Source organism: Gasterosteus aculeatus, chromosome 20 (genome assembly GCF_964276395.1).
Source record: "Gasterosteus aculeatus chromosome 20, fGasAcu3.hap1.1, whole genome shotgun sequence".
Lineage (NCBI taxonomy): Eukaryota > Metazoa > Chordata > Actinopteri > Perciformes > Gasterosteidae > Gasterosteus > Gasterosteus aculeatus.
Genome location: NC_135707.1, coordinates 2,613,549 through 2,716,722, shown reverse-complemented (window position 1 = coordinate 2,716,722; position 103,174 = coordinate 2,613,549). Strand labels below are relative to the sequence as shown.

Here is a 103,174-nt window from a genome sequence, read left to right as displayed (position 1 = left end):
GGGGATGATGCTCACAGGTGTGAAGTGGCAACAATAAACACAGCCTGAAGTCCGAACCGCCGGCTGTTACGCCAGTTTTAATTGGTATTGGAGCATAAATACAGCTGGCGCGTCGTCAAAAATGAGAAAAAGAATCCGTTTCCTGGCCTGTTGGTAAATGGAATACGGTGTTTAAATGTGTGCGGCAGTGGAGAAGAGGTAGATTTATTCTAACCCCCCTCACCCTCATTAATCTCTGCGGGCCCGGGTCGCCGGGTCTCGATGCCGGACTCTCCAGGTGTTTGGAATAAAGGCCTCGTAACGCGCTGCTGAGGAGGCGGCTGCTGCCTGTGTGTGTGGAGATGATGGAGGGAGCCTAATAAATAACAGCAAGCTTATTTTACTGTACTGGGGATCATTTACAACAAGAACACTGCAGCAACAAAAATGTCCTGTGGGCTTCGGAGCGAAGCGCTTGCACACAAGGAGGAGACGTTGCTGCTGCGGTCAAAGTGGGGGTCCAGGTTTCACTGGAGGAGGCCTGAGGTGGACGGACCTCAGACGGCTCACTTTCATGTTTCTGAGTCTTTGCCAATATTTGGAGAGGAGCGCAAATTGCTTTGCAGAAGACGTGAAAATAAATGATGGCAGGTATAAAGAAAAGACATAAAAAGAAAGATGGGTATGATTTTTGATGATGAAGAAGTGGAATATGTGGAATTCATTTAAGAGAGTTTGAGGCACACGTGTTGACTGTGGGGACGGAAAGTAAACGTGTCCAAGTTCATAATGTAGTGAGGAGGTTCTCTGCAATGGAACTCAGCTGCATGGTGCACGTTAATTAAATAACACAGAATCACTCATATCCAAAGCAATAATTAGACGATTCATTTTCCACTGATTCATAATAATAATGAATATTACATATTTGTACATATTACTATAATTTTTCTTTATATATAATAATTGATTTAATATGTTGTTTTTGTTTGACTGATGCAACAAGAAAATGTTTTAAACGTTGCTTGTCGACCGCTGTGCAGAAGCTCCAGACGTGCTGCTGTGTGCGTCCTCTCAACCCGAGAATCCATCTTCAAAACAAGACACAATCACCTGTAGTTGTCCTCATCAAATGAATATTTACAACTTAAAAGCGTCTGCTTCCAAATGAAACACGCTGCATAGTTCCCAGTGTTGGTTTCTAAATTCAATTGCCACAGGAAGAGATGTTATCTGTGTAATATTCAGGCTCGGCGAACTGCTCCTTTGTCCATGTTGTTTCAGTGTGCTTCACGCACGCAACGCTGTGCGTCACTTCCGGGAAATGACACCGCTTCGCTGCCACACTTTTCTCAGCGTAAATGATGAACGTCTCTCCTCCGTCTCTCCTTCAGCCGCGGCTGCCTTTAAAAAGGCATGAAAAGCCTAAACGGGACCCCCGAGCACACGCCCTGCCCTGCGCTGTAATTCAGGCTGTCATCTGCTCCTGTCGGCAACGCTAAAGGATTTCCAAGCAACGCGTGCTCCTCATGCAGCGCGGCTCAATAAGGCTCGCGGGGCAAGTGTAAACACAACTGTGATGCTCGCAAAGTTTGACGGGGAATAGTCGATGTCGTTCCAGATAAACACACCGACACCCAAAGACCCGTGAGGGACGGAGTCCAGACTGATCCCCCAACGAGCCGAAACCTCCAGAACACGACAAAAGAAAAAGCCGCCGGGTCTCCTCCAAACACAATGTGTGCCGACATCAGACACCGGGAGGCTTCACTCCTGCTTCCTTCAGCCAACCCCCACGCAGAAAACCCCGGCCTGGCCTGGACCGAGCCCAAACCGAACCAAACCAAAGCCCGGAGGGATTCACATCTGGGTCAGAGTGACGGCCCAGGCTTGTTTCTTCATGGCGCCACTTGTGGAATCCCGGGTTTGGTTTCAGGGAGCGCCACTCCGCCCCCCCATCGAGGTTGAAGACACAACCGCAAGAATTACACCCTGTGGCAATGTTTGTCACCCGGTGGCTGCTCTGAGAACCGCCGTGGCCCCGCTTCACCCGCTTCACCCGCGGCGAGCGACAATAGAGCTCTATTTGTCTTTCTGTGGCCGGAGGGAGAGAAACAGGAGCACTACAGAGAACAGAGAGATGCTGGTGTCGGTGGGTTTTTGGCTCTAAAACATTGGCCACGTTCACCACAACGGAGACGCGTTTGGGCTGGTGCAACGATGTGGCTCACCGACCGCGTTCAGTTAATAGAGCAGCGTGGCTCAAACAAATATGCAGTAATTAGTTACACTTCCTTGTCTATCATGAGCCTTGTTGACGGAATGACGTCATAAAATACTGTTATCTCCGTTCTTTACCTGATGAGATTAAGAATACGTATTGGCCACATGTGTTAACTCCTCTCCACAGTACGAACAGGGTGCCGCACTTTGTATTTCACAAGCTCACGAATCTACCTTTGCATTTGTGCAAGCTGCCATTTGGGTTTTTTTCTTACGGCAGTGACATTGTCACTTCACGGTCGCCATGTCAACAACGACGACGACGAGAAGGTTCACGAAACATGTCCCCATCCAGATGTGAGAACCCACGCGGCGCCAAAACAAAATCCGGAACTGCTTCTTACTTCAAACGCTCCCCAGAGCAGAAGAGTCGTGCACTTTGATGTGCACCGCTGAGATTAGAGATTCGTTTGACTCTTTGATTGGAGGAGATATTTACAGCACACACACACACACACACACAGTGAGAGGGAGACGTGTCTCATCCGCCCACAACAAAGCTCGCTTCTGAAGGGGCGGTGAGAGGAAACACAAGGGCTGTTTAGATACCGGATGAAGGACCGAAAGGCTCTCGAGAGGAAGAGGAGGAGGGTGACAGTCGGAATGCATTCAGCATGCTGGTAATGACGGTGAGATGAAGCCATGCGCTATTTTCCACCACATTCTCAAATGTCATTTAAAGCCACTTGATTTGTGAAACGCCCCCACGTGACGCTGCTCTGACTCGTCGCCTCGACAGATGAGCAAAAGCTGTTTTTGTGAAGCGGCCGAAAACCCAAGATTTCTGGAGTTTCTGGAGTATCGCAGGAAAGGCCTTTGGAGATGTCTGGAGGAGGTCCTGACATTTATCATCTCATATCCAAATCCATTCCGTGCAGAAGCAAAAGTAGAAGTTAAAAGGATTAATGGCATTAAAATATGGACACAGCTAAGAGTTCACTGTGCATAAGCAGGCGTTAAACTAAATACTGTTTGCAATGTTCCCCTTCTTGATTCAACATGTTAGCATATTTGCTAATTAGCATTTAACACACAGTACAGTCGAGGCCGATTGGGAAGCTTAACTTATTTTTGCAAGCGGTTGGTCCATGAACCCAAATATGGGTAATTGTCGATGGGTAAAGCACATTTCTAGTGTAATCAAAGCGTCCTGCGCTCCTGCAGGCGCTCACCCACTGACCTTCATGCACCGACGGCACCGAGCTGCACATCGGGGCTCTCTCAGTCAGCTGCACACCAGCTGACTGAGAGAGTACAGTATCTGACTGAACACGTCTCTCCTGCTTATGTCTCAGAGTGGGAATGCGGACCGAGGATCATTAGAGACCGACTGGCGGTCTTCTGTCCGCTGACCGCGTCGAGTGGGGACAGCTGCAATGACGTGATCGCCCTCGATTTCCCGAGCCGACCCTCCCTCAGACCCCCGGCTTTGGGGACCGGCCTGGATGTGAGTGTGGTTTTCGATGGTTCACGTTGACTTTCTGTTTTTCAGTCGGTAAAAGCAACAATCCCGTCAGACGTTTCGAGGGTTGGAATTTGGATGAAGCCAAAGAGCCTCTTCGTTCAGCTCCAACTTGATTCACATCGATTGAGTCTGACAAAGAACACGTGATGTCATTAGCCTGGTTTGGATGAGTGTCCCGTTTCATAGAACGATGTCCCAAAGCAAGTGTGACTGTCAATATTGTCTCTGCCAGAGGACAGGAAATCGATGGTTGAAGGTTGAAATCATTTAAGCAGGAAGAAACTGCTAAAGGAAATCTTAGTTTAAAATAAACCAGAGCTGCACTGAACACACAACGAATGGCGGTGGTCGTACTACTTCCTGTCGGATATTAAGTTCTGAATTTGTATTTAACAAGTTCCATCAAACGAAACACGTGTTGCATGTTACATGATGCAGAGCAGCTGCTGTAGTTTAGTTTGACGTGGAGGAGCTTTCAAAGAAAACAACCCTCTTCTTCATGAAGGGAAACACGAAGGTCGTGAGGCAGTTCTTCAGACTTCAGCTCACCAGCTCGCAACCACATGATACAGAAATACATGGTGGCAAATATCACAAGGGCCTTCGAACTGGAAGACAAATATTCTTCAATAATGTAAGAAATCTGTGAAAGAGGGTTTTGGTGGAAATGTGCTATTTTAAAAAGAACACAGGCTTCAAATCACCGTAAGCAGGAACCCGGTGACTGAAAGCAACAAGCTGTGGAGCGTGTTTTATAATTCTCACTCCAGCTTAGTATCAGAATCCTCCAAGTACCCCAATTCAGACGGAGAAGTACAGATGGCAGAAGATATCTGGGAGCGGCCGATGGAGAAGGTCTGAGACGGAGTGACGTGTGGAATGACAGCAGCCACCAGTCGTCTATGTCCCGCCCCTGTCCCGTCCTGCGTCCGTGTGCTGGACATTAAACATGCTTTGTCTTCTCAGTTTGGAGTCCGGGCGATAAAACAGGAGGAGGTTTTTACTGCGAGGCGGATATTCTCCAGGGTGCAAACATTCAGCCTCTTATTTCACGGGCGGATTGAAAGAAAAAACAACAACCTCCAAATTACAGTAACTCCATCCGCACACTTGTGAGTCGCGGCCTGTTCGCCGTCATTCCAGTGTGAACCGCGGTGGTCACGCATGTGGAAGCACACACAGGCCTCCTTGTTCACCTTGCGGCGGGGCTGTTCTCGTGTGTGTTGACGGGAGGGGGGGGGGTCGGAGGGGGGACAAGGGCTCCCATTGACAGGGTCACCCTCCTCCCTCTCGGGCCAGATGTTAGAGAGTTAGAGGACAGTTCGAGAAAAAAAGGCACATGGCTCCTTCTTGTGACCTTGCGACTCGAGGAGGTGATGAAAGACGGAGGGAGACGTTCGGTGGCATCGGAGGGAAGAGGAGACGGGGGACTCACAACCCTTCTGTAGCACCTCAAATGCAAACGGGCCGGGGACAGAATGCACGGACGTCCCAGGACGTCTCCCTGAAAGAGACACGAAACAGAGAGAGCAGCTGTGAACCTTCTTCTGCTGTGCTGCAGATAAACATGAGGAAGAGGGGTCATGCCCCGGGTCGACATGAGGCTCTACTAATAGAACCTTCTGGGGAGAACCCTTCCCACGGTACACGTATCAGATATGTTGGTGAAAAGAAGAAAAGCACGCTTAGTCTACGCTCGGGGGAAAGAAGGATACGGTACAAATATGCCTGGTTGTTTCCCTTTGCAGGGGTCAGAAGGGGAGATTAATGTCACTCTGAGGGTTTTTAAATAGTTTATTCTAACGATGGTGATGGACAGTGTTCTCCACGCTGGAACATTTCATTCTTTAGTAGGTCGTGAAGATTCGAAACCAACACATTCGAGCAACATTTTTATACTCCTTAAATCATAATTATAGGGACCCAGGGCAGGTTTTTTTTTTAGTTCTGACAAGCTGTTGGCAGCATATATCAAAAATATAAGCCAGAAAAATACACTTTTAGATAAAACCACAAATTAAAACCATTGAAATCAATTCAGGTAGTTTTGTAATTTGCTCACATGTCTAAAAGTTTGAGTTCAATTGACAATACTCTCTTCTCTCAAAGACGCGGCTGGCATGCCGGTAACTTTTAGAAAGGAGGGGAAACTTCTAACATATTTTCCAAAATGTTGTCAGCAGTGTAATTAAACCAAAACTAATTATTAATGAAGTGTATAAAAAGTTCTCTGGCTCATTTGGCCCGACGTCTCGAGTGCTGAGAGGAACCATCGTTATCTGTTGTTACACTACACGGAGCAGCAACAACAGAGGCTTTGCTTCTTGCCGGCACCAGAACCACATCTGAAGGCTGAAGCTTAAAAAGAACATGGCAGCATGTGAATGTCATCTACTGAACTGTAAAGTGAAGCAAGGATAAAAGCACTTCAAAAGACAAATACGTTTGTGGTCTCCACTAACTGGACGATGACGCTTTAATTGCATTTTTCACGACCTTCTGTTTCGTCATCTGTTTCTAACAAAACTCAAATATGAGAAACTGGACTGAAAAAGCGAGCGTCTTTAAAGGAGTGAAGGAAGACCTTTAGCAGATGTTTTTCCTCCTTGTTGCACATCTGGGGACCGCGCTCTGTTTTGAGACCTGTGGCCATGACAGCCTGCCAACAAAAAGGAACTTAGTTTAGCATTCCAGTAAGTGGAAATCATAACGCCGCTAATCTCATCTTCTCTCTTCATTTTGGACTTGGAACATATGAAGAGGCTTCGGTGTCTTACGTAAGGAATTACGTTGCAGTATAAACTTACAGAAAATGGAGAACATGGAACCGTTTCGGCTGGTTTCGCGTGGCCTCGCAGGCAGCCGACACTCAATGTTGCGAAAACTCATGCATTTCTGGTTTTGCTCAAATTCTACATAAGTTGGACTTTGTGCGTTTTGGGGCCACGAGGCCTCGGCCTGCTGCACACAGGGGACACACACACACTCCGATCGGCATGAACACGCGCCGATAACTAACCGAGTCGCTCCAGCTGTGCACAGACAACTATTCATAGTACGTTCTACACACACTACCAGTAAGGAACACGCACACATCTGGATCCCTGTCCACGCTTTGTCATCCACTTCCAGCTGGATGGAGCCGGCTCTTCTCCGGTGGAACTAGATACGTAATGTTCTCTGGAGGGAGTTGGTTTCATTAACCATCCTTTGCTTGAGACACATGACTCCAGGATGGACCTCCTGAGGACCAGCTGCTTGGAATGTATGGGGGAAAAAAAAGAATCTGTCCAACTTTGACCCTTAAAGACTTTTGTTGCCCTGCTGGACGTGATGGGACGGGGGTGTAAAGCTCTGGAGGAGAATCTGTGACGATGTCAGACGGGTGGAGACGGTTACGCACAACTCTGTTCATGTGCAGAGTGAACACATCATCACCACCTTTTATTGATGGAAAAATGTGTATCGAAGGTCTGATGATTTGTCTTTGGACGCCATAATATTTTAACACTTTCACCCTCCAAAAACTTGTGCATGAGTCAGATTGAATCCTGGTTCATCACAAAACATTTGCACTTTATGAGACACTTGATCCGATACGTCGATGAGACGTGTTCTTTAGCTTGCACGACGGACTTCTAATTGAATTAATATACTGACGAGGGTTTGTTTGTGTATTCAAAGGGCCGAGGGGAGGCAGTGACCTCAGAGTCAGGCTGGTTCAGCGGTTTCAGCGCCTCCTCCTCGGTTTGGTTTCAAAAACCGACTTGCCCCAAAAACTGAGGTGGTTACATACGCAGAGACTCAAATTATTCCTCAGACGAGTCTCCTCAGCCTGAGACAAGACCGTTAATAAGTACAGATGACTGGCACTAGCCAACAGAACGCTTCTGTAGACGGCAGTGAAACATGTGGAAGCCAAAGAAGAACATTCAGTATATATTTGCACATAATTTAGTATTAATTATACCAGTGAAACTGCTGCTCTCCGGTTCATCTGTGAAGGAAGGGCTCCATCTGCTGGAAGCGAGAGGAAGTGTCAGAGCATGAAGACGAAGAGGAATGTTTCCATATCAAAGTTTATTGCTGACATGCATGTAAAGATCTGATGAAGTAAAAAAATAGGTTTTTTTTTTTTATACAAACGTGTTTTTCATCTGTACAATTACGCAGTTCTCCGTATCTAGATGTCCGACCAAGCAGCTTACAACAGATATCCCATTGGGCTTAAACCACGAGTCTCAGCTTACAACTAATATCTAGTTTCCAGTTGAAACAGTCAGCAATATATTAGTTGTGTACTTCGGATGTAGGACTCGACAAGCAGAGTGACAATCACTAAACTTAAATCTGGAAAAAGTTTTACTAATAATTAAATTCTGGGGTAAATCTAGGTTTCAAATTTCCTAAAAGACATCAAAAAAGTAGATGATCTGCACGCCTTGCAAGTTTAAAATCATGCAACAGTTTTCTCTTTTAGACAGCGAGTTGAACGTCACACTACATCAGTGCTTCTCAGTCGACCAATACAACTCTGTATGACCCAACATTGAAAACAGAAGAAGGTGAAACACTTGATTTGTGTGTGTGTGTGTGTGTGTGTGTGTGTGTGTGTGGAGATAACATCTAATATGTAGTTGGGCACCATGGAGGTTGTGTAAGATCATCATTCAGCAACAGCTGCAGTGTTCAGGAAACGCGTCTTCTGATGAACGACGACGCTGCTGCAGAGCCGCGGGATTCACATTGAGGGGGTGGAGGATGGGAGGGTGGGGTGGGGAGTGAACCGCTCCCATCACATCCACTTTAGCTTCTGGATGTGGTGCTCGGCAGCAAACGTTGCCATAATGCACGGCCGTCTCACTGCGTGGACCGACTTACGATGCGAGCGCGGCCTCGTGTGGACAATTTGGGGGTAAATGAACAAACTTAACACCCTCCTAGAAATCATGATCATGTGCGGGTGGCAGTTTTCCTAAAAAAAAAAAAAAACTAACTATGCAAAGTCAGTCTCGTTATTAGTGTAGCTTAAGTTGACCACAGATTTTAAAAAATGGCAAGAAAAAGACTGAGGAATTAAAAAGGGAAACAAAGTCGATGCTACTCTTCCATGAACGCGGCTGCTAATCACAAGAAAACCACTGCTCGAGTTTACAGCCCTTCTTTGAAGAAGGTTTGGGCCCCTTTACGCTGACGTAAGTAGCACCTGTCATGGGGGGCGGAGGGGGGTTCTACACAAGAGAATAAATAAATCAACATGAAATTACAAAAAAAAGGAAAAAGTAGACATTTGGAAAAACAAAAAATACACATTTCAGAGCCTATGTTCATGCAAACAGTTATAAATAGGAAGAAGTCTAGCAGGCCTAAAGTAGGTACCGATACGCAACGTACAGATGCCCAACAGTCACTGGTTGTAGCTTCGCCGTGGTCCAAAGACCAGAAGGCATCATTAGCCAAGAAGCCCCAGCTAATAAACTTAAGCTATGGACTTTTCATTTCTCCATGAAATATTACAGCATCAACCAGCGGCTCCGCGGGGCGAGGATACAAGCATGTGCAGGTTGAGCTGGAGAGAAGGCTTGAGAATGCGAAGAGAGAGCATTCGTGGCAATCGGTAAAACATTCAGTCAGGTCCCGTCTCGGCGGAGCGCGCTCTGGTTTTCACAGTGGCCAGAGAACAGAACGCGATGATCGGAGGTCGGCTTCAAGGGTCTGTGGCTGTCGGAGGTGAACAGCTCCACGGACTCAAAAAGCACAGAATGACAGCTCACATTCATACTGAAAGAGAAGAACAGGATCCCATCGTCCTTCTTGACGAAGGGAAACGGGGGAAGTTGGAATACCTGGAAGCCATTTGATTGTGAACGAGGCCGTGGGTTTCCTTGGCTAAGAGGTACTTTAAGACATGACTTTTGGCGAGAGAAACAGGACAGCGCTCAGATCTCCACTATGAGGAAGCATTACCATTGTTACCTCGGCATGGAGGATCCAACAGTGTTTCCCCCATTCAGGTGTTGTGACTTCCAGGTACCTCACACCAGCTGCCTAGGAGCCAAATTAGAGATTTGCACAGGGAGCAAAAGCAGAAGACAACGTGTTCTGCAGACACCAAAGGATGCAGGTACACATTCTTTGCTATTCATTATCTTCAAACCAAAAAGGGAGGGATGAGATGCTACTTATTAAGGTGAATATGATAAAAAGCTTATTCGGATTTTTCTGAAACCACAAAAAAAAAAAAAAAAAAAAAAGTTTCAAAGCACGATCACTCGGACAGAAAACATTAATGCTTCGTGTCACTGGTGGCATCAAGACTCCATCGTTACAATCCCTTGTCTCAGAACAGTGAGCATGGTTTACCAACAGACGAGAGAGACGGAGGTAGATTGATTTGAAGTCAGAGTTTCAGACGGGAACAGTCTCCATCATTTCAGTACAACAACACAGAGGAGCAGGAACAAGAGGGGGGGGTGAAATGGAGGTATTGAGAAGTGACATCTGCGATCAGGGGATCCACTAGGAAGGGGGGGGGGGGGTTGCTACATGGTCCTGAGTTGATCAGGGGATCCAGAGTTGACGGGGAAGTGTTACAGTATGGAGGAGGAGGAGGAGGAACATGGGGTTGAACGTCTCTTCAATGCTGCAGGCAGAGCCTCGCGTTGCCCCGTCAGGTTGCTGCACAGTGACGTCTGACTGTGGGGGACCTGAGGGAAGGGAACCTTTGGTTCAGGTCTTCCTCCTGGACACTCCGCGTTTCTCTGGAGGAGTGAAGGTTCAAATCGGCAGTTTGTCCCGGTGGGCGCCCCCCTTCCCGCCTGCGCTGCCCAGTCCACTAACGAATGGGGCCGTCTGTTCCCTGGCTCAGGACGGGCCGTCCTGTATGCAGGCTCAGTCCTGGTGGGGGAGGGTGGGGGTCTCACCCTCCTCGCAGGTCTCCTGCACTCCCTTTGGAAGGGCTGGCGCGGCCGGTGGGGGGGGGGACTACTTCCGGAGGAACCGTTGTGCCAGGATGGCGGCGTCCAGCGGGCTGACGGGCTGTGCGTCGTGGCCCAGGCGCCTCACGGGCGGGATGCTGCCAAACTGCCGCTTGGTGATAAAGCTCTTGGCCTCGTGGATAGTGTTCTTCTCTTCTGCCAGCAGCAGCTGCTGGCGCATGTAGTTCTCAAACTCGTACTGCGAAGACTCTTCGATCACCTTGGCCTGAGGGGAGGAAAACGTCACCTGATCAATGTGCCGCAACAATCGGGAGCTGAATGACGTGAACCTTCGATGCACACGAGTAGCTGTAGTTTAGCCGATTGTGGCTTTATCCACTTTCAAATCAGTCATGTTTTTCCAATATTTACCTCTTGCAGAAGCTCTACGTGGTTGAGCTGATCGTCGATATCCGGCACCACCTGCAGAGGGCCACTCAACGACGAGACCGTCTGCCTGTTGTTGCGGAAACACAAAGACGATTACCACCAGTGATCTCGTCAGTCTGAAGAGAACTTCAGCAGAACAGCGTCCCTAATAAATCAGATCAAGAAGCAGCAGATGTTCTACAAAGTGCTGCGTGTTATTTCCTTAATAAATCATGACAATCAACACATTTGACAAACAACCAGCAGGGGGCGCAGTTACCACGAGGCGATGACGCCGCTGAGGGCCTCCAGCACCTCTCCTGCAGTAAGCCGCTGCTGAGGGTCCAACACCAGCAGCTTCCGGATCAGGCACACCGTGTTCTCCGACACGCGGCCGTCCCTGGGAGGAGGGAGAGGACGGAAAGACACAGCTTTCGCTTTAATAAAATATTGGGAGGATTATAGTGTCATTTCTTCAGGTCCAAGCTGGACGTGAGAACGTGGCAAACCACCACACGCGGCTCTTCATGCCGTTAAAGCCGGCACACGGACGGGACAAACACTCACTCTGGGATGGAGTACTCCGCCGCCTTGATCTTGCGGAAGAGCTCTTGAGGTATGCTGTCGTAAAAGGGGAACTGGCCGTACAGCATTGTGAACAGGACCACGCCGAGAGCCCACATGTCACTGGGTTTACCGCGGTACGGCCGCCCTGCAGACAGGAGGGACGGGGGTCCGGGTCAGAGTGCGATGACAACAAAAATGGAGACTGTACTCCGACAACAGATAAATCAACATTTTTGTCCCGTGCGCCTCAGGAGTTGAACCGAACGGGTTGATTCCTCCTCCCCCCCGCCATGTCACGGTGTCTAATGATTAACGAGATGGGTAAACAAGGGGAAGCTACAGGCACTTTTTATTTTTTTAAACCAACCCTGAACATCTAAAATCAGACGCTACGGATCGGCGATGAATGTGCTGTAGCTGTTGGAGGTGGAGCAACATGGCTGTGCATGACCATAGGCCGTGTTGTTACAGCCTGAACACACACACACACACACACACACACGCACACGGGAGGGGGTAGATGGGAGTAGTTTCCCTCCAGTGAGTCATCGGAGCGTGAGTCACTGGAGCGCGTTTCATTGCGCGCCTGTCACGTTATGCTGATGTAAAGGCGCCGTTCAGGAGTTTCTCGGAGGATTTCTGTCTGAAATGATTCCCCCCCTCATCTTGTCCGCTGTCCAAGACCACGTTGTGGATTTGGCGTCGGCTTTTCACCGTGGAAGTGCCCGAGCGTGAAGCTGACTGGTCCTTGACAAGTGAGCATTGTGAAGCTCGACAACAGAATGGAGTTCTGCTTTTTTTCACCCCCCCACAAACAAAGAAAAACGTTTCACGCAAAAGAGGAAAGTAGCTTCGTCGGCAGACACACACACACACCATGACAGAACACAACATCACCACGATTACACAAACGACAGGGGGAAAAAAGAAAAGCAGTTTCTAACTGGATCAGAGATTGCAACATAAACCCCTTTTGTGTTGCCTAATAACAAGAAAAATCCAACACAAGGCTGTCTGCTTAACGTTACACAACGCTGCTTAAATGGCTCCCGGGGCCACAGGGGCCGTCTGCTGACCAGAACCGGGTCGGACATTGTGTTTACGTGTACGTACATCGGCCCGTGTGGAAGGTTGACACCTGTGCACACATGACCGGCGGCCACCAAACAGGTTGTGACTGCTGGTTGTCAGTTTCGGAGTGACGCGCATCGAGTTACAGAAAGGACTATATAAAAACACGCATGCGACATCACTCACCACTCAACACGTCGGGGCTGATGTAGGCCGGACTTCCTCTCTGGTCCTTCAGCAGGTCGTCCTCGCTCACCAGGTGCTTCCCCAGGCAGAAGTTGGTGATGGTGATTCGGTGAGTCCTGGAAGCACAAACAAAACCCCTGATTAAAACACTTTCATACAGTGAAGTGAATGTTCCTACTGCGGACGAACACACCCAAAGTACTCCTCTTTAATTTGACTAAACTACGGCAAAACAGTCTTACTCATCAGGAGGAATGAGAGTTGAGAATGTGGGGAAACTGCACTCGCAGCCCGAAGCGCCGAGTGAACACGGGCTGACAGAAGAACTCGCGAGCGTGGCCCCTTCTCACGGTTCACTGGGCCTTTAAAATAGTCAGTATCTCGTGACTACCGAGCAGAGGGGGTGGGGGTGCAGAGTCTGCAAGACTCAAGTCACACATCTTATAGGTTCCTTTTGCAGTGAAGAAGCAGTTTAGATTCTTCATCACACACCAACCGAGGGTCCCCAGCAGACACACAATTTCCTCAGGAACTTATTTGCACTTTTCCTCTGTAGCTCTTAGAGTCAATTTCTCAGCATGCATGTTTATCTGCAGAAAGAACTTCAGGTGGTTAAAAGGTGTTAAGAGTTGCCGTCAATACGGGGACTCGTGGTCACAAACCTGCAGGCTTCATATCTACCACAAGAATGCTCATGAAAAAAGCTCGTTCTCATCCCTGTACCTTTCCCTTAAACCCCCAATGGTCTGCATTCAATTCAAGATCAACATCAGCTCTGTCTGCATCGGGCCTGAGACATAAAAACCAAGCCAGACACACTGGCACCCCAGAGTGCGAGGGAAGACCCAGGGAGGAGATTAAGTCTCGGAGTCTTTAAGGTCAACGTTGCAGTGAACGCAACAGCGTTGAAGACGGTTCCATGTCACCGTGTTCCTTCAGCACAGAAAGAGAAAATGAAAAGCTGCACTTTGACAAACACATGAGTCAACTTGTGGCTTGACATAATTGTTCCGATGACTAAGCCTGCATGGTGATGGGTTGCCAAACGAGTATATAAAGCGCACAAAAAGATTTAAGATGTCTACAAATACGGGAAACTTGATGTGCAGCTACACGATCCTTCCCGTGGGGGACACACTGAGACACCGGCAAGCAGCCGCGGTCCAGATCCCGCTCCTCAGACATCCGCTTTCTAAAAAGCCTGAGGTCAACAGCTTCCCTTATTTGCTTCTACTTTCACAATCACACACACACACACACACGATGCTCCGATCTCAAATCCTCTTCCAGCTACTTGTACGATTAAACCCTTGAAGAGCTTTTGTGGTCAAAATCTAGGACACCATACAGTGGCCTTGTGATTTGCACAGGGAGGGGCCCCGAAACAAGAGCGCCATGCTTCAAGGACCCTCGACATAAAAGCTTCCTTCATAGAGGAGTCTGTTCTTTTGTCTGTCCGCGTCACGACCGGAGATTGGGTGAATGAAATTGCATGTTTGCCTCGTGAGGAGAGGGTCCCCGAGGACTGGAGAGAGACGGCCCAGTCGATGCTTCCTGTTCATGCGAGCCCGGGTGAGTCAGGAAACCAGAAACCTAAATAGCCCCCATGATTTACCCTCCCCGGCCACAACATTTTGCTGACGAGAACGGGGGTTAAGCGCAGGTCAACTTCTGCAGATCATTTTCTCAGAACGGGGATTGCGAGGGTTGTAGGCGTACCTTTGACCTCTACAGAAGCAATTCAAAGCCGTAATAATTGCTGCTGCTCGTCTTATGGGATTGCATGTTCCAAAAAGAGTATTGCAATACAAAAAAAACATGCCCAAGAGAGCACAAAAAAATTGCCCGAACGTCAAGTCCTGGGACCATAACAGTGAATACGGAGATTCCAATTTACACAAACGGTCTGGGAGAGAGACGAACACACTTCAGTGGCGTCTCTTCGTCTATAGCCGCGCGTTTCAGTCTGACACAAACCCTGCAGACTCATTTATGACATCCGGCTTTCATAACAGCTGGCTCCACAGGAGGAAATCACATCATTCATGCATCAACTGCTGAGCTTGTTGATGGCATCGGTGCAATGCCCCGAGTGAGGAGCAGCAGGGGAGGGTTTCAGGAGCGGTCTGCATCTAAAATTGGCCACCTCCTTCCCACACGGGCCCGTGCATTCATCCTGGGCGGAGTGACGAGAGGAAACGGGGAAGCAAGCAAAGCAGAACACTCGTTTCATCACCACTCTGCTGGAGGAGGACGCAACAGGCTCTGACCGGTGTGCTCGTGACCCGTCAGTGCACGTGCACATCCTGACAGACAATGTACGAGACGTGACCAAGTACAGCGGGGGAGAACTCCATGACGACGCCTACTGCTGCGTGATGTAAGCGTGCTCTGTGTGGATGAGACTGTATGTGCAGCCAGCGTAGGCGCAGGGAGAGACCGTGTGTGTGTGTGTGTGTGTGTCATTCCAAAAAGGAAAAGGTCAGCTTTGTGGGATTGTTGTCAGTCTTCAAGCACGTGCGTGCAGATCTCTGCTGTTTAGCGGCATCGACCCACAGGTTCAATGCAAGAATGCAGTCATGTAAAACTTTGCAGTTGTTTCACTACGAGAGTGGCTTTAGCGGCCAAGGAGCGCTCGGCGGGCAGGTTTATGTGAATAGTTCTTTCTTCCACTGGGAAAAAGCCGTGGCACCAGAATCTGGTTCCCCCTTCCAACAACCCAACAAAAACATGAGCATGGTTTTGGGTTTCTACGACCAATGTGAGCCTGTCTGAGAATGTGAGTCCTGCTTGGGCTTTAAAGCCAAATGCACACTGGATACCGGCTGCTGGGCCCACACGCACACACACACACATAAGGACGACTTACTGGCAGGCCAATATAACCGGCCGAGTAGAATGGCATCAGAATGAGGGGGAGGAGTTTCACCTTACCGTTTGTTCAGCACCATGTTTCCCAGCTTGAGGTCTCTGTGCACAATGTTCTTCTGCATGAGGAGGGGAAGAGTAGAGGGGAAAATGTTTGCTCAGATGGCGCTCAGTGGCAAAAACAAAACAATCAGAAGGTGAGATGTGAACATTTCTTCGACACCTGGGATCCTTCTCCTACAGTAGGATCTCAGATGTTTCTAATGATATGATGGATGACGCGGTTTCTGAGGTCAAGGCTCAACGACGACGCTTCATTTGTACTCGCACAATTCTAAACGCATTATTCTCACAAACTAAATGAACTGGAGAATCACAAGAGATAAAGTGTTTCCCTGAAGAAGAAAAAAAGGCAATGAACATTGTAATCGTCTGTGAACCAATATCTCATTCTCATGATCTCTGGTGAGTCGCGCGTGAGCAAATGTGTTAATGAATAAAACAATGTTTATGGGGGGGGGGAAGTCAAGAGACATCCGACCAGAGAAGTGGAATAAATAACCAAAACCTTTAACAAATTCCATCCTAGACTTACCTTATGAAGGGCTTCCACCACACGCACCACATCGTAGAAAATGATGATGGCCTCGCGCTCGCTTAGTCTTTTCTCCTTTATGACGTAATGCTGGAGGTTTATTAGATCCGCCGTCTTGTCGCTGAAGTCGTGAGCACACAGGCAGTCGAGCACCAGACAGATCCGCTTCTTCATCTTGCGCACTTTGTTGGCCTCCATGTCCTCCACTATCTCGTATGCGCGGTCCTGGGAGACAATCACAAAAAGGGAGTGTGAGCGCCGACGTTCAGGAAGTGAACAACAGTTAATGCATTTTAGAGGAACTTTAACGGTCAGATCGATATCGGCGAGGCGGCCATGAATGCATCGACCTGAATGGAATCCCGAACTATGCCGTTGACCTTCAAATCAGAAGTACGAAATGAACTGGAAATCATGTAGCCAATGAATGAGATGCGCCCACACATCGGTTGGTGGAGGTCATTCCTCCAATTCCAGCTTCGACCTTTTTATTAATAGCTGTATCAGGTTTGAAGAGGTTTTAGATGCTCTATTAATTATTAGCGGGTTGCCTCACCGCGTAGAGGACCGATCTCAACAATGAAGGCCTAAACGAATCAGAGGGTTAGCGCATGACTCAATGCTGCTATTCTGAGAACACATGTGGCCGAGTGAAACAGGTAGATGTGGAAGAGAGACGAGGATGAAAAACTGAGCGAGAGAGGACATTGAAGAGGAAGATGGAACAATAACAAGGCCAAGGAAGGAGACGGACAGGAAGACAGGTGTGTGTGTGTGTGTGTGTTGGGGGAGGAGGCTGTGAATAGAGAATGGCTTCAAATAAACATGGCTTTTAAATGGTACTCCCACGTCTCCCATGACAATACAAGCCGCTGGCAGGACGTATGACGAGCTGCCGGCTGCCTCACGAGAGCCTGCCGTGGCACCGTCGTGCCATATTCTGAACGGAATAAAAAGCCACGTCTCCATGGCAATGTTGGTGTAGTTAGCATTTACAATTATACAGGAAACTCACCCACAGTTCTGAGTAACACACCATAAACTAAAAGACCCCCCCGCAATAACAGTTATGTGAAAAATATTCTTTTCACCCGTGGACAGGAACAAAAATGAATAGCCAAACGTGTGCAGAGGCCAGTCTACCTGAAAGAGGCCGTGGTGGTGGACCACCCCGTCCTGGTTGTGCAGCAGAGAGAGGAGGGAGTACTCCGTGTGCAGAAGCATCTTCCCCTGCCTCTCCTCCTGAGTCTCCCCTGCAGAGTCCACTCGCTCCTCCAGCGTAAGAATCTGCAGTAGCACACACGGAAAGCGTTAAGAGGTCACGAGGCAAAGAGGCAATGCGGGATCAGACCGCAGAAAGTGCGCTTTAAATCAAGCACAAAGTCATGACTGAACAGCCATTGCATAAGTGAAGGCGTTACAATCTGCTTAGCGTCCAACAGGAAGTTGCAATCTGTAGAGTGGAGGCGGTGAGCGCTTTAAAAACAGCGGCTCGCCACCGAAGCAAACAAGCGGCGCGGCAGACACCGAGGCGCTGTAGTCTTCGGGCGCGAGAGCAGTGACTCACTACGCGGCCAGTCGGCATTCCAGGTGGGACCTCGACCCCCCCCCCCTGTGTGTAATAGACAGTGGATAGCCCCAATAAACAGATTTCCCAGCGGAGGTTCTGTTGTTTGCAGCAAACCGAAACAGTGGGGCCATAAAATGAACACCAACAAAAGGAAGGTCAAAGGTTCGGATGTCTACTGGCAGGGTTCATACACATTTTGACCAGTGGATTTCTATGACCAAATAAGTGAAACCTCAGTGTACACATGAAAAAGTGAGAAAATGTATTTAAACTAAAAATAAGAATACCAAAGCATACAGTGTTTCCCCCACCATTCAATTTGGTGTTATAATAAGATGTTATAATTATACAATTATCCACTATGGACGAGTATCGTTTGGGGTTTTCCTGATACCAGTGCTAAAACACTTTTTTTCCATTATTTTACTTCAAATTATGGACAATACATGAACTGTTAACAATTTACAGTAGGCATACAGTCTCTGTAAGAGCTGGTGTAAGTGTATGTATTACTTCATTGGAATATTAATCATTTAATTTACGGTCATTGTGCAGGAACTAAAGATATGCAACTTGTATTGAACGCATTTATGTTGGATTGACGCTCCTTGTGTGTCTCCATGTATTGACGTTGTGTTTGCAGTAGGTGCAACACAGAAGAGCTGCATGAGGCACAAGAGCATATCGTTTATCTGCCGTGTGACAGAATGTACTGATTGTATATTATGTTGATGCATTGCAGAATAAAATAAACACAAAACGAAAAGAATCAAATGATCTGTCATTCGAGGAGGAAAATTAAGTCACGTGTCTGCAGCTTAATACGGCTGAATGAGAAAGAACACCGAAGCAACGCCGGCACGCCCTCTGTTTACAACTTGGAACTGCTGCTAGCAGACGGGCAGCGCACGTACAGCGCCGGTGGCCCGAAGAGAGACGTGCTGCTCGGCGTGGTGGCTTCGCTAGCAGTCGCCCTCTGAGGGGGTTTCTGTAGTAGCTTCGCTAGCAGCGGCGCAGTGATGTCTGCTTCCTTTAGCACGGCTCGTTAACGGCGCTCTCCCATGTTTAAAATATATAATGTTCCGTGAAGGCGCGTTTACGACGCAGCGGTGAGAATTATTTGCGCTGCGAGTATCAGAGAGTCTCTTTAAAACCATATGAATGATTTCAAACGTAATCTTAAATGAACCACATGACCATGGAAATATAACAAATTGCCATGACCTTTCCAGGATTTTATTTCTTTCCACGAAATGACCATTTTGAAATTCCATGACTTTTCCCAGGTTTTCCATGACCGCACCGACCCTGACTGAGAGATCTTTGTGTTGTGCAGCTCACTGCGTTTGGGTGAAGGAACCCCCAAAAATGTGCCACTCATGAAGAACCTACTTTGAGCTGATAGAAGTCGTCGGTGCCGTCCTTTCTAGCCAGACATTGCACTATGCTGGGCACGGGTGAGTTGCCCAGACGAGGCCCTGCGAGGATGAGAAAGGAACAGCTGCATGAGCAAAAGGAGGGCCACATGCCGGAGTGTGTGCTCCCACGGCGACTCATTAAAAGGCTGCATATGCACAAACCCATTAACACCCCCGGTGTAATGTTTTCTTTGGCACTTTGCATTGCAAATAGTGCAGGAGTGGAGTAGTAGAAAACAACAAGACATTCGAGGGAGAGATCCCCCCCTTTTTACAGGGGGAGGAAATTCAAATAACCCTGCACCAACACAGACTGGGACCTTTCTGGTCCATGTCAGGGGATCAGATAAATTCTTTGCATTCTTGCCTTAGGCGTGCGCCCACACAGGGACACCCCGCAACTCTCACACACAGTTCACCGATTTCCTGCACACACACACACACACACACACACACACACACACACACACACACACACACACACACACACACACACACACACACACACACACACACACACACACACACACACACACACACACACACACACACACACACACACACACACACACACACACACACACACACACACACACACACACACACACACACACAGGGTGCAATCTCAGCCATTCAGACAACTTTGCGTTCCGTGTCCGTGCTTTTGGGGGTTTTGTGCAGAGGAATTCCTTACCGAGGATGAAGGGCCCGGCCCGCTTGGCGTTATTGCCAGATATCCCAGGACATTGCAGCTTGCTGGCCCTGCCTGAGGTCTCTCCAGCCCCCCTCTCCGACGAGCGCCGCTTGGACATACTGGAGCTATTGAGGGAAACGCACGTGATTAGTACACAGCAACAAGGACGGTCAAGTTAAACGTTGCATACACGTCACCGCATGGACAAAACTGGCAGCAGTCACAAAGCAATGGATTAAAAAAAACGATGGCTATACCCAAAAGATCCAGCCGCGGTACTACAGAATTTACCGAATAGACGAGAGTGGAGGTAAACTGCAGGGCAGCTCCTCCCAGCACACTTTAAATATCCCTCCCACACATTTACCAACACCTATGTGTGAATGTGAGGCCATTACGGCTCCATTCAGAATGATGGCTGCTGGCGTCAAGAGTGACGCCGCAGATTCAATCTCCCCAACAGGCTGCGTGAATGTGCCAGAATTTGCAATTGGAATAGCAAAGCCTGTCATGTAAAACTAGCACTCAGTCCTTTTTTAAGGAAACTCATATTTAATTTGACGCCGAGCGCTGAAACGGCCGCGGTGGACGCGGCTTTAGAAAAACCCGTCCGCTCCTAATCTGCGCGTTTTATCTCAAAATCTGTTCAGCCGGCTTATCTGGCGTTACCTTCATCTGGAGGGACATGCGTGCTCGAACAAGGGCGAGAGAGAAAAAAAAAGAAAAGAAAAAAAAGCCAAGCCCTTACAGTATGATAAGGAAACAGATTCACATGCCAGAGGGACCATTGACAGTGTGACACATCATCATTACACAAACTACATTAACTGCCACGGCAGATCTCCCTCCCAGTCAGAGAGCGAGAGGTATGCTTCGTTTACTGACCGAGTTCCTATGTGATGAAACCATCAGTTTCCCGTAACAGGGAAGTAGTGCCTTCAACCGAGAGGAGTGATTCACCCGGCTGTCGCCGTCACTTTCCATTGGACAGAAAATGACCAGGTGATGACGGCGATATTTGTTAGACAGACGCACCAGCAAGCCTCTGACATGCGCCGTGTCCTCGTAGCTGAAGGAAGAATGTCACTAATTGGTGAGCATATTTTAGCAAAATTCACGCGAGGTGATTAAGACCAACAACTTCCAGAATACCTCAGAAACCGCAGAGCAGACATTGACGGGAGCGTAGACAAAGCCCAAGGGCGACTTCAGGGTACGGGACCAGTCTCGCGAATGGAACGAACAACGGAAAATAGAATATTCTTAATGAATTAGGACATCTTCCAGTTTAAAAAAAAAAAAAAAACGGCTCGCGCACCACCCGCCAGTTGGCGTTTTTGGGCAGCGAGGAGGCGGGACAGTTGGCAGTCAGCTGCGGGCCGGTATGAATTCTCACGTCCATGAGGCTTTCTATGATCCCAGACAGCAGACAGTGTCATCATCGTGTCTCTCGCCCATCTGTCTCCATCTCCACCAGTCGTCACCCGCTGAGTCTGATGAGCTGAGGTTTTCTGACAGCATTCATGGCACGAGGCAGGGTGACAACATCACCCTGCCAATAGTAAGAGAGCATCTTCCCAGAGAAGCGACTGATAGTCAACTACTGCCATTCATGAAGCTCCTGGGAAAGGAAAGTGTGGGTGTATATACAGCTCCAAATGCGTTTAGATGCATTTTAAATAGTTGGCTGAGAGCTATAAAAGGCAAATATATACAGTAATAAAGCAGATAGGTGGGGAAACTAACAGACAACGTTAGCTGTGAAAAAACAAATGTAATCCACGCACCCGATGAAACTCTAATCTGACCCAACTGATACGCAGCGGGTTGTCCCATGGCCATTTGTCTGCCTACTGGACACCAGCTATGTTGCTGGGGAGTCAACCCCTGACACAGCGAAAGCAACGGAAAAAGGTCAACGCAACCAACGGATGCACACGCTGACCTAAATGACATCAGCGCAATGACGGCGCGCGGCGACCCCTTTCTGACGCCGCTGTGCCTCGCCGCACAGCCAGTGATCTGGCAAGCAAGACCTGCCTCTGCCTCTGACTGTACCGGGGGGGGGGAGGACAAGAACAGATACAGCCTCTGAATCATCTCACACAACAACAAAAAAAAAGAAAAAAGGGAGGAGAGACACGCTGCCGGTGCCCACGAGAAATGTGGGCTCCTTAAAAATAGCATCTGGGAGAAAACAAGCGCGTAGGTGCCTCAGGATGCACCCACCCAGACGCCACTCGTCTGGCTCCGGCCAGGGCAGCGTGATCGGGACAGCGGTCCGGGTGGACAGAAGACAGCATAAGGACACTAGAGCAGGTGGTAAATATAGACGTCAGGGGAGGCGATGTGGTAGGAATCAACGAATCACCAAAGTGGGGACAGAGAGGTGAGGGCCGGCCGAAGGTCACACAGGCGTCAATACCTGCTGCTTGAAGGAGACGTCAATCATGTGTCAGCAACAACGTCCCTGACCACGTACGCGGGTGGCGTACACACTGGAAATGACATGGCGAGAAAACACACACACACACACACACACACACACACACACACACACACACACACACACACACACACACACACACACACACACACACACACACACTGGTGCCATTTTGCGAGCCCCGCGGTCCGGAGTGGACACACCGCGCGGCTCCAGCAGCCTGAACGAGTCGCACGTCGACCCTCACGCCGCACGCGCTAACCCGAGTTAGCGGGTGCTGTAATGCGTTCGCTCTACAAGCACTAGCGAGACCGTTTGACCCCCCCGTCCCCCCGCCTCGGAGACGTTCCGGACCACGCGCAGTAAAGCGCGTAACACGGTGCGCGTTCGTGACACTCGCCGCCCCGGTTATGGGCCCGCGGCCGAAGTGGCTCGTTTAAAGCGAGCCAACGTTCTGCAACGTTAACGTCTGTGCGTAGAGCAACACAAAAATAACGAGGGGGGCTTTTTGTCGGGCTGCTGCCACCCCCCCCCCCCACCCCCGGCTGAAGCCCCCCACCCGCTGCAGGCACACCGGCCACACAAAGGGACACACACATGCAACACAACACGGGAGTTGGGCTTTCGCTGCAAACTAAACGACACGTCGGGCAGCCGTTAGCTGCCGTTAGCCGCCCCGCCTCCCGTCCCGAATCACGTTAACGCTGTTATTGTGTACCACCGGTGTTACGACCGCCGCTGCTGGCGAGCGACGCTAGCTAAAAGCGGCGCCGGAGGCCATTTAAACACAGTAGGTAACGTCGGTACTACAGCTGGCTAGCTTCGCCGGAGAGCTAACGGAGGGGGGGGGTAGCAATGCACTCGCTTACCTCGAGAGCCAAAAACCGCCGGGTTAAAGTCTGCGCGTCGTCTGCTTACAACATGGGTGTTTCTCGGCGAGACGCCGCGGCGGACACGCGGAGCTTCTACGCCCAGACAGCGTAGGGGACCACGGAGGGTTTGGTTTCGGGTCGTTCAGCCTCCGTTGCTGAAATGAGCAATTAAGGAAAAGCCTCCGCTCCTCGCTGATCGCATCTTTCCACAGCGACAGCACCACCTGACAACGGAAATGACGCACATACTTATTTGATTGACAGCTGCGATCGACCAATGCAAACACCAGCCTGTTTTTTTTCTTCTTTCCTGGTAAATGGACGCTCGCCGGTGTTTAAACCCTTTGCATAATACTAGTTGCTAAACTAAATACATTACATCATAGTTGTTTTTACGGGAAATGTTTGGTACATTCAAATAGAGTCTGTTGCACCATAAAATAACACCACTTGCACACATCGCCGTGGTTATTTATTGTGTCATGCGAATGAACTCAACTTCTTACGTTTACCGTTTGGCCACTTTGCAAGCAAAGCATTTAGATGATCTAAAAATAATATCAAGAGCATAAGAAAAAACACATTTTTAAGTATTAAAAAAATCGAATGACATGGAATTATGAAAATCATATGAAACAATCAAACAACACTTTCTCTTCAGGGAAACTATTCAAGTTGCCTGTTTATTTAACCAAAGGTAATGCACTTAGTATAGAGGTGTATTTGAGTATTGGGTTGACTGCCTGCTGAAAAATATTGCGCATTTACCATTTGACATAGTGGACGTTTAATGACTAAGTTACTCATACTCCTCCTTGTGTTGAAGTTGCATTTTGGCAAGATGACATCTCACTAAAGGTGCATTTCCTTTTCATTTACTCACCCTCGCATGACACTGACATTCAGCAAAGCCCACCCATGTTTCCTATTTCCTATTTCGCATCCCCCTGAAATTCCACCCACGGCTACCACTTTCAAACCAGTAGGCAGGTGTGACAGAGAGGGCAACCTAAATGCTAAGGCCCTGTTTGAGTCGCACCCGTCTTCCTGCATTGACTCAGAGGAGCATGGGCCCCCGGCCACATGAAACACCCGTCAGCCTGTGGCTTTACAGTGGCCTGCCCACAATCTTTAAAGAGGAAACTCAATCATAACTCGAATGCAACGTTTGCGACAGAAACATATTTAAGCGTGTCTTTTGGAATGTTTGTATGAATGCATTTTCTGTACATTAAGGACTTTAAATTATATATAATAAATTCATATTTGCCCCCTATTAGATAAGCAATTCTTTCCCTTTTTTGCACTATTTGCACTTTGTACGTCATTTTAAAATCACTGACTATTACTAGATACCTTAGAAATCCCATTTAGCTTTTTTTGGGAGTATGCCAATACAATATTATTATCCTCATTACAGGCTTTATGGTAATGCGTTGTTTTCTATTGAGCCTAACATCAGTGAACACCCTTGCAGGAATGACTGACATGAGCTCTGGTTTCTGTTTGTTTGCAGGTATTTAGTATCCTCAGGGCACGCGCGATTTCTTTGTTTTTGCGTCGCCAAGATTATTAAGACCTCACCAGAATCCTCTCCACCCCCAGATCAGATCTGAGAAATGTCTCAGCATGTCTCGCCTGGCTGGTATGCACCATGTTCCAGTGTGGTTTACTGGAGAAGTGCAGACTGTCCCACTTTGACCAACCTGCGGGAAGAAGACGTCACACAAATATCTATCTACAGATAGCTGCTGCTGCTGTAGTAATTTTCATTGTAGGTTTGTGCTTGTGGCCGGGAGTCTAATTGGGGATTACATTCAAGCACATTGCTTTTAATGTAGTGGTTTGTTGGTAGACACATATAAATCAAGCAGATTTGTACAGACCACAGTACAGGGTGCAGTTTGAATGCAGGCCGGACAGCTCCCCCTAGTGTTAGAGCCTTATAACTGCAACGAGCTTGGTGCCATCCTTTTATTAAAAATCCTATACAGCACATTTAACCAACTGTAGCAATATGCATACAAGGAAATACTACATTTAAATAAATACAGTATGCAATTAACATATTTACATATTAGACAAACACTATATTGCATTACTCCATCATAATAACATACTCTTCAATGAGCACATCTGGGCTATACATCAAGACTATAGACACAACAAGATAGTGAAAAATGTCCGTCATGTTGCCTCTCGTGCTGTTTTAAGGAAGTAGAGTATGAAGCAAGAGGAACATATTTTTTTTAATAAAAATATAGATTTGAACGAATTCAAATCCCATCAGAAAGAGCACTTGGGTTTTCTCCAGTTCCCCCTCAGTATCATTCATTAGGTTTAAAATGGAATTACGGACCTCACGTAATCAATTAAACTAAAACTGAGATGTAAATCTTGAGTACAGGAGCAGTCCAACTCCATTAACACGCAAATGTTTAATACAACCACATCAGCCCACTGTATACGTTAACTAAAACAGCATCATATTACAGCGTCCTCGTGACGTTATTTGCAACCCAAAAGGTGCAAACTCGTCATTCGACAATCAATGGAAACACCGACTCGCATCCGCGTTTTAAAAAGCACCCAAAGAAGGCGGATTTCTAACTGCATGCCATGTTTCTGCAGGTGCGGACGGCAGGCTGGTCTTCTGTGGAACATACTGCTGACGATGCATTGAGCCCCCCTCCCCCCGAGGGGCCGTGTCACAGCCCGTCCATCATGGCCAGAAGGTCGTCTCCTTTGCTGCTGGAACTGGGAGATTGCTCTCCAGACTCCGCGAACTGCCCCATGATCTTGGCCAGCTCCGCATTGGCCTGCTGGTCCTGAAAGACAACGGCCCTCCGTTCAGACCATGACATGCGCCATAGGTGACCCAATCGCAGTGGTCATCACAAGGACTGCCATCTCATGCAAGTAAATCCTGCTGGACTGGAAAAACCTCAAATCTCTGAATACGGAGTGCATGAGCCTCGTTGAGATAAGTAACAAATGGCCCAATCAAGGGTAAAAGACTACAACATGGCTCCTACATCACTTCATCGTAGCCAAAACAAAGATGCACTAGTTGGGACACATTGAAGACTAGAGTGAGATGGAAGGAGAGGCGTATCTCTAAAATCTATATGATATGAGGACCTTGAGAGACTGGATCTCAGGTGAGCGCCTTGTTGTTCGCTTCCCACAATGTAACAAGAGAGTAAACCATTACAATCAATCCAGCTCGTCAGAGGTCACTTGGTGCTTACATGACAACAGGAGTCTTGTGGTCTGCACTTGCCCACAGATGACAGAAGGCGGACAGTGAGCTCAGACTCGTCCGATCATTTCACGCTGAGGGGAACAGGTTGTGAGGACGGATAACGAAGCTTTACCTTTGTCGCTTGGATGTTTATGACTCCATATAAAAGGTCATCCGGTCTTGATATTAATGCTTCTCTGCGATTTGAGAAAGAAAAGTCACAATGTTAGCTTTGATTGATCAAAAACAACTATTCGGTTTTAGTAGCAGTTCCATATGATCTAGTGCCATACAGCACAGGGATTGGAGCGCACACAGAAAAGGAGACTCACTCTTCCTCCTCATCGGTGGAGAAGAGGTTGACTCGGAAACCGTTGTCTGCATTTCCTGGCTTCTGGACTTCCAACCCTCCCATCAACTTGGCCAACATGTTCAGCTCCTCTTTTGCGAGAGGATTGGGAGCGACGTTGACCTGTTGGTACACAGGCTTGTCAACGTCAGTGTCTCGGGGCTGAACCTATTGATCCTGCTACTTATAAATGTGCCGCAGTGTGTATTTGTGGACCAGGGCCACTTGACCTCCTGCTCAAGTCCGAAAAGGTGTCAAAGATTGAAAGTGTTATTGTGGTGGTGGTGAAGTGGTTTCACCTTAGTGTGCTGAGCAGAGTTCTTAGACGTTCCCGTCATGTGGGTTTCCACTGGGCGGCTTACACTGTACCTGGATTAAAAAAGGTACAAAACAGAGAATCAAAACCTCAATGCAACAAAATGCCAGCGATCATCGGTCTACTGATCAAGTCTCAGGCCTTTCCAGCTCTTCAAGGTGTTCACGGGTGTCATTTAATGACATCATGTGACACCAAAGCACATATATTTAAATATCTAGGACTCATGACTACACCATTAAGTTCAGTGGCCTTTGACTAAGTGCTACCAAATATCTCACAACCTGGATGACAGAAAATCATCTTCTACTCACTGTATTCATTTAGTATCATGCAGTCAAGGTTCATGCACATCGTCTCCGTACTTTGCATCTTACATGTTCGTGCCTAATTTGGTGACCCTGTCTCCAAATATCTCGAAGGATCCCTCCCGGAGAGCCGCTGTGTAGTTTCCTCCGTTACTGAACTGCCGCCTCATCACCTCTTCCCCACTGCAGCTGAACATCCTGGAGACCCGAGATACAAGAACACTAAATGCTACGGACTAACATGCACAACATTTTCTATGAACAGCATTTTTGTAATGTTTTTTTTTCCTCTGATGGAAGTAGTTCGTTTGTGAGGAACCCTTCAGGGCTTCTGTTGCGTTGAATACTTTAACACACTGACGGCATGTGAGCTTGTTTCCTGTTATCAAATGTTGCTAAAAGATACTCAGTAATTTAGTAATGATATTTTCATGTCTTTTGCTGTTACAAGAATGCTATGGGGAAACATTTCTAAAAAAATAACTTGGGGCATTTCAAGGATCCACAGGAACTGTGTTAAAAATACGGGAGGAGGAGCTTATAACCGCATGGCTCATTTTAAGCGTGTGAACAAGTTCTATTAGAAACCCCAAATAAACAAATGAGCATTGACGTCGGTCTCGTTTAAACCATTTCATCAGAGCTGAACATACCACGCAAAAAATAGAATGTAATTTCTTGTTCAACAGGTGCATTTTCCTATTCAATCCACTTTGATGCCGGTCCTCTCCATCGTTGTTTAGAATAAATGAGTGTTTGGGTCGGAGGGAAAACAGCCATACCAAGTGGTACCTTATCAAGCAGGGAACTAGCGTTCCATGAGGCACAGGGCCACTGGTGGGAAGCACAAAGCGCCCATTCGAGTTCTGCACTTTGTCCTTGAGGAAAATAGACACCTGGCATAGAAGAAAACAAAAGACAACATAAGTGTACGTTTTTACTCTCTATTTACTCTCAAACCTGAGATCAAGTTGGACTTACTCTTATATGCATGTCTTGGAAGAAGATGAGGAGAGTTTGTCTGATCAGCTGGAATTCTCCACTCGACAAGGCTGTATACATCTATAGATTAAAAATTGATTTAACAACACAAACATGAAAAGAATTAGAACATGGGAACATCACCCTGTGTCTCAATGTAATCGTTTGAAATTTAGACAACACAGAATATCACCCAAAAATATTAAATCAAGAAATTAGATCAAATAAGTCAGTCATGATACCAGTAATACTAATCCTAACTAACAATAATACCAGTCATGTTCATGAGAGCATTAAACATTTAACAATCAGAGAACTCAGCAAGTCATGCGTAATGTTGCTACGCTTTGTTGTCCTTATCAAATGTGAGGCGAGTGTCACACGTGGAATACCTCTATGAGCTGTCGGTACGTCTCGTCAACCTGGCCGAGAATGCTGGGCGTGTCTTTCACAAAGTCTTTGATGGCATCCATGTGGTTGAAGGACACAAGAAGGATGTCCTTGGGCCGAGGACAGAGAAGCACCTGGTACTTGAAAGCCATGGTCATCAAGTCGTAGAGCTGTGCGGAGGGACACACGTGCATGACTTCACTGACATGGCCATGAAAATAAAAAGAAATGCTGCTGCCGTGTCGTTGGCAGCAGAGGGAGCCACATACGGCAACGTACAGTCAAATATTGATGGCTCTGTGCTTCAGAATTACTCTTGTACTCAATGCAAAACATGATCATACTTGATTGATAAGTAGATTTGTCTTATGTAGATCTGTAGTATGCTGGACTCTAAAATGAAGTGTGCTTTCTAGACGACAACACTGGCATGCTGTGAGAAAGTGATCAACACGTTGAGAAGTACCGAAGTGAAACCAGGCACGCTTTAAAATGTGCATGGTGCAACGGGGGGGGGGGCCCATGAACACTTACCTTGTCCATGCTGGCTTGATTGAGTCTCATAATTGAGGCATGGGCGAGCCTGTCGAACACAGTGCGCAGGGCTTTTTTGGAGTAAAGCTCCTGCGGCTTGAAAAGCTCTTCCAGGAACTTTTTGTTGAACATGGTGGTGATGATGTCATTCATAACTATTCAGGCAAACCAAAGCAAAAAAAAAAGTCCACAAAGAGTTAACCGAGGTTAGGCTAATGGACTTTTCCACACTGCAGGCTCAGAAGCAAGGCAGCATACTAGATGTCGGCCAAAAACACTCCATCCTCAGCCTATCCCAACAACCCCAAAGAAGCAGCAGCTTGGCAAGCGTTTACTCTACCTGGTACAGTTGGAGGGCGATAGCCAGGTAGGTAAAAGGTCTGTGTTCGAACTCTCCTCAGACACCTTTCATTTGCTGTGGTTAAGCGTGTTGCTTCAGTCTAAGCCAAAGCAGAGCAAAGAGCTACGAATACATCGGTGCATGGTTGTTCTAAAGCTGAAGCTGAAGCAATACCTCTCCTTCGGTCATCGTCTATCCAGCCGGCTATTGTGAAAACGTTGTGGTTTAAAAAGAGATAAATAAATGACGTCATGAAACCACATCGCTCAATGACAAATGACTCAAAACCGTAACGATGCTCGGAGATGAATGAGTGCTAAAATTCTAAACATTGCAACAGCTTTTTTGTAACATTCATGTAGATTGGGAGTCAGCAATAAATGTAAATTCTCTCAGGGCTCATAAGGGCGGCCCATGCAACAGCAACCGGTGTCTAATGAGAGTTATGATACAAGTTATGCACCAACCGCCAAGTCAAATTCCTTGTAAGTCCGGATCCCTGATAATAATCATTAAATATGTGCATATACAAGACAAGCAGCTGACTCATTTTTGTTAACTCTTGGCCTGGCATTATATCTACCGTTCACGTTGACTTTCTATGAATCCTGATTCCATAATTCACCAACCAGCAGAAGGACACACGGAGTGAAATTAACAACACTAACGTTTTACTGCACCTGTGACATTCGTGTTGTTATCAGGGTAAGCTAGCTGCTAAACTAAGCTAACCTTTCTTAGCTTTGTCCGGAGGGATGTTCTGAGCTCGAAGCCGTTGGTCCAGGATGTACAGCATTTCTCCACCGAGGTTTATGAACAGCAGGGGCAGCGTTCGGGAGGACATGATGGAGACCGGACGGTTGAAACTCTCCAGAAAACTTAATTAGGCGGCTAGCGGTCGTCGCTAGCTTGAATTCTAGAGCTAGCTCCCACTGTTTGGTTAAGCCTCTTCTGGTTGCTAGGCCACGAAGCCAGCAGCCAATCAGCGCGTCGTGATTCAAGACGTCAATCAAAATGCAGCTAAAGCCGTAAAAAGAGAGAGTCGCGTCAAACTGACTGTCACGTGACTCTACTGGGCCTCAAATGATTCCAGGAAGTTCGTAGTATTCTTAAGTCAAAATACGAAAATATTATTCGAAACCGGTACAAAAATACAAGATGAATCAATTAATTAATTAATTTACAATATCCATAAGGAGCAAAAACATATACAGTTAATCACATAAAGTAATGTAAAATTTGCTAACATGAGGATTAGTAAGTGTAATGGCTGGAGCTGCCTTGTGAACATGCTTCATGCAAAAGTTCCTTTGTTTTAAGGCACCAAAAGAAAAGCATTTATTGCGTGATTTCACTGTTGTTGTGATGTTCCAGAAATCTTTTACCTGTAAGTTTCTGGCTTTGGAAAATTTTGGAAACGACAGGTTTAAGAAATGGTTTACATTCACCAAAATAAATCAGAAAACATTTTTTTATTGACAATGTTGCACACACTGGCTCAAATGCAGTTACGTTGTGAGTGATGCAGTTTATTTACAGTAATGCAGATCAGTACTAGCCCTTTTTCATTCATTTAGACGGATACATGTAAGGCTGTACGTGAAATTTTACAATCGATAAACTTGAATTCATTGTTCATCAGCCCTCCCCACATTTGCAGTGCGCATGAACGCTAAGCCCGCTACAAGAAAGAATAAAGAAATTATAGCTGAACATCCTCACCAAACTGAAAATACTTCCCAGAATGCTTTATGTCTTCTCGTGATTACATTTCTCCATTCCTGATGTGGATTTCTCGCGCCATCCTGCACACCTCGCACAGTCCGCAGCAAAAGGTCATCAAGGCATCGTTGGTTATAGTTCCCTGCGGTTCAAAAATTGCAACATCATCAAAACAAGGAAGGACGAAATGCACTTTCTTAATTGCAGTGCACACCCAACCCATTTCCTCTGTTCTTCAAATCTCTGTCTTTCACAAGGTATTGCAAACAAGAGACTCGGTGCACCACCCAAAAGGTCCTGGAGAGTTGTGATAATTGTATGAGCAACTTACTTGGATGCCGTAGGTCAGTCTCATATGAGTCCTCAAGGCCGCTGTGCCTCCTGGCAAACAAGCCAAGCAGCAGTTTTCTCCATACTTATTAGCCGTGTAGCAGGTCAGTGCAAATGGACAGATGCATCCGAGGGCGCCTGCACAAAAGAGGAGTTATGGAAATAGCAAAAGCAATGAAAGGGTGCCTGAGTTTGTCTTGAAAATGAACACGAATGTCCGATGTCCGCCTTTTGAATGGTACTCACAGACAAACAGGTCACTGAAGCAGGAGCACAGGCCCGTGCTCCACTCTCCTGTTTGGACGTTTGTCCCATAGCTGCTTGCACCTGGTTGATGGGTGACCGCTGGGTTTGACATTTTTGGATTACTGGATCTGCTCCTTGATTTTAAAGTCTGTAGGAACATATTAAGTTGAGTTGAGCACATGAACAGGGCAAAAAGCAGCTGAAGAAACGACATAAATCAATCTTTCCATGTGCCACGTTAGCTTGTCCTCACACGCTATATTTATCTCCAGAGCAGAGAGGTAATATCACGTTTTGAGTTTGCATTGAAAAAAGTAGGTACAAGTGCATGTTATTTTAGTCTTTCCAGTATAAGAAGACACAGACCGCGTGTTATTCATACGCTACAGTGCAACCATCGGTCATCAATTAGCCTGCAAAGCATGAAATACTTGTTTGATGGACTTATCCCTTCAAACAGAGTGAGACGTCACCGTTTGGGGTTTCTGAGAGCTATTGTGATTTAATAATTCATTCCCTAATTGATTGATAAATATTTCCATAGGTTCCAAATCAAAAATCAACTCTTAACCCAGTCAGTGTGTAACAGCTCATCGCCTCTTGTTGCTTACAACATATTTTGCTTTCGCATTTGAGTTTCTGGAAATACTTACTAATCTTGAAATTAAAATGTATTTATGTAAAAAGAGCTGCTCCTGTCTTATTTAATAATAACATGTAACAGCGGCGGGTATTGGTGCTTAAAGAATAAGTACATTAGTGACACAGAACTTTTGAGGTACTAAATAAAATAAATATGGTTCATTTGCAACTGTTAAACTAAATCCAAAGTGAATTGTTCAGTGAGTCGACTGCGAGAGGAGTAAAAGGTGTCACTTACCAGAAGAGTCTGTCGGTGTGCAGTCCTCTTTCTCAAGCCGACAAGCTGCACACCGCACAGGAAGCCGTGACGAACCCAAGCTGTGAAATACTCGGCTGACAAACTGCTGTTTCCACGGATGACAAAGATCTACGTTCATTCCCTGACAGACTCAGAACCGCTGCTGTGCCTCGAGGCTCTTTCTGGGTTTAATCACAGGCAGCTACAGATGACAGGAACATGCGTCTGTTAGGAGGTCAAATCAGCAGTGAGGTCTCTGTCGTCAGAATCACGCCACCCAATCACACAGAAACCACGAACGCATCATCGCCTGATGTTATATATACGTATACATGCACACACACACACATATATATATTATATATAGCCATGTGTGTGGAGTCAAAGTGATAATGCTGATATCTAAGAAACTCAGTTGTGTTGCAGCCTGCAATATATAATAATAACTTTGTAGTTACTTAATGGGGGAATGGATTGATTATATTGTGCGGGTACATTGTTTCTAACTCCCGTGTGAACGGCTACAAAAGGTGAATCATTTCGCATTGTTAGCAGATGCTTTTCAAGATAAAGTGTCGCGATGGATTCACAGAAAAAAGACAAACCGAAACAGGGACAAGTATCACTCTATTCATTTCAAATGTGAGATGGCTATATGTCTTAGGGATTTATACGTTTGATAAATGACAACACAGTAGTTCAGCCGTTGTGTAACATGAGTGGAAAATAAAATCAAACCCCTTTTCACTAATGATCGCTTATTTGAGTTCCCTACTTCCCTTAATACTTTGTATTGTGAAGACGAATCTAATTGAAACCACCTGGAACTGATTTGAACATTTATTAAATTCATCACAAAAAACATTGACAAAGTAAAAACTTGTTTGAATATTTTATTTCCAACATCAATGTGAAAGCACACGAAAAAAGCAGAAGAAATAACATAACACATAGAAAGGGGATCTATCCGTCCCCGGGCCACATATCTGGAGGTGCTAAATTCAAAGATGTTAACACAAACATGGCATAAATTGTTGTAATTTACACTAAATGGTCCGTTATTGGGTCTAAACGGCTTTCATCTTGGCCGCCTCGGTGTCTTTGGAGACTAAACCTTGCTTCATCAGCCTCTGCTCGGCTTTCTGCTTCTGCACTTCCTGAAAGACCTGAGAAGAGACACCAGTGACCAAAGTGTCAGTGGAGACACAGAAATAACACCTTCCACCCGCAACCCAGTCAGATGAGTGAACACGGCGGCCTACAGGACGCTGCAGTAAAGCTCTCACTCACAACTGTGGGAAGAAACTAGTGCAGTGTTGAAGATCTCCAGATGTCAATCATTTGATACCATCGTTATACACCGCGAATGAAATTGTGAAGAGAATTGAGGGGCCATCAGTCTGCTACCTTGATGCAGAAGGCCTTCTTGGCCACCCAGCGGCGTGTGGCCCGCCTGTAGTACTCGGGAGGGAAAGTGTAGGTGATGCCCAGCTGCTCGCACACTTTCTCAAAGGCTTCATAGTTCACCAACCGGAGGTTCTTCAGAAGCTTTTTCCGTCGGTCAACGGCCATCAGCATCCGCCTCTTGTTGGCTTTGTCCTGGAATGAAGCCATTCCAACCCGTTAACATGGGAAGTAACGGGAGCACCAATAGAGGCTCAGTTTAAACGCTCATCAGCTCATGAGGGGAATCTAGTACAAACCTGTACTATCTGTGACCATTTTTGACGTATGATGTAACATGGAAATTTACCACCATACTAGGCATGTTCTTTTTTTTTTTTTCTCTATGTGGGGGAGTAGACAGGATTTCCTGTGGCACACGTACGTCTCAAACCAGAGGAAGGCGAAATGTGAAAAGACGTATTCATAGCGGGGCGGTCTAGTGGTGAGAGAAAAGTAACGCACAACGCCGTACGTCACCGGAGATCTTTATCCAAACCCTGGAGCCCTTCTGTCAGTGTGATGACGCAGGCGGCCCTTTCGCTCACCTTGTGGTGTTTCAGCAAGTGCTCCTGATAGTTTCGGATTCTGGCGGTCAAAACAGCCACTGGAATGAAAAAGGGAAACTGAATCGACACACCAGTTCAATCACGGTACATTTCCCTTTTATCTACGGGGGTGAGGGAGCGCGACTCACCCTTGACTTCCACTGAGCTGCGGTCGTTCTCGTCCCTCTGCACTTTAGCAACGTACTGCTCCTTCTTCAGCTGCAGCTTCTCAGCCTGAACGCAGCCGACATGTTCATGAGGGAACGCGTTCCAAGTGACTTCAAAACGTCAAACGTGATGAATGTAGAACTCACGTGACTCGCCAACTCCAAGGACAGAAGTCTCTTGACGACATCGTCGGTCCTATCGTGTTAGAAGGGTTAGAATAATGTAACGCATGAATGCGTATTTATAGTTTCATTGTGAATGCACGTAATATTTCGGGTATGAACGTGTGTTTACGCTTGAGCGAGGGGAACAGCTGCGTAATCCATCTTCAGCATGGTTGAAGGAAGGTCGGCCAGCTGGCTCACGGGGCCTGAGAGAGACCAAACGCTTGGATGAAAAGCAAAGCATTTCAAAACGCCAAAGACAGGGTGCCATGACAACGCAGCCTCATACCCGTCTTCTTTTTCTTTGCAACCCGAGCATAATGTCTCACTGGTGGTGGAACAGCAAAGCTGCCGGCAACTGAGGAGAGGGAGAGGGAGAGAGAGAGAGAGAGAGAGGGAGAGAGATTGATGGAGGGAAGGATGTAAACAGGCTAAAGTTTTAAAAAGTCAGGCGGAGAATCAGAGCTTGTTTGAGCCCAGAAAAGCTTCAACAGTCACTAACCGAACAACCGCTACGACAAAACTTGCAGTACGATCTGGTGTGGAAGGAGAAAAGGGAAGTCGTGGGCTTTGCCAGACACAAAACAAACCGGCTCAGCGGCGGCCAGACGAGCAGACCTTGAACTAGACGGAAACCTCAGATACTGCTCACATCACTACAGGACTGAATAAATATGCCTGTGACGTAGTTTCAATACTTCACACGAACTCTCTGGTGCACAGAGACACGTAACGAGGAGCGGGAAAGCCAGACGGAGTGTGATCAGTGGAACGTAGTAACATGACAGGCCTTCAAATTTAACAACACTGCTTTATATTTAAGAATAACAAAAAGGTAGCCTCCCTCAACGTCTTTTTCATGCTAATATAATCTACTGACTTGCTGACTTCCACCTATTTGCCATGAGTGTTTTCTCTGGTTGTATAATAGACAAGAAACCGAAGCAAATAAATTTACCACCAGTCAAGTGCGACACACGTGGCTTTTGCAACAGGACTATCAAGGATAGCGTGTCGTTTGCATTGCTGCATGCAACACTTATCTGATGGTGCTGATAGGAAAGAAGATGAAGCAATTGATCTAGATTAAGATGAGCGACTTGAAGAGCCACGTCGCACATATCTGATGGAGAGCGGCAAGTGTCTTTCAATACATCCGAACACAATCTGAAGCAATTTTGGAAAAACCCTGGCGCTTCGTGCCTGCAGAAAACGGGTCGCGTGCACAGCAGCTGGCCTCTGAGTGCGTTCTGTTCATTACAACAATGGAAGTGTTCATGCTGTTTAATGTTGCAAGAAAACAAAACGTGTGAGAGACGCCTCTTTCTATTTCTGATATTGCAATGGACTTAAGTTCTGCCAAGTCTGCAGCTGCATAGTCAACCACAAGCAATCAGGACGTTGGGTTGCACACAGGGGTCCATGTTGGGCGACGAGCGTATTGCCACATCCTTCCCAACCGTCGGTTTGTTTCTCTCAACGCAGTCTGTATGAGACTAAACCAGGAGGTCAAATATTATATAATATATAAAGACATTCACTTGTGTAAATAGTTATTACCAACCAGAGAAAATGGGACTTTTGATAACTCTTTTGTGCACACGTTGTTTTGTCCTGTCCAACACGTTGTTGTTGTTTATTAAACCAACTCAAGCTATTTGGTCTACAGATTGTTTATGCGAGCTCTTTCTTTCAACATTTTTTCCCAATATTGTTTGAGTAGGAACCTTGACTTTATTGATGGGTAACGTTAGATAATAACCATAGATGCTAGATATAATGAAGGTAGATTAAATATCACACATGTTTCCGTTCAGCTGTTTACTCTATCTATCGTGGAATGTGCTTGTTGATACTGAAGCACGTTGATAACAAAAATGTAATACAGATTATGGAACCGCTGCGTCCCCCGATGGAGGACATTGACGTCAGGCACCACGCGATCCTCCTCGTGCACCGTGCGGAGTGAGTGACCCGACAGGTAACGACCAGGTGTGACGCATCGGCCGGATGTTTTCTACGCCCATGTGGCGCGGTGCTCGTGGACTCACCACAGCCGACTCTCGGTGCCGAAAGGAAAGCCGGGCCGCGCGTCCAGCTTTTCGCCGAGAGAGCGACACTTTCCCCCAAAACACCGACCGAGGACCTCAGAGCAGCTCGCAGGGCCACGCACGTCAACATGGCGGCGAGGCGAGGAATACAACCCCGGAGAACTGTGAAAATGTGACAGTTTATCAAAGTCGACCCCTAGACGTGGTCCGCCATTTTGAGTAGACCAGACTAGCCGAGCGAGGATCGCGGATGAGTCTTCCGAGGCGAAGCCAACGATCCCAGAACACATCGATTGGAGAGGAAGAGATTTATTTCGGTTTCGGTCATTAAAAGCCGAAGTTAACCGCGACTGGGCGTCCCCTTGTTCCACTTCTGCTTTCCTTTATCCGTTACAAAGCTTTTGTAACTAAATGCTATTCACTGTATTTGGGGAAGCTTGTCTTAATTCGCTGGGGACTTCGATGCTTCAGGTTCAGTGGGATTTTTAGTACAAGTTAAATATAGTACAGTAGTACAAATATATAATAAAAATGACTTATTGATTATGACTCATAGTTATCAAATAGTGACATTTGACAATTTATACAATCAATATATAATAAGGAAATATCAAATTGCAGTTTTGTGAGTTGCTTTAATAATACAATATAATTTGAAGAAAAAGGAAGGAGGAGCTTTAACAGTTTTTAGTTTTATGTTCATTCCTCCTTTTATGTTTTTAAATGGATGTATAAAGCATTTGGTGTTTCACTGAAATCTTAGTCACACTGATTAGGAGTCCAATTTTACAAATAAAAGTTTCAAATTTACAGCTCACTTCCAGTAAAACAAATTTTGATAGAAAAACATTTAGAATTTATAACTCAAAATAAATGCAGTAAAGAACCGCGCACTCGACTTAAAAGTAATTTGGACAATGTTGGGATACTAACTCCAAAATAAATCAACAATATCAAATGTTCCTTCAGTAAAACAGTTTATTTGTTAAGGAGGTGACGTATCTACAAAGCGTGTTATGAATAAAGCGTGGACATCATAATCATTAAATATAAAAGTGATTTTAGCATTAAATCTTCCACACATTTACAACTATGTTCTCTGGTGAATCAACTTTTCGGCGCATTACAAACTCAGAACTTCTCGCAGGGCAGCTTACAATCAGCAAGGTATGTTTAGTCATTTTCAGTATCATTCAAGGCTAATGCTCGAAGAAAAGGAAAGTCATCCCACAGTTCGCCTCCACCTTCCCCTGTTTCAGGTACACAATCAGGGGAAGGTCCAAAAAAGCATTGCTCACTGGGCATCCCGGCAGTTGCCATATTATGGTAGCACTTTGGACTGAAGGACTCCTCAGTCTCCAGGAGGGGCTGCGTGGACTCAGACCGCAGGTACACGTGAGGGTCTTCGGGAGTGGTGCTGTTGCGCGGACCCGAGAACACCACCGTAGCGTAAGGAACTGAGTCGCTGTTGGAGCCCGAGTAGTCGGTGGGGAACGGTGAGCCGCAGATGGACTCGCCCAGGTCACTGGTGTCCTCTGCATTGCTCAACCACGGGTCATCGTCCCTCTTACGTGGTTTCACTGGGACGTCCAGGAAGCTCAGGTGGGACAGGTACATTGGATTGGGCTCCTCGTTGTCAAAGGCAACATTGGAATCCTGTGAAAGGAAAACAGGTTGACACTCCAACATACAAAGGTTTATGTTAATGCAAAAGGAGTGCATTTCTTGCATGCACAAGTACTTTGGGACAAGCTTTAAATAATGCCCTGAAATACAAAAGCTTTGGTGAACGTGTTGGCAAAAGGCTGCACACACACTGAGCAATATTGAAATACATTTGGTGATGTGTTTTTGGCCCCATATCTCTTCTCTTTTAGCTCTGTTTCCATCTCTAACGGCTGCTAAATGACCCAATATACACCAGCTATTTGCTACCTTAGGTTGTCGATCTGATCCCTGATTGTAGCCTTTTTGCCAAAAATCATCTTCATGGTTGAGGACAAAAAGTGCGGCTTGTAAAATCAAAAGAAATAACTGAAAGCTGCAGAGTTGGTCATGACTTGGGTTCGTCATTTGAGAAATTCCATTCAAAGTTAAATTGAACTTTTTGAAGTGGGATAATATTATAAAAAAGTGAATTGTCTGCACCTGTGTTGATTCCGATGTCCATCTCTGGATGCTGCTGTTAGCCGGATCTGGAACAGCTGGCCAAAAATGCCCCTTAAGCCTGCAAAAGAAAGAGGAATGTTTATGAGAATAAATGACACGACGGCTCCTCAGTTTAAGTCAGCGGGGAAATGATCTCACCTTTTGTTGGAGAAACAAGTCATGACTACGATGATGCCCGCCAGTAACAGTCCAACGAGGGACACGGTTACAATTTCCACAACAGCAGCCGCATCTGAGAGGCGAGAAATAGACATTCTGGATAACATATCTGCTCTGGGAATATACGTGATCATAACATCTCTCTGGAAAGTTACAAACCAAAGTTCTCCACTTTAAAATGAACCGTGGAGCCGTTGAGGCTCCCACCGAGCGTGCTAACCATCAGGAAAGCCTCGTACAGAGACTCGGAGTTGAGGCCGTTCAGCACCACTCGCCTTTCTTTCGGGTCAGCGTTCACGACTGAAACAAGCCACAGGCAAATGTATAAGAAACTGTTTTACGAAAAGTTAAATTAGGGCCTTTAACCCACCCTGAAAGTGTCCCTTCGGATCACAGTAGAAGACCGTGTAGTTCTGGATACATCCGTTCCTTTGTTCTAATGGTATTTCGTCCCAGGCGAGCTCCACATGGGACTTCCAGACCTTTTTAATTTGTATTTTTGGAGCCATGGATGGCGCTTAAAAGGAAAAATATTGTAAGTGATTATTAAAGCTTTAATGGGTAATTATGCTCTTTATTTTAGCCATTCTACATGAAAATACATGAATTCACAGCCACAAGAGGGCATTATTTCATCACGCGTCAACTGTTTCAAATAGACCTGTTTCTGTTAAATAATATCGCAACCCCTTTTCTCACTGCACCCCCCCCCCCCGCCGCCTGCTCTCCGTGTGATCCTCTTTGTGTATTTGGTGACTTACCCTTTTCTCTCGAGTAGGCATCAACAGTCTGAGGAAAGCCTATCCCGTCCTTAAACCTGGGATACACAGAGATCCCGTAGGGCTTGTAGGGCTCAAAGCTGCCTGTTGATGAGAGTGAAGAGGTTACAGAGCATCAGTGCCCGTAAGCCCCTGACAGTGTGCGCCGGCAGGTTTTCGCACAGGAAAAAAGAAAAGACGTTGATCGGGAGTGGATTCTCGGGGTGAAGGATAAACACTAGATTTATTGGTTGAGTAAAATAGCAGGGACGTAGATCCTAGTACCTGAAAACGTACCTGCTATAAGGAGCTGTGTCTGGTTTTGAGCAGTGAATTCAAATTGGGTGAACGAGAGGTCCGTTTGCAGCAAAGGTCTCCATTCCACCACGAAACCAGTGAGACCGGAAGACGGCTGGCTCCTCCACCGGACCAAGAGGGATCTGTCATCCTGAGGAACGACGGTGACGTTTGACACCACTTCACGAGCTACGGATACAAAACACATCGCACACATTGAGGGGAAAACGTATTTGAGTGTGACGTATTTCCGCCGGTTTCTGAACGAGTTCAAGCCGGTCTGAGGAGGGTCAGTCTCACCTCGGGGTGGGTGAATCCGCACTTCTGTGGGGGAGGATTTCCCCACTGCATTAACAGCGCTCAGGTACACTTTCTTTACCCCTCTGGGGAGGTGAAAAGCACAGTAATTTCCCGTCGTGGAGCAAACTTTTCCATTCGCGCCTGCCACCTTTTTTCCCGAGACGGCGTACGACACATTTTGGCCGTTGGCGCGGAATTGTTTTGATGGCTGAAAGAACAAAGTGAGAGGGCAGTTTTAAAGGCAGACCGCGCACACTCCGAAAGACAGGACCGACACGGGCCCTCGGCAGGTGGCGGGCAGCATGTGCTGCGTGTACCTTCCAAAACAAGAGTATGTTAAGTTGTTTCTCCATGCCCTCCCATGACGCCTTCATCCACCAGTCGAGGCGTCCAGAGGGAGCTGAAAAGAAAGAGATGGATGTCAGACGAGTCCTTCAGAAGCCGGCGCTTCCCTTCTCAGTCTTTAAAACTTTCCTCCATTAGACAGGTGGCTCTGGACTCGCTGCCTGAGTGCACGGCAAAGCTCAATACATCAATTCAGGCGGCGCCATGGAGCAAAGCAGTGGGAGATGTAGACATGGGCATTAGCATATATTGAAAAGAGCAGGCAATGGAAGAAAAGGTAATAGATTGGAAATGTTAAGAGTGATTGCGTCACTCTGAATTGATCCGAGCCGCACCGTTCTCCAAGGTGACCCCCGACCGGCTGCTGCTCCATTCACTCCAGGGGCCCCCCTGGTATCGGACGCGGATCTGGGCGAGATACCGCGTCCCATGGAGGAGACGGCACAGGTCCACGGATCTGGTTGTTTTGACCCCGTTCAGCAGGATCTGTTGTGGGTTTAAGTGCATTTTATTGGTGTAGCTCTTTAAAATCAAACAAGTTCTGCACCAAGGTGCTTCACAAAGACATGCTATGTATGAATCCATATATGGACATACACATACAGGCTCATACACAAGATCTTGACACTGCGTTTTACTCACTGGTTGTTCGCTCCATTGGCCGCTGACGGCCTGGACGGCCAACCTGCGTCGGACCTCCAGGTCCAGGCGCCAGTTGACCATCCAGGCCTGCTGCTGAGACAAGTTCCAGCTCAGCTGCAGGCAGCCGTACTTTTTAGTTTGAATCCTCACAATCGTCGGTGGGTCAAACTTGGCTGCGGCAAAACAGTCAACGCCGCGTTAGATGTATTCCTTCGTTTGAAGAGCTATGCATGTCAGATTCACTTCATCTCCCCAACTAAAGAAACAATCACATGCTTTTCAGATGCATTTCGTCGATCTCTTATCATTCTCACCTGCACTGACAGGCTCTAAAACGAGAGGCGCCGACGTCGCTTCTCCAAGTTCGTTCACGGCCTTCACAGATATCCGGATGTCTGAGAAGAGGACGAATCCCGAGCGAGGGATGCTGTACCGGTGGACTCCCGGCGGCGGCTCGTAGGTGTTGTTCTCGTTGGAATCCCTTAAATGAAATCGCAGTCTTTAAACCACACCAGAGATTCCTGACATAAAAGGTGTTGCCTCCTTGGGAAGAAGATTACCATATCTGCGTGTGGAGGGTATACTTTGTGTGCAGGTGGGTCTCCTGCTGCCCAGCGTCCCAGCTGCAGGTCAGTGTGTTCGGGTCGGTGAGGTTGGTCGTACAGCTGAGGTTTTGTGGGGCTTCTGGTGGATCTATGGGTAAGGCGAAGAAGGTCAGAAGGTTACATCATGGACAGATACAAGTTATACTCGATACGTTGATTCTGTTCCTCATTTCAAAGTCCTTTTCTTTTAGGTGTTGACGGTTAAGAGTCTTGCGGTTTAAATGTGCCTCACATCCAGCTCGGATCTCCACGCCGGCCACCACTTGAGCCGGCGAGGCCTGGACGCAGCAGGTGAGGAACTCCCTCGTGAGATTGAAGCTCGGTATGACGACCCGCGAGACCCGGCCGCCCTCGGCGTCCGCGGGGCCGCCGGGGAGGATGCGGTCGCCCAGGCGCCACTCTATGCGAACGGCCTGTCCGGCGACCAGAGGGCAGTCGTCTCGGATGACGCAGGTGGCCGTGACGGGCGACCCCAGAGGGACCACCGACCCGGACGCCAGGACCGTGGCGCACGGCTGCGCGTCAACCTCTGGCGACGAGAGGGAGAAACTGTTCAGACGGGCAACTTCGACGACGCTCTTCACCGTGAATGAGCAGCTTTATATTTAGCGTGGAAGAATCCACGGGGGGCAGGATGGAAAGAAGGTTCTGTTTCGAAAGGGCGAACGCTCACCGTTCCTCGCTCCGTTCACGAGCGCCGGCAGCAGGACGACGACAGCCACCCACGCCGGTGTGGATTTCATCGCGACAAAACCTGTCGGGCAGCCAAATCGAAACGCATTATTCACATATGACGAACTCTGGCGCCCCTTTCAACCCAATGTTCGGATGGCAGCTCCGGCCCGACCCGGTGCATTGTGGGCGGGAGGCAGTGGCGGCGATGACGCGACGCGAAAGTGAGCGATCCCCACAGCGCATAATCATTCAAAATAAACAGTGTCATGATCCAAGACGCATCAAAAACGACATTTAACTTCGCATCTGCGTAAAATGATCACACCAGTGACATTCAAGCTGCTACAAAAGGAAATTAATGTGGCTTAAAGCCTGATCTGTCGTGTATGATGAACAGAAGTGAAGAGCCCGTAAACTAAGCAGGTGGGAGCAGTTGTGCAGCACATTGAACTCCGATGGAAAATCAAGAGCTTGGTTCTTAATTCCGAGGATCAGCTGGGACCTCGGATTAAAAGCGCAGGTGTTAAGAGGTGGAACTGAAGAAGGGTTTTCTGAAACACTCACCATTGCACAACCTCAAAACATTAGAACTCAACGGAACTCTGGCAGCCGGCGTACGAGGCAACGAGGCACACACAGAACTTCAGAGCCTTTCTGCGTCTGTGTGGGAGGAAAGACGATTTTATTCATCCGGAATGACGTGGAAACTGTTAAGTCAGTCGGTTTATGTCAGTTAGCTGGTTGACAGCAGACAGAAAGCTGACAAAATGTTTAAAACACAAAAGAATGGCAACAGTAACATCTAGTGGTTTTTAAGTGGTGTTTTACAGGCTTCACCTGTAATGTTCTACGCGTGTGGTTTATGGACATACAGACACACGTTTTTTACACAACTAATTTCACAATATATTTGAAATAGAAGAAAGAGATGAGAATCTTAATTTAAGTTAAAATGATTTATGAAGGAAGAAAACACGCTGAGTTGAACTCAAATTACACTTTGAAGAGAAAATATTTAAAATGATGTGTTTGTTTCTAGATTCTCATTAAAAGCAATTCAGGTCACAAATGGACTCTCTTACATTTGAGCAGAAACATTTAGACTTGTCACTTACAATAAAGTGTGCCTCTAAAAAGTAACTATCACTCAAAAATAACACACCATTTGTAGAAGTCCATGTTGAAGCAATGTGAGAAAAATGGAACTCCTCCGTTTCCTCTTTAGAACGTCTGCTTGCTACTAATCGATATTTGTGGCTCGGACAAAAAGGCCTTTGAGAGAAGAGACGTAGATTCATTGTAGACAGTTTATTCCCAATGTACAGATGGAACCGGCATCTGGATTAGTTAGCGTGTGTCAGTGACTCATGCCACTGCGTGTAGCGGTACATGTTGCTACGTTTCCTTTCCCGTTGCTGTTGAAGGGTTACAAAAACGCCCACTATCGGGATTTGGCAATATCCTCGACACATGTGCAATAACCAAGCCGCAACCATTTCCTCTTTTTGGGGATTCTTCTCACACTAAGTATTGTGCTTTAAACAAGGGAGTTTAAACTAGGTGTTTGAACTCCTATTTTTCATAGAACACTTCCTCCGCGTGGAGACTGGCTGAGCTTCGTTGTGTCAGCGGAACGTAAAGGCCGAGCAGCTGAAAAGGAGGAATGTCGTCTCTTTCACATCCTCTTTGGAATCATGGAATGACCAGAACATAAATGTTTTCTCTCTTTTTAACATGCTGCCATTCCAACGATGTTGCCATCATGAAAACATGTTACCATTATAAAACACACAAAATAGTGATTGGGAAACGTTTGTATGGCTTTGACATGCTGAGCGTATTGCACCTTTAAAGGCATTGATTCATCTTAAAAATAAAGAACTAAAAGATGGTACAAGGCAGAGCAGGCAAAGCACAGAAGGATATCAGTCCGTCAAATCGGAATCAGAAGTATCAAAACGAGGGGGGGCGAACCGCTCGACGTGATGATGGAGCCACTCACCACACGGAGGCAGACGGACGGCCGGTTGGTCGCCACAAACGACGCGGCTCAAAGCCGCTGGGACCGGAGGACCTGCGTGTGCAGCAGCAGCAGCAACGATCTTGGTTTGCATTTGTGGAACTTCACTATTTTCCTGGAAGAGACACATGACTGACGAGGGGGGCGGAGGGAGGGGGGCTATGTGGGCGTGTAAAGCTCGGGCCTTCTTGGGGGGAAATGATTGGTCTTGTTTTGTTAATCCTTCATTTTTCAGGATTTCCCCGTTGAGATTTAAAATCTAGGAACTGTTGGACTGCAACATGCGTGTTTTTACACACATCAATACACAAAGAGGCTTAGAGACAAAACTGAAACAAAAAAATTAAAAGTACAAACCAACATGAATCTAATCTGGGACAAATCGCTTGTTGTTTGTGTCTTTAAGTGATACTGTTTTACTCATTGGTGGTGAGTCAATGTGCGCCGTGTCAGGCCGTGAGACCACGGAGGTATTTACACTTTACTTTATTTTACTTTACATAACTTTACTTTAGTTCACGCTCTTTTTTTTCGATCTGACGCCCCGCGATGTTCCTCGGGGGGGGGGCCACGCGGCCCCTCCGTGTCCAGCGTGACCTTCCACGTGGCAAATCAAGACGCAGTCGATTCCCGATCTGCGAGCCCGTCCAGGCCTTTGTCAGCGTGGTAATATAACAAGCTTCTTAAATGGAATTGTAAACTGCGCCTCGACTCCCCCCCCCCCAAGGGCACTTCAAACCACTCGCCATATCAGGTTTATTAGCTTATTAAATTGTAAAATGATTCGCTGAGACCTCATTTAAAGTGGTGCGCGAGGCGAGGAGGCGAGCTTAGCCACTCGACTTGTAATCTCACGGCTGCATCCCCGCTCGGTCACTCGGGCGCTCTCAAAAGCATAATGGAAGCTAACTGTTAATCAAGAGGCGCTGCAGGACGAATTAAAACGCACACGGCGGCGGCGGCTTTGTGAACAGGAATCAACAGGAGGAAAAGAAAAGCCCGCACTAATTAAAAATACATTAGCTGGTTTTCACGTGTTGACATATTTTGCTTGATCTTTCCTTCCTAATCGGCAGTAATGATCAAAGCGCTCTCCATCTACTGGGTATTACATGCTACGTTTCAGTGAGCAGTAAAATTAGCTGAGGGCCTGCAAGCCGAGCCTTGATTACGGTTCTTGAGCTGTACTTAATGGAACTCGGTCTCCTCTTTAGAACCTTGTTCACGTTAGAGATGTAACTAACCCCAAATTAGTCACCGCTGGGAATATCCCCCCCACCGAATGAACCCGCTATTGTACAGAGAATCACAGGAGTTTAGGGCAGTCTAAACGGCCTTAATCACAACCTCTGCCACTCATGGAAGCTTGTATTAAAATCTAAAAATATTTAAGCTTGTGGCTTATTATTATAATTCCCCGCTCCATTATCAAGTCACGATCACTACACTGCACCCGAGGTTTAAGAGTAAGGTTTTGAGCTCAAGATAAATATATTACATAATATAATAATATCCTTTTAAAATTAAATAAATTAAATAAAACCTTCCTCACAATCATTGTTTTGCAAGGTGTTGTTATAAAATGTAGTGTTTCATTATTAATCTATAATCACATATCTTCTGGGTAAAGTGTCCCAACACATGCGTTTAACTGACATAAATATTACCTAATTATTTCAATATGTCTCATTATATAAGATGGAGTCCACCCGAGTGGTTTGACTTGGACGAGTGAAAGAGAGAGAGAGAGAGGAGGGGGGGGTGCAAGGGGGGAGTCAGGCACCGACTCACACTCGTGCTCCCAACACGGACCCAATCCACTCCTATCTGGTACCCGTCACACGCTGGCTGCAAAATGGAATTGACTATTGATTTCCCTCCTACCACCGGTCAGCTGCACTGGCAGGATACGGTGGTCTCACAGCGAGGAGAGGAGCACCAGCAGGAAACACACAACACCAAGCCCCACGCACAATAAACACGCGGCCCCATTAAACACCACTTTCTGGGCGTGTTGCTTTGAAAGAGGCTCGTGTGTGTCACGCCGGGCACATGTTTGCACTCTAGATTATGTCAAGCTGACGGATTTACACTGACACTATGAAAAATAAAAGGTTTATTAGGTAGAGGTTTGTTCTCATCTTGCCAGTCTGTCTGTGTGTGTGTGTGCGTGTGTGTGTGTCAAGTTGAAATATGCTGCTGGAGACACCGACTTTAGAGGGAACTCTCACAGATGTGATGTTGAATCTAAAAATAAAAAAAGGCCGAGATCAAAGATGGCCGTGATCCAAGCGGGACTGCCAGAAATATTATGGCATCAAAAGATTGTTAAAAAATGACTATTGATGTTTAAAAAAGGGACAAAAGCAGCGTTCCAAATTCCAAAGTAGTGAGGGTTCTTTTGGGCTTTGAATCTTTTCTCAAAACAGAAATAAACTACTTAGTGTTTCATCATTTTATACCTAATTGTGGTTTGTGGTAAATTATGAGAGGAAGCTTAGAATCATATTGCTTAATTGAAGCATCACAAAGTACCTAAAAACACAAAGCCAAATAGAAACCCCACTGTATACTACAGGTATACATGTTATTCTGTCCACGTGCACACCGATGTTCACCTGGTTTTATTCAAACATTGAAGTGTCTGTCCCACTTTTATCTGAGAGAATTCTGTCCCGTAGTTAAACTGCTCTCCATGAGTCACCCAGCATCTCCTCCATCTGTAATCAAGCTAAGTTAAACCAGATAACTAAACTGCCAGCGAGAGATTCTGATTTGAAGAGATGCGAGACTCATTTGACCCTTGATGCGAATGAAGCTTCCATCCTGCCTCCTGTCGGGACGTGAACCCGTCGAGCTGCTGTAGAGAGTGCAGCTCGGCTGCTACGTGACACGTAATGCAACTACACGCACGACTTCCTCCGTCCATCCTCAAACCACGCAAGGGGTCATTGAGTCATCGGCTGCAGGGCGTCAGGAAACGCAGCTTGAGCGACCCGAGATCATTCTTTCTGTACGACGTACGGCCTCGTCACCGCTGCTCCCCATTACGTGTCGGTTGATTTACTTTGTTCATTTCCTTACACGCGAGCTGGATGAGTGTTTATAACACTCACAGTCGGGGTCCTGATTGATTTATGGGTGAATCACTGCATAATCTTACACTCTTAAATGTCTTTCAGCGAGCAATAAAAGCAGGTTGACATAACAAGGTTTTCTTCACTAAATCTGGTTTGGTGAAAGAGTGTCTAGATAAATACTGAATAATTTATTGAGACATTTCCACGAGTTCTAAAGCAGTACATCTCCACATGAAAGATCGGCACCACTGATGACTGAAAGACTTTATTTGGACATTGGGCAAAATGAAGAGCGTAAAGAGATGAGGGCGTTTGTCGAGCTTCTGTGCTCAAACAATGTGAGCCGAAGGAAGAACTTCACCTCAGAACCAACAGATGGCACTGTGGTAACACATCTCTGATGGGGGAGCAGAAAGAGGCAAAATACAACATGTATTCAAGAAGGCATCTAGTTTTAGTGTTACATTCCAGTAAGGGACAATGCACAAGCATATAGACACACACACACACACGATGAGCATTGTTCAATAAACAAAAAAACAGTTAGAGAACACCTGACAAACACATTTCTCATCAGTCAAAAAATGCTCGCCTGCCATCTTCAACAGATCCTCACAGGAAGACGACGGCAAAGCGTCACGCTCCCCGACTCATTCCAACTGGACCCGATGCTGCGTTCCGCCCGACGTCCTTGAACAGGGTCACCTTGCAAAAGGCTGTTCGACGTGGAGGCGTCTGCGCAGGGGACGCGCAAGACTGCCAGACAGGCCAATCCCGGCTGGTCCGGGATCTGGGCCGGACGGCGCCCTGGCGGCGGAGCCGGATGAGCGGAGGACAGGGGCATCTCTCGCCAGGCCGCGTCCAGGAATAGAGCTTGGGTAAGCGCCACGACCCCCGCTTCGGGGCAGCGGGAGCCCCCTCACAGACACGTCACGTCCATTTGGGACAGACTCGTCAACCGCGTGGTCGCGCCCATCGTAGACAGGCGAGGGCGGCCGGCTGCGACCTTGGGGACGCCAATCCACAAGGTCAGGCCGGCCCGGGGCTCCAGCCGCCGTCGGAGGGACAACGCGCTTGACCTCCTCAGAATAGGGCTGGCGGTAGATGACGGAGCGCCCTCTGGGGAGCGCTCGGCCGGCGGCGTGGTCACGCTGAGCCGGACGGGAAGCGCCGCGCCAACTCCAGGGGTGCGTTGGTTCACGCGGTCGGCCATCTGGGGATCTTACGTCGGGTTGCCGGTTTGCGTGAGAAGCCGCGTCGGGTCCAGTTTCTTTCCACAAAGGACGACCGTCCTGGTAGGGTTGAGGTCCAAGCAGCCTCCTGCTGGGACGCGTCCCAGGCGGAGCTGGTGCGTAGACGCCGGGGTAATGCAAACCCAGGGCAGCTGCACGGGCTACAACAGAACAACATGCAGAAGCATTAAAAAAAAAAAAAATTGGATTCATTGTGCAAGTCGGAACATCAGTCATTAAGCGCAACACATACCTCTGGCTGTTTTAGCACAATAAACACCTCCAGCTGACACAGAGGGAAGCACAACAGCGCTGCAGAAAGACAAAACAGCACTGAGCAGCCATGATGGTTCGGTTTTAACCACAGGATACATACATTCATACGTTTTAATATACCTGAGAAGAAACACCAGGGCGACACCCATCGCGGCAGCCACGTCGACATGGACTTCAAGGCAGCACAAGGGCGGTTGACACTTAGCCACTCTTGACTTGTTCTGGAGCCACTCTGACGGCCCAAAATCTTGATTTACTAATTACAGACAGCTGGTTGTCATAGAGACCAAACCTCAACCACTGAATCCAGTCAGCCGCTGGCAGATTGCTTCATTACACGCAATTAGTTTGAACGCACGAGGCAGAATTTAAAAAAGACAAACCATTTTTTGTGATTTTTCATTTTTGTTAGACATTGGAAAAGGGGGACGAGGCGGAGATGAGAATCATGCCAATATTTGAGGTTCAGTGCAGTTTTGTAATCTCTGCAGAGAAAATAAATTGCATATGGTCATATAGGTATCCGTTCTGCAGATAATGGCATAATTAATATCACCTCAGGACTGATGAACTGAACAGGTAGCTAATTACAACCCCTAATTCAGTAGGCCTAAAAGCGTGATAATGATATTACATTCATGCAGGATTACCATAACCGCCACAAATTTAAAATGATCTCATTAAGCCTGACACCTTTTATTAAACGGTTCAGGCACGGGTGGAGCAGTAACAGTGTTTTTTTTTTGTTCTTTTTGTTTATCATAAACATTAACAGTTTCAGACTAATTGCAATTAAAATCGTTTTACTTTGAAAGAGAAAGGAGCAGAGCTTTTATTCTTGCCGCTGCCGCTGAGTAGTTGAAGCATTTAATAGTTCACTCAAATTATTTCTGTCAGGACTGACAAGCTAAACGGAGACTTGATTTAATTCTGTGATTGCGCGTTGACCAATCACAGAATTAAATCGCGTTGCGCCTTTACCCCGACCCCGTACTCGGGGTAATTAATAGGCCCGAGCTTTATTTGAAATGGGGGCACGGCAAGTAATGGAATTCAAATTGCAGGTGAGGTGAATCTAAAGAGGTGAACGCCTCCCCCCCCCCAATAGCGTCACCGTGCCAACAAGTGGGACCAAACTGTGGTTCAGGCCGGGCTTTGGAAGCAGACCGAGGTCCCATGTGGCCACGAGGTCGGATCGCTCGACACGTAACCTTCGGAGGCAGGTGACGCCACACAAGGTCGACAACAGAGGGGCAACCTCGGGGGGGGGGGGGGGATGGGGGTTGGGGGCGCGTCGTCCTAAGCGTGGCCCGCAGCGCGTTGCTATCAGACCCGTGATGAAACCGCTGGCATTTGTTGTGTAAACGGCTGTAAATATGTATCGAAATCAATTAGGCCCATTAATATACAGTCCTCAGAGGATTCACATCCAAGCTCATAAGCACACAATCCAATTAGGAGTGTTTACTGGTCGGATTGAAATGCTCAGCGTTCCGCTCTAAAACCCAATCCGCAGAGAGGTAAACATTATTTGCCGTGTCGCTTCCACTGGTTGTGCGTGGGCGTGTTTGTGTGTGTGTGTGTGTGTGTGCGTGCGAGTTGAGAGGGAGGTAAACAGTGAAAAGTATTCCGACCTCCATGTTTTGTACGGTAGTCCAACGTGTCAGGATTTCCTCCTGGACCATGAAGCTGAAGTGATTTGGTACCATGGAACAAACACTTGATCTGCTATCAGTGCAATAGTGATTTCTCTCGTTGACAATAGGAGCTAACGGCAAATACCAGTAATATACTGCTGCTGTGTTGGATAAAAAACCTGTATCAGCACACTTTTGAGGCTGTAACATTTGCTGACATCTATATGTTGTGTACTAAAGATTTAGAGTGAGAATCTTGCCTTAACACAGTATCACCAGTACTTGGTACTTATTCGGGTGGATAAGAGCACAGCATTCTGCTTACCTTGATTCTCACCTCTTAAGATTTCTATTATTTCACTGCGTTCCACCCTCTTCAGCGCCGTGGACCACAGATACGGAACCCTTTGAGCTCCGGGGCTCAGGCTGCCTCCGCGGCGCGAATATCAATCGGCGGAGGGAGCGAGGGAGAGGAGCGCAGGAACCCAGAGCGGCGGCTTCTGTGGGAAAGAAACGGTCCTGTGGAACATCTTAAAAAAAAAAAGAAAAAGACGGTCGCGTACAGGAGGAAGCGGAGCATTTGTTTCCACATTACCAAGTTAGAAAGCCCTCCGAAACATCTCGTGTTCATGCAGCGTTTGTTGGAGCAGCTCTAGATGCTGTAGGAGGATGCTGAGCCTGCAATTTAAGAAAACAGTTAATTAAACTTCCTTTGGAGCCGGTCTCCTCGTTCTTCAACTATCCGAGCACAGCCAATCTGTCCCTCTCTCTTGGATCTCAGTAGCAAGGCTTACAGAGTAATTAAAAATGACACCACCAGGAAGGTTCCTTTAAATAACTTCCCAATTAGAAGAAAAAGCAGTCAGCAAATATCGTTGGCCAACGTCTTAGCCGAATGCCCCTGGCGGCCGGTCCCAGTGTGCACGCGGCGTCGTGGACGCAGTCGCCTGTCAGGCCTCGTTTGGATGAGGTGGACTCCTCTCTGCAGGCTGCTGGCCCGAACCTCGCAGACACCTCGAGCACGCCAGTCGAGGAAGAGAGCGGAGGTGAGCAAACAGTGGCACTGGTGTTTTTTGCTCTCCAAGCACTGGCCAAACTGAGACGTGAATTACTTTACGGTACGTGCATTCTTTCTACCGTTCAAACTACATCCTGCGTGTTTTCCACGCCAGGTGTCCTAAATGTAACGTCTCTCGTCATCCCCAAACTGCAACTCCATTATCCAACCATCAGCCAAATGATTACGCAAAGGCCAAAGCCCAAGCAAACAAAAGGTCGCGCTCTAATTGATAGTGTAGTTCCCCCTGAAATGCTTCACGTGCGTTGGAACATTCCTGTTTGGTTCACATGGTGACAGCCATTTGTAATGAATACCGGAAGTGGTCCTTCTCTGTGGTGTCGCGGATGAAAGTCCCCCACAGCTGGGAAGCCCGGCGGCACGTACAGTACATTCTGGATGTGACATCCAGTGACTCTTCTCAGTGTCTGCTGGTGATGCCGGTCTGATCCACTGCACATCAGCCCTGCAGTGGTAGCAGCGCTGCTGGTGTGGTTGGTTATAACGTTTCAGGGGCAATAGAGTTACACAAAGTGGCACAGTAAGGGAAGGTTGGCAAAGATGGGGAGGGGGGAGAAATTCAAAAAAAAAAAGAGGACAAATGAGCCTAGAAGGGAAGAGAGAGAAAGCGATATAGACACAGAGAGCTTTGATAGCGGATGCCGGAGATTACGGCCATGCTTTCGTTCCTCCATCATCTCTATCGCACTGGAAAGCTGAGAAATATCTCTTTCACCGGCAAATACGGCTGTTTTTTTTATTCCTTTGTTTTGGTGATGCCTCCTTTGACAAAAGTGAAGTTACACGAAGCCAAGGTCAAGAACTCCTTCCACTCTCCTCTTTGGCCCGCAGACACGGACCGGGCCTTTAATGAAGACTTGGAAGGCGATCGGCGCTGTAATTGGCCTCTTCCTCATTAGTTTGAGGTGAGCGGGAGTTGTAGAGGGCAACGCGTCGATTCCATCGATTGCAATCGAGAGAAATACGAAAACACAAATAACAGCCGTCGCTGTCTTCACCCGGCGGCAGCAGCCAGGTGTCACGCGTGGCTTCAGTGATTCAGCACTGTGCGCTTCGGCGTGTCCTCTGAGGACGCGTAACACGGCAAAAGTAGATATTCAAAATGCTCCACTTGCTCTGGCGGCTTCCGCGGCCTTCTCTCACAGAGCTGATGTGCGGCGGGAGAAGAGGAGGAGAGGATGGCGGGTGGAGAAAGGTGGAGAAGGGTGGAGGGATTTCGGAGCTCGCGCTCCTTATGTCGTGCCATGTGGGGGACCTGCCGGTGTCTGTGTGGCCGTCTCGGTGGTTCTCGGCTCCGTCGGCACCCACCTGCCCTCCGTCTCCTCGACCCGGCGCCCCTCAGCAGTTCATTCATTATTGGTGGAATGAAGTTGAAATAGTTGTGGTGCACATGTAGATGTTCAGTGTAAACTGACAGCTAATCCCTTTTTACCATCAACATGTTGGGTGACTCTCTGCTGTCAGTGTTCGCCAGTGTTAAAAGCTCTAAACGTGCACCTACATGACTTATTGACTCACTTACTCATAACTTGCAACTCATTAATTCATCTTCAATGAATTCATTTTTCCGCCACTAATGATGTTGCCTCACATGTTCAATAAAACCACTTTTTCAGCACAATCTGCAGGTACATGGATGTTTCTTTTTAACGAGGGAATAGACAACTTTAGCTTGTTAGGATTTCACTTACTGTTACTGTACTGTTAAATTAAATGAAATGTGTGCAATATAAATGTTTTTCTTTTACAACCTGCTCAGTTTTGCACTTTTCCTCCTTACCTCATTTCTGCCTTATCCTTACCTCGTTTTTATTTTTATTTCATGTACATTTATGTAAATATTGTATTTTCATTTTAATTTTAAAATTGCTTGGCTTTCCAGAAAAGGCAAGCACAATAATTTCAATACACAGGGCGTGTGTAACTGACAGTGAAAATCTTATTGAACCTTGAATCTTGAACAACACACTCATTGTAGATGATTATGAGTGTGTCACGATTGCGGGGTGGAGGCAGGACTCAAACGCAGACTTGTTGAAAACAAAAAGACTTTAATAGTCCAAAGGCCAAAAAACACAGGAACCGGGGGCAAAAGCACACAGGCATGAACTATGGGTATCCAAGACAAAGACAGGACATGCGTGGCAAAAGACAATGACGCGACAAGTGACACAAGAGACACATGGCTTAAATACACAAGGGAGGTGCAGGTGATTGGACACAGGTGGAAACTATTAGACGAACACAGGGGATGACGAGACTAGGCAGGAAGTGAAGTTACCCGGGGACACGAGTGGCAGAAAACTACAAAATAAGACAGGAAGTGAACCACACCGTGACAGTATGACGCGACCAAAAAAGGGCTCAGCAGACCCGCTGCCAGACTACGGTCCGGACTACCTGGACGTAAGGAGTCCCTTCTGGCAGCGGAAAACAAACTGTGTTTTTGGTCCCAGGAGCTATCAGCTCGCCTGCCTCGAGCTCCGAGACCTCCTTAACCCTAGGAGGAGCAAGCGGAAGAAGCGATCTCCCGTCCCCGCTGGGCCGCCGCAGCAATCTCCCGTTCCCGCTGGGCCGCCGCAGCGATCTCCCGTTCCCGCTGGGCCGCCGCAGCGATCTCCCGTTCCCGCTGGGCCGCCGCAGCGATCTCCCGTTCCCGCTGGGCCGCCGCAGCGATCTCCCGTTCCCGCTGGGCCGCCGCAGCGATCTCCCGTTCCCGCTGGGCCGCCGCAGCGATCTCCCGTTCCCGCTGGGCCGCCGCAGCGATCTCCCGTTCCCGCTGGGCCGCCCCGACTCTCACCCATGCCCCCGACCCGACCAGTTCCGGCCCCACGCTCCATGCCCCCGACCCGACCAGTTCCGGCCCCACGCTCCATGCCCCCGACCCGACCAGTTCCGGCCCCACGCTCCATGCCCCCGACCCGACCAGTTCCGGCCCCACGCTCCATGCCCCCGACCCGACCAGTTCCGGCCCCACGCTCCATGCCCCCGACCCGACCAGTTCCGGCCCCACGCTCCATGCCCCCGACCCGACCAGTTCCGGCCCCACGCTCCATGCCCCCGACCCGACCAGTACCGGCCCCACGCTCCATGCCCCCGACCCGACCAGTCCCCGCTCCGAGACTCAGGCTCCCTCCCTCCCATCCCATGGTCCTCTCCCACCCTCCCGTTGGTGATTTGAGGGCCGTCTGGGATCCGGCCCTTGAGGGGGGGGCTACGGGGTGGGTTATGGGGGGGGCTGAGCCGCCGCAGACTGCGGAGGTGTTCCGTGTCCCCGAGCCGGAGCAGACTGCGGAGGTGTTCCGTGTCCCCGAGCCGGAGCAGACTGCGGAGGTGTTCCGTGTCCCCGAGCCGGAGCAGACTGCGGAGGTGTTCCGTGTCCCCGAGCCGGAGCAGACTGCGGAGGTGTTCCGTGTCCCCGAGCCGGAGCAGACTGCGGAGGTGTTCCGTGTCCCCGAGCCGGAGCAGACTGCGGAGGTGTTCCGTGTCCCCGAGCCGGACCTCACTGCGGAGGTGTTCCGTGTCCCCGAGCCGGACCTCACTGCGGAGGTTTCCCGTGTCCCCGAGCCGGACCTCACTGCGGAGGTTTCCCGTGTCCCCGAGCCGGACCTCACTGCGGAGGTTTCCCGTGTCCCCGAGCCGGACCTCACTACGGAGGTTTCCCGTGTCCCCGAGCCGGACCTCACTACGGAGGTTTCCCGTGTCCCCGAGCTGCCGACGACGACTACTAACCCGGACGTTTCCCGTGTCTCCGAGTCTGCCATTCTAGAGACGTTCCGTGCCTTGCAGTCGCCGCTCCGGAGCCGGATTGGTGACCGCCCGCCGGGCCGACCCCCAGAGGCTCCCCGCTCGTCTGGCCGCCCGCCGGGCCGACCCCCAGAGGCTCCCCGCTCGTCTGGCCGCCCGCCGGGCCGACCCCCAGAGGCTCCCCGCTCGTCTGGCCGCCCGCCGGGCCGCCCGCCAGAGTTTCCAGGGTGGTCCGACCAACGTCTCTGGTTTCCCTCCCCACCCACCCCTTGTTCGCTCTAGTGTTGGCCGTCTGGAATTCGGCCCTTAAGGGGGGGGTACTGTCACGGTGTGGTTCACTTCCTGTCTTATTTTGTAGTTTTCTGCCACTCGTGTCCCCGGGTAACTTCACTTCCTGCCTAGTCTCGTCATCCCCTGTGTTCGTCTAATAGTTTCCACCTGTGTCCAATCACCTGCACCTCCCTTGTGTATTTAAGCCATGTGTCTCTTGTGTCACTTGTCGCGTCATTGTCTTTTGCCACGCATGTCCTGTCTTTGTCTTGGATACCCATAGTTCATGCCTGTGTGTTTTTGCCCCCTTGGATTTTTGACCATTGACTATTAAAGTCCTTTGTGTTCCTGTTGAACTCTGCGTCTGAGTCCTGCCTTCCACCAGCACCCCGTGACAGAGTGTCCATCTTTTTTCTGTCTCGCTTCAAATTCGAAGTGGAGTCATTTGAAAGCGTTGCTCGGACAGAGAAGCGGAGAATTTGTATCTGAGATGACAAAGAAAGTGCCAATAAAGGGCCGAAAATACGGAAACGGATGTAAGAGAGGAGTTTTGTGGAAAAGGGGCTCCATACTCCTTGAGACTTGTTGAATTTCATGTGTGACAACATTGAATTCCCCTTTATATCTTAAACATGAGCACCCACACATGGACCACGTATTAATCCCGTCTAGTAAGGATCAGATTTTGTCCGTCAAGATTTCCTTAACAATATTTGCACGGTATGCGAAGAAAGTGTCGTCGCCGACTCGTTTGATTTAATTGCAGCAGGAGTCTCATCCTCCCCTCTGGTGCATTAAGCAGATCCGTTGACCATCTGGAAGCTAACCCCTACACTTTCCAGAGGAAGCCCGCTGTGGGCTTCTGCACAGCAGTCAACAGTCATTTGCTTGTGCTGAATAACAGATTTTCAGCTTTTAATTGGCCGGCATCCTTGTGGTAAAAGGAGACATTACTGCAAATGCAGCAGAAATCCCCTCCAGGAAAAACCACAGCTTCGTTGAGCAACGTCTTGTTTGTGCTGACAGGAAATGTCCACGCTGTTGAAAGACCCTGCGCCGAACGTCGCTCCGATGGGCTCGTGCTTTTAAAAACAACATCAATCACCAAAAGTGACAAAAGGGTCAAATCGTCCATCTGGTGCATTTCGACCAGTCAGCGAGGTCCGCGGTTTGGAGTGTTGGCTGGACAATGTGTTCCAGATAGTTGGACACATTGGACTTTGTGCAGAGTTCAGCTTGGTAAATATCTACTGGAGGACGGTCGCCCCCCCCCTCCCCCACCCGGTGATGCTGCAGGTTTTTTAAGTAAAGGATGAGCTGCCGAGGAGTTCTGGCCATAGGAATAAATGAATATCACTGTGCACGAAGAAGCAAAAAGCCAAGTGGCCTTATTTGAAGCCTCCGCCTACACGCTGTTAAGATATTTTACAAAATTTTGAGACACCAAAAGAAAAAGAAGACAACTCCGCAGTCATCAAAATAAAAAGAAACTATATTCTCTGATGCCTCAGTGACTCCAGAGCCGTTTCCACCCAACAACAATCTCCGAACCTCGTCGTCTTTGTTTGTCTGCGGCTCTGAAAATCTCTGATTTCAGGGATTTCAGGTGAGAACCGTCTGCACTAGCGAATGCACGCTGACGCCGGTATGCTGCTGGTCCACGTCTCCGTGCTCGTAGCGCTGTGCCTTAACTTCCATTTCCTGCTGCTAATTTCTATCACACTTGTTTACTGGAGCGTTTAATTGGCTCAATTTTAATTTCCGCCAGCAAAGAAATATGATCTGAACGAGAGGGAAGGACGCTAATACATGGAGTCAATGATATATGTAAAACAAGCATGGCCACGGTCCCCCACAGTGGAAAACATAACGGCGTTAATTAAAGTCCAAATGGCCTAAACAAGTCGCTGTGGCCACGCCGCTCCCGTCGCGTGCCGCCTGAGCCGGTGCGTGTGGTGGTAAATTGCTTCGGCTTTGGAGGAGCACAAAACCTCCTTACGGCAGCAAGCATTTCGAATCAGCCCTTCAATGTTGCGACTTGTTCACCACAAGCTGCATTTGAAGAAGCAAACGAAAAAAAAGATGGAGGGTGGGGGGGTAAAAGCGTTTTGTAGAAGAACAGAGAGTGGACTTTTGAATCCCGAGCGGACGCCTTTTGTGAGTGAGAGCAGCCTAATCACAGACATTGATTTCTTTCAACCGCTTTAGCCTTCTCTGTGTGTTCATGTAGATGTTACACTTAAAAACCGTAAACCTTAAGATGGTGCTGGGGGTCCAACGGCCGTCGAGATATTTCAGTCATTGCTGTTGCTTTGCGGGATTTTAATACACTTCAACGTGATGAGTTTCCATTGGAGATTCTACAGTTTTGATTGCGTTTTTTCTGGGCGTTCATGCGACAGCGCGACACTCTTCCCTTCAAGATGCTCTGTGCATTTGTGTTTTAGTAACAAGCGAATAACAAACTCCAAACAACTGGAGCTGTGGATTGGTGAGCGCCCGGGAGATTTCATCAGAGGGATGATGGAAAGGTGTTTAGCACACAGGCATTGGTATGCTAACGCAGGAATGCCCCTTTGTGTGCGTCTGTGTGTGTGTGTTTGCGCTGGAAGCCAGCTGGAGAAGGAGAACCAGTGACATTGGCTTCAAGTGGAGTTAATACTGAATATTTCAGTCTTTTGACGCTGACGAGCGGGTTTCCCTGGAGAGAGCCGGTGATGTGCTCTGATTCAGAATGGCCGTACCTGCACTTTTAACATCAAGCAGCGTGTGAGAGGCGTTGAGCCGAGGAGGATCAATCCCACTTATGAAGTCTGTTAGTGTATTATTCATCAATTCATCCATTAGTCTGTTTATCTAGACACAAACCCGGTTATCAAAGGCATTTTTCATTCACCGGTGGCCTTCTTTCCTGGTCACCGGCTTCCTGAGCTCATTATAGTTGCTGACAGAAGGGCGGACGGGATTGTTAACATTCTCACAGTAAACACAAACTGGCCTGTAGGTTTATCCAGAATAATGAACTTCAACATCACCCGGAACATGGACCACCCTGCGCATACTGAGGGCTTCCTATGGAAATGGACAAAAACCTTTATGTGTTAAGTGCAATTATTGCACCTGATTTCTGTGTCCCCAAAAAAATAAGAAAACATAGAGGAAACAGGAAAAAACATATGATAGCACAATGCTATTTAACCATATTTTATTAACAGTCCATGCATATTCATTGAGTTGTCTTTGCTTTAAAAGGTGCAATAACTGAGATATTTCTTGTCTGGGAGAATTAAATGACCAGGATGTTTCTGTGGGACTAGTTCTAGCCGGATAGTCTCAAACCTCTTTTGTTGTAGAACTAAAACACCAATGCAGCACTTTGCGTTTTCATGTGCTCAACAATGCCAGACCAGACAAAGTGAATGACCTGCAACGAATGTCCTCCAAACTAAAATAAATACACATTATACAGGAAGTATATTTAACGATGCTATATTATGTCTTTCACATCCCTTTGTCTTGGGTTGCAGTTGCAATTATCGATATTTCATTGATCTAAGCGTAAATCGAGGATCCAGGCTGTTTGACAGCTCCGTGTCGTTGGAGTTTGAGGTGCGTCCACTGTCAGCAACACGAATGTCTTGGACTCAAAGAAATAAAAAAGCTCCAATTCAAAAGAGGACTGTTATGTATTAATGTGGCACATTGTCCCTTGCTGCATTAGGCGTCACGCTCGCATCTCTTTCATGGGAGTTAATGCAAAGTAAAACAATGATTAGAAGCCGTGTCGGTTAGCAATAGAAAAGGAAATGACTTTTCCAATGAATGAATAAGGTATCAGGACCAATTAACGGACTCGTGTCTTATTAACTCACGACGGATGAGAAGTGAATCAACGCGCTTGAAGGGAAACCCGATGAAACAAGTGCTTTACTTAAGATTAAGAAGGCGTAATCAAAGAAACACGACCTCTTCCTTTTAGGAAGGTAAGCATGTCACTTTTAATCCACAGCAAGTTTTCACTCAAAAATATACACATTTTGCTGAGTTCTTATTCACCAAAATGCTCTCCGCTGCGTATGGATGCTAAAAGTAAACAATCCAAGCAGGAAAAACAACTTAAAAATGTCACTACGTGACAATATTATCGGTTGTAAGCATAAAAAAAACAAAGGCGCCACCTGTTTTCTGTCTCTTTTTCCTCGGAAGGTTCCCAGGAAAAACAAAATCCCGAATCAGCTTTCGTTCACAGCAGGGGTTTGCAGTTTGTTGGGTCAGGGCTCCGCCATATGCTGCACATTGTACACGAGATAGTAACTTCTAACCTTTATGTTCTGCAAACTGATCCACTGTCATCGTGAAGTAAAACGTCGTTCCCGCTGTGAACTCGAGCTGAGTCAGAGTGACCGGTGTGACGTTCTCCCTCCCCAATTCTGCCCCAGTGACACCAGGCGGCTTCCGAGCCGGAGTGGTAATGTGCCCGGGGCTCACGCCTCCCCCCCCCCCCTACACCCTGCCCACCTGCTCGCGGCGCGCTCTCCAGAGGAAGGCCTCCCGTCGACGCCGCGCGTGCACCTCCATGATTTATGAGCCATCTGTCGCGTCTGATGTTCCCTGTCGCTTAAGACAGGATGTTCCCGGCTGGCTTTCTACACTTCTCTGCGTGGGCACAGCCTGGGTATGCCAAGGTCCGCTGTAATTAAATTACACCAAGTGGGATCCGTGATGCAAAAAAAAAAAAAATACTCAATGGAAAGAAGCGGAGAGGGCGAGTCAAAGAATATCTGTTTTGCGTTTGGATGGATTTCATGTGTGCACAATGAGGGATTAAGTGGAGGATTATCACAAGAACTGGCAACCCAGAAATGGTCAAACTGGCCTTTGCCAGCCAGACAAGTTGCAGCTCCCATCCAATGACTTACCAGAAAGTCATCACTTTATCATTTCATCTGTTAGGAATTTGAGGGAAATATCATTTTGTTTATGAGATATGGCCCAAACTGTATTTGGTCACAGTGACCTTTGACCCTGGAACTCAAATCCTAGAGTTCAAATGAAACTTTTTTTGTTGGATTGGATGAAAATCTCCCCAGTGGGCCCTGAAATGTTGCTTTCATTTCATTGACAGATGGAAGGATACAATGACCTTGACCTACGACCACCAACATGTAACCAGTTCATCCTTTAGTCAGAGTGACATTTGTGCCAAGTTCAATTTATTTCCCCATCCCTTAAGGCCTCCTTTCGATATCACGCCCACGAGGGATGGTTCGGAAAGACGAAAACACAATTCCAGGCATAAAAATATCAATTAAACCAAACCAGAGCTTGTGTCACTAACGGTGAGACGCCGTTTTCAGTTTCTCTGCAGGAGCCCAGGTGTGTCCTCCTTGGATGCAGAGGGACGTATCGACATGCACAACATGGCAGCTCCAGAGATCCCCGGAGTAACAACGAACAGGGATACTCACCGCGCCGAAACCTTCCTTCTAACTGCTGCTATCGGCATTGGTGCTCACGGTGATCGACGCACTGGACGGGGGGAAACCCTGCGTATGTCCACTGTCAGCGATCACAGGAAACAAACACATCCAGTCGTGCATCGGTCTCTGTCCTGTCTGCCGGCTTCGCGCGCTTTGTCCCGCGCTGTTTACCGTTGTTGTTGTTGTTGTCCTCTGCTGTCTCGTCTCTCGTCCTGTGGTGTGGAATTAACCCGGCATGATCTCTGACACTAGTCTCCCTTCACCTGCAAAACTGATTTCCCGTTAAAATAAAACAAAAAAAAATGTCCTCAAACGTTTCAGCTTCCCACAATGAAAAAATAATGCACTATAGTAAATAAAAAACACTGCACTCATACAAATAAGGGTCGGTTAAATAACGCAAACACGTATAATGGGAATAAAACAAGAAACATTGAGCTGCTTTTGGTCACAGTGGCTAACATCTGGCAGCCATGTAAACAGACACTAGATTGATAGGTCCACCTGTGCACAGTCAAAAATGACTCTCTTGGGAAAACATTAGATAGATTTCAACAGCTTTTCCTGTGGAACTAGGAAGCATCACACTGCCTCTCTTTTTCTGTGCCGTCCAACACAAGTTTCCAAGTGTGACACTCATGCTGCCCTCGCTGCAAACCTGCTTAGTGGTTTAACCGTCTGCATCTGCTCAAGTGCTCACAGTTGATTGGTGACATTAAAAAAAAAAAAAAAAAGCCTTCTTGTTTTTCTAATCTACCGAAAAGCGATTCAAGATATTTCCGGCGGCACGTTAAGTTCTCTTCACCAGAGAGGTTTAGCATTTCTCCACGCGAGCGGAGGAGGTCACGAAAGGCTCCGGCAGAGAGCTGTGCAGAGCAGCACAAAGCCCGGTTAAGCTTCGGGGGAGTGACTGAGGCTGAGTGCAACGGGCCTTCGATGGCCGCCGCAGCACCTGGTGTCAGATCCACCGGGTCTGCGCTGCTTATTCCCAATCATCTAACATCTCTGAGGCTTATGAGCAGGTAGCTGCAGAGTTGCTCAGGTCTCCTCACCTTCAATTTGTCAACCCGCCAGTTCCCCTCGGCATCATGTGATGTGAAACTCACAGGCACACGCATGACAGCGTGACAGAGAGCTTTCCGTCTACCTGTGTTCTTCTCGCCTGCTCACCTGCATTTGTTTTTTGTAAATCCAATGTGTGTTTGTTTTTTTTTAACCTCGCATGTTCTACCCAACGCTTCAGACTCACACATCATAAAGCAACTTTAATGGGTCGGCTGAGAAGAGCCCTCAGCCGACCCCGCAGTCATAAAAACAATACATTTTGAAGATGTTGTTGCAACATCGCAGATTGCAACACGCCTCAGACTTATTTTCCTGTAAAAAAGGGTGTGCACAGTGATTGTTGCTCACTGTATGTTAAAGACAAAAGAGGGGAAAAATGCACACATTGCAGTGCAAACCGTTCAATGTGCTCAAACAAATCAGGAAGTGAGAATGGCAACACCCTAACAGGCGTTCGCGGTGTTGTAACTTTCCTTTTTACTGAGACAGTTCAACAACAACAGCGACAACAACGCTGGAACTCAGCGCACTGACATCGTGATTCAGCGAGCCGCGCGTCTCTTTGTTGTTTAGCCTGCGGCGACACGAGGAGCTCCTGAGGAAACATCTGGCATATCAAGGAAACACATTTCTCCATCTTCTGCACACTCCCAAAAACAGGCGGACCGGCACTCAATTTACGTTGTTGTTGACAAGTTGTTGACAATCAACAATGAGCATCACTGTCACTAAGAGCAGAAAGCTGGGCGTGAGTAAAAGATGCTCACAGAATCTACCAAACTCATCCAGTAAGTAATCATCGAGTAAGAGAAACACAAATGCCAAAATAACTTGGAATCCTAGGCAGGAACATCTCTGAGCCTATTTAAGGGGAAGTTTTAGCATAAGATCTTTGCAAGATGAATTAATATGCCGCCTGCAGGCTGAGACAGTGACCCGAGAGACAAAGAACAATGCTATCCCCTGAGGAAATCTCCTCCAGCACGCTGCCAATGAACTTCAACAACGTTTCACATGAAACGAGGATCAATGGAAACACGGAGTGTACCGAGGTGCATCCGCAATACGTCCCTGACAAGGAGTCACACGCCCGTTTCCTAAAAGTTAGGAAACGGGGGTTTAAAGGACAATTGTGTGGATGCCTCAAGCAATGAAAACAACTCAGCCGCTGGTCAGATCTCACATTGTTAAAATTGTGCTTCACTCTGAATAATATATTTCGCATTAGAAATGAAATTAACCTTTCCTGGGAGAATTTTGAGGACTTTGAGGTTGGAATTGTGATGCAAGTCTTTTACATTACATTACATGTGATTTTACTTTGGATTTCTCCTTGAACAGATGGTGCTGGGATGTGTGTGGGAGTCTCATCTGCCAGGTCTTTGCAGAAATGACACCAAAATACAAGCAAACCGTGTGTCTTGTACCTTTTCATGTGAAACGTTGGAGCCGTGATGCTCATAGAGGAAGAGTTGACGCGTTATCCAGGTCATCCGTCCGACCAGTTAAAGCACAAAGTTATCCAACGTCAAGCTGTGTTATCCTAATGGAACAATGTGCAGTCCTCCCTAACACGTCCTGTTTACTGCACGTCATCCACTATCACATATGATCATAACGTGAACACATCCAGACATGCAGCGGCAGCAGAGCCGTTCAAATAAAAACTAAATGTGCACCTTGAGTCTACAGCCATGCCAGCAGTATATTGAAGCACATTAATGCGTTGATCTAACAGCAGGCTGACACTAAGCAGATTCCATGTTTGCCATGTTCACCTTCTTGTTTCTGCAAGTTAGCATGCTAACAGGGGGATTAGCATGGAACGCCAGGTACGGTTGCTGGGAATGTCATAATTGTGCCATGCACTCAGCCATTAGGCAAGGCACTGGACAAACTGGAAGGTACCAGATGGTCTGTCTTCCGATTTCCAGTTAGCAAAGCAATCCGTCTTATAGCGTCAGAATCTTTACTCAAAAGCAGAAGAGTAAAAACCCGGCTGTTAGACTGGGACATTAAAGTGGCACACACATAAAACAAAACATATCAATTCACCAAACAATAGTATAGAATGTAAAATATGTGTCTAATCAATCATGTGACCATGAAAGAATGGGTAAACATGTATGCAGCATAAAGAAAGCCTATGTGGGCCACAGGCAAGAAATCCAGAAACATTTTATTATACGTAATCCAACATCCACAACAGTGTGCAAATATGGGTCCAAAGCCCTTTGGTTCTTTCAGCAGACTCTCTACATCGTATATGGTGGCAGAATATAAAACTAGCACACCTTAACCTGGGTTGTGAATATAGTTCAACAAATACTTACAGTCATATTTCAGGAATAAGGAAAGGAAAATTGGTCCAAGCCCCTAAAATATATGTATATATATATATATATATATATATATATATATATATATATATATATATATAACAAATGATTTTGGAACAGATGTAAGGGCCCTAGAAGCTGTGACATTATTAGTCACAAATACGCCCTCAAGAAACACATGTTTCACTGAGAATGAGGACACGGGCTCCCAGAGCTGCCGTGACCTCTGTAATCACCGGCTGGTTAAATTGAGGTTACATTTGCTTCAGTTGTTGGCATTTAATTCAGACTAAGGCCCGCTGCAGACTTCTGTGCCCAGTTTACCTTGACCGTATGGTGGTGCTCCCCTCACAGCAGCCATCGCCTCCCATCACGCACGCAGACACAGTTCATACTCAACAATTGCATGGAAATTAAAGCAAATGCTCACACGATGTGCACATTTATTTGTACACATTTAACTCATCTTCCTTATTTTCATAAATAACAAGCAGTTGACGAGCTCATGACTTGTTGGCTGAAACGTATAACAAAGCAATGTTGTAATTCGTATTTCCATCACTATTATTATTATTATTAGCATTTGATGGTCTTTTCTTCTGCAAATGTAACTCAGTAGACCCGAGGGGGAAGCTTCCTGTATTCATGAGCATGAATCTTTTTCTCGGTGCTGCACACCTGCAACATTACATAGCAACAAAAAAGTAACAAATCTTCCTCCAAGATGCGACATTGAAGCTGGAACAAAACCTCTAGCATTTCAGAATACAGCCTCGTATTTACAAATAAAAATCACATTTATCTTGCAACTATGTTTTCCATTTCTCTCAACCATCACCGTGCATCTTACAGGGCGAGGGTCGTGTTTTGCTATGGAAACCGAGGTGTTTCCTCACATCCCTCAGTACCGACAGCAGCTGCAGTGCATTTTGTGTATCCGCTGAAGTGAAGCGGTCAATGTTAAAACCCGCGGGAGAACCCGAGAACGGCGAGGTTTGACTCTTTTTTTTTTTTTTTTTTTTTGACAAGGGTGTACTGAACATGAACAATGTGTGCTCAGCGGGCAGGAAAATTGATGACGGCATATATCTGGAAGCTGTGTACATGCGGCGCTGGAGATGTCACACTGCTACCGGGGGCCGGCGCAGTATAGTGGCGATTAAGAAAGAAAAGAAAAGGACACAATGCTGCTCAATGGCACCGTGTTTGCGACAGCTGCACAAGCTCAGTACTCTGTATCTTTCCTCTTCCGCTCTCTTCACCTCCTAACAGGATGGTGGAGAAATTCTTCCTCCGGTTTTGGTTGCATCACCTTTTTCTTTTCTTTTTTTTTTCTCTCCCCAAATAGGATCAGTGAGGGATTAGTTACCTGAGGAAGAACAGCATCAGCAGACACTGTGACACGTTGCCTTCTTTTCCACCTGGAGAGGATGAGAGCGTGTGCTGGAGACAGATCTCACCCCTCACCATCCATAATACCCAGAATGCACACCTGCATTAATCCCCCCCCCCCCTCCCCAGTAGGCATTTTCTCCCCCCCGCCGGTGCCCGAGGCTCCTCTAGATGGCACTGTGCAGCCGCTGGTAAAGCGACGCTACGCTTCTTTCTCTGCGGGTTGAGTGTCTCCATCCTCTGCCGTGTTCCGATGCCTCATTTCACTATCTCGCAATCCCTCTTTTTTGGTTATTTTTTTGGAGAAAATGGCACTTTTGGTGAGGTAGTGGGTCAATAAGTGATAAAGCTTTGCTCAGTGGGAATTTTATGCCTCAGCAGCCGTGTCTCGCCATAGTTTGCCTTCGTGTGCTTTGGTAAAAAAATGACTGACGCTTGTCTTGATTTTCACGAGACTCGACTTCACGGTGGCTGACAGAGACACGCCGAAGAGCTTAAGCTGAACGACCTTGGGGCAACCTCTGGCAAAACACCCAAAGCTGAGCTCCAAGTCTGCTCAAGGTCACCGCATTACTCTCACAGAGGGCGAGATGATGTTCTTGATCCGTTTCCACTTTCAAAAATTTGATCCCATTCTGCTTATTGTACGACCAGCTAGATGTGACCCCCCTGGGTACATTAGTCACCTCCGCGCAGCCCTCGCGTCCTGCTCCACATGCCACACAAAGGACAAAAAGGCAGCCATGCAAGCAGAGCGAGGGGAAGCCCGAGCCACCGCGTTGCGTCTCCTGCTGAGATTAATCTTCTAATATACGTGGTGCTTGTTGGGGGTTTAGGGTGCGTGTAGGACAGTCTGTTAAATGCATGAGCTTTCTTTACAGCCCCGTGTTAAACCAACAAAGCAGAGTTTCACAAACACACTGGAGAGGAGTGGATGTACAGTTTATTTAGCTTTTGTATGTTGGAATGTTTTATTTCCTCAACGAAATCAAACCTCTTGAAGAATTGCGATGCTTTTAAAACTCCCCCGGCAGTGTCAAACACACGTCTTAAGACCGACAATGGAAAAGCAGAAACATCCTTTAACGCGCTGCGGATTTGAACATCTAGAATTTCAGGCCAAGCGGGAAACTCAATCAGTTAATGATCCTCGTGTGAACGATTGAAAGCTCCACCGGCCGCCGAACGGTCCTGATTCTGACGCATCATCGCCACATGGACTCTTCTTATAACGCATGTGATGTGCGTTCTGAACGTAAATACAGAATGCCCTTCCGCTGCGTCCACGCCAACGACACCTGTAAAGCCCAGTGAACGCATTTGAGTTCTCTCCGGCTAAATGAAGGAAGATAGCGTTTAATGCTGAGACTTGGCAACAGCTTTTGCACTTTAGGATCCCGCAAATCCATCTGCAGAAAAAAATTCCGGGTTGTTATTGTCAATTCCCAGTGGAGCTGTGGCAGCACTGAGACAGCAGAGGATACTGATAAGACGGCAGAAGAGACTCTACACCTTATCTCTCCGGCACAGTCCTTGTTCACTCACATCCCTTCCTCGCTGCATGAGGGGGGGAAAAAAAACAACAATCCAAACTAAATACTTTTTCTCTTTTTTTAAATTATTACAACAATTTCTTGTTGTAATAGTCCAGACAATCCAGTGAAAACCCTCTTCTTCACAATGCCGATTACCAAAATGGTGGAGAAGATTTCCTCATTTACTTCTTCAATATTTTTGAATGATTTCTCTCAGTGTCCCCCCCCTCCCGTCCCCCCCGTCCCTCATTGCGGAATCAATTATCATCAGATCCTACCCGACTGTTTCTGCTGCGGATGATAAGAGCATCTGCATCGGGGCTGATGAACGGCGGGATCGACTCCATTTTTAGAAACACTCTCCGACAAAACGATCCGACTTTATTAAGGGAGACAAATAATGGAGTCCTTCAGATGATTCAGGCTTGTGTTGAGGGTCATTAAGCCCACCGGGGTCCACTTGTGAAAAGCAGCACAGCTGGGATGGGCGACAATGACGAAGTTGGTACGAGTTTCTTTTCTACTACTAGATGCATTTATCCAGGATTTATAGATTACGTTCAGGTGGTTCTGATTGAAATCAGAATACATCAAGTTCCCATTCGATTAAATTCATATCAATAAAAAAAAAATTAGCTAATTTCATTACCGGCAGGAAGAAGGTACCACAGACGCGCTGTGGGAACTTCAAAATAAAGGTGCAATGTGATTACTATAATAAGCAGTTAGGCACCAAACTAAACATCCTGTCACACATTTTACATTGTTAAATCTATGGTGGTTATTTACATAAAACACAACTGATTGAGCCCTAACTAACCTTTGCTTGGATATATATCGACGCAGAAAGATGCTGCAGCTCCACGAGGAGCATATCTCCTAATCTGCCACCTGCCTCATACATGAATTACCGTGTGAAACAAACCCCTGCATAGCGCGCCGAGCACATCGCAGCCCGTGCCGCCGCCGCGGTAAGTCACTTTGGATAAAAGCATCCACAAAATGGCACACATGGCGTTTCACTTAGAATCCACTAAATACACTGTGACAGAAAAACGCTGCCGAATCAATTTCCACCAGCAGAAGCATGTCATTTCACTCCCCCTCAACATGCCGCAGATAAGAGCAAACAAGTGGGTCAAGCCGAGGAGAGATGATATTTTGGGAGGCAGCCATCTTCCTGTCAGGATCAAAGTGAAGTGGATGTGCCTTCGACCCCCCCCCCCCCCGCTGCCTCCAGCCCCCATCAACAACCCTTTACGTCTAAAGGGGGTGATCTGAAACGTGGGCATTGTGTGCGCTAAACCATGTCAGTCCTGTGGCGACATTTGCTGAAAAGCCACACACGCGACTCTCGTAATTATCATGTAACACCTCCACAACACCAGCGCGCCGCCCTCGTCTTTGCGTTTTCTTTATTTGTGTATTTCGGTCCAATACGGAACTGCCCAGGCAGGCGTGTTCTGTTGCAGAAGCCTTCCGGCGTGGCGCGTTAACGGCGGCCTCGTCTCCGGCCCGCAGCTCCCGTCCTGCGGCACGGCGTCGGGTGGCGTCCGTCTCTCGTGAAAAGGGCTTCACCGGCGCTCGTGAGACTCTTGTCTGCTCATTAATAGATGAAGCAGATTTGAATGCTGATTTGCCGGAGGGACGCGTCTGAGTCCATGACATCCATTAGCATCCCACCATCTTGATCATTATAGAAAGGTATTGGAATTTTATGAAAAAGAAACTTTCTTTTTTAAGGATATTCTCATTAAGCTCCGCGGATAATCCAAATTGGATGACAAATAGCTACCTGCTGCTTCGTTTCCTTTGGTGGACAAGGACAATCTCCAGCGGTAGAGAGCGTGAATGTGTCTCCGCTACGTCATTCACCGTCCTGCGCATCCTGACTTCCAAACAATTATGCTGAGACAACAGATATTACTGCCTGTTATCCTTCATGATTGGTTTCCACGTACGTTATCGCTTGTTAATAGCTGCGGCGAGGACATCAAAAGGACAGCTGCCCCATCCTGTCAGCGTCCCCGAGCAGCAGTCCCCGCAGCCGGAAATAGACGTCTAAAATATTGAATTGCATCATAGTTTGCTGGAAGTGGCTCACGACTTGTTGCCGTGATGACTGATTTTAAGCGATGCCGACGCACTCGTAGAAAAAGATGCAAAGCGTTTTTAAATTAAATGTCTATATTGATAATCCACTGTGGAGCAATAGTTCAGTATTATTATTATTAAATATGCTTATTTGTACACTTGTACTGTAAAAAAAGAACTGTACAGATTGTGATGTGCTGGACCGTTATTGAAGCGTGATAACTCTGACGTTGCCTGGCAACCAGAGACTTTACCGACAAGTTACTGCTCCCAGCTAAGAAATAACCCAACACTTAATCCCCCCTTAGATCCCCACTCAGAGAGCGCATGTTAAATTCTGGAGCTGTGCTGTTTGTGCCTACGGGGACCACGATGCATTGCACGAGTTTGTTCACCAGCACTATTTGTATGACCGATAAATTGTAAAATATAATCATCCCCGTTCTGAATTCAAGTTGATCTTTTGCAATACTTTAACTGCCTTGATAAAAATATAAAATGATTCCCTGTTTCCAACAATCAGAGCAGAGTAGGAAGTAATAAAACACCGGCTCTACATGATTACATCTCTGCAGCTTGCTCCGCATACACAACATGAAAAACAAATCACCCCAGAATCTCTCTGCTGGCCTCGGTTGTCTTTTCCAGCTTTTCGGGATTCTGAAGAACGTCTCAAATTCACCACACGTCCGAGCGAGGAGGAAAAAAACTCAGGGCTGCTCCCTGTTGGTTGTCGTTGGCGACGGCTTCCGAAAGGAAAAAAAAAAATACCCACCCTGACATTCGCCGGAGCGCATTGATTCTATTCGGCCTTCTCCCTTCCAACCTAGCAGCGCTCCGCCGGACCTGCATGAGCGTGCAGGACACTCCTGTCGTAGTTTATCCTCACTGCAAATGCACTTGGTGATGCGTCTCCCAGTCAGCCGGAAATCAAACCGGTGCGCGCTGTGCCTCCACCCGACTACAAGGAGAGGACACCCCAGCGGCCTTTGTTTTTCCTACAAGACAACTCGAGCTGAAGACTCTTTCCTCCCGCCATGTTTGAGCCAATAGCGACTAGCGGCCTCTTCGCCGTCCACAGCTGACCGGTTAGTCCGGCGTTGGCGCTCCGCGTGAATTCCAGCCAGCGACAGTTTCTGTCTTGATTCCCCCGTGCTGCTTTTGAGCCGCACGCTGGGCGGTTTATTGATCTCCCTCTCTTGTCTAATCAGTAGCCTTGTCACATTATAACAAAGGGTATAGCCTAGCGAAAATGAAAGCAATTTACTTCAGCCAAAGTGAAGATTGCAGGGCCGAGTGTAGCGGTTTTCTTCATAGACAATCTGACAGAGGCGGTACTGGAGCTCGCACTCAAATCAAAAACAGATCCTCGGCGTATTCCGCCTGGCAGGGTGAAGCTGGGGGCAAACCAACAGCGCGGCCCGCCTTAAAGTCGCCCGTGAGTGCTGTTATTCACTCCCACCGCTCGGCGAGGACGGATGCTGAGCGAGTCACCGGACGTGACCGAATTTGTTAAATGCTTGAGATTTTTAAGATGGCTGAAAGATTTTGAAATTGTTGACTCCATCTGTATCCAAATAACTAATTAGGCCAAATACAAATTGGCGGCCACTTTAGCAGGGTTTAAACATAATCATTACGCCGAGCGCCCCACGAGGTAATGGAGATATGTTGGTGAGGAGCGACCTCGGAAGGTACCAATATAACACTGCTGCAACAATAAATAGGCCCGCGATTACCATTTAGATTGTGAAGCCCGGCCTGCAGGCTTGATACATGCACAAATAAGTAATTGAATTTGCACTCTCCCCTGTAGAGGAGAAGCAAACCTGTCTGGAAACAGCCAATTCCAACGTCTGCATCGGCCCGTCGCCATGGAGCCGAGGTCAACAATCCTAAAACGGACATGTTTAGACGAAAGCGATGCTCTCGTCTCATCTTCATGAAGTTTGCTTCCTGAGTAAATGGACCACTGAGGACCTCTAATGTGCACAGACGTGTTTCAATACAGAGTTCCTTCGGTAACATAAAATTATTTTTTTTTTTTATCCTCCATCGCTGCAGAGTGCCGTTTACAGGGTTCGCTGGGGTCACTTTCCAAAAGCGCCACAACGACTTTGAAAGCGGTCGCCGTGCGACTGAGGGAACCTGTGCCTCGCCGTGACCCCCGGCGGGTGACCCCCCCCCCCGTCGTTCTGACTCTGTAAGCAAAACTCACAGGAAGTGAGCTGACACTGCACCTTCAAAAGGAGACAGAAAACCCCCCCAGTTCAACAGAAAAATCTCCCTCCACCAACACCTCTCGCATTTGTGCGTGCTTCTTTGTGCCATGTGTTCCACCTTTAACAGCGTCCCCCCGCCCCCCCCCCCCCCCCCCCCCCGGTGAAAAAACGCGTGCAGTGCATCCCATTCATCACCGTCTAATGGAAATAACCTCGGAGCCCTTGTGTTCAGTCTGTGGATTTAAAAGGGGCTTTTGATTTCGTCAGCGTGCCCTTCGGAGTCCGTCTCCCTTTGGGACTGAGATCTCTTTGGCCCTCGGGTTCAGGGAGCGAATGCTTAGGGGCCGCCAGGAACATAATAAAGTTAGTGAGGTGAAATCTGTGAGGTAGAAAGAAAAAAAGGCACGAGGTCTATTGGCGTCCCTGCATATGCTGCTTTATGCTTTATGCAAAGATAAGAGGAACGAACTTGAAGAGATGAACACATCAGCCATTGAAACAGCAAAGTTTAAAATAGTTTTTAAAAAAAACGTTCACTGTTCTATTAAGAATTTTCTGATTTATTACATTACAATATTGCTTCTTCTGTGCTCCAGTGTCTAATGTTTGTTTGTTTTTAAACAGTGATGTTATGGCTGATTGCAATTCTTTGCCTTCTAAAACAAACAAAAGGATGTAAAGTACATTGAGCGTCTCAGTGTGAAGAAATGCAATCGAGCACTCTGGTGGAAACCACTTTAGAAAAGCATCCAAAGGGCCAAAAAACAGCAACGGTAAAACCCTGTTATTCCATAATTGGACCAGAAGTGGCTGAACTAGTGCAGCGGAGAGCCGGCAGGTTGTAGGTTTTCATTAGGACCAAAGACGCCACACACACACACACACACACACACACCAGCGACCAGGACAGTAATGTGCTGCGCTGGTCAGGTGGAACTGACGTCCAATCACGGTGTCGGCTCCTGAGGAGCCAACGTCCACTATGAGGCAGATGAACAGCCTGTGCTGCTTTTGCACAGAGAATTCAGACCTTTAACAGATTTGAACAGATATCATTTTAGATGCTTTTCACAGAAACAGAAATGTCCGTCAAACCAGCAAATTGAACCAGATTTGGATTTCCCTAAATTGCCAAACGAGGACAAGAGGAATGTGCATTCATGGGACTATTTGTCCAGCCCACTTATATACGTAAAGACAGAGCTCGTCTATCTATTACTTTATCCATGTATCCATCCATTAACACGCATGCAATTTGCATCTCTAATTACCGTCTGGCCATGACAGCCACGTTCATCACGTGTCACTCCTCCTTTACGGCCTCCCTGAGCCGTTACTTCCATTACCCATGTTCTGTTATGAACCCGGCAATGCAAAGCGAGAGCAATGAAGCATCTGGGCCTCCGCCCGGGGGGGGGGGGGGGGGGGGGGGGGGGGGGGGGTCCCACACGAGCACATTACTGTCATGCCATAAACATGGGCTGCCTTCACCTCCCTTCTCATCACAGAGCGGAGGCCCTCGCAGGGCTGTGGGTGCTGCACATCTGGCGACGGAGACGAGGTGGAGTGACTCATGAGCCTCCGACTCCGTATCGGTGCAGGAAAAAAGAAAAAAAATGTACTCAAGTTGATTTGGACTCAGTTGGTATATTGAGTCTAAGTATTCACTCACATATTTTCGGTCGGACCTGACAGAAAGATATGAATTTAATAATGTGATCCACGGCGTCTCTTGAATGACAGAGAGATGGATTAGAAGAAACGGAGGCCGCCCGTCGATGATCCTGTGGGGAAAATAGCAGCGGCCATCGGACCGTGAACGGGTTTCCACATCAAACGGGGCACCGGTTCGGGAGGCGGGTGAAGAATACATGAGCAGGATGCTGGTTTTTTCGCTCCTCCATATAAATTCTGAGGGTCGAGAGACAGGAAAGAAGCACCGACAAGACAGAAGTTCATTTCATTCAAACGTCCTAAATGTGCAAACTGACTCTATTAATCTGTGACCGATAAGGCTCTCAGCTGATGGCCTTTATCAGTTTGATCTCATTAAAACCCGAGTAATTGACTGCTTGCATTGAACAATGACCCGGGCCCTTCATTCTGTCCTCTGATTCACAAATTAACCCTAAATTAACTGCATTTCCAGCCCCCCGGGAGGCCGAGCGGGAGAGACAGCAACTGAGAAAAGACCGAACGACTCGTCGCCTTAGACACCTTGAGAACGGTAAATTGAGAAATTGGGAGAATGTTGTCTCGGATCGGACGTGACTGTGGAAGCTCGGTGCATCCAGCAGCTGTTCTGAAGTCTTGAGGTCTGCAGTATGAGCTGCATGTGAAGTACAGCGGCACGCTGTAAGTAGGTGGAATAAAACCAGCATGTAACTCCCCAATGCACCAGATAGATTTTCTTTGTTTTTGGCCTGGAGGCAAAGAAATAATCGTGGAAATGTGCAGTGAGAAGGATCCAATTCCCTAATTCCAAATGTGCTATTACTTCTTAAATGAAGCATTGCATAAACTGACCTTTTATTTATTCCAATTATTCTTATTTTCAAAAGATATTCTTCAGCTGAATATGATGTTCAGCACAATCAGCACAACAATAACCCAAGCAGGTTAGAGTTTTTTCTAAAAATGTTGCATCGATGAGTGTGAAGCATAAAATTCAGCTCTGCAACACTTTCTCATCATCTGACATTTCATATCATTTGGTTAGATATTATGGAGCCTGTGGCATTATCTTCAGTTTAATGCCTTTCAATTTGGGATCTTCTGCCTTCCTGATTTAACCCACTCACTTAAGTACAAGTGATTTAAAAAGAAAAGTGTGAAAAATTAAATTAAATTAAATGAAAATAGGGGCTGATGGGTGACATCACTAAAACTAAAATGTTATGTTTAGTCATTTCATTTTAGTATCTAAAGGTAAACAGAGGTGTATTTCTAGTGGTTGAGGTTTCTTTCCCCTCTGCTAAAAATGACAAATTACAGTTTGATTACAAAAACATGTTTGCTATTTTCACGCGAGCAATGAGACGCTTCGTCGCCTCGTCAGAATATTTTGCACCGTCTCGTCTGGAGGAAATAAGTGAGTCGTTCCTCCGACAACAGTCGAGTCCTGGTGAAAATTTCCAAGCATACGGCACTGAGCGCCCCCCCCCCCAAAAAAGGAAGAGCAGAATCTGGAGCGAGCTGATGTCAGCCAAAGGCGTGACCTTCCATTATTAGTCTATTGTCGCTGGCTTTTTCAGTCAATGTGGTCACGCGCGTTCTCCACATTCGCAGCGCGTCCCGCAGGGCCTCGCTTTGCCCCTCGCGTCTTCAACAGGGGGTTAGGGTTAGAACCGACCATTATGCGCCGCATAATTGCACTTCGTCACGCCGCAGATTGTCCCGGTCGGGGGACTTGACGCGGGGGACATTCATTTGAAGGGGATATACGGAAGGAATTAACACCCCAGACACACAGCAAATCCATCTTTCTGTCCCTCGGGGGAAATGTCACGCATTCAAGCGGGAAGTTACTCTACGGGCCGCTTCTTCTGAGTACACGCTGGCAGGTGTGAATACGGAAGACGCTAATTGGTTGGAGAGCTCGTTAGGAGGGGGGGGTCGGATTGGCTGATGGTCATAGAGGAGGAATGTTACACTCCAGTTAGACAGGAAGTGACGGACAGAAGTGACCTCGCTGCCGTTAGTTGACCCTCGGTTCTCCATCTCCCCCCCCCCCCGGGGCTTGTTCTTTATGTCTGATACCTCCACTCTCTTTGTGGGGGGGTCCACGTGCACTAGGACCTTACTACAAAACACGCGCCGCAATGGTCTCGTGACCTTCCTCCTCCGCGTGACCTTTTTGACAAGTCGGAGCAGAACCGGGGAGACGGTTTGCTTCCACGGCTTGGATGTGCCGAGTTGGTTTTGGTGAATAAACTTCTCATTTGTGAGGCGAGGACACACAAAATCAAAACTTTGAAACTGTGATATTGATTTAGAGACAATGGCAGCAGGGCCGTGAGTCATTAACCTGGAGCAGAGCGCAGGACATGGTAGTGACAGCAGGCTCTGAGCAACACGGCCCATTTTGTCCATTTGCGTCTTGGTGGACCATTTGATAAAAGACACACTCATAATCGGATTTCTGAACGTTACATCAAAGCCAAAGCACAGCTCGGCCTCCTGAACGTGACGGCCAACGGTTTGCGTGTGGATGCCTGTGCTTTTTTGGCAGGAAATGATCTCAGTCAGCCACGGAGACGGAGGGTTGATTGATGGATTGCTAATCGGGTCCCTGGAAAGCGGCAGATGCTCCGTCACAGACGCTAGAAATAATTAGAGTACAAATTGTAACATTTCATTTCAGCATTTTGCAGCAAAACAGGTTCAAGAGATACAAATCGAAATATCAGCTGGCCACAGAGACAGACGACACTTTAAAGCCAATTAGATATTCATATAGAAGATCTATGTCAGGTTATCTACGTCTAACAATCTACTCTGATTACGTTCCCATTAGTCGGTTAGATACTAAAACATAGGACATTATGGAGGCTTAAGAATCCCCTGAACAACAGAAAACACACAGTGTGTTGTAACATAAAGCCATTAATGGGGACAATTAATGTCAGAAATACATCTGTTTTGAAGAGTTGTTTCATGGGGTGTTAATCCTATATGATTAATCCTATATGATTAATCCTTTATGATTAGCATTTGTTAGAAACAATAAACCGCCTGCTGCTCGTACTCTTGTTAAGTGCCTTATATTCCCCGGTGTAATCCACAGCACGGAGTGTGAGGATAATCCCGTCCTCTCCGTTTGGAAGCCTGATCTTGAAGAGTCTGAGGATGATATGGTGAATATAACGCATTATGAAGTGATTCCTTACCCGAGGACTCCTCTCCTTTCCCCGTTCAGCAGCAGAGCTCATTCGGAATTCAGAAACGAAAGATCATGACCAGGCTAACACGAGGAAATGCTTTTGTTATTACTGTCATAATCATTTAAATACATCAAGTTTGATGCGGCTTTTTCTCTTTTGTGTTGAATCTGACGTAAAGCGATTCCCAAATTATTCATGATTATTGTGTATTTAAAGCTCGACATTAAATGTCCCAGTTAAACTATTTTACCATGTTAATCGGATGAAGTGTCATTTCCCGTCTGGGTGTGTGAGGACGCTCTTCATTGCTCCCCAGTTAGTGTTTGCAAACATGTGAAGTTGTGCCGGAGGAGATAAGGGAGCGAATCTGCTTCTATGGCTCATATTTTTCTCATTAGAATTTCTTTCTACCAACATGCAAAACAACTATTTAAAACAGTCTCCTCCTTTTTGTTGAAAGATACACAGGGTTGGAAGCTGCACCATTTGAGGATGATATTTATATTCATTCTCATATAATTTTAATATTTTCCTTCCTTGATTATTTTCCTATTCATCTTTGTGGCTGTTGCCCGCTCTCTCTGGGTTATTTCGGCATCATTCCTCTCATTACTTAAAGCAAAATAGCCCCAGTGCACCATCGAGGGCGGCCCACCCCGTTTAGCCTGAGCGGGGAGTTGTTGCCGACCTCGGCATTGACCCCCCCCCCCCCCCCCCCCCTCCTTCTGGAAGCAGCGAGACGCGGGAACAAGCACAGTGAGAAATGTAAAGCCAAGAGGTTTTGACTGATGATTTCAGACCTGCAGAGTGATAGAAGACGCCCAAACGTGACGTAAATCTCTGGCCTTAGATTAGAAAAAAAAAGAGAAATCTGCTTCCCTAAGTGGACGCCATCTGGGCGGTTGCACTGACGAAACATCCCCATCTAAAGAAGTCCCCTAGTGGATATTTTCAAACTTTTATTTCATTTAATAAACTCATTTGATTAATAAAGATAAAGCATTGGTTGCCACATGTCGTAAGGATGCATCTCCTGTGTTGAACGTTGGATTCAGTAAGGACATCATACCCCGGCTAGCAGAGGTCACAGCCATTCCTGCAGTGATGAAGACAATAATGCACTTTTCAGACGGCTGCATTGAGCACGAGAACGTCGCTTTCCAGAACTCCCCCGCTCTCGATAATCTTTGCAGTTTGTTGGAAATAAAGAGCGGGAAATGAGATGCGCGTAGTGAATGCATGCAATCAATCGAGCCACCAGTTCTTGGAAATCACGGACGACTGGATAACAGCTTTTTATCAAAGGCCATTCAGCCGCCGCCTTCTTTGTGATGTGAAATGTGCTGATTTCCTCGGTGCTGAGCCGAGCGCCGGCGTGCGCCGCCTTCGGCCCGAAAGCCTCCGCTCGGCAGGTGTTTGTCCTCGGCCGCTCCGGCCTGCGACAACCTGACAGCGAGGAAGGGACATTCTTCCTCTCGATGTAGGAGGTGCCTTCAACTCACGAGGTTAAAACAACGAACATCAAGTATTTTCACTTCTGGAGAAAACCCGCCATTCACTCTGCTGAAGGTGGACATATTTCAGAATACATATTTAAAACCCAGAAGGCCTACAAACGACGTTCTTCTGGGGGGGAAAAAAAGGGTAGATATCTGTGCATCGACAGGCCGAATTAGGAGGAGAGTTTCATTTTGTGGAGAAACCGGCCCGAATAAAACAAACGCGAACAAACGTCATTACTACACAACATCGCAAGCATCAATATTCCATTTCCCTCCGGCTTCAGCAGACTTGTTTCCTGAACTTTCTGTTAAAAAAAATATTCATTAGGAGAAAGCACTGAAGGCGGAAGCGAAGTGTCTGCAGTGTGTGAGCGCGTGTGTGTGTGTGTGTGTGTGTGTGTGTGCGTGGGCTTGTGCTCTTCCCCCGTGCGGTTTCAGGAGTTAACAAGTGTGGCTCGGAGCCAAGTCGCCCTCGGTGCCGCTCCGCCTCTCAGTCCAGAACATCCGCAGCGAAGAGCCCAGAGACGTCGAGATGGTTAACGATAGAAGCCCAAAGGAACAGAAGCGTCCAATCAAGGAGAGTCTCACACAACTGCACTATTCACTGCCCGAGGGGCTGGGAAGCAACTTTATATAGGATCAAATAATACGTATGGAGATCATACTGTATATATATATATATATATATATATATATATATATATATATATACAGTATGATCTCCATATATATATATATATATATATATATATATATATATATATATGAGCATTTGTTGTTTGGGTAATCCGCTCATCATTTAACGTCGGATAGGAATGTGAACATACTTTGAGTTGTTTCTTCACTAAAAGCCTGAAACACTCTCTATCATGAAGTTGGGATTTAAGTTAAGTGAAGACACTCCACCGGCAACATTTCTCCGTTCAGGAGCCTCATTTCTACCAGCGCTCCCACAGATGGTTCAGTTGAGAATGCACATTAGGGAATCAGATTATTGAACAAGAAGTAATCGTACGTAAAACAAGAATACAACAACTAGAGACAAAGCTGTGCAAATAAAAGTCTGTAGAATGTACAGGACTGTTAAATAGATTTATATTATTATTATATAACAATAAGATAGGGGTTTTAAGACTAAAACCAGGAAAATAAATATGCAGATAAATAACAGACGGACGAGATGGATTCAAAAAACAAGTTTCTTTGTAGTAATGTTTGCTTTTCACCTTCAATATTACTTATTGACCTACACACGTCATGTTATGTGTATTACGTTTCACCACTAACCACTGTTTCAAGTCAATAGGAGGAAAGTATTTGTTTCTTTTAAAAGATGAATCTTGAGTTTAAGTGTATTAAATCACAGTTAAATGTTTTCGGTTTAAATCAAAGTAATAGCTTTTGTATTGGAGCCAAACTTTGGAGCAAATCAATTCAAGCTTGCGGATTTGTTGCATCACACGAGATCTGAAGATGTTAATTTAACATTCCGACTAAAGTGAAGATAAAACACTGGTCATAAGAACTTAATGACTCTGCTGAAGCACAAAAACAAAACGCTCAGCTAATATGGATTTTAAATGGTATTTAGATCCGTCTGTCCAGGGAGGCTTTTGTATTCAGCACTGTGAGCAGCCCACTCATACATTCACACACTCACTCATTCATACATTCACACACTCACTCATTCATACATTCACTTATTCACACATTTACTCATTCAAATATTCACACACTCACTCATTCATATATTCACACATTCACTTATTCACTAATTCATACATTCACTTATTCATATATTCACACATTCACTTATACATACATTCACACATTTACTCATTCATACATTCACTGATTTATATATACACACATTCACACATTTACTCATTCATACATTCACTTATTCACACATTTACTCATTCAAATATTCACACACTCACTCATTCATATATTCACACATTCACTTATTCACTTATTCATACATTCACTTATTCATATATTCACACATTCACTTATACATACATTCACACATTTACTCATTCATACATTCACTGATTTATATATACACACATTCACACATTTACTCATTCATACATTCACTGATTTATATATACACACATTCATACATTTACTCACGCATGAGTTTTGAGTAGTCATGAGGCGGGATCATTTTATTTTGAAAGGCTGCTCTCCATCCTCCCGTCGTCCTTCTCCTCACCCGGCCGTCTGCACATCCTCCTCCCATTCAACCGTCAGTCACATCGGGGTGGGAGGGTGGAGGTGTGGTTGGGGGGGGGGGGGGGGGGTGGGGGGTGTAGTTTCAGGAGACATACAGATGCAAATTCTACTTGGGGGTGTAAATACTTGTGCATGTGGTGTGAATATAGATTTATACATATCGGCTTTGTTTGGCTGGAACAAAACAGTAAACAAGAAAACAATAGAAAGAATTAATACAAAGACAGAAACAACTTTTTTTAAATGAAATTGAAATGGTAAGAAACTTATTATTAGAAATTAGTCTTTCTTTCTTTTAGTAACACAGATTTCAGTTGTCTTGTCTTCTATTATAAGGTGTTATACAAAGCAAAATATACATTATATGTATATATATATATATATATATATATATATATATATGTGTGTATATTTGAAAGAACCCTTTAAGTGATTAGTAAGCTGACTCGCACCTAGAAAATCCTTCTTAAACATTGATTATTACATCTACAAGCCTGTTCTTAAAGAACTCATTAAACATTCATTTGTTCTGCGTTTAGTCAGTGCTAAATTATGTTAACAATAAGTAAATATCAAATTAAACAGTGAATCGTGTTATGTGTGTTTTTTCCAATGAATCCCCATGATTTTTAATACAATCATTGTATTATCAATGTTATTCATGCCATACACTTTATTTCACACAATCAAACAGAAACATCATCTAAAAGGTCAAGTTTTCCACGAGCAGTAACGACAGGAAGTAAGTAAGTAACGGAAGCGTAACGATGCCAAGTTATGTCCTCAGTGCAGCACGAGGGATGAAACAAACTAAGAGGAGACTGTAAGAAGGTCGAACAAGTCGAAAGTTTTTTCATTTAAATTCTTATGCCCGACTTTGGCGATGCAAGCGAGTACAAAGCAGAACAGCCAGCGGTTTGCTGTTTAAACCGGCGGTACGAAGGAGGCCAACAGAACCCGCTTCAATATTTGAGGGAGCTTCTGTGGCAGAAGGGCGAGTTAATACTGTATCGAAAAACTCTGCAATATTTAGTGGACGACAAGCAAGTTACATATTGATGCTGAAGGCCGAGAGGATCTCAACAGCACTCTGACATGAAGCCGTCCATAAGAAATGTGAGATGCTCCAAACCCACACTGGCTTCACATATGGGGGGGTCTGGGGATGGGGGGTGTATATTATTCTGAGAGGTGTGTGTGTGTGTTCCAAGTGTGCGGAAAAGAAAGAGTGTACATACAGTATATATATATATATATAAATATAGATGTTTATGCGGGAGGAAGGGGGCAGAGTGATGGGGGGGGGGGGGCTCCGTGTGCACCCTTCTGTTAAGATTTCATCCCCCTCGATCTCGTCACTCTGACACTCCAATACAATAAATAGATTATTGATTTGGCTTTTCCACCAGACCTTCTGTGCAGCGAGAGAAGTGCTGAGGAGCCGCACGAGTCACCATCACCGCCATTGTCTGCACCGCCTTGCAAAGATGCGTTATTTATCCAAACAGGGGGGGGTTGCGTGAAAAAAAAACCTCGTCCGGGCCGCAGTATCCTTTCCCCCGAGGGCTCGCCGTGGTGCTGATGCAGGAATGAAGCCCAAGCGTCTCGCGCGGCGTTGTTGCTGCATTGTGTTGTATTGATCTGGCGTCACAGAAAAGTCTCTCCTCGACCCGTTAGAGAAGCGTTAGAAAAACTCGCCGCTTGTCATTACACTCGGACATTGAGTCATGACGCGTCCTCCCCAGGTGCACGGGACAGTTCACTTGGCCCAACTCCCCAAAAAGTGGCTAAAATGACACACATTTGATGTCTTCCTTCCTATAATTGAGGTACTATTGCAATAGGATTCAACTGCTCGTGTTTGCTAATACATATCTATATACTGGAGACCGAATACGTCATATCTCACATATCTAAGCCTGTCTAGTTGGCTTTGAGCGGCAATAAAGTCCTATTTAATTGAACAAAGAGGTTCATTAAAAAAGAAACTGATCAATAGATTACTGAGGAAATGGGGATTCAAATGTGCCTCAAGATGTGTAACCAAAGAAAAGCAAACTTGTATCATATGACTGTTTGACTGTTCTCACAGATTCACACCAGAAAAGGTTGAACGCAAACATGGAAAAGTATTTAAAAATAAGCAAGTGACATTTGTGTCTTTTGTTTGAAGGTTTAAACTGCTGCAGCTGCTACTTCGCTCACCCGCATGTGGCGCGTGCTGCAATGCGGACACGAAGAGGACTAAAAACCTTTTACTAGTCGACGTGAAAAGAGCGAGTGAACGTGTCCGCCAGCTTGTTAAAGCCACGACGGGACGCTTTGCTTCTCAGCAGCCGGGGTCTTCTGCCTCCCTCTCAGACAAACACAGACGCTTGTTCAGATCTGGTGAGTTTCTGTCGTTCCTCTGGAGTCGGAAGTGAAAGCTGCTGCACGGGGGATGCTCGTGGTTAGCAGGGACGACGCAGCTAATGAGCTCCAAAGACGGCGTGCAATATCTGCACGGTGGGCATGTTGGAATCTCTCCGCTTGTCACCCCATCATGACTCATTGTGGTTATTCATCATCAGCTAGAAACAAGCTTCAGGCTTCACTGTCTTCACTATTAAATGGACAAGCTGATGATCTCATTGCAGCGTTGAGAATTTAAATATTTTAATCCTTCTTTTGTGACCGAAGCCTAAAGTCGGTGTTATTCATGACAGCTTTACAACGTGTGAGGACCAAATATTCAAACGTGTCTCTGACAGTACATTAAAATGTTTGTTTTTAAAATAAATTCCCCCCCCCACGACGTCGCAAACCTTCTTACTGCAGAATTTTTGCTGCTGATTCTAAAGGACTTCAACTGTTCTCAAGTCTATTAAAGACTTCAATGAAGGAGACGAGCGCGTAATCGATCGGTGCCATTCATTAACCTGTCCAGTTGTAATTGGCACCCGCTCAGCAGGTTGCCTCTGACAGCCCCAGTTAGGGGGAGGGGGGGGGGGTGTTCTGCCCCCATCTCATTGACAGATGACTGCTGTGTCGATTACCCGTAAAAAAAAATATCTAAATTCTGACTCCGTTCTCACCAAATTGACACCATACAAAATGTACTTCTCTCCTCTACATTATGTCACATGGAAGACCTGAAGATTAAATATTCGTCCTCACCAAGTGCACAACATGAAACAATCATCACCCTTTCCTCGTGACTCTCCCTCTACACGTCTGTTCGCCATGTGACCTGATTTCCGTCCATTAGCTCTCACTTCCCCTCTCTCTCCGCTCGGCGCGGTGGTGCAGCGCGCGGCCCTCCGCCCTCAGCGGACGTGCGCCTGGCAGTCGGCGATCCGGAGGCGCGCAGAATCGGAGCGAGGGCCTCGCGGACGTCAACATCAGCAGCGATGCCGACAACTCCATGGAGCTCCAGAGAATTTAAGAAACAGTCCGAGTGGATAAAATAAAACACTGACTGTGCGTGTGTGTGTTTGTGTGTCGAAGGAAGACACAGGAAGGAAGAAGGATAGAAAAGAAGCCAGACCTGAAGACTGGAAGGGAATAAGACAGACAGGGAAACATGACGCAATCCCCCCGTTTCCCAACCCCCATCAGTCTGCCCATCGGTGCTGCAAAGCACAAGGTGACAGATTTTCTTCTCACTCACACATTTCTGATGCAACCCCCCCCGGAGGAAAGCCGGCGGTCGGCCTCTGGCTCGTGGTGAAACGGTAGCGAGGGTCTAGCACTCGCGAAGCCACAAAGCCTGGCGAAGCTTCCCGGAGGCTCGAAACGAACGCTGCGGAGGCCGAGAGCCCAAAGAGGTGCACAGAAGGTGTTTGGATACCAACACTTGTAGGTTTCCGGCTCAGCTTTTATTGAATTGGTTAAAAAGAAATTGTCCAGACCCTTTCTGAGCGGTGCAGACTGTTTAAAAAAAAAAAAAAATGAAACTGCTTATCCAAATCATCTAAATGTTTGTCTCCTGTTGATTAAATGTCACGGTATTATAAATAGAGGGAAAGCAATTAGAAAGGCTGTACTCAGTTCAACAGTAATTGTGTTGGAATATTAATCCGCGCTGCGTTTAATGCAATCAACTCAACATTCATATGGCTTAAGGCCTCCTATTGGTACATACAGTTCAATCAGGTTTAATTGCAAATCAATGGTTTACCTAATTGCATTACACATACATTCAAACTGTTGCTGATTAATACAAAATATTAAGACATAAAAGTAATTTCTAGAAGTTTTGCCATGAATATTATGAACTAAAACCTCCATGTACGAGGTCAGCTGATGCAGGTTTGTGTCTTGACAGGTTGACAAATGTCCAGGAAACGCTGATCAAATGTGGTATTTGAAACAAGTAAAATCCTTTACAAGTACTGAGATATTCAGGATGTATTCATAAATGTCATACAGGCTTTTCTAACACTAATTATTTACAGTTGTACAAGTCTTGATCTCGGTACTGATCTCCTGAGAGTCGGGACGCTTCTCTTCAGGCCACATTTTTGTGCCATAATATTATCATACTTCTTTTGTTGGTTCAAAATAAAAGCAATTGCATAATATGAAGCCATCCATTGGCTTTACTTTCAAACACCCTTTGATTGGTCAAAAATAATCCGACATCTTTATCATGTGATTTCTGCCAGTGAATAATTATGACAAATTTGTTAAGGGACGAAGATTTGCATTTTGTCGTTTTACTGGAAATCTCAGACTTTCTCACTGTACACGTTACTTTCCCTTGTAGCCTCATTCTACTAACCCATAGCATTATATTTTATTTTATTCCCCCTGCACTTGTCGTCCATTCTCGTACTGTCTGCTGTTACGCACCAACCAAAGTCTTATTCCTCGTATGTCTGACATAATATGGCAATAAATGTTTCCTGATTGCTGATTCCTGAAAAATAGACTTTCAAATCTCTAGCCCAGAAAAAAAACAAATAGTCCGTTCTCAAAATAATCACAGAGCTGCACCAAGGTGAATGCAACACAATCATTTCCACCGCTGTACTACAGCCAACCGCGCTGCTGCTTTACATACACACTGCTGAAGATAATACATGCAAACACAACCCAGGACCTCCTCCGAGCTCCCCCCCCTCTGGGGGGAAGTCTTTTTCTCACGACCTTGGCGAGGTCCCTGTGGCCTCCTCCCAACTTGCAAACCTTTTCCCTGCAGAAGCGATAATGTTCGGCCCGTTGAAAATGACTTTGATGCAAAACAACTGTTTAGTATTCTCGTTCAAGGAGATCTCAATGAAGAAAGGTCCCGGCCATCTCTTCTTTCATCGATTCAAAACTACCCGCTGTTGGCGAACAGTCCGGAGACCAAACTCGAAAATCAAGCAGCGATGAAGGCAAGCAGGAAATCGGCTCGCCGTCCGACACGTAGCAGCACGGAGCAGTAACTACAACCTTCCTGTGGTTGTGTTAGCTGTTAGCCAAGCGCACCCCAAACTGTACGAGTGGGGTTTTGGAGAAGCGTTTGGCTTTGTCATCGCTGGGGGCCACGACCGTTTAGGGTTGATGGTTAAGTAGAATGAAAGAGGAGTCGGCAGGCAGTAAATGGCCGTATAAAACAGGCAATAAAAGGTGCTTTGGGAAAGTGTGAGTAACCATTACTGCAAAAGGTCCTTGAGTATGAAGCCATTACTGGGAATCATAATGTTGTACAACTTAATACTTTGATTAATTATAAGTTGAACACGTGACTTTGCACTAATTGTCACTTTCTAATTTTCACTAAACTGTATTGTTAAAAGTTATGATGAACATCGAAGAGGAAATTATTACCTGTAATGAAGCTTAACATTTACAACTGAAAGACTTTTTTTTCTTTTAATGAAAATACAATATTTTTCATTTCATAACCCTTTGAATTTTGTTTCTTGTGCAAATAACCAATGCAGAATAATACAGCAGTTTTATATGATATTATTTAAAACATGTTGACAGTTAAACTGAACTTGGAACAGTTTAAATCATTGTTTGAAAATCATAGTCTAGAGCCTCGTAAACCAGCTGCTACAAAAGAACAGAAATAAATGTGTCAAATAAAAATGTGCTTTTCTAAAAGTTAAATTTACTTGAGTTGACGCCAAATTCCACAATGAGGACCTTACTATGCTCTCAAATAGTAATGAAAAAACAAAAGATTGAGGTGAAATACACAGTAACTATTTTTTGATAATTGTCGGTACGCTCTTAACTTCTTAAAATCCTGGAGCTTTTATTGTTAACAACTAGTTAACACCAATCACGTGTCCCACTGTTGTATCCTGAAGCTCTTCACTGCTGTTTAAAAGGAATTATACTGCCAACTAGTCGATAAACGGTTAACGCTGTAGTTGAGTGCAGTTATTTAAGATCTTCCTACTGGCGGCGGGTGAGAATTCCCTCTCATCACATCTTAACTCGGCCGTTCCAGCGCCCTCGTTGACAGTCGAGTCACATCACAAACAATCCTCAGGCAATAATTGCCATAAACAAAACAACGTGTTTATCAGTTGGGAGCAGCAGTCCGGATGAACACATGCTACTGTGGGGCCCGAGTGAATGAAACCGTTATTCGTACAAAAGAAGGAAATCAATTTCTACCACGTACACATCTTCCTTCTTCTTTCCCTCTGTTTAGTTTCTTTGATGCTTTGGCTAAAACAATAGTTCCTTCGGGTTTGAGTGTACGAGCAGCTCCCTGTCTGCTTGATAATTATAGATTAGCTCGGCGCCGGCATTATCGGTACAAGGGTGAGCTGTTTCCCAATTATGTGAGGAGAGATATGAACATGGCACCGCACCTGCTGGGGACAGAAATCTTCTCTGTGTGGTGATCGGTTATCTCATGAATCCAATTTGTGTATAAAGAGGTGCCATTTAGCTGCGTTTAGACCACTAGCTTAGACGTGTATTAGCTTAAATGGCAGCTTTCCACCAGGATCAGTGTCTGCAAATAAACTAATGAGAGGTGTCAACGCATCACATGCACATCACGTCTTCTATGAGTGGATCGAGTTTTGGATATTAGAATTAGTACTTAGTTTGTGTTAAAATATTTCTAGCTAATGAAATGTTTGTTTCTTTTGTGTTTTGAATCAGTATTTCCTAAAAGCAAAAGCTCAAGTTGTTTCCTGCATGGACATTAATGACTATACAGGGGGGGAAAAGCTGGAAGATAATTTGCTGAATTACAGGCTCTACTTTACAGAAACAGATGTGAGACAAAGTCTCCAACCCAGCTATTTAATGCTAACTTGATGAAGCTTTTTAATGCTAACTTGATGAAGCTGACGCCTGGCTGTCGTGGTCCTTTACTCTTATAACGTTATGAACTCCTTCTTATTACTCTGACATGTCATGGGAACCCTTTATTTATTCTAACAGAAACAATTTCTAATCAAATACATATTTCCCTAGATATTTCCATTTTACTCTCAGAGCATGGCTGCATCATCTTTGTCCATTGACTTTCCAGAGTAGTTAAAGAAGATGAAGACTTGTCTGTTGTTTGTAATAAAACTGAATATGTTTTATCAATGGAGGTGTTGAGTGAATTTGCAGAACAACCGCACTGAACAGCCGACAGAACTGGCGTGTTTTCATTGAGCGATTATGGAATCGCACAAGCAACACGACAGTCGGTGTGAAGAGTGGGAGCCAGGAGACCCTTTTGCCTGAGAGGTGAAATTACATCTTTGTGACATTTATTTCCCTATCCAGTGTTGCACGAGGCTCGTTCGGTGGGGCCGCTGGGTCTCGCGGCGGTGATGTTGGGCGCGTTAGAAAAGACTTTCCCTTTACTCGCTAAAGAAAAAAGCCGGCTTGTCGGAGCTGCAGTTGTAAATTGCTGTGTGTTTTTGGGACAAGCCTCTGTGGGTGACTTCGAAGTGCACTTCATCCCCCCGGGGAGCCGCAGAAAGTCTCTCAGTAGGATGATTGCATTTCCCTTTTACTTGAGCACTTGTGGACGGATGTGGTGCGGGAACGACGTGCCATTCCATGACACCCAACGCACCAGCCGGGTCAAAGCGATGCTGTTAAATTCATGTTGTTTCTCACACCTGAGTGAGTCCTCGTGACTTTATTACTGGATGTGTGTTGTGTTGCAATTGTGGCCCAGAAGCTGAGAAGTATAATTGCTGAATGGCTTTGTGCAAGCCTTTAAAAACACCTTGACACGGCGACTGTTCTTATCTGAATAGGCCACACATTTCTTTTCGTTCACAGAACGCTCCCTGCAGGTTCAACCAGGGCAGCAGTGCTGCACAGCTGTAGCAGAAAGCTGCGCCACATTGGCCACGTTCCTCTGAGGCAATGGTATCTCATTCGGTGACATCATTAGACCAAGCCCTCGCAGCGCCTGTGGAAGAGCAAGTGAGCAAAGTCTGCGGGACCGGCACCCGGGTCAGAGCACTGCTGTGGGAGCATCTGACTGCGGGACACTGATGGATGTCGGGAGACGGAAGCCCACCAGCCATCTGGCGGGCCGGAGACACCGACGGGAGAGCGCCATCGATCTGTGTCATGTCTACGGGCTCGCGGCCTGAGATGTGGAAAATGACATGGCACTATTTGTGAAATTCTAACAAAGGGGCGTCGACGCTTATGCAGGCGAATGAGACTTTACAAAGAGATCATGAATTGAGAAACGTATTAGTTAGATTTTCTTACTGGCCCTCTGTGAACTGACTAAACTTTTCTTCTGAGACTATTTTCAAATGCAATCTGCTAACTGGCCAATCTGCCACAGTGAAGATTTAGAGAAACTCGTTTTCGGAGTTTGTGTCTTATGTGCCATTATCCTTTTTGTGAAGCGTCAACGGCAGCATGACTACATCATTGAACAACCGTAATTACTTTTTACATGTTTACACATAAATCTAGAGTTACGCTCCCAACACATTGAGGAACAAAGGCACCGGAATGAGTCACCGTGCTTTACTTCTTCCCTCGTTTGAAATTACACAATAAAAACAAAAAATGCTGAGACCAGCAGCCAGTAAGATTATTAACAAGTTATTAAATATTAGCCGGCAGCGGGATCCTGTCTGTGTGGAGTTTGCACGTTCTCCTCGTACCTGCGCGGGTTCCCTCTGGATACGCCGGCTTCCTCCAGCAGTCCAAAGACATTACGGCTAATTGGTGACCCCAAATTGCCGGTAGGTGTGTGAGAGGTAGAGTGAATGGTTTCTGTCTCTATGTCAGCCCTGTGATTGACAGGCAATGTCCTGTCTGTCAGCTGGGATTGACTCCAGCACCTCTGCCACCCTCTAAGGATAAGCCACTTAGAAAATTGGATGGAACGGAATATATATTCACCATCAAAATAGGGTCTGGCACACATTGGTGCTGTACTAAACCAGAAAAAAAAACATTTGCAGATGTTCACTCCTTTATTTTTAAACCGTGTATCTTTTTTGTGTGGGGAAACCTGCTCAGAGATTATGACATTAGGTTCACGAATGCTGCGAATGAATGAATGCAGTTCCTGCGCAGAGAGGCGTTGCATACACGTCCATTTAGTGAAATAATCAGTAAATAAATGGTCAACCACCCGCCTTTGTCTTTTCTATATGTTCATATCAGCAGTTAGCCAGTTGGAAAAAAAGCTTTTGCACCAACTACAACCAAATCAAGTGTTCGGCCTGTAAGAAAATGAGTTAAGCAAATACAGAGCAGCCATATTTTGTAACTAACTGAAAAATTACATATATAGTAACTATACTCTTAAACTCAAAATGTCTTTTCCTTTATACAGATTATAATCATGAAGTGGATTTCCTTCTATTTGCCTTGTTATAAGAAGTCCCTGCACCAAGTAAGTTAAATATTCATGAGCCTTTTCACAATAGATATTGTTGTTCATGAAAAACCAAGCAGAGGTGTTAATCATAACATTGCTGGCATCCCAATAAGTTATGACAGTGAGTCAACAACAGAACCCTGAATGTGAATACGATATTATCTTTATTGACGCCGGTGCTTTTTCCCACTGTGATGTGTCAAAAGGCCTTCTGTAACGGAGAGTTGAGAGTGTTTCTGCTCAAGCAGTCTACCACTTAATTGCACCAGTTAGACTCATACGAGATACAACAGAGCAGAGAAATGTCCAGAGATGAATTGATTAAAAAATCCCCATTTTTAATTAAAAGGGCCTTTGAAGCAGCTCGTGATTGAATCATCAGCACCTGCTTTAGCCCTAGAGCAAATCTTACAGACTTCTACTTGGAAAGCACCCAAGACAGAAGAACTAACAGATCAGCCAGATTTGATCAGCACCAACACACCAAATAGAGCAGCAGATACTTGATAATTTTGCCGAAGCAATAGATGGCCAAATGCATTATGCTTCTTTGTTTTATACAGATTTGCTAGCCTTGTTATATGTACTGAAATTACATTTGGCGTTCCCCAAGGTTCCATTCTGGGGCCTCTCCGGTTCAACATATATATGCCTCCACTCATTATAGAAATAAATAAACAATGCTATCATAATCATGCAAACAGCACACACATCTACAACTATATCGCCAGGTATATAGGATCCAGGACAAGGGTTAGGTGAATGCATCAAACCAATCAAAAACTGGACTTGCCAGAATTTTGATTCTGAATGATTCTGATGAAATAGAAACGTTTGAAAATCAGCACTCAGGTACATTCACAATGTGGTTATGGATATGGAAGAATATATGAAGGATTAAAGGATTTATGTCTCAACAGGACTAAGAACATTGTTCACTGGATGTTGCGTCAATCTCCGGTCACAAGCCGCACAGAGCACTCAAGGCCCATATCCACCCCGGACAGTCGGAGCGCACCCAGACTGCAGGGGGCGACGATGCGGCTAATGGTGATTCCACCCACAGGAAGTGCCTGCGTACGAACAGGAAGCGCATGGCATAAAATGTTTGTGGAGAGCTCAGATGGCCCTCTCACTCGGCCCTGAGGAAAAGGACACTGTGGCCACAGCTCCTAATCTCCCAGAGACGCAACTGGTAGGACAGTATGATCTATTGTTTGTTCATGCTTTGCTTTACTTAGTGAAATGTGTCATTTAAATTAAGTAATGGAGACTTATCCTAGGTTTATCTGAATAATTTTGGTTTGGTTTGAGAATTCCACTGCATTTTATTATCACTTTAAGAAAGTGATTATTGAAATGTACTTGACTAATTTATGGGTTTTGCTTTGTGTTTGAAAGGTTATCAACCTGCTCTGTTTTTGTCTGATCCACCAAACCACCCTTAAGAGAAATTTAGGACCATAAAATCAACAGTTCTCGAGTTGTCCTTTGCGTCCACCGGAGAGAAAGCTCTTTTTCAAGTTTGGGCAGAGCCGTGGTTAATTTGAAAAATCACACTGAACTTGACACTGCATATTGGTTTCTTTGTATATAAAGATGTTCTAAAAATGTTTAATAACATTTCGATTTACTTTAATACGTTGTTTGAAGGGACAATAAAGCTGAAAACCTCCCAACCACACAGTGACAAATAGTACTCAACATTCATTTCTGTCAAAGTTTCATTAAAAGTTCTTTAAAATAACTCTAAGATTGGGAGAGAACAATAAAATGAATTATCTTCAAGATTTATACCAAAAATAATTTTTCTGAAATAACCCTTATAGTGTAACATCTTTTATTAGTAACAGTAATTTATTACAATTTTCCATTGTGGTAAATTAGTTTTAACACCAACAGAAAGCCGAGCTTTAAGGGTAAAAACCATGTTTGAAAACCAACGAACAAGCATCTGAAACATCTGTCTGGTGCTCATGGGTTGGATTTTTATGGCGATTAAAAAGAAAAAATCTGTTTATTTGCTTAACTTCCGCTTAACTAGTAACATGCAAACAGTGTTATCTGCTCCCCGTCCAGCACTGATCCACATTACTCTAATTAATAGGAATATCACAGAGTGCCTTTGGATACATTTCTTCTAAGAGTCATTACATACCAGGATTAGAGGACAAATTCCAGGAAAAGCTTTAGCAATTAGACGTCCAACAGCTGTCAAGGTATGTAATTATAGGCAAAGTGTGTGATTAGGGTAAGAGGTTCAATACATTACATTAACATGCTTTTAAAATCACAGAGTCTTTAAGGACCTAAAAGAGGCAGAATGCACATATTGATTTCCCTTCCGCCAATGGAAATTTATTTGGTGGCTACAGTGATCAATTACTCCACACAAACAGAAAATGTGACAAGATGTTTAGTTCTTACAGGCTAGAACTACCTCTTAAGCTCCAAGCCCCTTTGTCAATGATTATTGCTCCATTTTTTTAATATTCCTATATTTTGTACAGAAGGCGAGGCTAATTTATTTGTACAGCACATTTCAACGAGGCAAACCAAAGCGCTTCTATATAAAACCAAAAGAAAAGGACCTTAAAAACAAGCTGCAGTTAATGAAATGAACAGGAAACAAGTCAGAAGCATAGATATTTATTCTGCCTCGTTCTGCAAAGATAAAACAACCCCCACTTTTTGTTTCCTTTTGCTATCAAAATGTGTTCCCGCGTTATCAGGTACTCCGTTCGTTTGTTTTTGTGTTTGCTGGCACATTTCAAATTTCTAGCATTTCATCTACTGCCAGTTCAACAAATCTGACGAAGTTTGTTAATAAAGTGAACACCGCTTGCTGACAGGAGCAGACTAATTGATGGGACCGAGTGATGAAGTTGAAAGGCTTGATTGAGTAAAGTTGTCTTGCTGCTTTTGTGTCTCTACGTTGATGCGTGCAGCAGACAGCTCCAAACACTTCTTGATGTCAAAGCGCGTGCATCGCGTGCGCGCGTCTTCTGCAGGGTTGCCTGGCAGAACCTGAATCGCAGCTGTTGGCTTTAATCTACTTTGCGGATACGGAAGATTTTCCAGTCCAGGGACACACACCTTCAAATCGGCTCAGAAGCTCGCTGGCAGGGAAGGGGAGCCCCATCGCCGCGGTCAAATGGCACCTTTCAACCCGTCTGCCGACGGGCTGGCAGGCAGAAGGGGCTCGGGGTCCGGGGGAAAGGGGGGCTGCCAGCAGCAGCAGCAGCAGCAGCAACGGCAGTCTTTCCACGGTGGAAGAGCGTAATTGCACCAGGCATCTCCAAAACCCCACGGAACTGGCATCTGTCCACACCTTTCCCTTGAGCTGGCTCAGTGGAGTGCATCACACGTATGGAAATCCTGCTGGAAGCACAAAACAAGGTTGTTGGGGCTTTTTTTTGTGAAAACTTCACCTGAAGTTTGATTCCGTAAATGGTCTCTTTCTCCCTGTTCCAACCCCGGCGATGGAAACACTCGAAGGAACACGTTTAAAATCTCTATAAGGTGGATAAAAATAAAAGACTTTGGTGAAAAATGTTGCATAACACGCCCGCTCGTCAAATCGCCTTAAATATGTAAACCGGCCTTCGGTGTATCATATCGACGGACATCCTACTCGGCCCCTTTTTTTGATTGTTTTTAAAAGCGCAGCCTTTTCGCTCTTCGACCACGCCGTCCGTCTTCCGGCTGTCTGCCACGTGAGCCCCGGTGCTCCCGTTAACTGCTTGCAATAGCGGTTTAAGTGGAGTGTCAGAGCCCGCGGCAAAATGGTCGCCATTCTTCAGGGCGGAGGCGTTCGGCACACGGCACCATTAAGCGGATGAGACCCTCAAGGTGATGTAGGCAGTCTCCATGATACTCCTTAGTGCCATCAATTCTGCTTATGGAACCACTTACCTCCCAATGGCCCCGTAATCTATTTTTGATATTTGCCAGATAAGTGCACTCACAGACATTCTTCAAGGAAAGGCCAGACTTTTTAGCATCAGTCACTGCATAAAAAAAGAAAGACACTAAATGCATCCAACCCCAGTGTATTTATTTGGGTTTTTCACATGTTTATGATGACATATGGACAGACATGTAACATCATCTTGTCATATGACTAAAAATAGACACCTCACACAGCAGCCGTACAAAAAAATCCATTGGTTCTCAGTTGGAAGTCGTGACTAAATCAGGAAAGGTCATGAGCTGTTAAACTGATGAAGTGTTTGTCTGTTAAAAAAGGCCCCAGGGCCCCAAACGGAACATCATTCATCGCCAATGAACCGGCATCTGCCTTCAAAATGCACCCACGCTCTCATCTGTTGTGTCTGTCTGTGCATCACATCATCTAGCAGTGTCTTATTGATTACTATTAATAGAAACGTTGGCGAGCTCCATAGCGATCACCAAATGAACGGGGCGATGTGACAAAGTTCCCCACACACCTCGCCGCTCACTATCATGAGGAGTCTTTGCCCCCCCCCTCCTCCCTCTAATCAGCACTCTTGAGTGCAGATGTCATAATTATTAATCTGTACAGACAAGCCTCTGATGATTAATGAGCGCCTCATCCTAATCAATGGCGAACGCATGATAAGTGTTTACTGTGAAGATTACGGCAGCGGCACCTTAGGTGGAAGTGGCTTTTCTGCTCATTAAAGCAGCAGCCCACGCCGGCAAATAACTCACTGACACTTAAACAATCTGCAATCAGGGATTATCTGCCACTTGACATTATTTCCGACAATGTGAAACTCTGGCGGATTGTTCTTCGAAACCTCCGACGGGAAAACAAATGAGTTGTTGGCTTTGATGGACCGTATTTATCCCGTGTGCATTTTGGATGCCTCTGAAGCTCATGTCCGTATGAAAGCGTTCAGCTTGCAGATTCAGGTTCATTCGGCCTTGTTTGGAAGCGCTCGAGACCCTTGGAGGACGAAAGGGGACCGAGGTGGAGTTTTGGGGCGAGATCGTGTTTGTGAAGCCTCCGTCAGTAGCTCCGCTGGACTGCGAGACGGAGACTAGATGGCTGCTGCTTTCTGTGCACGTCGCCGGCAAAAAGACAACGCTGCTTGTTTCAGCTGGAACGCCGCCGCCAGCGGAGCAAAGCCTTTTCATTTCCAGCAAACCGACCGTCATAATTAGGTTGAACGTCGGCTAACGGCGCGATTCCGTGTAAACTGCAACAGACGCTTAAAGTCATATTTAAATGAGCAAACAAAGGCTGAAGAAATGATTATTTTAGGGAGAAACAATAACAGTAAGTGCTTGTTTCCTTTTAAAATCAGCTGTGCAAAAACCTACTATGTGAATGCAGGGAACGTGCGAGCCTTAACATGCAGGAACACCGACAGATGTTGAGGATTTGCAGGATCTGACCCTGTTAAGGCCAGAAGAGCTCACATTGTCTCACAGTGAAAGCACGACATATTGATCTGTATACAGCGCGCAGCGTTGGAAAGGTGGGATGGAAACGTTAACCGGATTTAAAAGACTTTTCGTACTGCAAGTGTAGCAAAAAATACAGAAAACTCTGTTTTCAGAGTGTTGCATCTTCACCCAAATCAGCCATGAGAATGCCGTCAGTTTGAGAAATAAAAAACTGAACACCGAATATTAGAATAATGTGAATGTGGCAGCACGGACAGAACAAATGTCAAACAATCCCCAAGCAGCCCGCAGCACACTTTTAAAATTGAAAATAAATAGGTTAAACATTGTAAATGCTCTGGTACAACCCTTGAACATTGATATATGACATGCTAATACGAGGCCCACATTCCCTTCTCCTCACGAAGAGGCAGAGCTGCCCGGAGCCGTGACCTGACAGTGAACCGAGAGCAGTGTGGAACACCGCAGCCGGAGGTCTCGCACTCCTCCTGGCCGGACTCTGGCTGGTTTGAAACGGTCTTCAAATACTACCGTCTACCATCTGCTCGGCGGTGAGCGGGTCCTTCACAAGGACCCGCTCACCGCCGAGCAGATGTTAAGCAGTTGTGTTCCCACAACACAAATAAAGACACATTTCAAGAGACGGACCTTGAGTGGGAGCCGTTGTTCTGTAGCTGTGTGGTTTTTTTAATGCGCATTGCGTTGGTGGATGTGTGTTGCAGGAGCTGAGGGCCTCATTAAAAAGGCTTCCTCTCCGAGCTCAGCTGGTGGAGGATTGACCATTAAGGGCCTCGCGCATAATCCATGCTGCATGGCTGACAGACGCACTATGAGACAGTGTGTCCAAGGGTAGTTTTAATAGATTACAGAGTGCAGGAGCAGTCTATTCTTCCCAACATTAATGGAGATTTTTCTACCTCCCTAAAGGCTCCGGTGTGTCGAATTTGAGTGAAGTCATTTTAATGAATTAACCTTAAGGACGCCGTAATTCTGTGACCCGGTTGGACATTGAGTGGTGAACAGATTTCGTTGCTATATTGAACTTTAAATAATGCCATAGCAAGACGAAGTCTTTCCCAACTGGTCGTGTATGTCGATGTGGACATGTTCAATATCATTTCACAGCTCTCAGTTCTTGTGTTATTCAGGGCCTTTTTTTGTGCAGGGGATGTTTGGCCTCTGATTGGTTCAACCGGCAGACAGGATTCGTGTCAGTATCCTCTAAATGAGTCTATTCTAAGCAATGAGTACCTTCAATCATTTACCATATCTAAAGCTAAATCAATATAGTTTCCCAAAACACACATATGTGAGCATCATCCAACACTTATTTTACACGAGACACTGAAGGGATTCCAGGCAGATTAATATAATCCTGTTGATGTCCCTATCCAGATGAATGTGTCCCATAAATCATGCAACAGATCACCTCCGGCTTGTTCCACTTGCTCTTTAATATAAAACAAGAGCCAATTAAAAGAAACCACACAGCTCAAATTGAGTGTTTGACATGTGAATTATTTAACAAACTTCATGAATAAGACTCTTTGCTGTCCAACAAGGTGGGTGAACATGAACTAGGAGCATCATCTGGTTTTCTTTCTCTGTGGCGTGTTTAGAAAAGCTTAAGAACCCCAAATGTCTATTGACGGAATGGCGATTTGGAACTGCAAATTTCATGTATGAATTGTATCAAATTGTCATCTCGGTTCAGACAAAGCAATGCAGCTTTTATGCCGCTTTTACTCATAAAGGATTACAATAATATAATATATATTTTATTATTGTAATCCTTTACTCTTATACTGTATGTATACGCATATAGTTTTTTTTCAGGATAAAAATGACATTTAATCAACGTAAACTAATTGAGCCAGAGACGCCGCACACACACCACACTGTGTGTCAGCGGACACGACGTCTTTCCACGCAACAACCCTCTAGTCTGGAACGCAGAGAGGAAGCCGAGTACCGGCGTGCAGAAACATGGGGACTTATCATTATCCGTCAGGAGGCCAGCGCTGAGCACGGCAAGGTCACCAGCAGCATGACATCATGAGGTCGCCAGCGCCACGCCAGTCCGCCTGCTGCTCCTCCAGCCCCGACCTTGTCAAAGTCAAGTGTTGAGTTGTTCGTGGCCCCTTTCCCGCCCAGCGTGCGCAGCGCCCGAAGCTCCAGACGCCGCCGCTGGCTTTACCCGTGAAGCCGACGCTCCTAATTGCCTCCGCGTGATTTCCCAGGCTCGACCCCCGAACCGGGCCGCCGCTCCATCACCCGCTCCCGTCTGTCGGCGCTCCCGCGGGCGAGGCGGCTGGCCCGCATCCAGGAGCATCAAAATGTTGTCAGGACCGCTCTCTGCGCTCTCCAAATTAACCGTTAAATCCATGATGGAGTCCTATCTTCTCCTCCCCGCCGCTGTGTGTCCCTCATCCTGTCCTCTGGGTGAATTAATAAAAGCCTAATTTCCTCATTAGCCCCGTCAATGCATGCAGGCAGTAATGGGCACCACTCGGGAAGGTGCTCGCTTACATACAGAAATGCTCCGTTGACAATTAGCTTCCTGGAAGCTTTTAGTGGGGAACGATGGACTTTTGCTCTTTGGCGGGACTTTGCCATTTCAATTGCGTGTCTGCAGACGGATCCCGCTGATTATTTTACAGGAACACTCGCTGCGTTTTTAAATCAGGAAGAACAAAATTCTGGATTCAGTTCTGCACATTCCTGCACAAGGCGGTGCCTTTTGGATCAGGGTCCAATAATTTATTTCTAACAACCATCTTTCTGCCCTTCTGTTTTGTTGCCTTCCAGTGGAGGGAAAACGGCTTAAGACAGTTCACTGTTCTTATGGGAGGCATAAAGAATAATTATGTGTGATTTAACTGTCAAGATGCAGAGCGTTACACCGCATATCACGGCTTTCCTCGCCAGAGAAGTTAAGTTCTCCTTCATAGCAACAAAACAAATCTGTTAAACACTTTGAGATGCAGTTTAACCTGAAGTACTTACCCAACCACAAGGTAAGATGGTTGCTTTTGCATTTCATGTAAACTACAGTTTAAATCAAACTAACGCAGTTTTAATCGAGTTTTGCTGTAAATTGATATCTGAAATTGCTTATTTCTGTTTTGACAAGAATCCCACTTATTTCACATGATGCCAGTTTCACCTAGAAATTAAAACATATTCAGAATGGACGTAGGTACGTACCAGGTTTAACATCCCCCCCCCCCTTTAAAGCCCCTGAAGGCCGAGTGGCTGACATCAGGACACGCAGTTGCCCCTAAACCTGTCTGACAGGTCACATGGTGACTCAACTGTGAGTTAGTCACACAGGTGGAAAACAACACTAATTCAAGGGGAATAATTCAAGCTTCGTGAGCCGAGTTTTGGATATTGGGTGTAAATGTTACAACACTAAACTTTAAGTTTCAAATGTTTGCAGCAGAGCGAGATGGAGACGCGTTGCTGTTTCAGGGGGGAAGCAAATGTGCCACGTTTTGTTAATAATACATTTTACATCTAGGGTGGTGACAAAAAAAAATGAAAGCGTGATGATTTCATGAAGACAAATTATATAATTTTACCGTGAGTCCCTTTTGATGTGTCGAACACCTGACGGGAAACCACCGGCTTTTAAGATGGCACTTTGGCAAAAAGACTGTTTGATTAGCGAGACCCAGCAGAACTCTGTCGGAATCACTCTGCAGACCAATATGTGATGTGACGGTTGAGGTTTGCGATTTTCATGTGACTCGGGGACACGGTTATGCGGGCTGACGTTCAAAGCCGACACGTGGCGCGGAGGGCGAGAGGGGGGTGATGGCCAGAGGGGGAGGGCGGCGGGATGATGCTGAGGGGAAGATGGCGTTCTTTGTCGGAGAGGGTCTTTTCTTGGTCTCCGCACTCACTCAAAACATGGCTTCTAAAGAAACATCTGAAGGTTCCAACCATTCTGCAGAGTTCATCTTCTGCTGTTACGAGTCATCGGCGGTGATTCTAAATACTTTTGCGCGGTGCGGCGTCTTCGTTTGCGAGTAAAAAGAATCGGTTGGACAAAGACACAAAATAGCAACGTAGCTTCAAGGACAGACTCACATGAAGTAAGGACGTAACGACGTATAGATGAATGATGGTGTTGAATTATGTTACGCTTAAGTGTAAAACCGCTGACCGCAACCTGCTGCACAGCCATCAAGTACCCTGTATATTTAAATCTAGAACCAATGAGTCACGTGGAGACCAACGGACTTAACGTAAATTAGCTAACTAGCGACGATCAAACCTGCCATTGTCGTTTCTTCTGCCGGAGCAGTAGTCGTGAGCCAAAAATGGAACGCTGCTTTGGTCTGCCTTTGTCTAAAATTAGGACTCATTGTTTTCAATGTTACAATGCACTTCAATTGCTAAATCTGGCACAGTTATTACTGTAACGCTCCACGAGCTCAGCAACAGTAGCTAAGGACAGTGGGGCAAAGCGAGGAGTCAATTCCTCCGAACAAGGAAGATTAAAAGGCTTTAAATGTTGCTCGATGGAAAGTCGCCCCCTCTGTGTCTGCTGTGCCACGTAGTTCCAAACACTAACTTGTACCCCCTTTCTTTCTTTTTTTTTGTTATCCCAAAGTTTGCGGTTTGAAGTCACTTGCTACCTCTGTCTCACTTAACGCTTTCCACTAACCTAAAAAAACACAGATTGATATTTTTAAGCCGAAGCGCTTTGAAAATGTTTGGCACGGAAAACAAGTTTTGATGTGCCGGAGTTGAGCGCGCATTCAGCCCCCTCTCTTCCTCCTCCCAGTGTTTCAAAGTCGTGATAAGATGTGACATTCTATCAAACCTCAGCGACGGTTTTATACCGTCCTCGCTGCAGTGCTCAGTTATCTTGGTGGCATTTTGCTGGCGATATAACAGAGAATCAATTATGAGTACACAGATTTGCAGGAGGTTTAGTCGGCAAAAGATGCTTCCTGACAGTTTGATGATATGATGGCGGTAAATAAGCTACATGCATTTATCCCTGTGCTAAAAATACTCTCCCCTGGAGCCAACAACTGCATGTTAAGATACACGGCCCGTGCAAAAGCACGGGATGCAGAATTACAGTCATGGAAAGAAATAACTGGAATGATAGCAATAATTTGGTGATGTGGACCCCCAATGCTTTACTCCTTTGAAACCTATTGCCAATCAACCTATTGCAATCAATGTGACTGAAAATCAACTTCTCCTGGCAGTAAAAAGTAACAAAGTGGTATTATTTGACCAATACATGCAAACGTTTGACAAAGGATGTTTTATACAGGCGACACTAAACCCAAACCACTACTACGGAACTGATCACTGCTGGAGGTTCAGCTCTTGGTTCCTGCCTCCCTGAGAAGCTGAGGGCTGGAGAAACCATTTCGAGACGGACTGACGCACCTTTTTGGACTCTAAAGTAAAGCTGCAAACACTTCAAAGGACTGAGGAGAGCGTGTGGAGACTCCTAAAGGCTTTCTAATCAAATGTCACAACACCTTCATGGAAAAACAGCCAAGCGATTGAGCCTGCGGCGACGCCAGAGAAACACACCTGAGACTGTTTGTTTCTGAGCCTCCTTAAGACCAGATGCTGAACCTCGTGACGGATTGTTCGTCGGCTGGGTTCATTTTTTATACATAACTGAACAATAATAGAATATCGACCCAACCGAAGCAAAGAAAGTGTGTTTTACAGAAACACGTAAATGACTGAGTGAGTCAAATAGTTACAGAAAGATTTTTATTTTGTCAAAATAATAAAACATGTTTAGGTCGATTAAAAAAAAAAAATGAACAGACCATATTTATCTCACCGTTTTATTTCCATTTAACACAAGGGGCTTTTTGTCACGATAACCACGGCCCCTGAGGACTTATTGATTGTGTGCGGTCCTCCGTCTCTGTCCCAGCTGCTATAGATGAGGTCAGAGAGGATCTTGACTGAGTGACGACAGCCGCTTTGTTTCCTTTTTCCTTCCGTCCCGTCTGGGTTTGACGCAGCGATTCCTCGGGCAGCAACAGGAGGCGGCACAGTCGCAAAGGGCCTTCCGGCGCTTCGTTTATGGAGCTGCTGCGGACAATTATTAGACAATGCTCACGTCTCCACCTACAGGTGGAGGACAAGAGCACATTGCTACGCTCCCCCAGTTGGGAATTGGGGAAAGGACACACAATGCGTACCTGACGCGGCTCCTCACCCTGTAATGAATTCACCTCTGGGCCATCATCACCTTCCATTAGTCCCGGGACAGAATCAATAGTTTTCTAAATGCAGCTCAATCATTTGTCCCCCCCCCCCGCCCCCCTCCTCCAGCATCTCCCACCCGCCTCCGTCGCTTTCCCTCCTCACGTATAGAGAATCGACCAAGCATCCGGCCGTTTAATGGCGACTTACCCAAATCCAACATGAAGGTTGTCAGACTCATCTTAACGGACGTGGGATAATCGTTTTGGGGGATATTTCCACGCGAAGACACAGCGCGTCCGATGCCGTCGTCCGACCCTTAAAGACCCTTAAAGTGTCCTTATTGCTGCGGAAGCAGCA

General features: G+C 46.3%; 4 protein-coding genes and 1 non-coding gene across 10 annotated transcripts; all 5 read right to left on the bottom strand.

Moving 5' to 3' along the window:
• Positions 1–7,792: 7,792 nt before the first annotated feature.
• stk40 (serine/threonine kinase 40) lies at positions 7,793–23,585 on the bottom strand. 3 transcript variants are annotated; one of them, XM_078094490.1, is made up of 12 exons: positions 21,195–21,663; positions 20,928–21,111; positions 20,043–20,167; positions 19,323–19,408; positions 17,504–17,647; positions 16,361–16,585; positions 15,832–15,884; positions 12,898–13,013; positions 11,641–11,785; positions 11,354–11,473; positions 11,077–11,161; positions 7,793–10,930 (listed from the first exon to the last, which is right to left on the bottom strand). In XM_078094490.1, the coding sequence occupies exons 3-12, from the start codon at positions 20,158–20,160 to the stop codon at positions 10,712–10,714; spliced, it is 1,311 nt and encodes a 436-aa protein (XP_077950616.1). In that variant the 5' UTR covers positions 20,161–20,167; positions 20,928–21,111; positions 21,195–21,663; the 3' UTR covers positions 7,793–10,711. The 3 variants fall into 3 exon arrangements, with proteins under 3 accessions (XP_077950616.1, XP_040020393.2, XP_040020394.2); XM_040164459.2 differs by lacking the exons at positions 20,928–21,111; positions 21,195–21,663 and adding an exon at positions 23,358–23,585; XM_040164460.2 differs by lacking the exons at positions 20,928–21,111; positions 21,195–21,663 and adding an exon at positions 22,468–22,535.
• A 1,675-nt stretch (positions 23,586–25,260) lies between these two features.
• Positions 25,261–30,886, bottom strand: oscp1b (organic solute carrier partner 1b). 2 transcript variants are annotated; one of them, XM_040164462.2, is made up of 10 exons: positions 30,555–30,886; positions 29,483–29,637; positions 28,951–29,118; positions 28,559–28,639; positions 28,370–28,473; positions 27,647–27,775; positions 27,253–27,322; positions 26,937–27,076; positions 26,738–26,801; positions 25,261–26,188 (listed from the first exon to the last, which is right to left on the bottom strand). In XM_040164462.2, exons 1-10 carry the CDS (start codon positions 30,664–30,666, stop codon positions 26,069–26,071), a joined length of 1,143 nt encoding a protein of 380 aa, XP_040020396.1. In that variant the 5' UTR covers positions 30,667–30,886; the 3' UTR covers positions 25,261–26,068. The 2 variants fall into 2 exon arrangements, with proteins under 2 accessions (XP_040020396.1, XP_077950617.1); XM_078094491.1 differs by lacking the exon at positions 30,555–30,886 and adding an exon at positions 29,823–30,026.
• Positions 30,887–33,879: 2,993 nt separating this feature from the next.
• Positions 33,880–37,754, bottom strand: mrps15 (mitochondrial ribosomal protein S15). Its single transcript, XM_040164463.2, has 8 exons — positions 37,375–37,754; positions 35,613–35,681; positions 35,454–35,529; positions 35,306–35,354; positions 35,141–35,225; positions 34,992–35,050; positions 34,408–34,599; positions 33,880–34,166 (listed from the first exon to the last, which is right to left on the bottom strand). The coding sequence occupies exons 1-8, from the start codon at positions 37,502–37,504 to the stop codon at positions 34,068–34,070; spliced, it is 759 nt and encodes a 252-aa protein (XP_040020397.2). The 5' UTR covers positions 37,505–37,754; the 3' UTR covers positions 33,880–34,067.
• Positions 37,755–38,334: 580 nt separating this feature from the next.
• On the bottom strand, positions 38,335–45,478 carry csf3r (colony stimulating factor 3 receptor). 3 transcript variants are annotated; one of them, XM_040164458.2, is made up of 18 exons: positions 45,327–45,450; positions 44,487–44,596; positions 43,889–43,984; positions 43,323–43,403; positions 42,882–43,178; positions 42,605–42,737; positions 42,359–42,525; positions 42,045–42,217; positions 41,738–41,888; positions 41,375–41,457; positions 41,058–41,265; positions 40,758–40,946; positions 40,464–40,565; positions 40,073–40,219; positions 39,862–40,002; positions 39,682–39,775; positions 39,523–39,601; positions 38,335–39,030 (listed from the first exon to the last, which is right to left on the bottom strand). In XM_040164458.2, the coding sequence occupies exons 4-18, from the start codon at positions 43,390–43,392 to the stop codon at positions 38,548–38,550; spliced, it is 2,517 nt and encodes an 838-aa protein (XP_040020392.2). In that variant the 5' UTR covers positions 43,393–43,403; positions 43,889–43,984; positions 44,487–44,596; positions 45,327–45,450; the 3' UTR covers positions 38,335–38,547. The 3 variants fall into 3 exon arrangements, with proteins under 3 accessions (XP_040020392.2, XP_040020391.2, XP_077950614.1); XM_040164457.2 differs by lacking the exon at positions 44,487–44,596 and having other exon boundaries at positions 45,327–45,478; XM_078094488.1 differs by lacking the exon at positions 45,327–45,450 and having other exon boundaries at positions 44,487–44,725.
• A 3,195-nt stretch (positions 45,479–48,673) lies between these two features.
• LOC120811231 (uncharacterized) lies at positions 48,674–51,007 on the bottom strand. Its single transcript, XR_013453605.1, has 3 exons — positions 50,053–51,007; positions 49,910–49,968; positions 48,674–49,817 (listed from the first exon to the last, which is right to left on the bottom strand). It is a non-coding gene; the product is annotated as an uncharacterized LOC120811231 (transcript).
• Between the last annotated feature and the right edge of the window lie 52,167 nt (positions 51,008–103,174).

Bases quoted from the DNA above. Each gene is read 5' to 3' on its own strand.
- stk40 (XM_040164459.2), bottom strand. From the start codon at position 20,160: ATGTCCAAGCGGCGCTCGTCGGAGAGGGGGGCTGGAGAGACCTCAGGC. The intron at 16,586-17,503 runs GTAGACTGGCCT...ATTGTCTCCCAG, and splicing joins ACCACCACGGCCTCTTTCAG to GACCGCGCATACGAGATAGT. The intron at 10,931-11,076 runs GTAAATATTGGA...TCCTCCCCTCAG, and splicing joins ACGTAGAGCTTCTGCAAGAG to GCCAAGGTGATCGAAGAGTC.
- oscp1b (XM_040164462.2), bottom strand. From the start codon at position 30,666: ATGTCCTCCCGAACGCTGCCCCTGCTGTTCATAAACCTCGGTGGAGAA. The intron at 27,077-27,252 runs GTGAAACCACTT...GTGTACCAACAG, and splicing joins ACTCTGCTCAGCACACTAAG to GTCAACGTCGCTCCCAATCC. The intron at 26,189-26,737 runs GTAAAGCTTCGT...GTTGTCTTTCAG, and splicing joins TAAACATCCAAGCGACAAAG to GACCAGCAGGCCAATGCGGA.
- mrps15 (XM_040164463.2), bottom strand. From the start codon at position 37,504: ATGTTGACGTGCGTGGCCCTGCGAGCTGCTCTGAGGTCCTCGGTCGGT. The intron at 35,682-37,374 runs GTGAGTCCACGA...CCCTCTCCTCAG, and splicing joins GGCACCGAGAGTCGGCTGTG to TTGCCGGCAGCTTTGCTGTT. The intron at 35,530-35,612 runs GTATGAGGCTGC...GGTCTCTCTCAG, and splicing joins TGCAAAGAAAAAGAAGACGG to GCCCCGTGAGCCAGCTGGCC.
- csf3r (XM_040164457.2), bottom strand. From the start codon at position 43,392: ATGAAATCCACACCGGCGTGGGTGGCTGTCGTCGTCCTGCTGCCGGCG. The intron at 40,003-40,072 runs GTGGGTTAAAGG...GGCTTGTTTCAG, and splicing joins TCCGAAGGGACACTTTCAGG to TCGTGAACGCTGACCCGAAA. The intron at 39,776-39,861 runs GTTTGTAACTTT...CTCGCCTCTCAG, and splicing joins TTTTAAAGTGGAGAACTTTG to ATGCGGCTGCTGTTGTGGAA.